Here is a 144,179-nt window from a genome sequence, read left to right as displayed (position 1 = left end):
CCTTAGGAGAGTCATTCCAATCTTTTGGGAAATTTGCTCATCTTCCCTAGCAACTAGAGAAATGGTAGATTATTCAAATCTGTAGGTAATCTAGAAATATTAAAACATAATATTATAGAATTTATACTGACAAAAAAAGGACTGATCTCAGGAAACTTAAGCTTTATCTTCAGTGTTTTTATTTTTCAGAACAGCAATAGGCAAACTTTTTCTATGTCAAGCCAGATAGTAAACATTTTAGGCTTTATACGTCACAAGAATTTGTTGCAACCAAACTCTGCTGTTGTAGCTTGAAAGCAGCATAAACATGTAGTTACTGTAATGAATTGCAATTTTTGTTTTTTTATGTTAGAGCATCATCCCATTATTTTCTACCGATGAATCATATGTGAGAGAAAGAATAAGTATGCATGAATATAAATTTGTAAAATCAATGTGGCCTTGAAAATTGAAGTACAGACAAAAGTAATCTGATGGATTTGGGCCTAAGTGAAGTACAGACCAATCAATGAAGGGAAGTCTCAGCCTGGAAGTTAAGAGATTGGGCGCTGGTTCTACCAACAAACTTAAATTTGAGGGTCCTCAGTGTCTTCCTGAGTAAGCTTAAATCAAAGCATTTTGATTCTACTTTATTTCTCCTGCCAACTGTAACAATTGTGCTACCTTATCTCTGGTGGTGAAGTACTGCTAACTACCCTCTGCCTTTTTAGGATACCATCATCCCCACTATTTCAATGGCAGCATCTCTCACTATCATCCCAAGCCTCCAGAGAACAGCCACCACAATTATTTTCATGGAGGCTGGAACTCCTCATACTAATATATTTTTAATGCCTTAGTGAAGGGAGAAACTGATAAGTACTCTGCAGTAGTACAGTGGAGGGGATGGGGTAGTGCAAGATTCCATATCATTAAGCTACCCCAATGTTCCTACCTCTTTAAACCCTTGAATTCCTTCTTCAATATTATGCTCAGAAGCTTTACCATCTCAACCTCATTGAATGTAGACCATCCCTAAGTCCAGATTTTAGTCAACGAAGAAAACTGTTACAGCTACTTGCAGCTACTCAAGCTAATACATTAAATCCAGACTCCTTGTGAATTCATATCAATACATTTAGCTAATACAATGTTATATTGTAACTGCCTTCATCTAACAACCAGAAAATCCATTCACACATAAATTCCACAGGTTTCTGCCAACATATATATTAGCAAAATCTTGCAGTTATTTTGTGTATACATTATGCCCTCCTATGTCATACCTGGTGTTTAATCTGACTCAGGTTATGGAACTGCAGGCCACAGGAGATGGTGCTGATGGATCTTCACAAGACTAGATATTCCATTGTAAAGCAACTGCCTCATGCAAGTTTATTACAAGATCTTCAAATAAGGGAAGGCCAGTCTTCACAAATACAATGGGAGGAACTGATTCTGCTGCAAAGGAGGTTCAGAAAAATTCAGGGGTTCAAGACTCTCAGCTTTGAGTCCACTTGATACCCCATTCCAAGTCTCACTCCTTCCCAATCAATGTCCTAACTTTCAAGTAACAGATTTACAAATCTGTAAGTTTAGCTTGTAATTCTGCAACCTACACAATTAAGTTCTGGAATGACCTGCAAAGTCATCTCAGTGGCTACAAAAAGTAAAAGGTTCTTGTATGGATGCTATAGAAACACTCTGGTTTTCCTACAATGTCTTTAGTTGAGAGTTTAAGACCTGAACTTGTCACCTTTTCTCTGTAAGCTCTCCAGTGCAGTTAAAATCGGTTACCATAACCTCTAGTTTTTGTGGTTTTCATTACTACCAAAAAGATATGTATGACTATGCCACTTTATTTCCAAGGCATTTGCTTCAGTAAACACTTCATCACAATCAGCCACAAGAGATCATTTAATTAATTATGATATCAATATATGTCATGGATTATTAATAACTCATTTTTATTAGCAAAGGGTTGAGCAGTACATTTAAGGCTAAGAAGATAAATGAACCAATTCTAGAATTCCATCTTTGAAAATGTGCTTTCTGGGACCACTCTCATTACTATGCATTAGAACCTGTCAAGAAAACAAGCACTATAGTATTTCAACAGAGAGGATTAAATACAAGGAACTGGTTATACAGGTATTGGTGATCAGAAAGAGCAAAATAGAAACAGGGATGTAACCCAGAGATAAGTACAGCTAACATCCCTTGGGCCAGGGGAAAAGAAGAGTTTAGATTATCAGAACCTAGAAGCTCTAAAAAGGTGGGACCTGGCTACTCCAGGTACTCCTGAGGAGACAAATGAAGCTAATTATGCAAGTACCAAAAGGAATAGGAGCCTGAAACAAAATGCTGTTGCTAGGATCTCACTGACAAGAATAACAAGCAAACAGGATGAAAATCCCTTCTCTCCTCTGCCTAATTTCAAATCTTGCTGTAGGGCTAGCTACTGGCTAAACCTAACAGAAAAAGAATGCTAGGAAATGTAGTTTGCGGAGTCCCAACTACGTCATTACACTGCAGAGTAGAGATGATTTGGAGTGAAATGGCAATAGCTAAGTAACAGGTGCACTGCCAAAAGATGTTTCTCCTTTTATTCACTGGCCAGAAGTAAGTCACTTGGCCACATCCTACCTGCTAAGAAAGATGAAGAACATTATCTAAAATCTGGGCATCCTGTGTCCTTCTACAAAGAATGGGGAAGTAGATGTTGGGGACAACTTGCTGTTTCTGTCACAAAAGAAAACCCATGTCTGGCAGGCAGGTTCTGTTCCTGATTATATCAGACAGAAGAACTAGGTTATTAGAAATTGTTAAAATCATTCACTTTCTTACCTAAATATAAGTTATTATTTCTACCCATTGTGACTCTGATTTTTTTAAGGTAGGCCTCTAGTTATTCCATCCCAGGCCCTATACCAAAGACTTGAATCATTGCCTGGTAAACAACAGTGCCTAGATTTTATGTATAAATCAAATGTTGGGTCATACCCAAATGGTTAAACTCAGATATGAGGCTGAGATAAAACTTTATCACACAAGAAAAACACTTGTATTATTTCTATGTAAAAAATTCCCACTAAATTGACAATATAAACTGGAACTCTTAGATATGGAGGCTAGAAGTGTAAAATAGTACCATCATTGAAGGAAACCGGCAGTCTGTTACAAAGTTAAACATACGCCTATGCTGTGACACAGCAATTTCTCTCCTAGGTAATTACCCAAATGAAATGAAAGTATATATCTACAAAGAGACTGTTACAAGAATGTATAGGGACACTGTATTCATAATGCCCAATACCTTAAAATAAACCAAATGTTCATCAAGAGTAGAATGAATAAACATATTACTACTCAGCAAAAAAAAAATGTATGCACCTGGTGTGTACTACATTGTTTAACATTATATTGACCAACAACAACAAAACACACATAAAAGAATGCATATAGTGTGATTCCATTCAAGAAGAAGAATTGATGATAGAAATCAAAATCATAGTTTCTTTGGGGTGTGGGCTTGGAGATTTATCAAACATTTAACAGACTTATTGAATTGTATACTTAAGATCCGTGTTTTTCACAAAATGTAAATTTAAATTCTCCCTCAATTTAAAAAAATGGCATCTTAAACATCAGAAAATTAACAAACATCTTTAAGAGATTAAAAATATGATTTTTTTGCTGCATTATATGGTTCTATATACTTCCTTTTTTACATAGTTAATGTCTTACTCTTATAATTAAAATACATAATAAAGTTTTCTAGAGGGAAAAACATGATTTACAACTTTTCTCCTGCAATAATATCTTAATGGCAATAATTCTTACTTATAAATGATCTAAAGCATCATTTTTACTTATCTGAACAAGATCTGGGAAAAAATACAGGTTCGTAGGCATATTCTTAAAAATCTACTTTCTTAGGCATATAGCAATGTTTTTTGTCTCCACCAGGTAGTAAGTCCAGCAGACCAACCCCCATTTACCTGATGGATTTGTCACAACTGTAAGTCTGGTCCTGTGCCTTGTACTCAGGGACCTGACAAGCCATCATGCTGAGAGCACAGCCATCTCCCGTAAAGACTTACATTAACCAACTCAAAAGATGGATGCGTGAAAACCCTAATGCCAACTTAGTATTATAGAATTTTTTTAATTGCATTTTCTCCACCTAGGTTCTGTTGGCTCTGTTAGAGAAGGGGTGAGCATAGGTTGCAGGGTCTGTTGGCTTTCTCGGGGTTGGGAGTAGAAGCACATGAGAACACTAGCTCTGCGGGTAAAAGAAAAAAATTTGGGAAAGGATCTTCTAAAATCTAAAATCAAGGAATCATAATAATAATTGCTAACACATACAGTATTTACTATGTGTCAGCCACTGCTCTAAATATATTATAAATATCAATTCACTTAATCCACACAAAAAGTTTATCAGAAATCCTGGGTCACTCACTGTTATGATTCGAATGTGGTTTGTCCCCTCCAAAACTCATCTGGAAATTTGGTCGCTAAGTAACAGCATTAAGAGGTGGTAGAACCTTTAAGAGGTTTTTGCGTTATGGGGGGTCCACCCTCATTAATGTCATTCTAGTGAGAGTAAGTTAGTTCTAGGGGTAGGGAGATTGAAATTACGAGAGTGGGTTGTCATAAAAGTGAGTTTGGCTCGCTCAGTCTTCTCTTGCTTCCTCTCTTGACACAGGATACCTTTCTCCATGTACTGAAGCAGCTCAAGGCCTTCGCCAGATCTCAGCACCATGCTCTTGGACTTCCCAGCATCCAGAACTGTGAGCCAAATAAACTTATTTTCTTTATAAATTACCCAGCCTCAGTAATTCTGTTACAGAAACTAAAAATAACAGAGGGACATACTTATTAATACTAACTGTAGGACAAGGTAAGTCCCCACATATCACTGAACATCAGCTATAAAATGACAATAATAAAGTTATGGTCCCTGTGACTCATAGAGTTATTATGAGGATGAAATATGAAAATAAATAAAACATTTGGACCTGCATGACACACAGTCAGCACAAAAAAATTATCATTCTAAAAATAAGTCATCTAGATATATTTTATACTGGCCAGATTAATTTTTTCTGGAAATCTCCACCTCTTTCTCATATGATTTGTATACCCTCCCACTCCCCACAGATTCCCCACATTTCTCTTGGGGTCTTGTCCCCTGATAAAGAGATGGCAAGGGGCAGGGGTCCTTTTGGGGGCACAGTAGCATTGAAGCTACAGTGGAAATTATGACAGGAAATCATGTTATCAGAAAACAACTCAAGTAATTGAAAATATTTTACAAAGAAAAGACTTAACTGTGTATAATATTAACCTATAAGATTTGATTTTGTCTGTGTGGCTACAGAAGATAAGTTAAATTCTAATTCAACAGATATTAATTGAATACTTCCTTAGTGCTAAGATCTATGCCAGGGACTTTTATATATGTCTTCATTTGATTAATTTAATTCTCGTTTAATGTTATTCTTACTACAATATTATGAAGTAGGTGTTATTGTCCCTATTTTACAAATGAGGAAAGTGATGTTCAATGGAAGTGGAGTATTTTGCCCAAGATTAAGTAACTATTAGTTAGGGAAATCAAGATTCAAAACAAGTTATTCCAGGCCCCACATTAAGTGTTCTTTCAGTATCTCCCTCCATGAGTGAAAGACATAAAAAGGCATATTTGAAAGCTTATAATACACACACACACACACACACACACACACACACACATATAATCATTAGAACTTGACTGAAAATGGCATAAGCAGTCATGGGATGTAGTTTGTTCTCCATTATTGGAGGTAATCAAGTAAAAGCTAAATGACTAGTTAACAAGAATATTATAGACAGGTTTCAATGTTAGATAACACAATAAATGACAGATATATTGAGTTTCTTCCAACTCTGAAACGCTTAAGTCTATAACTATAAGTACACAAGTAGATTCTGTAGATTCCACTCAATTTAAAAATAAATAAGTACACAAGTAGAAAGTTAAATAACACAACTAGTCAGCATACAATTAAGAACCAAATATGCCAGTGATGTAGGAATTTTTCAAAGGAGAGAGCTCCATGGATAGTGTGCTCCAGAAATGACTCCCTGGAGGTACCTCAAGGAATGCAAAGAATGACTTGGATTTGAACAGAGCATTTCAGGGGAGAACAGCATGCTCAGAGGCACAGGGGCAAGAAGGCATGTTTGGGAGACAGTGATGATATCAGCCCATCTTGAGTAGAAAGCTTCTACACCAATAAGACTGAGTGATAAGAGTAGAAAAATAGAAATGGCTAGAGGGTTCTGGGAGTTTTGTTGTTGTTTTGGTTTTGTTTTTAACAATGGAGAGTGTTTGGAACACTTTTTTCAAGGGACCACATGAATAATATTTTAAAATTTTAAGAAAACAAAACAGGTTTCAGCTTTCTACATATGGCTAGCCAGTTTTCCCAGCACCATTTATTAAATAGGGAATCCTTTCCCCATTGCTTGTTTTTGCCAGGTTTGTCAGAGATCAGACAGTTGTAGATATGCAGCATTATTTCTGAGGGCTCTGTTCTGTTCCATTGGTCTATATCTCTGTTTTGGTACCAGTACCATGCTGTTTTGGTTACTGTAGCCTTGTAGTATAGTTTGAAGTCAGGTAGCATGATGCCTCCAGCTTTGTTCTTTTGGCTTAGAATTGACTTCGCAATGTAGGCTTTTTTTTGGTTCCGTATGAAGTTTAAAGTCGTTTTTTCCAATTCTCTGAAGAAAGTCATTGGTAGCTTGATGGGGATGGCATTGAATCTGTAAATTACCTTGGGCAGTATGGCCATTTTCATGATATTGATTCTTCCTACCCATGAGCATGGAATGTTCTTCCGTTTGTTTGTATCCTCTTTTATTTCATTGAGCAGTGGTTTGTAGTTCTCCTTGAAGAGGTCCTTCACATCCCTTGTAAGTTGGATTCCTAGGTATTTTATTCTCTTTGAAGCAATTGTGAATGGGAGTTCACTCATGATTTGGCTCTCTGTTTGTCTGCTATTGATGTATAAGAATGCTTGTGATTTTTGCACATTGATTTTGTATCCTGAGACTTTCCTGAAGTTGCCTATCAGCTTAAGGAGATTTTGGGCTGAGACGATGGGATTTTAAAACTGGATCCCTTCCTTACACCTTATACAAAAATTAATTCAAGATGGATTAAAGACTTAAATGTTAGACCTAAAACCATAAAAACCCTAGAAGAAAACCTAGGCGATACCATTCAGGACATAGGCATGGGCAAGGACTTCATGTCTAAAACACCAAAAGCAATGGCGACAAAAGCCAAAATTGACAAATGGGATCTAATTAAACTAAAGAGCTTCTGCACAGCAAAAGAAACTACCATCAGAGTGAACAGGCAACCTACAGAATGGGAGAAAATTTTTGCAACCTACTCATCTGACAAAGGGCTAATATCCAGAATCTACAATGAACTCCAACAAATTTACAAGAAAAAAACAAACAACCCCATCAAAAAGTGGGTGAAGGATATGAACAGACACTTCTCAAAAGAAGACATTTATGCAGCCAACAGACACTTGAAAAAATGCTCATCATCACTGGCCATCAGAGAAATGCAAATCAAAACCACAATGAGATACCATCTCACACCAGCTAGAATGGCGATCATTAAAAAGTCAGGAAACAACAGGTGCTGGAGAGGATGTGGAGAAATAGGAACACTTTTACACTGTTGGTGGGACTGTAAACTAGTTCAACCATTGTGGAAGTCAGTGTGGCGATTCCTCAGGTATCTAGAACTAGAAATACCATTTGACCCAGCCATCCCATTACTGGGTATATACCCAAAGGATTATAAATTATGCTGCTATAAAGACACATGCACATGTATGTTTATTGTGGCACTATTCACAATAGCAAATACTTGGACCAACCCAAATGTCCAACAACGATAGAGTGGATTAAGAAAATGTGGCACATATACACCATGGAATACTATGCAGCCATAAAAAATGATGAGTTCATGTCCTTTGCAGGGACATGGATGAAGCTGGAAACCATCATTCTCAGCAAACTATTGCAAGGACAAAAAACCAAACACCACATGTTCTCACTCATAGGTGGGAATTGAACAATGAGAACACATGGACACAGGAAGGGAAACATCACACACCGGGGCCTGTTGTGGGGTGGGGGGAGTGGGGAGGAATAGCATTAGGAGATATACCTAATATTAAATGAGTTAATGGGTGCAGCACACTAACATGGCACATGGATACATATGTAACAAGCCTGCAGGTTGTGCTCATGTGCCCTAAAACTTAAAGTATAATAAAAAATAAATAATTAAATGATTCAGATTTGGAAATTTTAAAAAAATTAAAAAATAAAAAAATTAAATAATTAAAGTAAAAAAAAAAAAAAAAAAAAACAGGACAGGAAGACTGTCCTGTTAGTAGCGAAACAGAGGATTAGAAAGAAAGATACAGGAAGAATTCACCACAATCCTTACACCAACAGTAATTTTAAATGCATAAATAGCAAAAACTGTGTTCATACCAAAAGAAAATCCAGGTAAATTATTTTATCACCTTGAGGTAAAGGATTTTCTAAGCATAATTAATTCCAAAATAAGAAATAAAGAAAAATAGGCCGGGCGCGGTGGCTCACGCTTGTAATCCCAGCACTTTGGGAGGCCGAGGCGGGCGGATCATGAGGTCAGGAGATCGAGACCACGGTGAAACCCCGTCTCTACTAAAAATACAAAAAATTAGCCGGGCGTGGTGGCGGGCGCCTGTAGTCTCAGCTACTCGGAGAGGCTGAGGCAGGAGAATGGCGTGAACCCGGGAGGCGGAGCTTGCAGTGAGCCGAGATCGCGCCACTGCACTCCAGCCTGGGCGACAGAGCGAGACTCCGTCTCAAAAAAAAAAAAAAAAAAAAAAAAAAAGAAAAATACAGACATATTTGACTACATAAAACCTAAAATTTCTGGTTTGGTAAGTACAACCTGAATAAAGTTAAAAGACAACTAAAAAACTGGAGAAAATATTAGCTATATATATAATTAACTGAGAGTTAATATCCAGATAATAATCTTAATAAAACACCTCTTAAAAATAAAAAACACTGAAAGAGCTGAACAACCCCCAAAAGATAACCTACAAAATGGACATGATAGGCAATTCAAAAAATAAGTGAAGTATTCGAAAGATTAAATGATACTCAGAAGGAAGAGACACTTCTGTAACCCAATGGTGAATGTAAAATTTTGTTAATTGAGCAATAAGTATCGAATGAAATGTGTTCATTTTTGGCCCAACAATTCTACTTCTAATAATTTAGCCTGAGGAAATTACCAGGCAAGTGTATATTTATCAAATGTTCATTGTGGTATTGTGCTTAGTAGTAAAAAATAGATATGCGCTTAACATTCTATTATGTGAAAAGACATTGCTTAAATGCACTATAGCACATTCATTTATTTGGATTCTATGAAACCATTAAAAATCTTTTGTAGATCTAGATGTAGTAACATGAAAAGATGTCCATAATTAACAAGATAACTAACAACATGGTAACAAGGTAAGATTACCAAATAGCACATATAACATTAATGTCATTTTTTGAAAATATATTTTCAAGAACAGATATAAAGTATCTGGAAGACTATACACTGAAATATCAAAGAAGGTATCTCTGAGATTACTGATAATTTTTTATTCTCTTCTTTAGACTGTCTAAGTATATGACATTTTATATATCAATGTATTCTTGAATATTTATTTTACAAAAGTACAATATGGCCATTTTACTTCAGAGCTAGAGAAAGAACTAGCCTGATTAACAACTGGGTATGGGTGACAAGAAAGACAGCAGAGTTAAGAATAATACTGAAGTTTGACCCATAATTAATTGGAGAATAATTCAAGAAAGAAGGACAGCAAGGGAATCATTTTAGAATTGAGAGCTGAGTTTTATATTAATCCTTGTGTTTGAGATGACATGAAAGTCCAGAAGAAATATCTGGCAAGCACTCTTTCTTCACTTTGTGGCCAACAACAAAGTGATAAGTGTTGGAATCACACAGGTTTCAGCCTCCTGTGTGTTGGGTCCTAGCCTCAGCTGGTTTTGAGGCAGAGTAAGGACTAGGGCGAGGCATGTTAGGTGTTCACCTCAGGTGTAAAATTTAAGGAGGCCAAAAATCGCATTCATCAACATAAATGATACTTTTGTGCAATATTTTAGAAAATAAAAATTAAGGCAAAAAATCCATGATAAACAAAATACCAAAAGCTTAACTAAGGACAGGATCTGTATTACCAATTTTTTATTACTTTTCACTCATCCTTTAATATGCTCAGCATGAAGCCACTATTAATCCTGACTTTATTTCAAATTTTGATATTTTGATATTTTGTTTGGCATGGATTTTTAGCAAATGCCTCTAAAGCCAGAGCTGTTTAAGAGAAATGGAGATAACATCACCCAGGTAACCTAGTTTGCTAACTAACCCAGGGCTGCTGTAACAAAGTACCACAAACTGGATGACTTAAATAACTGAAATTCATTGTTTTATGGTCTGGTAGCTAGAAGTTTAAGATCCAAGTGTGTGTCAGCTGGGTTGTTTGTTTCTGACAGCTGTGCTCAAAAATCTGCTTGATGCCTCTCTCCTAACTCTAATGGTTTGCTAGAAATCTTTGGTATTCCATGGCTTACAGATGCCCCCAATCTCTGCTTTCTTGTTCACATGACATTCTTCGTCTGTGTGTATCTGTCTCCAAATTTCCCCTTTTTATAAGGACACAGGCCATACCGTATTAGGGACCCACTATACTCCAGTATGATCTCATCTTAGTTTAAATCATTACATCTGCAATCACTCTATTTTCAAATCAAGTCACATTCGAGGGCACTAGGCACTGAGATTTCAGCATATGAATTTGGAGAGGGCAAACACAACTCAACCCATAACATCATGTTTAGTAGAAGTTTGAACACAGTTAATCCCAGAATCTCTATCCTGGACTCAGTGATGAGCGGGGTTGACCGATTGTCTCTGGCTTCCTTTTGACTTCATTTAATTCTATATCCAGAAATGAATATTTTATAGACTGGGATAAGTATTCACCTGAGTACAACCTACTCACCAGTCCATTATTTCTGGCTCATAACTCAGGCTCTGGAAGCGAAGGAAGCAAAGAAGAGCCAGGGATCAAAACGTACCTTGGGAGTATGGGAAATCCTAGGCAATGTCCCCAGGCTATCTCCTAGTTACACACTCATCTTCCACTCCCTGTTACTCATATCCAGTCTTTAGGAAAGAATGGAAGCATCTATGACTTGGATTTTCACTTTCAACTTACATCACTGAAATAACAATAGCCAGCCTTTATCTCACCTTTATAACATGATTTCATTTAATCTTCGCACAACTGTACAAAGCAATATAGATGTGGAATCCAAGACTTAGAGTTCACACAGACAGTAAGTAGCAGACCCAGGACTTAAACTCCTATCGTGTCTGACTCACAACTTAGGCTCTGGAAGGGAAGGAAGCAAAGAAGACATGCTTGAAGCTCCACACTGCATAATGGATATAAATCTTAGGACTTTGTCACACCAGGGTAGGCTAATCACTACACAGAAGAGGACCCTCAAACAAACCTCATGTCCACCCTTTTCTGCCTCTTACAAAGATTGCTCATGTGCTAACTTCCCTTCCTTCTAATTTGGAGTCCTTTGTAGAGCACTCCTGCAGAGTTCAGTAACTTTCTAAAAGAGATGCTATAACATAGATGCTCTTAATAGGAAACTGGTATGTGTCCTCTGGTCAGTGTGAACACAGTTTTCTTAGAGGTCAAGGCCAGAAAGCTCTGGCCATAATCTCACCCAAACTATATTTGAGCACTAGAGGATTCACTGTGAGCCAACAATTACTGTGGAATTCGTTGCTTATTATTTTTTCCAGAGACTATGGCTTTTCTTCTCTTACCAAGATTTTTGTGCAGATGATTGTTCCCAAAGAGTTTGCAAGGATAATATACAAATGTGCAAAAGTCACAAATTATTTTCATGCTGATATAATTTAATGCTTTAATGAAGCCACTGAACAATGTGCAACAGGTAGCAAGACTTGTATCTCTACAACTCATGATAATTAATTCAAGGGGTAAACAACTGGAGCATTGAATAATGTTGTCCTAAGGCTGAGCAAAAGGGAAAAAGAGGAATGAGAGAAAGAAATGTAAAGCCTGAGAGCTCTCAAACCATGTTATGGTGTCAGTCATATTTTGAGGGGACTTGCAGGAAGAAACAGCAACAAAATTTAGAAGAAATAAAAAATGAGTCCATCTCCTTGTTATTTATTTGTTGCCATCTTTTCATGACCACATGAAATTAGACACAGCAGCCCTCATAAAAACTTGGTCTATGTAGTGAGGGAGTCCATGTTTACTCAATTACCTGTACCACTCTGGATTGTGTTAGCTTTGTCGTCATTGAAGTCTCAATGTTGTCATCCTTCAAATCATTATTTCCAAATTTTCTAGAAAACATTTTCCTGGTATTTTCAGGAGAATGAATTGTCCCCACCCTAAAGTACTCTTCTCTCCAGTCACTGTCACCTCCTTCCAGAGGTTTACAATAGTTGCTTGCCCCTTCCCTTATGCTATCATCTCCCAATCTAATTTTGATCAAAGCTAGAGAATGCTATGTCATACATTTGGATCATTTTATCACTGTCTGCAGTGATTTTCCAGTTCCTGTCAGAGTCTTTGACTCTAACCTTCCAGAGATGCACAATTTGTCTTTTAAAGCTTTTAGCCAAATATAAGTTGAGTCATTTTGGAGCTTAGAGCTCCAACATAGAACCAAAAATTAAGCACGAACATATGTCTTTGATGTGGAATTATATTCCTGTTCCCTGTGTACTGTGTTCATCTCTCCTCGTTACACTGTATTATTTCTGATGAGACTGCAACCAGATTCAAGAAATACCCTCTTTCTTGGAACAGTAGATCCATCCTTAGATTATTTTCTCTAGGTTCTCTTTGTTTCATACAAGAAGGACCATGTAACTCAATCTACTCCTGTTTCCTGTAATTTTCACCTCTTTACTACCTTCCTTCTAAGATAAAAGAGATATGATTTTCATTTCCATAGTGGAAACTACTCAATAAGAGTACAAGTGTATGTGGCTCTAAAAAATTTTTTAAAAAACACACTTGATACAATAAAATGGAATCTTACATGAAATAAAATAATTTACCATAGAGCTTTAATTATGATTCAGCTTACAAAATGACATTTACAAACAAATGTTCAGTTATTAATGGAAGAAATGTATCTATAATTATGGGAGCAAGGTTCTGAAATCTTCATACCCTGTCCCATTGGCAGCAAGCAAAATTTTTATTGACATAAATAATTAACACTGATAATAGGTTTTTCATGGAACAAAATTCGATAACTCTTTCTTCCTATTTTGAAAGAGAAATGCTACCTCATCATGTAATGACTAGGCACCATTTAAAAAAAAAAAAAAACAGCAAGCCGGGCACGGTGGCTCACGCCTATAATCCCAGCACTTTGGGAGGCTGAGGCAGGTGGATCACCTAAGGTCAGGAGTTCGAGACCAGCCTGACCAACATGGTGAAACCCCGTCTCTACTAAAAATACAAAAATTAGCTGTGTGTGATGGCCGGCACCTGTAGTCCCAGCTACATGGGAGGCTGAGGCAGGAGAATTGCTTGAACCTGGGAGGCGGAGGTTGCAGTGAGCGAGATCACGCCACTGCACTCTAGCCTGGGCCAAAGAGTGAGACTCCGTCTTAAAAAAAAACAGCAAATATCTTGGTGAAATAATGGGAATTTCCCCAAACAGAGAATTAACATATGCCTATAGTCATAACCACTATCAGAACCAACTATCTATCTTTTAGTATTCAGGTCCTTCCAGAGTCTTCTGGAATATAAGGTAAAAATAGACAAGAATCTGCCAGGTAGAATATTTGAAATTGTTATACAATCCAGTCTACTGGCATCATGGAAATAAGTAATGAGATGCCTCAAATGCAGCCCAAAGGCAAACTTTCTAGAAAAGATTCATTTATAAGTTAAAAATCTTTCCACATTTCATTATTAGCTTAAAGTTTAACACTACACTCATTACCATTAAACTCTTCCACAGTAACCACTGGGATATAAAAAGAGGGGAGGAAAAAAAATCAAACAATGTGGTGTTCTTCTGCAATTCTGAGATATTGTCCTTGTTGGGGAGTGTTAGCCAGTGACTTCGTCTTCTTTCTGAAGACGTTCTGGAGTGTTCTGGCCCCTCATGGACTCTTAGCCATTAGCACTGGAAAAGGTCCCCAGATAGATCAAAACACTACTGACATCATATCAGCAGGTATGTTATTTAGATCTGTATGTTGTCTTCCCAAGATCTAGTTAAAAAGTAAAAATTAAAATATGTATAAACAAATATCAAAATTACATAAAAGAATACAGAAAGACAAAAAGGAGAGGAATACAGACCAAGGTGGATTCAAAATATCCTTTATCTTCAGACTTCTGTTGCTTAAACTGAGTTCTAGCATTTCTACATTAAAAAATCTGTTTTAAAACTTAATCCAGTTACACAAAAGAGAAAACACATCTGCCGTTCTACCCACTTTATGCCAGCCCCTTTCCTCTTCTCCCCAAGGGAAGAGGAAATGCTAACCAGATTGATAAGGTTCAAAATATTCCTTTGGCCACACTTAAAAGTGCAAGAATTCACTATGCACTTGAAGTGCAATATCTGCACACGGATTCTCTCTTGGCCTTCTTTCTTGGGGCTGAGCATGTAAATCAACCTGGAATTGCCACCAAGGAAAAGCAGGGTCTTCCAGGCCTTAGGAAGCTGATCATTGTTCTTACTACTGTAACTTGTGCTGCCCAGAGAGTGCTTAACATGCCAAAACAGATATTGGGGTAGGGGGCCCTGCTTAGGTTTACATGAATGCTTTTAAAATAAACACTGATAAATTGGAGTGTGTCTGGAGGAAGGTAACCCTTTGAGAAACACTGATCTAGGATATGTGGATCAGATAAATCGCCCTGGGCTAACTGCCCCTCCCCTTCTCTCCTCTTGAAAGATAAACTGTAATTCAAGGAGGCAGCCATGGGATGAGGCAAAAATTGATTCTGCTGGCAAATCAGACTTGAGTCCTATGTATAAACATTCAGTCCATAAAAGTGCCTTCTTATCCTCATCCAAAAAGCTCAGCTGGAGGAACTGCTTCTCCTTCACTTCCCTGCACCATCCTCAGGTTATAGCCATTTCAGAAACTCCTCTTCATCAAGGCTGCCTATTTTCTTCATAACTTAATAGCACTAGATTAACAGGACTGGTAGAGCAGAGAAGGGGGCACACAGTGTAAATTGCCCCAGGTCCTGCACCCTCCACCCCACCCCAAAGGCTGCCCACTTCCTAGAACTAATTAGAAAAAGTTCAATAAATAATGCATTAGCCATCCTTTTGAAATTCTTCATGAGTCTGCAGCCATAGGTCCTGCTAAATTTTACACTTGATAAGTTAAACAATTCTTGATTTAATTTCAAAATTCAGAGGAATAAGGAAACTGCTTCTTTCTTTTCCAGGAAATTCATTTAAAAATTGGCACCTCACATATAATAATATCACTCATAGTATGTCTGAAGCTGAAGAGAGGGGAGCAGGGTTTTCTCCCTAAATTTCATCCTACTAATCTTTGAAAATCCTCAGGTATTAATCTTAATTAATAGTATTAGTAATATCTCCCAGCCAGGCATGGTGGCTCATGACTGTAATTCCAGCAATTTGGGAGGCTCAGGCAGGCAGATTGCTTGAGCCAAGGAGTTCAAAACCAGCCTAGGAAACATGCAAAAACCCTGTCTCTACAGAAAAAAAAAAAAAAAAAAAAAAGAATATATCTCCCTCTCACCAGCAGTAACGGAGGAAGAAGTCACAGAAACAAAAGTATTCTAAGATACAAGTATCAAGATATTCACTGCCACATTTTTAAAATGGCAAACACCTGGAATCAACCAAAATATCCAGTTTGACAAAGAAAACTATTTTTAAAAAACCTTTGGTGAATCTGTGGCATTTTTGGGGGGAATATCTTCATGATATATACTTAACATTTTTTATTTAAACAAAAAAGATGGCTCTCTTGCTCCTATTCCCACCTGTGAGACATGCCTGCTCCCCCATCACCTTCTGCCATGATTAAAGGTTTCCTGAGGCCTCCCCAGCAGCCAAGCAGATGCCAGCATCATGCTTCCTGGAATGCATGCATAACGAGTTTGGCTCCTCTTTACCATCTGGTCTCCCAATTATCTCCTGAGGTTTCTAGGACAGACTTCCACTGCTCCAGTGCCTACTTGTAGAATGATAGAATGTTGAATGTGGACAGGCCCAGGAAATCTTCTATTCTCTTCTCCAGTTTTCAAGAGGGGAATCCAAGACATCAAGAAGGAACTGGTTCAAAGTTATTGAGATGGTTCTCAGTGGAGACCTGACTCACCTTGAAACTCCTATAGCCCCTACACCAGAACACAACATTTAAAACTAGATGATATAGTCTATCTTGAGATATTCCTGTCCTTGTGCAGAGAAGTCAACTTGAGGAGTTTAATTTATATCCCTACTCAACTTATGAGGCATTTCTTTGCTGATACAAGGTCTCTTTTAGGTTTTGTATACTTCCATCCCCACTGACACTACAAAGAAGAGTCCCTTGGGGTCATCCTCATAGCTGTCACATTGGCATCTGCTGACCTTAGGTTTTTCTTTCAGAATACTCTGAATTACTTCATTTACCTTCTTTCAATCTTAACGTGTTCTGTTTTTAGTATTAAATGTCCTATCATCTGTATGCATTTTTGTGAGCATAGTTTTTAACGTAGCAATAACCAGGAAAGACCTAAACAAGCCCAGTCAGCAGCCATGCTACACAGTAATTCAGGTTAGTGCTTGAAATGTTAATAGTAATTCACATTAGTACTGTGTTCATTTAAATGGAATTGATATAGTTTTGGCTTAACTCTGTATTATTTTGGTGCTCAGCTCCACAGAAAACGTTCCCCTTACAATTAATTATAAAAAAATTTCAAAATATGAGGAATAATTGTATGAAGTGTATTTTCAGTGTGGAAAGGCAAGAAGAGTTCATCTTCTATTCATCCTGAGTTGTCTGTCAATTGTCTCCTGTGAAGCCACCAGTCAGCTCAGTGATCTTGATTACAGGCTTGATTCTCAAGCCCCAAGAGCGGCTGATCACATGAAAACACAAGCTTTGGGTTCTAAACAAACCAGGCAGTAATTCTGGGAGAGTTTTAGAAACATTTCTGCATTGCAGACTGCTTTAATCACTTAACTCCCCATTTTTGTTTGTTTTAAGTGTTTCTTCTTATTTATTGAAATTTACAAATTAAAATTGTATATATTTATGATATACAGCATGATGTTTTGAAATATGTATACATTGTGAAATGGCTAAATCAAGCTAATTCACATATGTATTACCTCACATACTTATTAATTTGTGGTGAGAATACTTAAAATCTACTCTTACCAATTTTCAAGTACACAATACATTGTTATTAACTATAGTCATCATGTTGTATACAATAGCAGCCTCTTCAACAAATGGTGTTGGAAAACCAAAAAAAAAAAAGAATGCCGTGACCCCCATTGGGGTAAATTTCTTTAAGTGCATGTGTGTGTGTTTGTGTGTGTGTGTCCCCATAAAGGTATATTCATTCATTCAACAGACATGTACTATGATCTATTATGTGCCAGACACTGTTCTCTTCTAGATAGTATGGAAACAGAGGGGAAAAAGACAAAGTCCCTTTTCTCATGGAGTTTGCTTGTGAGTGGAGGAGAAAGACAATAAACAAGTAAACAGATAAATAAGATACTTTCAAGGAGTTATCAATGCTATAAAGAAAATAGAAGAGACTAACTGACAAATCACATAGATAGGGTGAGCTAAGACCTGAAAGCCAGATTCAGTTAGGGAAGAGTCTTTCAGGCAGAGAAATTATCTGATTAAAACTCTCAGACAGCACAAAGCCGTTGAGGTGAAATATGGCCAAGGGAGATGACAGACAAGGAAGGAGTAGGCAGAGCCAGATCAAGAAGAGTCTTGTGAAGCTAGAGTTCAGGGGAAGGTGACCCAGAATGACTTACATATTTTTAACAATGCGTAAACATACTCATGCTGGTCCCCTAGGATGCATTAGAAACAGCTAAATATTGAAGGAAAAACTTTTCCTTTATTTTTTAAAAATTACGTGCATACAATTTTTGAATGTTTAATGAAAAGTGTGCTAAGAAGAGAAGGTGGCAAACTAATCCTAACAATTTCTGTGTGCTTCTACATTGTTTAATGTGCAATACTTTTTTTTTCTAAGCATACCTGTAATGTTACCCTCACCAGACTCTGGACAACAATAATGTCATATTAACATCAACTAACATCTGCAAGCTTTTAAACTCCCCACCAATTCAGGCAGAAGTTACTTTTTAAAGTTCCTCCCTCTCTTCCAGCCCAATTTGAACCAATTACTTAAACTCCCTGCACCCTAGCTTGGGTTTCGTTAAAGGAGAATAGTATCTGCCACAGAGGTAATGAGTTAATGCACTTGTTCTCAAACAGGTGTATATTGAAACCGCACAGAAAGTTAATACAGGACAGACAGGCTCAGAGAAATAGAGTTAAGACTCAGCGCTCTCAATAAGTGGCAGTGTATGGTACTGTATCTGCTTTAGCCTCCCTCTCCCCACCATGGGACAGTGATGTATTGGTGTCCAAACCTGCCCATGCTATTGGCAGCATCTCCCAACACCACTGGCTGACTCGGCAGCCCAGAAGTAAGGGCTAGGCTCTGGCATGGCAGCCACTGTGCCTACTATGAAAGCCATCACAGTTCCTGTGTCCCAGCCAGACTGACAGGATCATACTAAGGCTCTGGCTCTTGCCTCCAGCTCAGAAGAAGAGCTGCATGGGATCTGGGTCCCCCAGTGCAGCAACCAGGCAAATACAACTCACAAGTCTGGAGAAGATTACATCTTGTGAGAGACGAGATAAAGAAAAGAACCAACACATAAATTCCTTGCCTTTCTGGTTCCATCCCCTACTCTCCTGCCCACATCCTCAGCCCCAACCAAACCTTCACACTGGATGGATGGTTCTATGAATCAGTCTCTAAAGCCATTATCCAGGTCCCCAAATTCATGCCAAGCCAAAGTGCACTGTTAAAACTGGTTATGAAATACAGCAGACAAGGAGCATACCCTACAGCCACGCACTCCAAAAAGTACGAAAGGCTGTGGAACACAGCCCACAAGACAGATTTCCGAGAAAACAGAAACAGAGTCTGCTGGGTTGGCAGAAACCTCCTTGATACAACAGAGAGTCCTTGCCACTCTTGCCCAACAGAGCTTGATATTTGCTGTGGACCAGTGACAGCTGGATGTTTTTCACTCTGTCCCTTTCCAAATGGAAGCTTATTCTGCAGTTTTTCCTGCTTTTTAATCATTGCATATGATTGTGTTGGGAACCAGTAACTTTTATTTCAGTTTACATGTCATCTGACCCTAGGGAAACACAAGGAGACCTGATGGAAAGGAATGAACAAAGATCCTGAACTTTGAGAAGAGAGTAAGAGAATTAGATAAACAGGAAGAAAAATGTGACATTGGTGCCAAAGAGGTGGACTATGAAAATTCTCTTTACCAGCATGATACAACTGCACTCTAGTTCCTTTATCTCTGCTTGCAACAGCTGCTATACCTTAATTTTTTTTTTTAATGTTTGCCACTCTGGGAGGTACAAAGCAATATGACAATGTTAATTTAGTTTTCATTTTTATGACTTCTAGTGCATTAGAGCCTCTTTTTAATGTATTTATTGGCTATTTGGTTTTGCTCTTTTGTGAACTGCATATTCATATCTTGAGTTTATTTTTCCACCAAGTTGTTTGGGATTTTTGGTCAACTTGTAAGAGTTCTGTGTATATTAATTATAGTTATAAACCCTTACTAGGTCCATCATCTGCTTTGCAAATATTTATTCCAAATCTAATAATTGTCAGTTAGCATTGCTTACAGTTTCTTTTGTCATACAAAATTTTTAGTATTAAATTCTCAGATATATTACTCTTTAAAAATAGCTTCTAGGATTCTTTAAATTCAGGTTTTTCTTTCCCCTAGATTTTCTTCTAGATTTTTTCTAAAATTCTTATTTTAATTGTTATGTTTAAGTCTTTTAACTGAAATTGACTTTTGAATATGTGAGATGTAGGAATCCAATTCTTTTTCTTATAAAGGAACAGTCAGTTGTGTCAACACCAATTATTACATAAACATTTTTTCCCTAAATTGAAATAATAATGTCAACATGTTAAATTTTCATCTTTCCTGTTGTGGATGGACTATTTGTTTACTCCTATGCCAGTTCCACATGACTTGGATTATGTTGGTTTTATGTTCTGCTATCTGAGAAATCCTCTTCATTATTCTACTTCTAGATACACATATTTTTCTCGGCTATTTGTGAGCATATTTTTCTTCCAGCTGAACTTTAAAGTCATTGTATATAGTTCTAATAAACAAATCCAAGTTAGTATTCTAATTGGAATTGCAAGAAATATATTGAGTTGAGATAATTAGCTTTTTTTTTTTTTTTTTTTGGACAGGGTCTCACTCTGTTACCTAGGCTCACTGCAACCTCAGCCTCCTGGGCTCAAGCAATTCTCATGCCTCAGCCTCCTGAGTGGCTGGGATTATAGGTGTGTGCCACCATGCACAGCTAATTTTTGTATTTTTTGTAGAGACAGGGTTTCACCATGTTGGCCAGGCTGGTCTTGAACTCCTGGGCATAAGCATTCTGCCTGTCTCAGCCTCCCAAAAAGCTGGGATTACTGGCATAAGCCACCACGCCTGGCCTATAATTAGCTTTTTCATAATTAAATCTTATTCAAGAATTTAGTGTGCCTTTCAATTTGTTCAGACCTTGATTTTTATATTGAAAATGTTATAGTTTTGTTCATGTCAATCCTTTATTTATTTTGTTAAAATTTTTGATAAATTGATTGCATTAATGACATCACAGAGGAAGACTACATTTTTCCATCTCATGTAACTTACTTTGGTCAAAAGAATGCAGAAGTGACCGTATGCTATTTCTACTCCTAGGCTTTAATATGCCTTGTATGTTTCTGCTTGTTCTATTTTACCTTTCCCATAGCCATGAAAATAGCTTCTCCCATAGTTGCTGCCCCTTTAACGTGGATACAGGCCCTGAAACAGTCATCTACCCAAGCCCAGCCAAGAATTGTGGGTGAAAATACCTCATATGATGATCCATGCAAAGGTACCATTTGCCATTCCCACTGTGCTCTTATGAGGAAAGCAGCTCCCTGTTTTATCTGCACAAAGCTGCTGTGACTTATGCCATATACATAAACTATAACCAACCCTGCCATTTTGATCACAGCAGATTGGAACAGATATTGTTGTATATTATAAAGGCAGACAATGTAAGTTGATCATTAGGAAGAACCAATTCTTCAAGAAACTTGGAGTAAAACTGCCCAAGAGGGATGCTCTGTATCAGATGCTAACATCAACACAATCCATTCTTCTTGTTAAGGATGAAGTCATATGCACACAGAAGTGAGTCACCACAGCCATTGCACGATAAGCAATTGCTCCACTTCTCCACGTAACTTGCTCACATGCCTATCTTGGAAGTGCTGAATATTCTCTTTGGGTCTGACCTATGAATGTCAACAAATCTCTACTTTCTCCACATGTCACTTGACTACCGTTTAGCCTTTTATTCTTCAACAACATATAATAATAATTTTTAAAATTATTATTTTAAAATATATCTTCAACAAATAATTTTTAAAAACATTTACCATATAATAACAAAAATAGTACTGAAGAGTTCCAGTATTTTATATTTACATGTCTTATTTTGTTTAATCCTAATAAACTAATCTATAAGGTACTTATTGTTGTCTCCTATTTACAGATAAGGAAACTGAGGTCTACAGAGGAAAAAATAACTGCTTCGGTGTCACATAGGTTGTAAGTAGAGGAACTGGGCTACAAATCCAGATCTGTCTGGCTCCAAAGCCAGACTTCTACACTTCTATACAGCAGTGGTTCTCAAAGTGTGGTCCCCACACCAGCAGCATCAGCATCACCTAGGAACTTGTTAGAAATGCAAATGCAGTCCCACCCAAACATACTGAATCAAAAACTTTGAGGGTAGGGCCCAAGAATCTGCTTTAACAAATCTTCCTCACTAAGATTCTGAACCCTGCTCAAGTTTGAGAACCACTGCTCTATACCACACTACCTTTACATAATAATATTAAGGGAAGTAAATAATTCTGCGAGCAGAAATTATCTGAAAGACTTCCTGAAGAAGGTGTGCTGTAAGCCGAGCCTTAGAGGATAGAGAGAATATAAGTGGGTATAAACAGTGGCACTGTTTCTAGCATTTATTCCTATCTTCTTTATTGTTACTATGAACTTTTAAGGAAGTATAATACAATGCTCATTTCAGTACTGATACATATATATACTCAAGGCATTTTGCTCAATGAATAAAATTTTTGATAAAGGGTACCTAAATATACCAAATATAATCTTGTTTCAGGCCTTAAGTGAAACTGATTTTTACACTTCTGGGTAATCTATGTACAGCCAATTATATTTCAATTTTCTTATCTTTAAGGTCTATCTCTGAACTCTTAAACCCCTCAGCACAAAGTGTTTAGGCCCTTATCTTGTATGGCTCTCCACATGAGTGCCATGTGCTTCTATAACACCGTGAAGATAACATGGACAATTATGGTCAATTAGCTTTAACAACAAGTAGATTATTGCCTGAACAGTTGAAAGAAGGCACGTCAAATTTAGTCTTGTTAAATTGAGAGTTTTTCAGAATGGGAGAAAAAAATTAAATCCTATGGAAAAGAAAAATAATACATTTTGTAGAATATGAGATATACTTAATTCATTAAAATCTGAAGTGGGCCCCATATCTAATATGTAGAAGATTATAATTGGTATTCCCATTCTAATTCATACAATGCTAAAATGTTAACATTGTGAATTCTCTTCTATTAGAGATAGTTCCATTGGTACAGATCACATAATAAAAATTATATTTATTTTTCATAGTAGCAATGTCCTTGCCATAATTTTGATGAGCACTCTTTAGATATGCATTAGCACATAAATGCTTATATAATTTTGAATTCATAGAGTGCTCCCTAAAAGAATCTTATGTCCTAAAAACTTATACTCAAAATGGCCTGACTTTTCACTGTGAGAAATGTGCTCCTCCCCCAAAAGCAATTGGGAAATGAGAAGCAACAAGCAAACAAGAGGCAGATAAGTCATGTCTTAATCAAATATATATATGGAGTCTTAAATATTCTTACATACTTTTACATTCTTACATATACAGAAAGATTCTTTAGGAAGATGGCTATTTTTGTTAGTATATATATATGTGTGTATCATAACTTCCTCCAGGACATTTTAAAATACGGATCTAATTTGACAGAATCTAGACTGCTGGAAAAGAAGTAGTTCACAGCTAAGATAAATAAAATTTAAAGGGCAGAGATCAATGTCTGTGGAATTCAAAATGCTTTGAGCCAACATGTAAAAGCTATATTATAGCCTATGGCTTAGGACAGAGAAGTCCTACTTACAGCAAATAAAAGCCTGATCCAGGCAGTTAAGGTTTATAATCTCCCTCCCATCAGTGTGGGCTGGACTTAGTGACTTGCTTCTTACAAATAGAATATGGCAAAAGTGATGGCATGTCACTTCTGAGATTTGTTTTCATAAGTTGTGGCTTTCATCTTAGATGCTGTCTCTCACTCCCTTGCATACTTGCTCTGAGAGAAGTCAGCTTGCTATGTTCAGGGCCCACATAGCAAGGAACTGAGGGAGGCCAATAGCCAATAAAGAACAGAAACGTAAGGCCAACATTCCAAGAGGAAGTGAATCCTGCCAACAACCATAGAACGGAGCTTGGTAATGCATCTTTCCCCAGCCAAACCTCAGATGAGATTGCAGCCCCATCCAACAGCTTACCTATAGCCTCACAAAAGACCCATAGTCAAGACTCATAGAAAATATGAGATAATGAATATTTCTTATTTTAAATCATTAAGTTTTAGGGATAATTTGTTAGGCAGTGGTAGAAAACTAAAACAAAGGATGATTTGGAGTCCTGAAGAGAAGCTAAAATAGAACTCACCACTATAGCTCAGCATTGACTCAAACTTGAAAAGGGGAATGTATTTTTGATGTGTGTAATGCAAAGGTCAATCCTTAGGTAAGAGAAAAGATCTTGAGACTCAAGTAGTAATGACAGCAGAAGAGATTGGAAAGATGAATCCAGGTTCTATATCCTTCTCAAGTAACCCAGTAAAATGAGAATTTACTTTTAATTTTCCTTAAAATATATGCCTCAAAATTTCTTTGTGAAATATAAACATTTAGTTGTACATTAGAACTAACTCTTCTGGACTATATTAAAGAAAAAGGTAGAGAGGAAAATGGGGAACTGATATGGTTAGGTTGTGTCCCCACCCAAATCTCATCTTAAATTGTAACTCCCACAATTCTTACATGACATAGGAGGGACCTGGTAGGAGGTAATTGAATCATGGGGGTAGGTCTTTCCCATGCTGTTCTCCTGATAGTAAGTCTCATGAGATCCGATGGTTTTAAAAAGGAGAATTTCCCTGCACAAGGTCTCTCTCTCTTTGCCTGCCGCCATGGGTAAGATGGGTAAGATGTGACTAGCTCCTCCTTGCCTTCCACCCTGATTGTAAAGCCTCCCTAGCCATGGGGAACTCTAAGTCCATTAAACTTCTTTTCCTTCACAGTCTTGGGTATGTCTTTATCAGCAGCATGAAAATAGACTAATACAGTAAATTGGTACCAGTATAGTGGAGCACTGCTGAAAAGATACCTGAAAATGTGGAAGCGACTTTGGAACTGTATGACAGGCAGAGGTTGGAACAGTTTGGAAGGCTCAGACGAAGGCAGGAAAATGTGGAAAAGCTTGGAACTTCCTAGAGACTTCTTGAGTAGCTTTGACAAAAGTGCTGATAGTGATATAAACAATAAGACTGAGGTGGTCTCAGATGGAGATGAGGAACTTATTGGGAACTGGAACAAAAATGAGTCTTGTTATGTTTTAGCAAAGAGACTGAAAGCATTTTGTCCCTGCCCTAGAGATTTGTGGAACTTTGAACTTGAGAGAGATGGTTTAAGGTATCTGGTGGAAGAAATTTCTAAGCAGGAAAGCAGTCAAGAGGTGATTTTAAAGCCATTCAGTTTTATAAGGGAAGGAAAGCATACAAGTTCAGAAAATTGGCAGCCTGACAATGAGATAGAAAAGAAAATCCTGTTTTCTGAGGAGAAATACAAGCCAGCTGCAGAAATTTGCATAAGTAATGAGGAGCCAAATGTTAATGGGGGAAATGTCTCCAGGACATGTCAGAGGTCTTCACAGCAGCCTTTCCCATCACAGGCCTGGCGGCATAGGAGGAAAAAGAAGTTTCATGGGCAGGCCCTAGGGTCCCCATGCTGTGTGGCGCCTAGGGAGTTGGTCCCCTGTGTCCCAGCCACTCCAGCCATGGCTGAAAGAGGCCAATGTAGAGCTTGGGCCATGGCTTCAGAGGGTGCAGGCCCCAAGCTTTGGCAGCTTCCACATGGTATTGAGCGTGCGAGTGCACAGAAGTCAAGAATTGAGGTTTGGGAACCTCCGCCTAGACTTCAGAGGATGTATGGAAATGCCTGCATGCCCAGGCAGAAGTTTGCTGCAGATGTGGGGCCTTCATGGAGACCCTCTGCCAGGGCAGTGCAGAAGGGAAATGTGGGTCAGAGCCCCCACACAGAGTCCCTACTGGGGCATGGCCTAGTGGAGCTGTGAGAAGAGGGCCACCATCCTCCAGACCCCAGAATGGTAGATCCACTGACAGCTTGCACTGTTCACCTGGAAAAGTCACAGACACTCAACTCCAGCCCATGAAAGCAGCCAGGAGTGAGGCCATGCCATGCAAAGCCACAGGGATGGAGTTGCCCAAAACCATCGGAACCCACCTCTTGCATCTGTGTGACCCAGATGTAATACATGGAGTCAAAGGAGATCATTTTGAAGCTTTAAGATTTGAATGCCCTGCTGGATTTTGGACTTGCATGGGGCCTGTAACCATTTTGTTTTGGCCAATTTCTCCCATTTGGAATAGCTGCATTTACCCAGTGCCTGTACCCCATTGTATCTAGGAAGTAACTAACTTGCTTTTGATTTTACAGGCTTATAGGCGGAAGGGACTTGCCTTGTGTCAGATGAGACTTTGGACTGTGGACTTTTGAGTTAATGCTGAAGTGAGTTAAGACTTTGGAGGACTGTTGGGAAGACATTATTTGTTTTTGAAATGTGAGGACATGAAATTTGGGAGAGGCCAGGGGTGGAATGATATGGTTTGGCTATGTCCCCACTCAAATCTTATCCTGAATTGTAACTCCCACAATTCCCACGTGTTGTGAGAGGGACCCAGTGGTAAGTAATTTAATCACTGGGGCAGGTCTTTCCTGTGCTGTTATCATAATAGTGAATAAGTCTCACAAGATCTGATGGTTTTAAAAAGGGGAGTTTCTCTGCACAAGCTCTCTCTCTCTTTGTCAGTTGCCATCCATGTAAGACATGACTTGTTCCTCCTTGCCTTCCACCATGCTTTTGAGGCCTCCCCAGCCACGTGGAACTGTAAGTCCATTAAACCTCTTTTTCTTCCCAGTCTTGGGTATGTGTTTATCAGCAGTGTGAAAACAGACTAATACAGGAACTATAAGAGGAAGAAAAGATTAGAGGGACATTTGACCCTACAAGGTTAGCCTTTGAGAGAGAAAGTTTCCTACTTGGGCTTTCTAAAAAAAAAAAAAAAAAAAAAAAAGGCTCACTATAGCACTTATTTTGTAGTATAATTATTGGTTTATCTATCATATGTACCAGACAGAGAGAAACTTGGATAGAAATTAGGCCTTATTTAGATATGTATTCCAACACATTTTTCAGGGTAGAACAAAGTAAGCATTTATGTATTTAGTGAATAAATATATCAGTGAGTAACTCTAATGGTTAGGGTTCCTTATTATGGTGTCATATTGAAAGTATCAGATTACACAGAATGAGCTATCTCAATTTAAGAGATAACTTAAGAAGTTCTTGGTTCCATTTAAGATGGTGTTAAGCCCGCCACACCCTAACTAGCCTATTGTACAGCATTGAGTTTGCCAGCTTAGACATCAGGGCAGCCCAAATCCTAGAGCTGTGCAGCAAGTGTGGGCAGGAAAATCTCCAACAGAAGTATTATTTTTATGATATCAGAAGACTGGGTAGAAGCATGCCTGAGAGTGTGGAAGAAATCTCTGGGTTTTGGTTTATTTATTTATTTATTTATTTATTTATTTATTGTTTTCTCTATTCCAGCCCTACCCCAAAGTAAGCCCCCATGTTTGTGACAATGGTGGTTATACAGATTCCGAAAAACCTCAGAAAAAGCACTTATCTATAGCCAGAAGACCCAGGAAAGAGCCCTCTGACCACCCTGAAGGGCGTGGCAAAAAGTCAGGTTATTCCTCTTTCCTCTTGCCACTGTGTGGCAAATAAAGACTCAGTTACAGGAAAGGCACAACAGTGTGAGAAGGCTAAAACTCAGGGAGAAACTGCAGCTTTCTAGCCAGAGAACTGGGATAAGAGATCCCTGGAAGCTGGGGAAATCACAGAAGAGGTGAAGTGCTGAAGGAATCACAGAAGAGGTGAAGAGCTGATGAAGGAGATTCTCTAAATCTGTGTACCTCTATATGTACTGACAGAAGTCTTAGGCTCACCCGCAAGATGAACATGCTTAAGACAGGCCAAAAAGAGCAACATGAAGGCTTTAGAAATGACCTAGAGTGTAGACTCCACAGAGGTCCCAGATTGGCACCCAGTGGCACACACATGGGATAGGTACAAACAGCTGTAAAGTCTTTAAAAACTGAACCACTGCCTACAGAAGGCAGTCAGAACATGTAGTCTAAACCTCTCCGGGTTGATTATCTACTAAAACAACCAGAACAACAAAACCAACGATTTCCAGGAGATTTTTACATGACCCCAAGGCTCATAACATAATGCTCGAAATTTTCAGGATGAAATCCAAAATTACTTGGCATATAAAGAACCAAGTAAATCTAAATGGATCATAAGAAAAAAGCAATCATGAAATGCCAATCCCAAGATGCCAGAGGTTGGAATGATCAGACAAATATTTTAATTCAGTTATTATAATCATCTTCAAGTATACTCATCTCCTCTTGCTAATGTGATTGTTGTAATAATAAACTGTCTTTCATCTTTGACCTAGAGGCTTCATGTTTTTCTGCCAGTATCTATGAAACTGTGACAAACTTGTTAGTTTACAAGTAGAGTAAAATCTCAGATTCTTCACAATTCATGACATGAGAGTTTAACAAACATCAAAAATGAAAGAAAGAATATCACGATTCCTGACATGAGAGTTTAACAAACATCAAGGATGAAAGAAAGAATATCACAAGTCCTAAAGACATTTAAAAAAATAGCAAAAGAATACTACAAAAAATTATATGTCCATTAATTCAACAACATACACGAAATGGACTAATTCTTGTGTCTTTCACACAAAGAAGATTCAGTACTGTATACAAAGGACAATACACCTAGCCAAATGTGGTTTGAGAAATGTAAGATTGCTATAAAATTTGAAAATCAATCAGTGTAATTCACCATATTAACAGAATAAAGAAGAAAATATACATGATCTTTTCAGTAGATGAAGAAAAAGTATTTTACAAAATTTTATGAAAGATTTTCATCCATCTAGAAGAGTAAAAGTTTGTCTTAAAGCCAATGAAAAGATTAAAGAATATACAAGGTCTCTTGTTAACCAATAATTAGGCAAATTTATTTGATTACATAAACACTTTCACAGAACCAAGAACCATGAGATGACTATTTTAGATAAGAAAGCCTCTGGGCCAAAAGTAGGAACCCTTAGAAACCATCAAAACCTTGAAATCTGCTCTGAATACACTCACATTCTGTGGACGCTGACAGCACAAGACAATGATCAGGAACACAGACTGATGCCTAGCCGACTGGGGTCCATCCCGGCTCCAATATCCGTCCATCTGCCAACTTTGTAATCTTGGGGATACTCAAGTAACTTTTTGGTGCCTGTTTCTTTTTTTTTTCTTTTGTGTGTGTGTGTTTATTTTTAGTGGAGACGGGGTTTCACCATGGTGGTCAGGTTGGTCTCAAACTCCTGACTTCAACTTATCCACCTGCCTTGACCTCCCAAACTGCTGGGATTACAGGCATAAGCCACCACTCCTGGCCTAGTGCCTGTTTCTTAATTTACAAATGGAGATAACAATAGTGCCTAACTTATAGGACTGTTGTGAGGATTAAGGGAGTTAAAACATATAAAACCCTTAGAGCAGTTGCTCGGGAAGCCTTGAACTCTGCAGAAAACAAGGCAAATGGATAGCATCGTTTATGTATTCTTGAGCCTGCTCCTTCCTTTTCCACTCCCTCTAATCATAGTGAACATTTACTGACCTCTTATAATGTAACAAGTGCTATACTAAATGATCTACATTCATTATTCCATTTAATCCTTCCAATATCCCTGTAAAATAAGTACAATTATTATTTACATTTTTCAAATGAGAATATTGGATTGATTCACTTTATATAGAGACAGAAGTACAAATACAAACATACACACAAATCACCATTTACGTTATCATCATGTCTTACTTTTATTTATGAGTCTGTCTTCTTGGGTAATCTTTTATATCTGGCTCATCCAGTATGTATTAATTTTATAGTTTAAATCTCTAAGAAAAAAAATCTCATTTCATTACGGGTGGCAAACTACTATTTTGCTCACATACCACCTACCTGATTACTGACTACTTTTTACTTTAAATATGTTATTTTATAACTTTTTCCAAGGGTGTGGCTATTTTGGCCTAGCAATGGGCATACTGTGGTATGTGTACAGAAACCTGAGTCAGCAGGGTGCTTACTGCACCCAGGAGTAGGCATTTGTGGAGTCAGTGTGGGAACATCTTTCAGTCATCTCATCATGTATTAATAACAGAAACATAGTATTAATGAACAGATCAAACTCTCCCTGATGTTTGGAAGCAGACCTGACTCTTTTGGAATGTTTTCTTAGAAATAAGTTGATCAATTTTTTTCTGTACTTTATGCCAATGGCTGTGTCAGCATGGCTGATTTGGAGGCTAATTATGTGATTTTTATAGCTATTCTGGGAAAACATGAACATACTGGAAATAGAATGGGGGAGGATATGAGAGTGTTGACCTAAAAATGGAGACAAACCAGACTGTTAATGATTTCCATGCTGTTCAGCAGAAATCATCTCCCATGGTCTCTGTTGATAGTTTGAATCTAGGGATGACAGATTTCCAAAATATGGTTACTTAAGAAGTGATTATAGGAAATCTTCTCTTCCTGTCATTAAAAGAAAATAAATCTGGGGCCAGGCACAGTGGCTTAGTCCTGTAATCCCAGCATTTTGGGAGGCCGAGGTGGGCGGATCATGAGGTCAGGAGATCGAGACCATCCTGGCTAACCCAGTGAAACCCCGTCTCTACTAAAAATACAAAAAATTAGCCAGGCGTGGTGGTGGGCACCTGTAGTCCCAGCTACTCGGGAGGCTGAGGCAGGAGAACGGCATGAACCCAGGAGGCGGAGTTTGCAGTGAGCTGAGATCGCACCACTGCACTCCAGCCTGGGCAACAGAGCGAGACTCCATCTCAAAATAAATAAATAAATAAATAAATAAATAAATAAATAAATAAATAAATAAAATGTCTGTGGTCTACTTTAAAATAGATCATTATTGGGCTGGGCGCGGTGGCTCACGCCTGTAATCTCAGCATTTTGGGAGGCCGAGGCGGGCGGATCATGAGGTCAGGAGATCGAGACCATCCTGGCTAACACGGTGAAACCCCATCTCTATTAAAAATACAAAAAATTAGCCAGGCATGGTGGCACACGCCTGTAATCCCAGCTAATTGGGAGGCTGAGGCAGGAGAATCACTTGATCCCAGAAGGTGGGGAGCTTGCAGTGAGCCGAGATCATGCCAATGCACTCCAGCCTGGGTGATAGAGCGAGACTCTATCTCAAAAATAAATAAATAAATAAATAAATAAATCATTATTACCCAACAAACATTTTATTGACCAAATTTCTGCCTTAGTCCTTATGTGAAGGAAGTATAGTAGATTTCACATAAGAAAAATTAGTTGTAAGAACATAATTATCTCAGGCAGTCCTTCAAAATTAAATAGGAGGAAGAGGTGGAAGTTAGGTAGCGATGAGAACGGAACTATTTATGAGAGTTAAGGCATTGAAACCTTTCATTTAAGTAGCTCCTTCTCATTCCTAAATTAATATACAGGTGAAATCAGGTAAAACTGTATATCTATATCCTTTAAAATAATTTAACTCTTGAATTCATTAACAATCATTACATGTGAAAGAAAAACCAGCTCAAATTGGCTTTAACAATAAAGGTATCTATGTCATCAAAGACTCAGTTTCTCTCCATCTCTCCATTTTGCCTTGCATAATATAGGCTTTATCCTCAGAGTCTATATAGTGGCCTTCCTGGGAAGCTTTAGGGTTTTCCTGATGGTGACCACAATAAAACCAACTTTCAAGCTATACCTCAACATCTCGGAGAAAAGAGATATCTCCCCTGGCATTTTCCATAGAATAAAATGGTTTTTTTTACCTTTCTTTTCACAAGATAGCTCAATAATGTCACCTTAAATATCATTGTTCTTATCCAGTTATGCACATAGGTCTGCAACAATCACTGTGGTCAGAAGGATGTGATAAACAGATTGGCTCAAACCAGCATGGACCACATATTCTTCAACAGATGTGTGATGGACTCAGCTCTGCACTTACGCACCTCCAAGCCTTGATTATCAGACCATGTCCTTCTTCCCTAATGTTTAATTTCTCTTTGGGGGACTTTGAGGACATTCTGTCATTTGTCCTCCATCAGAACTAACACAATCCATTAAAGAGGTGCAGTAATATTGGACCTCAAAAGAAAAGCACTTGCTATTTCTATTTCTACTCTCCCAGGATGTGTCTCTTCTATATAAATTACTCACCTCAGTGATCAGCTCTGCAATACCAAGTGGTCATGGGAGAGATTGTTCTTGTAATGCCACATTTCCTCCAACGAAATTGGTAGCTATTGGCTTTTCTTTGCATAACTTTACTCTGAACATAAGTTAATAACCTACCTCTTAAAAGAAATTAGGCATGTTCACTTTTAACCTTTGTATAAATAGAAAAAAATAGGGAAAGAGAAAAGTGGATAAGTCATTACTGTACAACTAGATAAATTTTCACAAAGTGAACATACTTTGTAACCAGCACTGAAATAAAGATATAGAACATGATCACTGGCCCAGTAGTCTCCCCCTCATATATGCTCCAAGTTACTCAAACCTACCCACCAAGACTAATCAATATCCTGTCTTCTAATACTGTAGACTGGTTTTGCCTAGACTGACTTTATATAAATGGAATTACACAAAGTATCTGTTAATATCTTCCCAGTTTCTGTAGCTCAACATTATATTATTTTATACAGTTATAGTTTCTTTTATTCTTGTGTGAGAAAGAAAAATAACTGATGAATATATGAGTTCACTTAGAGAAATACACAGGAGGGCCTTCAAGTAATATAAACTTCCTCCAAAGAAGTAGCACTAAGCCTGATTCTAGAGCTCCACAGGCTGCTAGGTAGTAAGATGATAATGAGTGCAGGCCACTCTGTTCAAAGCAGATGATAATAGTTAACATTTATTAAGTGCAGCCAGAAACTGTAGTAAGTGCTTTACATGGATTATTTTATTTAATCCTTACAACCTACGATGTTTGATGTTTTATAGACTGAAGAAATTGGAGCTTTAGAGAGGGTATCAGATTTGTCTAAGGTCATGGAGCATGATACAGCTTGGATATGAATCCAGAAAGTGTTTCTGGAGCCCAAGCTCTTTGCCATAAAGCCACGCTCTTCTGTGAGATACTAAGTGACATAACACTTTCCCACCATTCAATCCAAAGTACAAATTTATCTCCACTACACTACAGATGCTACTTCACATCAGTAATAAAAATAAAAGGAAAATTGCCCTAGATGAATTTCCACTGATGTAAAAATAATGCCTGTAATTTCAAAGATGATATTTGATTAAATCAATCAACTAATTAAATAACTTATAGCCTTGATTTTTTATCCTGTAGTGGACATTTCCTCTTTCTTCCTCCTCTTAGTATACCACAATTCTCACTTCAATATCTTCCTCCACCCATTCAGTCCATGAGTATTGTTATACACTGATGGGTTTAAGCCAAACCACACATCCCATCACCTGGTCACAGGAATTAATACAGAGAGGGCACATAATCCAATTCAGGCCAATAAAACAAGAGATGTTTGCTGGAGGCTTTTGGGAAGAAAGCTTCACTATTCGCCTACTGAAGCCTCACTGAAGAGATAATCTTGATCTTTCTGATCAGTGGGACCTTTGAATGTGAGGCCTAGAATTGCAGCTGTTTTGCTAGCATAAGGGAAGTCAGCCTGAAGATGAAGCCAAGGTATGAAGGAAGGAAGAGCCAAGATAATCACTCAGGAATGAAGAGCCCTGATAAAACCATTCCTGAAATCCCCCTCCCAATGTTTCAATTTAAATATTACATAAAGTTTCAAAACTATAATACCAGAGCTATATATGATGAATTTACTCGGTTGTCACTTCCAGTAATATCTCTCAACCATCATCCACTTAACTGCCCTGCTGGTAAAGTGATACTGTCTATTTCTTCTGTAAAACATACTTACTAAGGCCCTTGTCACGCTGAACACTCATGTCTAATACTCCTCTGCTTTACACCCACACACTTATGTGCCCATCAGTTAAAGTATGTTGTCGCCAAGTCAGTTGGGTTTGCTCAAACCTGTTTACTCTATTTGAACATATTATTGTAAATATGTAATTCAAATAAAGATCTCAAAAATCAATGAAATATAATTTTAAAGTTGTTTTAATAAAAACTAAGTTAAATATTTTAGACAGGATAAGTAATAGAATCATACTATCTCTTAATCATTTTAGTGATTACTCTCATTGAATTAAGTGTTAGCCAGGCACTCCTAAAGATAGGTGAAAAAAAAAAATTACCATAATATAGGAGCTTTCTCTCAGTTTACTACACAAGTATTTTAAAGTTTCCATTCTGTTTTAAAGAAACGTAGGTGATAACTATTGTGTATATACATTATATACATATATACATGTAAAATATATATAGTAATATATAATGTAAAATATATACACGTGTATATACGTATACATGTATATATGCACATGTGTAAAATATATATACATATATACACATATATATACATATACATGTAAAAGATTTTAAAACTCCAATCATGAGAAACATGTGCAAAAAAAAAAAAAATACCATGACTCTATTTTGTAAATTTAGCATGTAAATATATCTTTTTTTTTTTGAGTTGGGTGTCTCGCCAGTCACCCAGACTGCAGTATAGTGACATGATCATGGCTTGCTGAAGTATCAAACTCTTGGGATCAATAAGTTTGATCCTCCTACCTCAGCCTCCTGAGTAGCTGGGACTACAGCTTTTTAAAAATTTTTTTAGACATGGGGTTTTGCTATGTTGCCCAGGCTGCTCTTGAACCCCTGACCTCAAGCAACCCTCCTGCCTTTGCCTTAAGTATACCTTTTTAAGTTTGAATTACATATATAATATATTAAATTTAAGGATATTCTGTAAATAAAAAGAAAAAATATTAAGAAAAGATTCTAGGTTTTTAGTCACATTGCTGATTAGCCAAGCAGCATCAGTCCTAGTTGTGTCAGGTAAGTACATTTCCACCGTTGTTCAAAAACAAGTAAGGTTGTCCAGTATACCCCTTTCTGTCCCCAGCAAGTATGTTAGGCCCAAAGTGAGATGCAGCAACAAAGTGTGGATTATTACAATTAAATCCAAGCTTATATTGAAAACAATGATGACTTACGGAGTCATGCTGTCTTTTATTATATGTCTAAGAACTGGAATGATATCTCTTTCATAATTGGTGATAAAAAATTTCTTCTCAAATAAATATTTTGTTTAGAATATGCTATTTGTGTTAAAGACTGCCATTTAAGCAGCTGGACATCAGTAAATCATTGAACTTTTAAATCATTCTTCGTGTTGTACCCTAAGGGGTCTGAGATTTTTTCCTTACCACTTTTTCAAAAAACTAAAGTAGGAGAAAAAGCCAACAAAAATGTCTCCTACACATTTACTTTTAATTATATTCAGCCTCATTTTTAGTCATTTGTTTTACCTGGAAATAATCTTTATAGTGTACTAATTTTTCCAGTATACTAAATGTTCTAATCTCAATGTAATTGTCTCATTAATATTGAACTATTAAATAGCCATACATTGGTTTGTCTGTATTTCCAAAACGGTTTCATTTAATTAATTTTTACCCTGAAAGGTAAGGGTACATATAGATAGTAACATTTACTACCATGTACAAATTGCTAAAACAGAACGCTTTTCCTTTATTGTTTTTATCATCTATTTTATGTATTTGCTGTTTCCAATTTATTTAAATAAATTAAACATTTGAGTTAAAATTTTAACTTCTGGGATAATTTTCAAAGTAACTAAGATAATATAGAATAGAATATGAAAAAAGGCAGCTCCTTTAAAGGTAACAGTATAATTTATATTCCTGTTCACATTTTTTCCTGGTTATCTAGAATTACAAATACATTTGGACTTTTTAAAAATATCATTAAAATTTGTCTTTAAAATCTATGCTTCTCAAAAGATTTATCTATGCTTCCTATTTCTACCTCTATACCTCCCATACACATTTTTCAAACTCCTAGAATCTGGTTTCTGCCCCATCACTATCATCACCAATGAGCTGTATGTCACTAAACTCAAATAATATCTTTCAGTCCTCAGATTTCTCAAAGCCTTCAACATTTGGACCAATTACACTCTCTTTCCTTGGATTTTTTGACTCCACGTTCTCCTGTGATCCTTGACCTTTCTAACCACTCCATCTGTGTCTTCTTTGCTGGCTTATTCTCTTCTACCTGGCCACTAAATGTTGGAGTTCCCTCAACGTCAGTCCTAGGCTGTCTCTTCATCTCACTCCTTACTTTGTTTCTAGGAAATTTCACATTCACACAGTGGTTTCACACAGCCTATTACACCCATCCTTACACACAGATGGATTGCAAATTTATATCTTTGGCCTGGACAAATCATCTAAGCCCCAGACCCAGTTATCCAATGTCTAATTGTGTCAGACACTGAGAAGCACTGCTTAGACCTTACGCCTTTCAACAAATGACCCATCATTCAGCTGCAAATAATGTGGTGAGCTGACAGAGCTTGACTATTGGCTTCATCGGGGTCCATCTCAGGTTTCAAGACAGTCCAACTCCTCAGGAAGGCAGTGATGGTGGAGCAAGGTTCAAGGCCTAACCATGTCCACAAAATCCAGGTCTCCTCTAACAAACAGTCTTTGCCCCACACTACCCACTGGACTTTGGGTAGTCTTTGCTCCAAACTACCCACTGGACAGAGACTTGTTGTCAGCTCTGCATCATCAACTGATGGCTCCCCTGCCCAATCCTCCTTCTTCCACTTTTCTTTCAGAAGTGTTACTCCCCAATAAACCTTTAAATTTCTAACTCCATCTCAGCATCTGCTTTCTGGAAAACTCAATATTTTGTACTAGGAGTCACCCATGAAAACCTATATGGATAGACATGGGAATGGGTACAAAGAGTAGATATCTTTTTTTAAAATTTTTTTTATTATTATACTTTAGGTTTTAGGGTACATGTGCACAATGTGCAGGTTTGTTACATATGTATCCATGTGCCATGTTGTTTTAAAATATCTTGGTAGCACATTAACAACCACTGGAAAGCACCCACTGTGGAAAAGGGACTACACAACTTAAGCAAAATGAATTGACTGATTGGTGGTAGCCAGACTCTCAGCAGCCACTCCAGTGTTAGCTAATAGCTCTAGCAACAAGTTGTCAGGGTAGTCAAGATGGAGGCTATGCATGAGTCCTACACCATAGATTCCCATGGCTACCTCTGAATGTCTTACCTGCCAACAACAGAGAGCAAAGCTGAGTCCCTAATATAGTACTAGTCTTTGAGGAGACCAACTGGCTACTTGGCAGCAAGTTGAGTATATTGGACACCTTCTATCCAGAAAGGCAAGCAATTCTTGCCATAAGAATAGATAGACACCTGTGAATTTGCTTTTTCTATCCTCAAAGACTCAACCAGAACCACTATGCCTGATCTATGGGCATAAAATCTCACACAACATAGCATCTTACCCAGGAAACCCACTTTATAGCAAAGAAAGTACAGGGATGGGACAATAAGCATGGGATATACTGGCCATATCACATAACTTGCCACCCAGAAGCTGTCGGCCAGATAACATAATGAAATGGCCTTCTCAAAGTACAGCTGAAGCATCAGCTTGTAGGCAATGTCCTTTAGAATGAGGCACCATTTTTCTAGGACACAATATATGTTTTGAGTCAGAGATCTTTACATAGTTCTGTGTCCCAAATAGAAAAGAATACAAGGGTTCAGAAACCAAGTGTGGAAAAAGAAATGGCCTCAATTTCCATTATTCCCAATGACCTACTGGGGAACTTTGAGGCTTTCCATCCTCTCAACCCTGGGCTCTGTAGGTAGCACACTCTTGCCAGGGGACACAACAAGGATCCTCTTGAACTAAAAGCCACAGACACCACCTGGGCTCTTGCACCTCTTTGTGTCTAGGGAGCAGCAGGCTTGAAGAACAGTTACTTTAGCATCACAAGTAAATGACCATAATCTGCAGCAGATGTAGAGTTCTGTGACACATTCACAGCAGGGAGGAATAAATGTTAAACTCAGGGGATCCACATAGGCGCGCCTTTTGGTTTCTCTCTCTCCAATTGTGATTATGAAGAGAGAAGTGCGGTAACCCTAGCCTGAGACGAATATGATTACCAGCAGCTCTGACCCCTCAGGAATGAGAGTCTACCACCAGGTAGCTCACGGAGAGCAGCAGAAATGCTATCTGAGGTTGCAAAATTATTCTAATAGAGAAAAGTAGTGAAAGAATTGAGTCATCAAGTGACAAGCATACTAAATTCAAAAAACCTATACTAGATGGGTCAGTATCATATTTATGTTTGCAAATAACAATTTACTTTCAGTAAAAGAGCAGCATCTTTCTCACTAAGTCTTGTTAATGTGAACTTATTTGGTTTTGTTAGATATTTTTGTATTTAATTTGTAAATTAACTTTGAGTCTGTGAATGTGTATCATCTACATACATGAGGAACTTCAACCTAGTTTTATGGTTATATTTATACAGTAACATTTGTCATCACTGGGAATTCATGAAAACTGGTTTCTTCAAAAGAGATTTATTTATAAATTACTGGGGTTTGAGAAAACACTATGCAACATTAGTACTTGAATGACTGGCCCAGTCTCCTTAAATTTTCTCTGAATCAGAATAGGGTCAGCTTGGAGCCTGAGCTAAAACAGCTCTTCAATAAAAATTACATGGCTCTGGGGGCATACATTGGAAGGCCAACAAAAGAAAAATGCAGTGGACAAATCCTAGTCTAGCTTTTGCCGTGGTGAGTTTTTCTGATCCTAGTCAAACAAAAATGATTTCTGACAATTTGTTATCATAGAATGATTGCTACTCAGCATGGAAAGTTTAACTTTTTAAACATGAACAAAATTAGATCTGTCCTTGCAGCCATCTCACATTGACTTCTTTCACATTCAAGAGTTTCATCCAACTCATTTCTGACAGCAAACCTAAGTGTGTTCTCCCATGTGACTTGGAATGTGATTATTTCAAAAATGCAAATAATACTATAATCATCAACAAGTTTTCAAATATCCTATTCAAATGGAGTATCAAATACTACCATCAAATAGTCTTTTGCGCTTAGGTTATGGGAAACTGAAGCCTAAACAATTTAAGTATGGTCATAAAAATGTCACTGAATAGCATGTCAGCAAAACCAAGCTCAATATTCTGGCAATCTAAAAACAGTATAGATTATGACACTGAAGAAACTGGGTGGGGGTCTACATAAAACAAGACAGTCACAGTGACTAGAGCAGTTGTATTTTGATTCCGATATTTCTATAGAGAAAGGCTGAATAAAAAGGAACCACCTAGGTTTATCTTATCAATATAGAATCTGGAATTTAGCAAAACTCAGAGAGGTTGCTTAAATTAAGTAAATAAACACATTAATTTCCTACTTTTTCATCCCTAACTTTGTGAGAGAAAACCCAAGCCCCAAACTTATATAGTAACTGACAGAGATCCTTGCTCAGAACAATACTTTTAATATCAAGAGGAACAAATAAACTTTAGGATCTGCAGAATAGAAGGGACAGAGGCTGTCATCAGACCTAGCTTTTTTTCCAGAAAAAGAAAACAAAGGAGCTATTTCTGGCAAACTGGTGCTGAATTCTTTTGCTAAAACAAACAAACTCGATTAATTAATTGATTAATCAGTCAATTTAATTACATTAAGATAAAAAGTAAAAAAGAAACAAAACTTGTAAAGGACACCTGTCAGGAAATCCTTTCTTTTATCTAATTTCTCATTTGTGTTCATAATATCCCTATATTTCCTGCTGATACTTTCACCCCAAAATGGAGGCAGGAAGGAGACTGTGAATGTGTGTGAATACCAGTGTGCCACTAGTATTGATGCACTTACTAGAGAGTTACATGGATGAGAAATCTGCAGAAAATGTGCTCACAACGTGGCCACAATCTGGAGGGAGATGACTAGGGAAGATTGCCTAGCTACTCATTTAGCTGCCCTCAGGATGGCATTAACCTTAGTGAATTCCTCACAGGCTCAGCTCTCAGCCTGGAAAGCTCATAAACCTGGTCTGTCAGTTCACCAGGTAGTATCTCATTAGACCAGCTCACAAAGACTGACGTATAAACGCAAACTCATGTATGCTAATTTGCAAAGGAAAGCATTTACTGCTACACAGTCTCACAGCCTACACCTTCTTTACCTATAGGAGCACTATATGAAAAGTTAAATTACAATCAAAAGGTTTCTTGGTAACCATAACCTTGGAGCGAGTATTGTCATTTTTCTGCTGTCTCTGCACCAAGGTCTCTTGTCTCGAGATACATTCCACTTTTGCCCCTGTGATCTTTCTCTTTCTGAAATTTCAGGGCTAACCAAGCTCCCATACCTTCTGGCTGACACGTTCTTTCTTTAGCTACTAAATACATTCAATCAGGTTACAGTCCAATGTTACCCGCTGGGAAGCCATTCTTCCTATTTAGAGAAGATTTTCCTATTCAATGCTGTGATCCTTTTAAAACATTAATTCTCAACAGGCAATCCAAAGTCTCTCTGAGGAGGAAGGGAGCTCACCTTCACCCCCAAATATTCACAGCACATCGTAATCTTGAATTTTAAAAAATCCTCTTTCTTTAGCCTCCCTTACATGTCTCCAAAGTGTCATTTGGATAGAATTCTGTTTTAAGCAAAACTACATTTAAAAAGGAAAGAGAAATAATTGGGAAGTGTTAGTTAGTACTTAGATGTGGGATTCAGCCAGTACTTAGATGTGGGATTTAGCCAGTTTACTTTAGCCATAGTCAGTCCCGAGACCAATAGGTCAAAAGCTCAAAAGCACACACAAGGTGAAAGTAAAGACAAGGAAACCAAGAAGAGTCAGAAACTAGAAAACAGAAGTCATGATCCATAAATAGCGAAACCCAGAACATAGAGTCAATCAGAAAACTAGTGCAGGCAAGAAGGGAAAGAGTCAGAGCAAGATTACAGCTGCCCCACTGGACAGTTCTAGGGGGCACTTTTCAGATCACCATCTATGTGAATGGTGCCTGCTGGAGTTTTGCCTGCACATGCATAGTGTTTACAGAAGGCCTGGAGAGAAGAATTAGATCAGAGGCCTAGATAGTCAGGAATAAATGAACTGAAGAGGAAGGGAAAAACAGGCAGGTCAGAAGATGTGAAGTCATTGCACTAAAAGGACTTTAAACATTCACTTTGTTTTAGGGAGCTTTACTATATTTCTGCCAAAGTGGGAAAGAAATTCCCTGAGTACAATTGGTCTATGACAGCAAATTGAAGCAGGCTACATACCCTGCTATAGTGAGGAGAGGTTGGGTGAGGAAGATGGCAAATCCCAAAAGGAAGATGTGTTTACTGTTAGGATTTCATTCCAAGGTTCACCCTTAATCTAGAGTGATGTTTCCAAACATATATTCCAATCCAGCCTGATATACTATTGAAAACAGCTTCTGTGGCCAAGAAATGTTTGAGCAATGAATACAATGTATTCCCCAGAGGGAATTTACAATTCTCAATCATTTACTATTGTTCATACATATATGGTGAATGTAGTTTATTTGAATATGGGATATCTTTTTGGTAACATTAATATTCCATGGAATACAGTTTAGGAATAGGAACTTACTATCATGTGAGATAACTATTTAATTCTTCCTCATAGAGTTGATAGTACATTTAGGTTTACAAATATACTGTATTCATAACCAGGCAAGATGAAAGAAAAGGAGATTGGGGAAATGCATCAGTAAGGAAATGGTTTGGACTGGTAACTGTTTCAGCTACAATGGCTTGATCCCATTAGGATCTCAATCTCTCTCTCTCTCTGTGTCTCTCTCTTTCTCGTGCACACACACACAGGCACACACTAAGGAATTCACTAAGCTTAATGCCATTATGAGGGGAGCTAAATAAATAGCTAGGCACCCTTCCCTAGTCATCTCCCTCCAGATTGTGGCCATATTGTGAGCACATGCATTCTGGAGATATGCAGTTCAGGGATGCTATGTGATGCTACCTACAATGCTATGAGGAACTTAAACTTTGTCTTTCTTTCACCACTCATCTTGTGGCTGCCATCCTGTGATGGTTAATTTTATAATGTGTCAAATTGACTAGGCCATGGGGTGCCCAGATTAAACATTATTTCTGGGTGCCTCTGTGAAGGTGTTTTGGGGTGAGATTAGCATTTGAACCAGTGGACTTAGTAAAGTAGATTGCCCTCCCCAATGTGAGCAGGCATCATCTAGTCTATTATGGGTCTGAATAGAACTAAGATTTATGCCATCTGCTCTCCTGGTTCTCAGGCCTTTGGTCTCATCTCTGTACAAAACTATCTCATGTACCCCATAAATATATATACCTACTATGTACCTACGAAAATTAAAAATTAAAAAATTTTAATTTTCTAAGCAGTATTTCATTGCATGAATGTACCACAATTTTTATGCATTCTCCTGTTGAAGACATTTGTGCTTTCAGCTTTGAGCTTCTATGGATAAAGCTACATAACTATTCTTATCCAAGTCTCTTTATGAAGATATATCTAAAGTTCTGTCCACTGAGAGGACCTCAGAATAGCCACATTCCAATAGTAACGGCCACACCTAGTGTCCACTTCTTTATTGGCAAATACCATTCTCTACTAAAAGAAAACCAGGCCTTCTTGGAATAATGACTGACTTAAGGTGTGGGGCAGAGAAAGTACAAAACAAGCCTGGAACAAGAGGTTTGTTTGTTTACTTATTTATTTTATAAATAACAATTTATAGAATTTTATTTCATAATCCACCAAAACCCATAACAAAATAACTAACTAAATAAATAATTCTATAGAGAATGGGATATTTGCATAATACCAAAAATTTCACCCATAAAAGTTATTATTTATATTGAGAAAACAAAGTGAAGGAAACTGGCAGAGATATCTGCACTTCCATGTTTGTTGCAGCAGTATTGTGAACATCACTAAAAACGGGTGTGGTAGGCAGAATAATGCCCACCTCTGATGTCACATCCTAATTCCCAGAACTCGTAAAGATGTTACTTTATATGGCAAAAGGAACTTTGCAGATGTGATAAATTAAGGATTTTGAGATGAGGAGACTATCCTGGATTACCAGGGCTGGATCAATGTAATCACAAGGATCCTTAAAAGTAGATAAGGAAGGCAGAAGGAGTCAGACAAGGAGATGAAATGGACACAGAGTTTGAAGTGATGTGATTTTTGGTTCTGAAGATGGAAGGGGGCCATGAGTCGAGAAATGCAGGAAGCTTATAGAAGCTAAAAAAAAAAAAAAAAAAAAAAAACGGAAGGAAACAGATTCTGCCCTGGAGCCTCTAGAAAGGATACACCTATACTGATACCTTCATTTTAACCCTGTGAATTCGTTTCAGGTTTCTGATATCCAGAAGTGGAAAATAATAAGTTTGTGTTATTTCATCCACTAAATTTGGGTTAACTTATTACAGTAGCAATAGGACATTTTTTAAAAGACAGCATAAATCAAAATATTGTGCCACCTGATAGGACACAATGCATTAAATAAGGCATTTTTTTCTATGTTATTTCTGACAAAGCCAGAGAACATAAATTTTCTCATGAGGACACATTAGTCAATTTCAAATGGGGAGATAGTTTACAAAATAACTGGCCTGTAATTTTCGTAAGTGTCAAGTTCATAAAAGTCAAGGAGAGGCTCTTCCATATTGAAGGAAACTAAAGAGACATGACAACTAAATACAACACATGATTCTGACCTGGATTCTCTTTCTATAAAAGAAATATTGGGACATCTGGTGAAATTTGAATGATATCTGAAGATCAGATGGTAGTAACGTGTTGATTACAGGTATCTAAGAAAATGTCACTGTAGGAAATAACACTTTATTCATGGATGATGGTGCATCATATCAGCAACTTATTCTCAAATGGGCTTAGAAAAATGTTCATTATACTGTACTTGCAACTTTTCTATAAATTTGATATTGGTACTATTTGAATAAAAAATAAATCAAAACTGGGTGGCGGGGGGGACCAAACTCAAGTCTTCAGAACTCTGTGTATTAGTAAACTGACTTTCAAGTGTGAATTAACTAGTCCAAGAGCAGGTAACTAGTAAATGACAAAAAGTAACATTAAATAACAGATGCAAACTTCTGGATCAGATTTATAAAGACTTTTCCCTGCAGGAGACAACTCTATTACATTATTTTGGGTCATTTTAAATTGTCCAGTTTTTCATTTCAAAGATTTCAAATGTTTCTGCCTTCAAAATCGAGTTTAAATCTAGCTTCTGATTCTATTTTCATTGTGTTGTTCAAAGCAGGCACACGTAGAGATCTTTGATCTCTTTGGGTTTAGGACATCCAAATTCAGTTCTCTAGTGGTGGGGGTGGGGGGAGATGCTAGGGGAATGAGAAATGGGAAGTTAGGGAAGATACTCTTTTTCTCCAATTTAACTCTGTGCGCTTGCCAGCATTCTTCCCTTTTTCCATTTTCTATCATTCTCCCCAAATGAAAACCCCACATCAGAGATGGGTACCAAAATATTTGGGGAAAGTAAACAGTATTGTGGGAGAAAGAGAGAACCATTACATTTCCTTCACCCCAACCTAAGAAAGTATCACAATATGGCCCATATATCATTCTATATTTTTTTCACACATTATAAAAAGTAATTCACATTATGACTTTTCCACTTGATTAAAGTGCCAGTGTTTCCACTGTATTCTCTGAATGCATTCTGCAAGATCTTCGATCTAATTTAATATCATTCCATTTTTGTCAACAGCTCATCTAAGTGCTGACAGGTCAAATAAGCATTCATTCTGTTCTCAATTATTTGAGCAATTATTAGTTAAAATTTGCCATTTGTTAGAAGTTATTTTTATTCCTTTATTTAACTATCAAATCCCTAGTCTGTGGCTTACACTGAGATAGTGTAACTTCTTATAAGTACATTTTGCTCCATGGAGCTCAATCCCATCTCTCTCCCTCCCTCTTCCATAGTCCTCTACCTTGGCCTAACACTCACTAGCTCTTGTTGCATTCTATTGCATCTCTAACCAGTTGTGAAACTCCTTGCACTCTCAAACACTTTTCCAAAAGTGTTCTTTCAGTTAAAATAACATTATCAAAATCTATCTTCCCCCGATTATATCTTTAGCCTTGAAACTTGCTATAATGGGTTATTATTTTCTCCAATTCACATAAAAAGAGGGATAAACTTTTCCCTGCTTCCCAATGCCCTTTAGTTGTCCTCATGCCATTTCCTCTTTTTGCCAGCCATGCCTTAGGCCATCTGCTCCTTATACGTGTATGGCCTGGCTCACAAGGCCACATGGTCTATATACTAACTAGATCTATATGATCCAGGCTAAATAAAGGCCTATGACTATGATACAATGTCATGATAACTCTGAATATGCCCAAATTTTATTAGTGTAGCATACCACTGCTACCTTGATTACTGGATTTCATTTTCCCTTTGTAAAATTTTCCAACAGTTATTTCATACATGCCTACCATTTACCCTGCCTGTACAGTTACTGCACTGTCTTCCATATTCTTCCATTTGTCCTTCTCTAGTTCTCTCCAGGTGATATAGACTGCCCTTGAAGTTGCCCAAAGTGACACTATTTTTCAATTTCTACCTATGAAGTTCCTTTTTTTGCTAATTCATTTTTATTTTTCCAAACTTGTCCCCACCCCAAGTAGTCCCCAGGGTCTATTGTTGCCATCTTTATGTCCATGAGTGCCCAATATTTAGCTCTCACTTATAAGTGAGAGCGTGCAGCATTTGGTTTTCTGTTCCTATGTAATTCACATAGGGTAATGGCCTCCAGCTGCATCCATGTTGCTGCAAAGGACATTATTTCATTCTTTTTTTATGGCTGTGTACTATTTCATGGTTTATATGTTCCATATTCTCTTTATCTGATCCACCAATAATGGGCACCTAGGTTGATTCCATGTCTTTACTATTTTGAATAGTGCTGCGATACACATATGAGTGGATGTGTCTTTTTCATAGAATAATTTATTTTCTTTTGGATATATATCCAGTAATGGGATTCCTGGGTTAAATGTTAGTTCTGTTTTAAATTCTTGGAGAAATCTCCAAACTGCTTTCCACAGTAGCTGAACTAATTTATATTACCACCAACAGTGTATAAGTGTTCTGTTTTTTCCACAGCCTTGCCAGCATCTCTTGTTTTTTGACTTTTTAATAACAGCCATTCTGGGATAGCTGGCAAGCCACATGCAGAAGAATAAAACTGGAGCTCTACCTTTCACCATACACTAAAATTAACTCAAGATGGATTAAAGATTTAAATGTAACACCTCAAACTATAAGAATCCTAAAAGAAAACCTAGGAAACAATATTCTGGACATTGGCCTTGGGAAAGAATTTATGACTAAGTCCCCAAAAACAATTGCAACAAAAACAAAAATTAACCAGTTAGACCTAACTAAAGAGCTTTACACAGCAAAAGAAATTATCAACAAAGTAAGAAGACAAGATACAGAATGGGAAAAAATATCTGCAAACTATGCATCCAGCAAAAATCAACTATCCAGAATATATAAGGCCCTTAAACAATTCAACAGACAAAAACCAAATAATCCCATTAAGAACTGGGCAAAAGACATGAACAGGCACTTTTCAAAAGAAGGCATATAAGCAGCTAATGAACATAAAACAATGCTCAACATCATTAATCATCAAATAAATGCAACTCAAATGAGATACCATCTCACACTCATCAGAATGCCTATTTGAAGTTTCTAGGAGAAAAATTGTAGGGCTCAAGAGATGTGGTCAGGGAACCCTTCATTACATTTGTAACCTACTAAATTCCAACACTGTCCTACCTTCAATTATTATTTTACCCTCAGGTTTAGATTCTTCTCTCTAATTTTGGACACTATTATCTTTTGACTTCAACATCTATCCTAATTCATTTAATATTATGGACTCATATCTTAACCACCAAAACTATTCTCAGCTTCTATCAACCAACACAGCCATATCATAAAAACTTCCTTCTAAAGTATACTTTCTCCATTGCGAAAATCTGAAATTCTGAGTTTCAGCTCACTGTCCCTTCTCTTCAACTCTATTCCATCCTCATGCTCTGCTCCCCAAGGGACTTTATGTTCAAGTAGAACATTTAATTACGGATAAAAAGATCCCAACTTTGAAACCAAATTATTTTTCCCTTGCCTAATGTTTTTATTAAACTGAGATCTTCAAGGGCAGAAACCATACATTTTATTATTCATCATTATATCTATCCTTCATTCTTTGACAAATGATTAGCACATATAGAAACTCATAAATGTTTGATGAGTGAATGGTCACTCCTGAATTATTAAATATTGTACATTATTGTCAGGCTTGCAGATATCTTTCATAATGAGTAGAACTGGGAGAGGTGGAGGCAAAGGAGGGACAATAACCAAATTCTTTCTCAAAAATGTTCCCTCTTTGCCCTTCCTCCATGAGATATATTTATATTATTAAACAAATCTAGAGCCATAGCACCTGAATATCTTATGTGTAAACTATTGCATGATCAGTATTAATCAAAGAGGGAATTCAGAGTACAGAAAAGATTAGTTGGTAGAAATAAAATGAGGTAAGTCAGTAAATTCAAGAGAAAAGATACATGCCAGTGAGATCCTGGGGAGAAAAAGACAAAACAATGTTGAAAGTAGAGTAGTGTAGGATTTTTTTTTTTTTGCAACCATGCTAATATATTACAAAGCTGGAAAAAATTGAGCAAAAAAACAAAAAAAGTTGTATTATATTATAACACAATGTATATGATAAACATCTATGAACTTATACTGATATAAATGATTGAATACATTAATAAATGGGAAAGAATAACTAAATCTCCCATGTAGAATAATTCCTAATAATTTATGTAGATACTCTACCCTAAAGATGGAAGGTGTAAAATAACTCTCTAATCCTTAAGTGTGGGCTAAGAATAGAGACTTCCTTCCAAAAAGTACACAAAATGAGTGCAAATGTGTAACTGTATAGTAGAGAACAAAATTTCCTCAGCAGGTGATCAAGATTCACATTAACTGTGGGAAGTCATGTGAATAGTGTGTACCTTTGATACAATGCAATGAAAATGGCAATTTAGCTCTGTGGTCTTCCTCCCAAAAACCTATAATCTAAGTCTAATCATAAGAAAAACATCAGACAAATTCCAGTCGAGGTGCATCCTAAAAAATATCCAACCAGTACTCCTCAAAACAGTCAAAGTCACCAAAAACAAAGTCTAAAAAACTGTCACAGCCGAGAAGAGTCTACGTAGACGTGACAATTAAATGTAATATGTCACCCTGATGATATCCTAGAACAAAAAATGAACATTAGATAAAAACTAAAGAAATATGAATAAAGTATAGACTTCAGTTAATAATACTGTATCAATATTGGTTCATTAATTGCAACAAATATACCATACTAATGTAAGATGTTAATAATAAGGAATACCTCGCATGGGGGATATAGGGACTCTTTGCACTGTCTTCTCCATTTTTCTGTAACTCTAAAACTGTTCTGTAAATCAAGTCTGTTTTTTTAAAGACCTTTTTTGGTTACATCTAAGGTTGGTCTCTAAGTTTGTGCCCTTCCTTCCTCACTGCATACCAATTAAAAGTCCAAATTTCTTAGCTTAGTATCCAAGGACCTAGAAGATTGCAAAACATTGTCCCTTGATAATTTGCAGCTCTCCTTATCAAGCAGTGAAAGCTTTTCTTTCAACTTTTGTATGTGGTCTTGGTCAACGACTTGCTAGTATAAAACAACTAGTGGCTTGGAAAGTGCTTGAACACTGAGTCCATTCTTATGCTCTTGGAACATTGCTGCTATATGAACAAGACCAAGCTAGACAACTGAAATGATGTTATGGAGGGAAACTAAGTCATACTAGTCATCAACCTGTCAGCTACACATGTTAATGAGGTCATCCAATCCCAGTTGATCCTCTAGCTGACTCCAACTGCATGGGTAAACCCAGGTAAAACAGCACAAGAACTGACCAACTGCTGACAGCCCCAACTGCCCACCATTTGGTAATGAACTAATAATTGTTCTAATACACTAAAAGTTGAGGTGTTTTGTTATGCAGCAAAGCAGCAAAGGTTAACTAATATACCTCTCCATTACTTTATCCCACCCAAGTCACATTTCCAATGTTGTTTTCCAGAATTCTCCTATGTCCCACCTAAACTGCATGATGTTTTTATTCCATAGAAATGCTTTGCACTTTCCGGAATATTTAGTTATGAAATTTCCCTCTGCCTGAAGTGCCTTTATTCTCAAATCTCTACTAAAGGAAATGTCACTCATCTTCCCCTTCTACAGAAAGTAATATATAAATATAAGAAAGAGGAGAAAACTTGGTTCACCAGATTTCCTCTTAGAAAGAGCATTGTATTCTTAAGAAATGATGGGTGAGAGGCTGAAGAAAATGGTATTGATTAGGATGTAGACTCACCTGCAGAAACAGAGACCCAAACTATAAATTGATTAAACAGAATAGAAGTTTACTTCTTTCTTGTGTAACAGGACGTAGTCAACCAAAGATAGGCATGAGGATTTGACAGTGTCAATCTATCTTCTTGCTTCACTATTCCTGTTGGCCTTATCTACACAGTTCCAGATGACTCATTACCACCACATGCCAGGCAGAAGGAAAGGGTCAAGGTGAAAAGGAGGGTGTGCTCATTCCTTTAGGGAAAAAGACAGACATTGTACTTCAGTTCTGCTTGCATCACATTGGCCATGGTCATATAATTATACCTCGTTGCACAGAAGGCTGGGGAATATATTGTTATCTTGGCACTCAAATATTCTACTATTACTATAGAAGAAAGGAGGAATGAAAATAAGGCTCAATACAGTCACCAGCACAAGGAAGATCAAGTATATCAGCCTACTAAAATGCTATATAAAGGGCAAGAAGACAAATTGGCTTTGTTCCTGAGAGGTAGAAGAGTACGAAAGACAAAAAGGAAGCCACGGGAATGATAGAAGGCTATGATTCCTCTCAGAAACTTTTAACTCTATTATGAATTTCTTTTCCAAAATCTTGGAATGAGAACCCTGACGGAAACTGGTAAAGAAACTCAATTTTTTAAGGTAAAATAAAGTACTATATTCCTGAATGCAAAAATTAGAGGAAGAGAGAGCCATGATAGTATGAAACCCTGATAACATACAGAAGACTGTGGAAAGCTTTGAGTGTAACTGGACTTTGGAATTGGACATTAAGAAAACCTTACACTGATTTCATGAAATAGGAGATAGGAGGCCTTGCTGACGTCTGAGTACCAACAGTTTCTTTTAAAATCTGTAACATTTAAACAAACAAGGGTGCTAAAAGCAGAATTAAGCATAAATGAAAAAAAAACATGGTTTCTTTAAAAATAATCAGTGTAGAGTTCCTAATCATGCTACATATAGCAATCATAAAGTTGGCAATTTTAGAGAGCTTTAGTTAGACTTAACATAGTGTTAGTTTTAGCTACTGGAAATAGAGATGAAGTATGAATCACTTTCCTAACTGAAATGTAGGCTAAATGTAACTATCACAGATTTTAAGAATGCCACCTAAATTTCTTCTCAACCACATTTTGTGTACTGACACTAAGACATCAGTAAAGGAAACAGGATGAATTTCCAGTCTTCCCAAAAGAGGCCAAATGGACTATATAGCTTATAATGTTAGTGCAAACTACACAACAGATGGACAACTGTGCACTTCTGACAGATTGAGGCATGCCTGATTACAAAATAATTCATTGCTGAAGAGGCCTCGTTACCAGTAGAAGCTCTCATGGAGAAAGTTTAGTCAGAAACAAATAAATATTAAGTCATCAGGAAAACTTAGGTAAGCTTTGATGTTTCATTATTCATAGAAAGTGAACTTTCAGATGTTAACCACGTATAACACAGGCAGTCATCTTAGAAGAAATTGCTGTTGATCAATTAGTCCACTCCTTCCTATATAAGCTGTGGAAGAATAGAAGTTTAAAATATCTGGTCAACTGATGTTCTATACAGAACATCATTGTGTCCTATTTTGAACTACTGGTGGGAACTTCAGATTTCTGCCCGGATACTCAGGTAATGTCTATGTTACTAATTACTGACATATAGAATTCAGGTAATTTTGATAACTATTTTACTTTGTTGCAATATAATAAATACGGGAATGTCTATTACACTGACAAACACATTTCTTTTCTGCACACACTATGACTTGCAAGTGCTTGTGTCCATTATATATTAAAATATGTTGAAAGTAATAAGCAACAAATTCAGCTTCTAACATGTAACATTTGCAAAATCCTCATCTTTTTAATCCTTTAATCTCTTGTGAGCAGGCTCAACATCTCTGAATTTTGCCCTATAACCACTTCTGATCTTGTCTCTATCACTTGGAAAGGACTGAGGTAAATGCTCCATTTCCAGCCCTTTTGACACTCAGGGGCATCTCTATAGTCTTTAGAATACCCTCAGCTGTGCTGCTTGTCTCCTAAGAATACTGGAAATTTCCAAGTACGTGTTTCTGCCAATCTGCATTTCCTATGTTGCAGTGTTGTAAACTGGAACTCTAGTCCTGGTTATCCATTCCGTTTCTCCCAAATCTCAAAATCTTTTGTAAAGAAAAATAACATAATGAATTATGACATATATACATATTTTGTGCAAACTTGTAACTACGTAAAACCAAATACGACTTAATATAAATGATACGTGTCAAATATTTCTTTAGCATAATAGTATCTTTGAGCTATTAATTGGTTGCTACTTCTTCCTGCACATTCTTGTACCCATTATGCTTCCCCCATGTAAAGGCAGCTTTGATACTTTCTATACTGAGAGAGAACATATATATGAACTAGAACAAATAAATATTTAATGGATTGTTATAAATTTATATGAGCCAATAATATTGAAATCCAGAGCTTTTGATCTTTAAGAGCCAGGAATTATGGAGAAAAAATGGACTTGGAGAGTCTAAAACCTTTCATTTGAAAACTAAAAGAAGGGCATAGATTACCTAGATCAGAGTTTATATCATAAACCAGAGCACAGGAAGACTGCTGATGACATAAGGGCAGTTTTTCCAACCAAAACAAAATGAAACTTTTGACAAACTTACAAGTACCAGTAGGCACCTGAGAAAAGCCCCCCATATGATACTCCCTTCTTGGAGTCAAAATCCTAGGGTGGCAGGGGAGAAAATAATAGAAACCCCATATTTTGGGGAAATCTCAGAAAGAAGGAATTACTTTCTGGTTTTTCAGAGTTCAGTCCAGAAGATTCTATGTTCTGGTTAGCTAGTGCTAGGAAAAAAACGACCTTGAAACATAATGGCTTAAGACAACAATCATCATTTTATTATTATTCATAGTTTCTGTGAACCAGGATTTTGGGAAAGGCTGGGATAAACTTCTGGGTGTCTCATGCTTTTGCAGTGAGATGATGGCTGGATCTGCAACAGTGGATGGAGGGTGTCCCCAAATCCCTTCGAAAGGTAGAGTCTCATCTCTGTTCCCTTGGGTGTCTGCTGGCCTTAGTGACTCACTTCTTTTTTTTTTTCATTGAGACGGAGTCTCACTCTGTCGCCGAGGCTGGAGTACAGTGGAACAATCTCGGCTCACTGCAACCTCCGCCTCCTGGGTCCAAGCGGTTCTCCTGCCTCAGCCTCCTGAGTAGCTGGGATTACAGATGCCTGCCACCACACCCAACTAATTTTTGTATTTTTAGTAGAGACGGGGTTTCACCACATTGATCAGGCTGGTCTTGAACTCCTGGCCTCAAGGGATCACACAGCCTCGGCCTCCCAAACTGCTGGGACTACAGGCGTGAGCACTGTGCCCGGCCAGTGACTCACTTCTAATGAATAGAATAAAGTCAAAGTGACAATATGAACTTCTGAAACCACAAAAGGCATTGCAGCTTCCTCCTTGCTGTCATTCTTAGATCACTTGCTCTCTCAGGAAAGCTGGCTGCCATGTTGTGAGGACACTCAAGCAGCCCTATAGAAAGGCCCATGTGATGAGGAATTAAGGCCTTCAGCCAGTTGCCAGGGATGATGCCTCTCATCAATAGCCATGTGAATGAGCCATCTTGGAACTGGATCTTCTCATCTCGGTCAAGCCTTCAGATGACTGCAACCTCAGCTGACATCTTGATTGTAACCTCGAAGAAGTCCCTAAGCAAATCAGACAGACACACCACTCTTGAATTCCTGATTCACAAAAATTGAGCTCAATAAACTCTGTGGTAAGCCACTACATTTTGGGGCAATTTGATATTACTATGAGGCGACAGGTAACTAATATGGAGGAGAGGCTGGAGCAGCTAATGGCTCTCCACTCATTCGCCTCTTTTCATATAGTCTCAGGCCTCTCTGTATGGCTTTTCTGCATGGGCTAGTTTGGCCTTCCTCCTAGTATAGCAGCTGGACTATTTACATAATGGCTGATAGGTCTTTTATGACCTATTTTCAGAAGTCACATAGCGCCACTTCCTGCATATTCACTTCATTAAAATTGCCACAAAAGCTTTCCAGTTTCAAGAGGAAGGAGTCATATACCACCACCTGTCACTGAGGGGAGTGTCAGAGTCACATTATATAAAAAGGTTGTTGGATGGGAGATACTGCTGTAGCCGTCTTTGAAAAAATATGACCTGCTACATTGCAAGCCTTATAGGGAAGTTCCATAAGGAATAGGGCATTTGAGTAGTAGATTATTAGTTATAAATTTAGGAGTCATCAGTGTATAGAGGGCAATTGAAGCCATTGGAGTGGATGATATTACTTAGGGAAAGAGGATAGAATAAGAAAGAGACATGGGCTTAGGGGTCACCGTGAGGAACTCTAAAATTTAAAAATCAGGCCAGCAAAAAAGTGTTTAAAGAAGTAGGAGGAATTCCAATGTACTGTATCAGAAAGTCTAAAAAATGCATTTTCAAAGAAGGAAGAAGTGGTTATTTCAGGAGCAAATGTTGCTGACAAATTAAGTAAAATGATCATAGAAAATTGTTCATTGGATCTAGCAGTGTGGAGGTCACTAATGATCTTCATGGCATGTTATGAGCAGAAATCAGACTATAGTGGTTGAAAACATATAAAAGGAAGTAAGCGTAGTTCTGTGGGGAGATGAGATCAAAAGCACAAAAGGAGGAATTAGCCTTGAATAAGAGAAGGAACATCTCTAGGATCAGAGGGAAGGAATTTAGAATGAGCACAGATGAACGCATGGGGATGGAGGCAGGCTATTGAGGGAGTTTATGCTTAAAAGTCTCTGTAAAGGTCATTTATTTATAGAGAATTAAAAGGAACATCCATCAGGGTGTGAGAAGCACTCTGAAAGCTCATTACAGGGTGAAAAACAGTTACATTCCTTGCAAACCTGTAGTGTATGATCCATGACTTCTAAGATTTCATTGGAATTGAATTTCATTTTTTACTTGTTTAAACAACAATAAAAAGAAAAACAATCAACCATTTTTCTATTTAAATTTTCAAATAAATAAAGGATTTAAGAATATCACACTGTAACACCAAGTGAATATGAGAACGGTAAGAAAACCCTGGTCACTTGTTGCATGCTACCATCAGTTGTAAGCCATTTACCCAAGAGAAATCTAAAATCCTTCATTCGATTTATTACTTTATCAAAAATATTGTTGCGGTAAAGACAGATAAGAAAGCCCTAAAAGTAAAAGGCTTCAGATTTATTTTCAGTGTTACCCATAGCAGGAGACGGATTTCTTATATTGTACTATATTTACTGTGACCTTTTCAAATAACAGTTATTTATAACATTATGTACGAGACGTTGTTGTATCACATATTTCTCTAGCAATTGGTCTACAATGGTAAAGTACCATGGATTCCTTCCCAGAGGAGATTCTTGTGAAAATTTATCACAGGCTCAAGATCAAGAGTGTTCTCAGAGAATGATTCCATGGCAGACAGCTGTTCGGCAAAAGAATAGAAAAAAAAAAAAAGATTCCAGCATCATATGAAAATAGACTTCTGTTCAACAAAAAACAGAGCTTATCCAACAGAGATAGAGAAAGGAGTTTCACCTTATTTCAGAAAATGACTGCAATAGCCTTGTCTTGCTACACCAGGTTGAATTAACATAGGCCAAAAGTTCTACATAAATGTATATTTCTGGTTAAGAAATGTAAATAAACACAGAAAACAAGACATTAGAGATACTGTGACTGCTGAATTCACATGTCTTCCTTATCCTAGGTTTGCTAAAATAGATATAATACTACTGAAATTACAAAATATGATTATATATAATGTTATTTTCAAGTCTAAACAGCCCATAGAAACCCTCCTTTCCTAATCCTATTAGCCCCGATTTTATTAAATTACAAATTATATATTATATGACTTCGCCTCTGCCCACTTAAGATGCAGTCACTATAACAAAAGTACTATGCTATGGAATTTAATTTGATACAGTTATATTTACTACAACTTACTACAATGTAATTCTTAAATTAGGTATTAAAAGACTGGGTTGATATTTCAGGTAATTTTAGAGGAGAAATAACATGTTTGGCAGCGTTTTCTGTTGGTTCAGATCTTAACTCTTAACAACTTCAGGTCCAGAAAGACCTCTACATTGCCCGTGTTTATGTACATACATTGTATGTCTATTAAAGGGATTCAGAGAACACCAGCCAAAGGAGATTCAAGAGGACATATGTGTTTCTCTTGTGCATAAAACACTTTGCCTAGAAAGATGAAAACAGAAATTTCCAAGAAGAAACACATTGACCCATCTTTTCTAATACTAGTAATTTAGCTTAATCTGATGATACCAAGTGATTTTGTCATAGGATCCTTTGGGAGTCACGTCGCCAGCCGGAAACCTCTGTGGCCGGCAGCACCTCTGCTTAACTTTCACTCGCACCCGCTGGGCTCCTTCTGCCCACTTGGCCTGGCAGACTGCCCTCGCCTCGCACTACCAGCCTTGATCCCAATGCCTGAGGATGGCAAGCCAGGCGTGAAGCGGTGAGGGGTGTGGGAGTGAGCGAGCGTGAGGTCCGGCCACTGCACACGGATAGGCACACTGGATGCTGCAGGGAGGCAGGCCGCTCCAGGCATCAGCACAGGCACCTGCTCCACGCGAGAGGCTGCAGCTGGACCAGGCATACTTCAAGCGGCTTCCACTGTGGGCACCGGAGTCTGGACGAAGGGAACATGGTGGCACCTGAAAACTTGGGAGTCACCAGCAACTGCAGAGCCCCCCAAGGGCGGGGGGTGGGGGTCATGCTACAGCTCTCTTTCCCACTGCCTGCAGCTCAGGGAACCAGGGCGGGGACATGTTTCAGCTCACTCAGTCCCGCTGCCTCACTCCAGCCCACCACTCCTGGGATGGCTCAACCCCACCACTGCTTCCCATCACGTGGGGCAGCTGCCCAACACCGGCAGATGGCGGGAGGGCTATAGTGTTACAGCTCTGGCTCAGGGAATCCCAAGGTCTGGGCCTCCAAAAGAGTCGCTGCTCTTCACTCCCCTAGTCCAGCAAGTGGGAGTGTGTCATCGCCCACTGCTCAGTGAGCCAGCCAGGAAAGCGTTATAGCCCTTTTCATGCCCTCTCTTCTGCAGGTCATGAGTTCTTGTCCCGCATCCAGGAAAAATGAGGTTATGTGGATAATCAAGAGGGTGAGCAAGGCAGAGAAGAGTTTCATTGAGTGACAGACAGCTCTTGGCAGAGAAGAGACCCAAGTGGGTAGCTTCTACCTGCAGGCAGGTAGTGTTGACTGGTGGATGAGTCCAGGGTTTTTATGGGCTCAGAATGGAGGAAGTGTGTGTTAACTGGCCCATGGGTGGGAGGAAGTGCGTGCTGATTGGTCCATGAGTGGGCCTGGGAAAAGCACCATTTGATTCATTGAAAGGCATTAAGAAAGTTCTCACTCTGGGTACTGGATTCTACTTGGAACTGGCGGCCCAGTTTTCAGGCTTCAGGCTGTCTTTGGCTTGAAGGTCAGGTTTCACCGGGACCTGTCCCATCCGCCGAGGAATTTGTCTGCCTCCTGCTGCTATCAATTTGATTCATATTTTGTTTTCATCCCTTATTGTTAATTATAAGCAAGTTTTATAGGCAGTTGCCAGTAATTTAGTGAGTACTTTACCCAAAAAAGTTTGGCACAAAGATGCACTATACTACTATAATGTAAGCTCCTCCATTAGAATATATGTTCCTGGAGAGCAGGGATCTTGTCTCTCTTGTTCTCCATCATATTTCCTGTGCCTAAAATAGTGCTCAGCCCAAAGCAGGTGCTCAGGAAGAGCTGCTGAATGAAGTGACCGAGTGTATCACAAATGTGCTAACTCCTGAAAGTTATAAACATTATCGGAGTTCCTTGTTTCTTCCTCTTTCAGTGCATATTCTGTGCAAAGGAATTAAATGTACAGTGAATAGAAGGGAAGGGGATTAATCTACAAGTCTTTTAATTCTAGAGAGCTTTCTCGTATTTTGATTTCAAAGCAGAATCCTTATCCCTTTAGCTTTATTACTGTTGAGGCTTGTCCTTGGTCTGCCACAGCATATCATTAGCAATGAAGGCCCCAAAATTTCTATCTACTGTTGCAGTTACTACTTGGGAAAGAAAAAACAAACAAACAAACAAAACTCCTGCTGAACAATAGGGACATCTGCTGGCTAAAATGACAAGCTTCTATTCTTAAAATACCGCATCTAAAAAAAAAAAAAAAAAAAAAATACCGCATCTATATGCACAAGACTTGGGCAATAAGGTTTAGAGTAACATCAAATATGTGATGTGTTAAAATAACTTCTTTCCACTTGAAAAATAGGTAACGTGTTTGTTTTAGTCCAGAATTGTCCAAGTAGCAACACTATTTGGAAAAATACTGTGTGATCGCCAGTAGTCAGATGTTCTTGCCAAAGAATAGAAATGGCTAGCTTCCAAGTCTTATGGCTTAAGACAATTATCTTTAATATCAACAAACATTTAAATGTCTGCTAAGTTAAGGTATTGTGCCATATATTAGCAAATCAACGCTGATGGCAAAGGAGTAAGATGGCCCATTTCTGCTATGTCTGGGCATGCACTGAGCTCTAGTCTTAGAGGAATAGGAATACTATTCAGTCTTAAAAAAGAAGAAAATTCTGCAATATGCAACAACATGGATGAACCTTGAGGACATTATGCCAAGTGAAATAAACCAGTCACAGAAATACAAATACTACATGATTTCACTTACGTTAAGTATCTAAAATAGTCTAATTTTTAGAATCAGAGTGGAATGGTGGTTTACCAGGGGCTGGGGAGAGGGGATGGGGAGTTAGTAATCAGTGGGGATAAAGTTTCAAGTAAGATGAATAAGCCCTAGAGATCTGCTGTACAACATTGTACCCATAGTCAATGATAATGTTTTATACACTTAAAACTTTATTAAGAGGGCAGATGTCATGTTGTGTTCTTACCACAATAAAGTTTTTTGAGAAATTCAGCTAACATTTTCAAGGGACAGGCTATCACCTGGCAGTGCTGTGCTTTCACCATTTTATAAACATTTTACAAGCCAGTTGCTTTCTGCAAATATGCTTTCATGCACTAGCTGGACAAATGCTTTCCCACCTTGCACACCCTACTATGCTTGTTTATTCTTAACTTTCTGCTTAAGTATCTTCTCAGAAAGGCCTACTCTGAACTCTTTATGTAAAAGTTCACTTTCAGAGCACCCAAGTTGTATCTCTCTCAGGACTTACAAAACATGGCAATTATTGCTTAGTTAACTAATACATTGTCCCTCTCTCTTCCATGCTAGATTATAAAGGAACAGGTCTTTGAGTCTGGGTCTGGATATTATCCTGTTTTAGTGAAGTATCTGAACTGTTTTATTTTGTTTTGCACACCAAAATTACAAAGACAGAGCAAAAATTTTTATCCTTATTGGCTAGGAGTATTGGAAGTCTTAGCTCTCCATTCCCTTGATAAGGAAACACTTTTTTTGGCTAGTATCCTATCAATAGGTCTCAACAAAGATTTACCACAAAAGAAGAAAAAAGTGAAGTGGATATAGAGAGGTGGTCACCAGGCTGAGGTATTAAAAGGATTGTAGAGATGAGACACATAGGCAAAATGCAAGGTGGGAAAAGGATTGTAAGATGGAGTGTCATAAGGCCCAGAGGGAAGCCTACAGGAAGAATCTGAGACAGGAGATCACCTGGTAAAGCCTGGTGTGTGGGCTTAACTGGGACAGTTTATTCGTTCCTCCACTAGCACAGCAATCCCCATCAGCTGGAAGGCCCTACAGTGTATACCCATCAGCTATATTAACAGGACTCAGAGACGATGTAGAAAGAAAATTACTCAGTAATTGTATTTTTTTTTTACTTTGAACAAAAGCTTATAAACATCTTTTTTTTTCTGAATTAGCACAAGATGATCATGAAACAACAGAACCTGCTTCTTAGTATTTGAAATACTTTATATTAATATATCAACCTGTCATAAAAGGCAATTTCATCATCAATCACTGATGAGGTTCACAAAAGTGTTATAAACATCTGGAGTCCAACAAAGTCAATTTTAACTAGCAAATGCAGTAAATACCATAGCTATGCTATAAATACTTTCATAATTATTGTTTAGGATAGAAATACTTCTAATGATTTTTCTACAAAATGTTTAATTCCTAAATAGGTAAATCCTTGGATAATATTTGAAATCTCATCCATTCCCTAGGTACACATTGACTAAGTAATGAGGTACGGATAACATAGAAGTATAACTGCAGAAAATTGCTCTAGGAACCAAGTTGTGTTATGGATCGTCTTTACATTGATTATTCAAGCTAAAGGGATAGAGATGTTATTATATTTTTAATTATGCATTAAGCTAATATTAAAATACATTTGTCATCCCCAAATAAATACCAACTGACTTGGGAAAAGGTAGTTATAAAAGAAACTCAACCAGAAAGGGAGAATTTAGTTATGAGGATGCACTTGACTTTTTTGGGGGAATTAGCAGCGTGCAGGCTGACCTAAAATTTAGCAGAAGAGAATGGACAGCCCGACTATAATTTATTTATCACTATTTTATGCCTTAGCGAAAATAATCTTATATGGTTATGTCTTATGAAAAATATGGCTCATTAGGAACCACCTTCTAATCAATGTTAAATGTCAACAATTTTGCATATGTAATTATTATTTTATTAGAACGGCTCTTTGAGTAGTTGTATTGCTTTCCTGGCTTTAAGGTTTATTAGTTACCATTTTTAATGCTTAATACACGTCAGATTTTATGCAAATTACGCTGTCTACAATATTCTGGAAGGTAGATCTTATTACTCCTATTTTTCTAAAGTAAACAAAGCTAAAAGAGGTGAAGTGCCCTATCCACTACTAAGAAATGGAGCCAAGATTCACACTCAGGTCTGACTGCCTGAGTCCACAGCACAATACTATTCTGCCTCACAGTTTTGCTTACATAAACATCATTATATACTTATTAAAAAATGAAATGATACACGGCTTAACTCCAATAGAATGCAGAGTGCCACAAATTAGTAATAAAGTTATCAACACAAGAAAATGCTGCTTCTGAGATTTATTTTTGAAAATTAGTCAAACATGTCGATCCTCCAGTAAAGTAAAGCAAAGCAAAGCATTTGTAAACTGGTTGTAATCATTTGTTTTCGTTACGAAAGTACTGCCAAAGTGTATTTTGTGAGCTGCAACCGGGTAGTTCAGAACACAGGCTTTGGAGCTGAGGCTTCAATTCTAATTCCACCGCCAACTTGGGAGCCCTTGGACACATTCCTTCACTGCTCTTTGGTTCCTGTGTAAAATGAGATTCATTTGTAGTAATTGTAGCGATGCACTTAGCACTTATGAACATTAAATGAGTTTAACACACGTAAAACATTTACTTGTCACATAAGCACTCAAAGAATGCTGGCTCACATTACAGAACCCAAAGGCTTATTTATCCTTTTCGTTTATAAGGGTATTAAAACGCATTTTCGATTTAGGATGGGTTTATACGGCTGCAAACCCAAGGAGCATCTGTACTTTTAAGAGGAACTGGGCACAGCAAAACAGCATCTTCCTAGTCTAACAGTGAGACTACACTTACAGGGGACACATTTCATCAAGAACGACTTAACACGCCCAGACATCTCATATTAAGCCCCTGCGGCAAGGCAAATCAAGTATGAAGACACACACTCCCTGTTTTCTTCAGTACTGAGATGACTGGTTCCCTCCGTTCCACACCGCGGCTCCCTCGGCTGGGAGCCACAGGGAACTATGAAAATCGGCACGCTGGGCCTAAGTGTCCCCAGAACCAGAGGAACCACAGTTGCGTCATAGCAGAAGGACCTCTTTTACAGCATCAGCAGTGGGATAGTCAGTGCTGAGTTTTCCCGGCAGGACAGCCGACAACCACCGCCACAGACCAGTACCAACATTCCAACCCAGGATTTTTTTTCGCGCGCCGACACAGCCGGAAGTGACGCGTACAGCCAGCACGCGGGGCCGCCAGCGGGACAGACGAGCGGGAGGGGCAGCGTGCGGGGAGCTGGGGGCGGGGCGCGGCCGCAGCTCCGTTTCCGGTGGCTTGTCGCGCTCGCTCACTCCAGCTGCAGCCACTCTCGCCCGTGGCTGCTTCCTCCATCCTGGTATTTTTTGGAGCCTCCATCCTGGTTCTTCCAAAGTGCCCGGACCCAAAACAGGAAGTAAGTGCGATGGAACCTTCAGGTCCCAACCACCGCCAGGGCCGCTCCGCCCAGTGGAGCCTGTCCGGCCCCCTTGCTGCCCGCTAGCTCCCGCCGGCTGGCGCAAGCTGTCGGCGCCGGGGCACTGCGGGCGGGGTCGGAGCCTGGCCTTCCTGACGTTGCAGCTGCCGTCCCCGCACGTTCCGGCCAGGGCCTCCCTCTTAGGGCCGGGCGGCGCCCGTGGCTCAGGCTGCAGAGTAGGGAAGCGAGCGGCTGCCAAGGCACAGCAGCGATCCGGCGGGGGCGGAAAATGGCGGCGGCTTCGGAGGCGCTAAATGGCGCCGGGACCCCTGGGGGGTGGGGTGGGCCAGGAGGTTGAGTAGAGAACTGGGCCAGGAGTGGAGACAGTAAGGAAGCCCTACTTGTTTTCTCGTGGTGTTCTTTTTTTCGTTTTTATTTTTGTTACGTTTTTGTTTCGGTTTTGTCCAGCGTAGGAGAGGTAGGCTTGGGTGGGGTTGAGAGAGTGGGGGTGGGTCTCGACCCAACTTCCCCCCCTTTGCTTTTTTGTTCTTTTCCCTCGTTTGCGCTTTAGATTCTTCTGTAATTTTGCGGGGGTTCAGCCTTGATCGGCGATTCACGGCCCAGACATAGAGAATCGGGATAGCTGGCCGAACCGTCTCTGTCAGTCTGAGTCTCTTTAAAGAAGGGATGTGGGCTGGGGCGCGGGGACAGAGTCGTGGTGGAGCACGGAAAATGCGTCTGTAAAGTAGTAATTACCCTATTGTGCCGAGTTCCGAGAAAGTTGTTAAAATTGTTAAGTCCACTTTGTTCTCTAAAATGGACTTCGCTTTGAGAATTTCTTCAGGGAGTTATGTAGAATGTTTTACCACAATGTCCAGAGCAGATTTGAGAGAAGTGGCCAAGTGCCCTTCTGTGCAATTGAATGATAGAGCATATGTCTTTATATAAAATATTCGGTGTAGATAAGGAAAAGGATAATAGTATACAGTATGAGTCAGGACTCCTCCCTTTCATTGAATTTGTGTAGTTGCTTTTTTCGCAACTCAGTTCATCTTTGTGTACCTCTTTTTAATGTACACGGATTTGATTATGTGTGCCTCCTTTCTGACAGTCGAGGCTGCATGTTGGGACGTCCTACAAAATGCATATTCTGTGGAATTATTTTTTAATATGACATGTCTTAAGCTTAAAGTGATGCCATTTGGAAAATTTTAAATTATACCTGTATTTTTAATTCGTGGGAGAAAACCATTTGTAGCTTTTAAGCTCCAAATACGAGAATATTCTTCCATTATATTGAAAGTATTACAAAATCTGTTTTTTTCAGTTAAGGGTTTTCATATTTTTTCATTACTTCAAATTTCTTTAAGCTGGTTTTGAATTTATATTTCAAATAGCTTTCTGAGGATTACTGTCTTTTAATAATTTGAATAATTTGCCATCACTTTAACATTTAAAGAATGACTATGGCGATACACCGAAATCTTATCTTTTTGCCCTTATGGTGTACTTAGAGACAGGATTTCATGTATTTGGTTAGGATTTAGAAATTCTGTTAAGATTTAGAGAAAAAAGGTTAAAGCTACATTCCTTAACGTTACAAAACCTGTCATGCTGAGAGAATCCAATTTGGTGTGAGAATAATTTTTTTCTTCCATACAGAAAGCACAAAAACCAGCCTGATTGTATCTGGAAAAAACCATCATGTTATAGGTGTGAAAAATACATTTCATGATTTGTGGTGATTTTTATCTCATTTTAACTCCCAATATTAGGTGCTTCTGTATGCCACCGAACAAGCTAATTTTTTTTCTTACTATTTTAGTTGATAGGCTCACCCCAAAATATGCTTTTTGGGACTGATTTAGCACCTGCATATTCTGCGTGAATCTCTTTAATTGGTTGCAGTTGAGCTAATGGTGGAACCAAAATGCTATTGCCCTGTCTTCATCAACATTTAATCAGTAAGTACTGGGCATTGCATCTTTCCTAGAGCTTTAAGTTCATACTTTGCAGTTATATGAATATATTATTTTATGTAAACATTTTTCTGAGTGTTCAGGTTTTAGTAGTATTTTGAGGGGAAGAAATCAAAGTTTGGGCGTTATGACTTGAGCTTTGAAAACAGCATGGCTGGGAAATGTTTACTGGTGGAGAATCATATCAAAAGTAGGTAGCTGTCCTCTAGTCCTTTTTTTAGAGATCTCTTTTTTCAGTGCTTTAGTTATCTCATTACACCTCAGGGGTGCTTTAAAGGTGGGGAGATAGTGTATGTATTTTATAAGGTTAGTTTGATATCACTAGTTAGTATTTAAATAACAACAAAAAACTTACCTTTACCTCCTCCGCAAAAAATCTTACCTTTCTATTAGCCTCATTTATCTCTCCAACATCTATAGACTCTAATTTTTATTAATGGTGTAATAAACTTACATGTCCTGAAAATAACATCTCATTATTTTAAACAGTTGCCTTTGCCGTGCTTCATTAAGTGCATTGGCTTAAATTAACACCTGTGAGGATGAATGCGATAATGTGAAACAAGTGCCTGGCACATAGATGTTAAAATATTGAGGGAGCTTAGAAGTGTTTTTGAAAGTATTGACGTCTTGCATCACTTGTATTAAACACACATCTGTCTGTTGCAAAGACATCAAAAGCTTAGGAACAAAGTTTAGGGAGGGTTCATTCTACTTATTTTTATATCATATATAGAGACTGCATATTTAACACTGAGGTGTTGTTCTGCCTTTCCAAAATGGACTTTTCCATTTTAATAGTCCATTTTTTTTCTTACCACCATCATATTTTTCCTGTATGAAAGGATTTCCTAGGAATTGATATACTTTTAAATGCTTTGCAGTTTCAGCTCCTTTATGTCTCCAAATGATACAAGAAGACCCGAGAAAGTGGTAAACTAAATGATTTTTATTAAAGTAATTGCCAAATATTAAAGATAAAATATGGATAGTTACCAAATGTATGTGGCATCTGTCTGCTTTCATGTCATTTCTCCGTTTATCTTGATGGTGCTTTCATTTTGTGAAGAAAATTCCTGTAATAGAAATCACAAATAGATTTTGTGTTTGCTTTGATTCTATAAAGGTAGATAAGTTTAAAAGGAGGAACGTGGTTAGGTCTCCCCCGCCCCACCACCCAAGTTTGTAGAAAGATAATCCATTCCATGACTGAATACTAGAAATAAGTTGTCAGGGAAAAGCACACTGGAGAGCTCATTATGAACAGTTTAATTTTCTATCATTTCATATATTTGAATGTCATTTTGATTTTGTACACTGTTAGGTCATTCTTCCAAGCACCAGTGGTCAAAGTTGATTCGTTCACTTCCCATCAGGTGTTATGTATCAGAAATGCTCATTAGGTTTATTTTAGTGCCGGTGTATATTTTAGTATCTAATGAGTAAATGTGCTTTAAAAATTAACTTCACTGTAAATCACAGGTGTCTGGTGATACTGTATATTTCCATGTAAAGAGCCTCTGATGGTGCCTTGTAGAAAAGTACTCAGTTTTGAATGGATGAAATCTTTCAAGTGTAGCCAATAACACATTATAAGCTCCTGAACCATGCATGAAGTGAAAAATAACATTTTTGCTTTTTGAATAAACAATATAGTTTTACTGTCAAACCAGATATGAAATGCTGCACCTTAAAATGATCCTTGCTATCAAGTAATCCTCCTTACTCAAGTAATAATGACTTTGTTTTCAGTAGTTGGTAATTTTTTTTTTTTTTTTTTGAGACGGAGTCTCGCTCTGTCGCCCAGGCTGGAGTGCAGTGGCACAGTCTCGGCTCACTGCAAGCTCCGCCTCCCAGGTTCACGCCATTCTCCTGCCTCAGCCTCTCCGAGTAGCTGGGACTACAGGCGCCCGCCACCACGCCCGGCTAATTTTTTGTATTTTTAGTAGAGACGGGGTTTCACCGTGGTCTGGATCTCCTGACCTCGTGATCCGCCCGCCTCGGCCTCCCAAAGTGCTGGGATTACAAGCGTGAGCCACCGCGCCCGGCAATAGTTGGTAATTGAAATCAACATAAAGCCTGCTAGAATAGACTCCACTAACAGCTCTATTGACATTTTTATGATATATAGTCATATTTTACCATCTTAAAACCAAGCCATAGTAAACATTAATTAGGTACCTTAATTGAATATGCCTTATGTTCATTTATGGCTCTGCTTCTCAAACTTTTCCACAAAGTATATGGAGGAACAAATTCCATGGGGCCTGGCATCATAGTCCAAAACATTCTTCTTCAAGTGTGTAGTGTTCCTATTCGTATCTTGAATAAAGTTTGTACTTATGAAGATGTTATGCTTATTCTATGACCTTACCTCTTGTCTGACAGCCCTCTGTGTACCCATGTTTAGGGTGTATGAATTTGTTACCTATTATCTTCACTAAGATTTCCTACTTAGACTTTCATTATTTCAAAATAAAAATATCTTAAAATTTATCTTCCAAATTCCTTAGATGTTACTAAGCAAATTCTCTTTTAAGTAGTTTTTAAAGCATTAGTTATACAATGATAGAGTAATAGTCCATTCGGAGTTTTATAATAACATAGCCACAAAAACAAATGTTCAGTAATAGGTACGAATTAGATAAATTTAGATCTATGTGCCCATTCAAAATGTAGAGTAGTAATGATACTGGAAAATGCTCCTGATACAGTAAGTACAAAAAAGATGTGACAGTATGATCTTAATATTGTGAAAACAGTAAAAGATAGGCATGCTGATACATGGGTAGAAGATTTGCAAATCACACAAAGAATATAAATTATTTTTATTATACTGTACTGGGTCAGGAGAAAAAAACATCTGAAAACTGTCCTTACTGCCTTATTGGTTGAACTATGCCAGAGACTGTTTCTCAGCCAGTGTTTCTCAGTCTTTAACTCACCTAATAAAATTGTGGTGCTATATGTTCTGTAGCTTGCAAGATTTCACAGTATAAAGTGAGTATATTAAAATAGGGAATGTTTTATATCATGTGGTCTCATCCAATGTTCCATTTTAGAATCACAGCTGCAAGCATCTAGGGTCAGCAAATGTTGGTTCCTGTGCTTCTCATGATTGCCACTAATAGCATCTAAACTCTTTCATACTTGTATCAGTACTGTACTTGGAAATGAGTATACATCTGTTTACAGAATTAGCCCCCAAAACTGGGAAGAAAGGTGACTTTATTCCTTGATTCTGGTTTTTAGAAGATATTCAACACTTAAATGCCCAGAAAAATCAGGACGATAGGTAGACTCAGTTGATGGAAATACCAGTCTAAGATAACCCATTGGATAAGAACTTTACATCAATACTGAAAGGAAGAATAGCATGAATAACGCATTTCCTTAATTGAATTCTATATTAAATAACAGATCCGAGAGTTATTTCTTTATGCTTATCCCTTTTTGTACTTCCAGGTTGTAGTATATTAAATAGGGTCATCTTTTTCATTGGGAGCTATAAGGTTATATTATAATGAAGACACAACTCCATTATAAGAGTTTTGTACCACACTTAAGGTTGTGTGCTTTTTTTTTTTTAAGCCACCAAAATGGTTTTATTTTTGTCATTGACAATATGTACAAACCTGCAATTGTATAATTGTTTTGTTTGGTTTTTAAAATACTAAGTACACTTTAAAAGTATGTTTTAAGAAATATGATGCATTAAAGCAGTTCACTGTAAACATAATTCCCAATGTACTTTCCTGCCTTGTTTTATGCATAAATAACAATCTAAGTAGTCATAAATGAAACTATCAACTTTCGTGGCCCAGAAGTATATACAAATTTTGAAGTTTGGCAGAAGGTGTTCTGTATGGTTTTATAAATTAAAACACACAGCATTTATAGTGATTATTAATGAAATGACTTATCCCAAGTCCTTATTGTATCCCAACCTGTTCTGTCAATAATAAACCTTCCAATGTACTTGGTAAAGATGCCATATGTTTAAAAACTCAATGATTAAAATAATTCTGAAAGGTAATTTAAATAGTACTCAGTCTTATTAAAACCACTTCAGCTTGTCTGAAAAAATGCTAAGGAGTGAATTCTGTACCATTATTTAAATGGCATCTAACAAAATCTAAAATTTAAGGAGCAAATCAAATACATTTTAGTCTTGCAAAAAAACTTCATTGAGATTGTTACAGGAACAGAATGCTATCCTGAGTTTTCTAAAATTTATTCTTGAGTTATCAATGAGTTAAAACTTTGAGTTATAATAATTTTAGAAAGCCATAATTCTTGATGCAGAACATGATTAGTTTTTAATGACCAGAAATTTTTCTTCAGAAAGCATTAAATAACTGTTGAAACATACCACCTATCTAGTGATTTATCAAGTAATCAATCAACATTTATTAAGTACACATTTAAATTTTATGTAATAAAAAACGAATTTTGTACATTTCACTGTATTTCATTTTATACTTTTTTTAGGTCTTCATTTATAGGGTATAAAACTTAGAAAACATTCTTAACCAATATCTTCCTTAGAGTTAAATGATTCAAACTACAAGTAATGCTAAGCTAAGCACTGTCGTTAATACTGAAACCTAAGTTTCTAAAAGTTGTATTTTTCAATCAATACAAAAATGATCTGGTTCACTGTTAACTGCCTGACAAACTTTTAAAAACTTTGTTAAACAGCAGATTACAAGAAATGTTTCCCCTGTTCTTCTAAAAAACAAGATTATGAGATACATAATCTAAATAAAAATTTACAGATGGTGGCGGAAATCCTGTCAACTTTGAGCCCAGTGTAGCAAATTCCATAGTTATGCATAAATAATTCAAAATTAAAGTTTTTAATGGAAATGTCAATAAGGCGTATAACTACATTTGTCAGGCACATGATAGACTAGAAAATTAAAGCTACCAAAGGTATAAATAACAGCAAAGCCAAAACATTAGGGCTGTTTAAACACATCTGATAGTCTTTCTGTAAGCCACTCTCCACTGATAAAGCTATGGATAAAACTTAATTCCTTGCACAGCTTTCTAATAACTGATGATAAAGCTGAATTCCTTGTTCATAAAGCTGTACACCAATAGACAGAATTTTCATATCCAAAAATCTTGAAATCTCAAGCAGATTGTCCATGGTCTTCCTAACTGCATTTAGATTTGCTGCTACTCTCAGGTATTTTTTTCTTTAATGTACTAAGGGTATCGTGCTATTTAAAGATACTCAGCAAATGATGAAAACATGCAAAAATGCCACTTCATTTAAAATGGCTGTTAAAATTGTGTTTTTCTTCTATATCTTCTCGTTTTTAGTGTAAAAATAGTACATATGGTATAACCCATTACAAAGAAGGAAAATTGAAAAGAGCTGATGTGCAGTCATGTGTTGCTTAATGACAGAGTTCTGAGAGATGCAGTTTGGGTTGATTTCATGTGAGCATCATAGAAAATGCACAGACCTGTACAGCGTGTTACTGTATTGAATACAATTTTAACACAATGGCAAGTATTTGTGTATCTAAACATATCTAAATATAGAAAAGGTACAGTAAAAATATACTGGTATAATCAATCTTTCAGGCTTACCATATATGCACGTTTGATTGTTGACCAAAATGTTATGTGTTACATGACTGTCTTTATTTTGCTCCAAAAAGGACCAAAAAAGTGATAGCAGAGTTGGCGATTTTCTTATTTCCCAGATAAACCAAATGGGGAGGGATTCCAAAAGTTAACCATAGGTTCATGTATAATGAATTGGAATAAAGGCACTACATTACTAAACTTTCTACCCTACTATCACAATTTGATTTATTCACCAATGTTTCTCAGTCCAACATCAGAATACAGATGTATTCTATGTAACAACTGTCTTGATTGCACTTGGTCCTTTTGTTCTAATTTGAAAGCTAAACTTCGTGATAAAAGTATCTGTGGTTTGTCATTTCTTTTCTTTTTTTTTTTTTTTGACGAAGTCTCACTCTTGTCCTCCAGGCTGGAGTGCAATGGTGCGATCTTGGCTCACTGCAACCTCCGCCTCCCGGGTTCAAATGATTCTCCTGCCTCAGCCTCCCAAGTAGCCGGGATTACAGGCTCCTGCCACCACACCCGGCTAATTTTTGTATTTTTAGTAGAGACAGGGTTTCGAACTCCTGACCTCAGGTGATCCACCTGCCTTCTTAGTTAACACCTCTTAGGTTTTCTCCTGCATCTCTCTAGCTGGTCCTTCTCATTCTCCTTTGCTTGACTCCCCAAATTTAGTAGAGTGCTCTAGACTGTAATCTAGGCTGTCTTCTCTAATCTCTTTAAGAAATCTTTAAAAACAATGTGTATGCCAGTAAGATTTATAGGTCTAATCCTGGCCTGTTGAACTCTCGTTTTATATATTTAACTCTCAGTTTGACATCTTCATTTAGATGCCTTATATCTTATTAGTATTAATACTAATATTAATAAAAATAACCTACCTTTTGAATCTTGAACTGTGTGTGTTACCCATTAAAAGTGAAACTAGGTCAGTTTCTTAAATATTAATAAATGTACTGACCACATAGCTCAGAATATAGGGGAAAAAAGTCAAGAACATATTTAAGATGACAGGGGACCAGGCGCTCCCTACACTTTGGGAGGCCGAGGCAAGTGGATTACCTGAGGTCAGGAGTTCGAGACCAGCCTGGCCAACATGGTGAAACCCCATCTCTACTAAAAAAATACCAAAAAATTAGCCGGGCCTGGTGGCACACACCTGTAGTCTCAGCTACTCGGGAGGCTGAGGCAGGAGAATCACTTGAACCTGGGAGGTGGAGGTTGCAGTGAGCCAAGATCATGCCACTGCACTACAGCCTGGGCAACAGAGCGAGCCTCCATCTCAAAAACCACAAAAAAAAGATGACAGCATAAAAACAAAACAAGTGATTGTATCCCCAGTACCTGCATATAGTAGAGGTAATATATTTGGATATATTTGTTGATTGAACAAATAAGCTTGTTAATTTTCAAAGTAGCATAGAATCATTCACTAATCTCTAACGTGAGTTGCAGAACTTTAAAAAAGGAGCCAGGATTCCTGTTCTTTTTCTCAACATTGTGGATTAACTTGGGTCCTGAAATGATATCATTAAAATGCTAAACCTGTGACCATTTTGCACCTATAAAATAAGCATCGTACTTTTTGCTTTGAAGTTTTTAAAAAATAACTATTGGCAAGATTACCAAGAGTAGAGTTTGCATCTCAATGGTTGGGATATAAATTTGTGCAACTTTTTGGGAAAATATATTGCAGTGTGATTGAAGAGTTCTAAATTTTGTCATATCCTTTGATTTAACAATTTTTATTTACAAATATTCAAGGAAATAGTGTAAAAATATGTTTTTCAGTATGGTTTAAGGAAATTAAAAATTGAGAACAACATAAATGTCCAGTAACAGATAACTGTTAAATAATGTCACACTTTTTATTGCAGCATAAGTTTTATTTTTTGCTTTTCTATTTTTTGAGACAGGTTCTCGCTCTCACCCAGACTGCAGCCTTGATCTCCTGGCTGCAGCCATCCTCCCACCTCAGCCTCCAGAGTAGCTGACATTATAGGCTTACACCACCACACCTGGCTAATTTTTTATATTTTTCTGGAGACTAGATCTCACTATCTCAGGCTGGTCTCAAACTCCTGAGCTTAAGTGATCTTCCTCCTAATTACAAGGGTTTGTAATCCCAATTACTGGGTTTATAATCCCAATTACTGGGATTACAAGGGTGAGCCACTATGCCTGGTGCAGTGTAAGTTTTAAGTAAACTTTTGTTAAATGCCTACCTTGGTCTCCTTCGCACTTTTCAATCTGAGCAAATTCTAAAAAGCAGGATATAAAATTGCACAATACACTATAATCACAGACACACATACACCGGGAGATGAGATTAGAAGGAACTACACCAAAGAGTATGAAAAATCATTGTTTGGGAAGTTTATGGATGATTTTAGCCTTTCTTTTTTTCTTTACATTTCTTTCCCCCATCTTTTGCAGTAGGTATTACTAAAAAGCCAGCCTTTAAAAAATTAATGGATTCGGAAATGATAACAACATGAAATCTAATAGCTTAATGTTTCTCCAGCAGGATCTGTACCTTTTTCACTGAAAATGCAAAGAGGATCTAATTAGAATGCCACAAAAATTAGAATTTTAATCCCTAATTTTTACTGAAACGTCCCCTTGAACCTCAAATCTTGTGCTTTTTTTTTTTTTTTAAGCTCTTTGGTTGGCTTTTGAGGATAAAGATGAGAAGCTTATTGAAGGAAACCTTTAAAAACCATTTCACATAAAGTTTCACACTGCTTTCAAGAGCTTGTAATTTGTCTTTTCTGGCCTAATTGTTTAAGGTTTTTTTTTTTCCCCCCCACAGATTCCTAGATAGGGTTGTTCACTTGTCATCTTAAAAGGGTTTTCTGGATGAATAGGTTATTATATAATTTTTAATGCTTTAAGGTAAAACATAAAGAGAGGTGTTAATAATTATAAAGAACTATAGTTACTAATAATATTTATGGTACTGTATTGATTGATATACACATCATGTTACATAATGGTACCATGGTCTACAGTTCATAGAACCACCAGCATAGCTGAGCCTGTTTTTTTGTTTTTTTCAGAGAACATTTGTCTGCCTGATGAGAGCCACTTGGGTTAAGAAACTGCCTGTGAATAGTCATCATTTCTGTCCTTTCTTTATTGGGGAATACTTTTAGAGGCCAATTTCCAAAAATTCTACTTAAAAAAGAATTCTGGTTTTGTCTTACTCTTCTAGATGAGATACCACAGAGGCTTGAGCCTAGACTCATCAGCATACTGCTATACTATTCGTTTGTTTTTATTAAGCCTTATTGTGTGTAATGCTGTTACTTTTTCAGAGTGTTGCAGAGATAGGAACATGGGAGAGAAACAATCTGGATAACATGAAAGTGATGCTGGTGGTTAAGGGAAGGCAACTTGATTCTGTGGGAAGGGCTGTAGCTGATCCATCTGTTGTCTAGGTAAGTCTGCTTTTGTTGCAAGGATCTCACATGATTTGCAAATTTGCCAAAACTAGATCATGATTTCCATTTACCTTTATTTTGGGAGTGGCATGATTACTATTGTAAAATGAATGATTTCCTTTTCAAATAGTAATTTGTATAGTAAAATTTTAATGAATTGTTGGATCTTCACCATGTAAATGTTAATATATTTAAGTTTTTGTGCCAAAGGAAAAAACATTCACTTCAGTGGTAAATATATGAATGGACTAATACCTTGTGTATAGGAGCCAGAGAGAGCCAGGTGTGTTGGCACATACCTGTACCCAGCTATTCGGATGGCTAAGACAGGAGTGTCACTTGAGCTCAGGAGTTCAAGGCTCTAGTGCACTTAAGATTGTGCCTGTGAATAGCCTTTGCACTCCAGCCTGGGCAACAATGAAGACCCCTTCTCTAAAAAAAAAAAAAAAAAGAAAAAAGCTTAACAAACATTGAGTAATTATATCAGGGTTTATGTCCTCTGTATTATTTAGTTGGTAAAATATACGTGCCAAAAGTGAGTATTGAGGCAAGAACCTCCTTAAACCTTATAAGGTATTTCTGAAGACTTCAACCAGGCTATTGGTTATAGTTTCATACCTTTCCCCCCACTAGCCATGAGGTACTATATTCTGAAACTAGTTATTCCATCTGTCTGAACAAGAGGAAAATAATATTTGTGTAAAATAGCAGGTAAGGATACTTTGAACAATGTTCAAAGTTACCTGTTTCAAAAGAAGGACTAACTCATCTCTTAAAATTACAATATTTTGAAAAGAACACAGGAAGAATTATTTAGTGTTCCTGTTTTTCAGATAATAGAGCTTGAATACCTGTAAAAAAAAATGTTTTGGAAAAATAATTCTTAAGGTAAAAGTTTTGATGAATCTACTGCTTAAAAAGAAGTTAAGCATCTACAAAGCTGTCCATAAAAACAAAATTAAAAAGTGGGGAGAGTTTTGCTGATAAGACAGATTCTCTTTTGTTGGATGTTGCAAAAACGTTTTTTAAAGTATTACAAATGTTGTAGGTTTTTAAAATTTATCAGAGCAAACAGATTCTTTCAGATATCTAATTCTAAATAATGGGTATAAATTTGTGAAAGGCAGTTTTTGAAATCTGAACTCTCATTGCAGTTTTACATGAAGAATACTGTAGGCAGATACCCAAATAAATGTGTGTGGTATTTCAGGGGATTATAAGGGAATACTTCATATTTGGGAATAATTTTTGAAATCCTGATCTGGAATCTGTTCTTGTACAGATTTGAGTATGAGCACAGTGGAAGAGGATTCTGACACAGTAACAGTAGAAACTGTGAACTCTGTGACTTTGACTCAGGACACAGAAGGGAATCTCATTCTTCACTGCCCTCAGAATGGTAGGAGAACTTGCTGACATATAATTCTGACTCTCTGAATTTATGAATTCCTGTCACTTTTGACCCCTATTGCCCAAATAGGGGTCTAGGTGCCTATGAGTTTAGGCTGCACAGTAGAAGAGGAGATTATCTCTTTAACATAAATGTTAGTTTTTGTCAATCTTGTTGCTATGTTATAAATAGGATCTGTTGAGCCCCCAAAGGTAATGATGGAATAACTATAATGTATACTTCTTTTTTTATACTAATTGGTACCAGCAGCATATTTAATACATTAGAAAACGTAGAATTATTCCTCAATGCAAGTAGACTTTTTTGATAGAAACTGTGTTAAAGAATTGTACGCAGTCATTTGAATATGACTTAATATGCTGATCTACAATGAATTAAGATTCAATAGCCTTCCAGCTGATAATTTTGTTGTTACTCCTCTATTTGCTCATTATTTATGTCATTTATTTATTGTGCTCTTAAGTTCACCTTTACCCAACCTAGGTTCTGTCTTCTCACTCTGTACATAATTCATAGGTTATTTAATTCAAACAGGATTTTAAGTAGCACCTACCTATAAAGATGACTCAGACTCTGTCTTTATACAGAATTCTCTGTGCTTCTCATAGGCATCTTAAGTTTCATACATCCCAAACAATCCTTACATGTACTTCCTAAACCTAGTTCTCTTTTTTCCTTTCTCTGTGAATTTCATTACTTAGTGTCCAGATCATGAATGTGGTTGGGAATAAATTATTTCTCTCATCGCCTGCATCGTTTCATTTGAAGACTTCTTGATAGTATTATGTTTTTTAAATCCATTGCATCCTGTTTCAAGCCCTCCTTTCTTAGTTCAGTTTCTCATTTCTCAGTTCAGTTTCTCATTTCTCATCTAGGTAGCTCTAATAGCCTTTTAACCGGTGTCCTACCTATAATTCATCTTTCAAGCAGCTGATGAAATTGTTTCTGATACATTTAATAGCATAAAGCTTCCCAAGGTTTTTAGAATATAGTACAGGTTCTTTAATTTGGCCCATAGGCCTCCAGTCATTTCTGCTTTCCTCATAGTCTTACCTCCTGCCACATTTCATATACCTGTGTTACAGCAGATCACACTATCTTTATTTTCCTAACATACCTATACCTTAAGCTTCTCATACTTCCATGTCACTGCACATATTGCTTCTACTGCCAAGAGAGATAGCAGTTTTCCCCAGGCTTCCCTTCTCCTTCAAGTTTAAGACACCACCTTCAGGAGTTGAATACTGCAATAGGCATAGAAAGGCAGTGTCCTTTTGAATCCTGTTTGCACAACTAGGTTTAGTTAAATGAGCAAATTGGTAAGAAAATTTTTTTAATAGGTAAGAAAATTGTAGAGCCATTATTAGAGATTTTGTTTTCCCTCATTGGTTTGAAATTTTTGTTTGTTTGTTTTCTTCCATTAGAAGCGGATGAAATAGACTCAGAAGATAGTATTGAACCTCCACATAAAAGGCTTTGTTTGTCCTCTGAGGATGATCAGAGTATTGATGATTCTACTCCTTGCATATCAGTTGTTGCACTTCCACGTAAGTCACTACGTATTAAGAGCCATAGAGTTCCCTTTTAAAATCAAAGTTTAGCTTCCAAGACATTCAGTTGGCATTTCTAGATAGACTTGGACTTACTGCTTTTTTCTTCATTTAGTCAAAACACCTCTTTTTAGCTAACAATAAACAATAAATACTAGGTGCCAGGCATATTGTTAATACTTTTACGTATATTGCCTACTTTAATCTTCCCAACCTTTTTTTTGTCAATTGCCCCACAAGGAGCCTTTTTAGACTTTTTTCCTGATAGTACTTTTCATGAAAAGTACAATATATCCTCAAAAATTGCTTGTATTTCTTAATGTACTGTCTGTATGTCCTTGCTTTGTTCATAAAGATAATAAAATTGTCACATGCATTTCCCCCCACCCCAAGAACCATGTTTGCCCTCATTGAGAAGAAAGCATGCTTTACAATAGGTACTAATATTGTTATTCCTATTTTATAAGTCAGGAAACTGAGACACAGAAAATTATAATAACTTGGCTAAGAGCATATCTAGGCATTCTGGTTCCTGTAGTACATACTCTTAACCCCAATGCCATATTGCCTCTACAGTATGCTATATGACAACATGAAAGTTAGAAGCCTAATTAGTTTATTCTTACCGAGAAAGTTCTTAATGTATTTCTATTTCAAGATCATTTAGAGTAGACTGGCTTCTATAGGAGGTGTAATATTTCAAGTGCACTACTGTTGGCACAAGACAGCATACCAACTGCAACATTAGGTTGTATTTCTGATTTGCTTAGCAAAGAGTATGGAGTGTTCAGGAAGATTCTGGAGTAGATGCTTTAGTCCATGGCAATGGGGATGGAACACATGGCTGTTGGCACTCTTAGCACAAAGGAGGGTTTTGCCATAGCTGAGAACTTTGATTTTACACTCAGCACCAGGCAAAATCACATCTTCATCTTTTGAAAAAGCAAGACTAGGTTTTCAGCATGGAAAATCATATCTTAACAAGTAGATATGTACTCTGAATTTAGAGTTAATTGCTTGCTAAATTGAACAGAAAAACTTTTAGTTTATTATAAGACTTAATTGAAAAAGAGTGTTAATATTGCTTCCAGTTGTGGTATAAACTGGAAGCATAACATTTCTAATTAAATATTCTTTCCTCTTGATGATTCCTATTTTTTTTTAAGTCTTTCCTAATTTGACTATCATTATGTTGTGATTCAATTCTAAAACTTAATTGGCCTATCTATACAGATGTAATCCTAAATATTTTCTAAGCTAGAATTTTCAAGTGGCTATTTTGATATAAATTGACTTCAACCAATTCATTTTATTAAAGTGCAATGCCTTGTTCATGATTGTAGGTTCAAACTACACTTGGTATTAGTTTTATTTTATGGTGGTAAACCAAATCCTTCATGGCGCTGTTCACTTAGCTTCAGATAATAGAGGTATGTTGACATGAAAGCACATGAGCTGCTTAATGTTGGGTCATAGCATCATCACATATGGAAGACACACTGGAGCCTAATATTTAGCAATAAGACTGATAAAGTTTATCTGTCTGGATCGTAAAAATCCTCACAGCATCAGCCTAACTCTCATATTAATCATTCTAACTCACCACTTCTTTTTGTAGTCATCTGCCACTACATTTATCCCATTCCCTATTTATAGTTGTAACTATATAGTGATTACCATATTCGTCTAGATGATTCTTTCAGTATCTTAGCCTCTTATTTCTTTTGTTCTCCATTTATTACTCCCTTGACCACTCTTACCTATTACTAGAGTCCATTCGTGATCTATTTCAGACTGTTTTCCTACCACTACTTCTGTCTTTCCAGCTCACTTCCTGTAGGACTCTAACTCCTGTAGTCTTTTGCCACACTGGGCCCCATTGATCCTATTACGTTTTCATTGTTTCTTCTCTACTTGTTTCCGTTCTTTCCTTTTTACCCTGTTTTATGGTTAATCATTATAATTACTGTCTTGCATTCACCAAGTCCTTTTTTTCTCTCACTTATTTGGTGAAATCATAACTGTCTAAATCTGTCTTTGCCTGTTTATGTCTGTACCAGTGCAGCTAATTGAAAAGTATTAGAGAAAAATGGCACAAGCAGGCTCACTATTCTCACTCTAACTCCTGATTATTAACCTTAAGTGGGCTCATAATGCTGTCCACCAGTAATGACAGCTCTCTAGTGTTCTTTTTCCCACTCTGAGATGACTATTTCATTTGTCCCGAAACTTGCAAATACCTTTTCCACCTTTTTACTCTGAGCTGATAACCCTACTCCCTCTTCACAAAGAAAATGGAAGTAACCAGAAAATAATTTCTGCAAATTCCCACTACCACAAATACATACCTACCTGCATCTATGTCCATCCATATATTTGTTGTCCTATCTTAGGCCTACCCTTCCATTTACTTGATTTCATCCCCTTTACCTACTCAAGGACATTGTTCCAATAATTATTTTGTCTCTTCTGTATCACCAGTTTTTCTTCTACTGAGTCATTCCCACAGTATCGCAAACATACTGATATTTTTCTTTAAAATAAAAAGTCCCTGGTCAGTCGTGGTGGCTCTTGCCTATAATCCCAGCACTTTGCGGGGCAGAGGCGGGCAGTTTGCTTGAGCCCAGGGGTTTGAGACCAGCCTAGGCAACAAGGCAAAACTCTGTCTCTACAAAGAATAGAAAAATTAGCCGGGTGTGGTGGTGTACGCCTGTAATCTCAGCTACTAGGGAGGCTGAGGTGGAAGAATTGCTTGAGCCTGGGAGGTTGAGGCTGCAGTAAGCTGTGAGTGTGCCACAACACTCCGGCCTGGGCAACAGAACAAGCTCCTGTCAAAAAAATAAATAAAAAGTTCCTTTAGCTCACTTTTGGTTCTTACTCAATTTTCCTCCTTGCCTTTAGAGCAGAATACCTTAAAAATTTTCTATATTTGCCTTCATTTCCTTTCCCCATTTTTCCTTAAACTTACTCCAATCAAGCTTTCACCCCTTAACTAAACTGTTTTTCCCAGCTCTCCAAAGACCTTGTTGTTGCCAAATTGAATGGTCACTTTTTTAGTGTTTGCCTTACTTGATCTGTCGGCAACTTTTGACAATATTTATTACTCCCTCCTCCCTGAAACGTTTTCACTTGGCCTGTAGAAAACATTCCTCTGGTTTTCTTTCTGTTTTTCTGTCTATTTCTTCTCAGTCTCTACTGCTGACTTTTCCATGTCACCAGAACCTCTAAATGTGGAGCACCCCAGGACTAAGTACTTTAGACTGCTTCTTTGTTTTCTTTACTCACTTTTTAGGTGATCTCAACTCAAGGTTTTAAATACTATCTGGTGTTAACTACCAGATTTATTCCAGACCAGACTTCTCATTCTCTAAATATTTAGCAGTTGTCTAAAACTATTGTGTTTAAAGTAGAGGTTCTATAACTTCCTGAATCCTTAAATTTGCTTCTTTTACAGTCTTCTACTAATTAGTAGCAGGTGTATTCTTCCAGTAGTTTTGATTTTTTTAAAGAAAATTTAACGTTATCCTTGGCTCTTCAGTCTCTTCTGTCTCTTCTTTGTCTACAAATCATAGTGGCTCTGCCATCCAAAATACATTCACAATTTGAACTACCAGCCACTCTCACTTGCCTTCACCCTAGTCCAAGCCACTGACCTTTTTTGTGTTTGCCCTTCAGACTGTTTTTCTTAACATAGTGAGCCTCTTAAAATAAAAGATTATATTATTCCTCTATTTAAAATCTTCCAGTCATTTCCCACCTAAGAGTTAAAACCAAAACCTTTTGGCTTACAAGGCCGTACGCAATCTCCTACTGTTCTTGTTTAGTCTGCTTTAGCTACACTGGCCTCCTTGCTATTCTCATGAACACTCCAAGCATACCCTGTCTCAGAGCCTTTGCACTTGGCTCTCCTTGAAATGCTCTTCCTTGAGATACCTGCAAAACTAGCTTCCATCCTCACTTGTTCCAAGTCTTGGTCACTTCTCCTAGCCTCCTATATAAAATTTCAAATGCTGTCCTCCACCCCAACACATTCCCTTTCCTGTTATGTTTTTTCTCACTGCTAATCACCATCCAACGTAGTATCTTATCCATTTTGTGTCTTTCCCCAGTAGAATACAGGCTCCATGAAGAAAGGATTTTTGTTCCCTTGCTCACTGCTATATCCCTGGCACCCACAGCAATATCTGCTATGAATTAGGTGCACATTAAGTATTATTAAGCAAATGAATATATACATGCGAAGACATATTAACAAGGAGTGTGTTAGGAAATTAGATGATCATGTTTTTTTTCCCATGGATATTTTTAGAATAATTAGAACTTGCCATTATTATTCTGGAGATGAACTGTTCCTTTTCTTGAAGTTTCAGAAAATGATCAGAGCTTTGAGGTGACCATGACTGCGACCACAGAGGTAGCAGATGATGAGGTTACTGAGGGGACTGTGACACAGATCCAGGTATAGTAAATCTTTTAACTGGCCTCAGGAGGATGATCCTTTACACATTGCTTAGCTGATAAAATGATGAGAAACCTCAGCCTCCCAAGTAGCGAGGACTACAGGCACATGCCACTGTGCCCAGGTTTAGCCCTTATTATGAAACAAATTACAAAGTTTTTTTGTTTTGATTACTGCCAAAGAGTTAATGAGTTATAATTTAATATTTAGCCTCTTGGTTTGTTATCACCATTTTAGTGAACAAAAAACTTTTCATAATAATTTCTAATATTTGTTTAATAAGATTAGACACAAAATGGACAAGATGTGGGCTGAAAGTCAGCATAGTTAAAAACCACTTCAGAAATAGTCTGTTTCTTACTGTATCTTTGCTGTAAACCAGGTGCAGCTATTTTGACATAGTTTGGTAGTTAATGTACTGTGTCTCATTCCAGTGATGAGACTAGCTTGAAAAATAATTAGAAACTGTTATAAGTCCCTATGTATATAGTACTTTGTGGTTGCAAGAGGTCTTTAGTGGGCTGAATATTTTAGATTTCTAAGCCTTATATATATATTATAGGCATGAAATCCTGCAACCAACTCATAAAAGCTTCATTTTAAAAGCAATAGCATACTAAATAAGGCTGAGTAAACTTAATAGATGCATAAAGCAGTGAAAAATGGGGGTAAAATACTGTAAGACATTAATATTTATATATCATGTATAGGTAGGTACCCTTCAAGGTACCTGAGTCTCCTGCTGTTGTACTCACTAAACTCATTGAATGAGTTAGCAGTGTTGAATACTACTGCTACTGCTTAAGAATTATTTGCTCATTTGAGGGAAAATTTGAGCCATAAAGCATTAAATGTTTGCCCCCAGATAGTGGTTAATCAGTGTAACAGACTTATTCCTAAGGTTCATGGAATGGGCTCTGCTATATAGACATACTTTGAGAAATGGTGATTTGATTCTCATATCCAGCTGATTAAAAGAAGATAATTTAAGAGTATTTTCTATATTATAGTTCTTAAAAGTGAGTATTTTATGTATCAAGGTCTTTTGATATCTCTCTGTTACACTCTTTACTGATGTATAACTCTAGGATCAAATCTTACAAAATTGTGATCTTCATAATATAAGAAGCCTTAGACACATATAGTCTGTCTCAATTCTTAGCTTTATACAGGTCCCTCTTGATTTAAAAAATCAAAATGTATGACACAAACAGAGGGCTATAAAACTTATTCACACTTGTTCCAGTGATTTCCAGCTTTTTGCCCATGGATTCAAAAACACTTTCATAAACACACTATATGTATTACTGCCAGATATAAAAGTAAAGTAGTAGGCAACAATAGAAATGTGGCTTTTCTCCTAATTGTACCTTGGTTGTCCACTGACAGCTTATCTCTTTCCAAGAGAGATGAGGACAACTTATCTCTTTCCAAGAGAGATGAGGACAACTTATCTCTTTCCAAGAGAGATGGTTTCAATTTCTCTTCATATTAGTAGTTCAGTTTCTGTTTATTCAAGAAGTAGTAGTCCAATCCTTCTTAGGATTTACCTTCAGCCAGTGACATTGCTTAGTTTTTTTTAGCCCAGAGACTGAATTGGGTTGAGTGGTCACTAAACACGTGACTCTTCCCTTATTCTGCCTGTGATAGGCTAATACCTCATATGGTAGCACTGTTGTCAGGTCTTCCTCATTTACATTATGGTTCTCTTTAGGCAAGGGTCAACTCTGCCAAAGGCAGCTTTTTTCCCCTGCAGAATTTGTTAGATTAGATATGCTTGTAACTGAAAATATAGCTAGTGGTGGTTGCACAGAAGACTTAGCTGCATTAAGAATAAGTAGTACCATACAGTTCTTTGAGAGAAAGGTGCATTAATAAGGCTCTAGAGGTTGACTAAAGCAGTTGTCAGAAGGCAATAAGTGGACCATGATTTTGCAATAATGACTTATGATTGAGCCTGTTAATATTTTAAGTTAAGAGATGACATTATTGGTGATTTAGGCAGCAAGCTTATCTCTGAGGGCATTAACAAATCATAACACCCAGCCCTAGAACTTCCATTTTCCTATCTAGAACAGATAACAACTGTATATTGTATATTATTGAGCTCATTTATATGTGTAAATATTTAAATTTCCCTGAATATTCTATGTTGATTTAAATATTTAATGGACTCTTGGCCCATTTTATATAAAACAGAAGCCAATAGTACATTTACTTACTTAAATGAACGTCATATTGTGTTAATGCATATAATTTTGTTTTCATACTGCCATAATAAAAACAGCAAGAAATATTTTTTTGTAAATTGAATATATTTTTACTATATCTAAAACAAGTGAATTCGGTATGACTATATTTAAGTTTTATAATGCTTAGCATTACAAAGATGAATCCGGTTGGGCATTAAATCAAGCTGCCGTTTTTGTTTTTTTTTTTTTTTTACTTTTACCCTTTCAAGATTTTGCAGAATGAGCAACTAGATGAAATATCTCCCTTGGGTAACGAGGAAGTTTCAGCAGTTAGCCAAGCATGGTTTACAACTAAAGAAGATAAGGATTCTCTGACTAATAAAGGTAAGATACACTGTGAATTTTAGTGCCTAGTGGAAAAAAAATGGAGATAGAAAGGGTTTATAGTCATCAGGATTCTGAGCTGGACCTTCATCACTGGGATTGAGCAGTTAGAGTAATTGAGCTTTTCTAACTGAATTAAATTTGGCCCCAAATGACTTTGAATTAAGGTTATGAAACCACCATTTGTTTTTCAGTAATAATTATTTTTCTCCTTCTGATTTGAAGTAAATTTTGTCTTGTTAATTTTTGAACAAATGCATAGTGGTGGCATTTAAGACAATATAGTTATTGCTTATGAGAGTAGGAAGACAAGCCTTTTCAAGGGTCTACTAACTTTGGTCTGATAAGCAGCTTAGAGGCTCAAGGTAACATAGTGTTTATAGTGTTGGCTATGCTCAAGCATAGCTGGGGAAGGTGCTACAAAAAAGTGAGGGTTGTGTCTGTGCCACTCTGAAGTACAGAAAGGAAGCAGAAAAACGTAAATAATTTTCAACCACTGTATAGTAAATACTCATTAAGAATACATTATTCACTTGGTATTCAATATTTACCTTGCCCTAGAGTTTTTTGTATATGTTCTTTTTGCCCATAAAATTTTCACTGGAGAAATTTTTCAAAAAGTTTTGAGCATGTTTGGCTTTTTTTATTTTTATAAGTTTCTTTTTAGCAGTTCTATATTGTTGAAAGGCTAAGAGAGGTAATTTTTTTTAAATCTTTTAATTACCATTGTCTTTTTTTAGTAGGGTCAAATAAATGTATTCTAGCTTAAAAACCAGAAGTTACAAAAGCAAGTTTACCTAGAGACCTTTCAGATTTCAGAGGAATGAGAAATGAAATTAGCTAAATTTTATCCCCAAATATAATTTAATCACAAAGGAAATCTTTGGTGTTTTATTTCTTTCAAGGAGTAACTTTTTTTATAACATTGCTTGTTTTCTTTTAAAGGACATAAATGGAAGCAGGGGATGTGGTCCAAGGAAGAAATTGATATTTTGATGAACAATATTGAACGCTATCTGAAGGTATCTTATGGCATATTTTTATGTTTCACTAATTTGTTTATTGCCAATTGCAAAAATATCAACACAGCATGTTGTATGTACTTACTAGGAGCTTTTTACTTATTTTTGTGATGGATTTTTGTAATGGCTAACATGTTGTAGCTGAATAATTCTAAAATACATTATTATAGTACAATAATATTTACTACTTTAGTTACCACCTTAAAGTTTAGATAAAATCTTAGTAGCCTCTCAACATTTTAAAGCCTTATCTTTTCAAGAAGCCTATAGAGTTTAATTTATATTGTTTAAAGCTTAAGGTATGCATCTTTGTTTTTTTTTGTTTTGTTTTCGTTTTTTTTTTTTTTTTGAGACAGTCTTGCTCTGTTGCCCAGGCTGGAGTACAGTGGCACAATCTCAGCTCACTGCAACCTCCGCCTCTTGGGCTCCAGCTATTCTCCTGCCTCATCCTCCTGAGTAGCTGGGCTTGCAGGCATGCATCACCATGCCCGGCTAATTTTTGTATTTTTAGTAGAGACGGGGTTTCACCATGTTGGCCAGGCTGGCCGCAAACTGCTGACCTCAGGTGATCTGCCCATCTCAGCCTCCCAAAGTGTTGGTATTACAGGCATGAGCCACCGTGCCCGGCTAAGATATGCATCTTTGAATGAATTTTTGATGTCATAGTGGTCCTTACCTTTTCGTACTCTTCATTAAATGTCTTTTGAACACAGTATTTTTAAGGCTTTGGATTGTGTTAAGGCATGGATTGCTTTAACAGTGTTTGCTTTTGAAGTCAGTGATGCATTTGGGCAGACTGGAAACAGGTGAAGAGTGATAGAAAGCCTGGTATCATGTGAATGATACATGTGAATTCTGTACAAGATTACAGAAAGAAGAGTTTTTAGAGCAGTTAGGAAAATTTTGGAAGAGAAAGGATTTGAGCTGTCTTAAAGGATAGAACTTGGGCTAGAGTAGAACTTGAGGGAACTGCATGAATACATGCTGAAGCAGCAAGAAATCAAAGATCAAAACCAACACACATTAAATTAACCCCTTTACCTTGAACTAAGATAAATAGCCTCTGGAAAACTGGGCTCTGAAGTCCATGCCAAAGAATTTGAACTTTATCCTATAAGAAATGAGAAGTATTAAAGGGTTTAAGAAAAGCTAGTAGTTTAGTTGAATAAGAAATTGGTGGGGTAACTCTGTATTCTCAAGGAAATCTTTCCAGAGACTTGCTGGCCATCTCTGTAATGGAGTTAGGTTCAAATAGTGTTATGTTTGAAATGTAGATCATTAGCATCATTTGGGGAAGGATGGTATACAGTGTTTAACCATTCTTCTATCATTTGATATATTGACTGCTTACTATTTTCCACTCTACACTAATGTAGAAATGCATTGCTGCCTAGAAAGTCCAAATTTTTAAGTTTAATTTTAACTGCAACTTTCCCAAGCTAAGCTTTTTGAAGTACAGAATTTTAAAACTAATTCTTCACTAATAAATGAGATCTTTCCACCATGTTTGTTGTTTTAAGAGAAACAGAAATACAGTGGCCATTGAAAATGAAACCAGAAGTGTATTTCAGTTGTCCTCTAGTCAACATATGCTTTAGTTAAACCTGAAAAATGCTATTAGTTTAGATAAAGCAGTAATCAGTGCTAAGGAACACTAAACTTTGAGAATTAAGCTGGTTTCATGTCTAGGGGATTGAAGTAGATGATCTCCAAGGACCCTTCCAAGTTAGTGATTAATGGGCAGGAGTGTGAGTAGGATTTGAGACCTTTTAGAGGACTGTTTCAGTAGACCCAACTGATTGTGGCAAAGGACTTAAACTACAGTGGTAGAAATAGAATTGGTAGGGAAAGGGCAGGTAACCACGTATCTGCAAGGATGCCTGAACTGAATGTTGGGAAAGAAGGAAAAGGAGTTAGAGCAACTTAAGAGTTTTATTTTAGGCGATTGGGAGAATGATGATCAGATTGGCAGAAATAAGAAATGTCCAAAAGATTATCTTGGAAAAAGATGATTTGTTCAATTTTGGTTTTTGACCATAGCTTTTATTATGTGGTGCTCTTCTAAGACTTCTGTAGAGCTAGTTTTAAACTTCAGAGAATTCCAATTAATTGGGTGTCATATGTTTCATATTTGGGTTAAAAGGATAAATGAAAGTTAACTTCTACAAGCAAGAAAAAGGGCAAGGAGTGTGGAGGCAGGAGAATCTCTCATCTCACTCTATGGTCATCCTGCAACACAGTGTGCTTGCATGTAGTAGCTCAGTAAATATTTAGGTTTAATCATTGGCAAAGTTGGAACTGCATAAGTGAAAGAATTTTGGAAACCATTCTAAAATTTAGAAATTTTTTGCTGTGAAGTTTCATACATTTAAAAGTGTATAAAATGCATGCACTGTGATTTCACTTTTTTGAAATTTATATAAATAGATTCATTCTCTGGATATTCTGTAACTCAGTATTATTTTAATATCCTTACCCTTTTATTTAGTTGTATTTCATTGTGCAAATGTGCAAGTTACCCATTTCACAGTTATTGGTCATTTGGGTTCTTTTTAGTTTTTTGTTATTCATTTGTACAAATCTAGTGGGTGTTAATTATGGTTTTAATTTGTTTCTCTGATAACATTTTGATATGCTTATTGGCTATTTGTGTTTCTTCTTTGAAATTCCTGTTTGTGTCTTTCACCAGTTTTTCTGTGGAGTTAACTGTTTTGTTTAACTTAGACTTTCTTAATGTATGCTGGGTACTAATGGTTTATTGGTCATTTGTATTACAGATACCTTGTCCCAATTCAGTGGCCTGTCTTTTCCTCCTCTTTAGGTGTCATTTGATGAGAAAAGATTTTTAACTGCAATATCAAATGTTATCATTTTTTTGTTTGTTTTGTGTGCATGCTTGCTTGTTTAAGAAATCATTCCCCACCTCAAGGGCATGAAGACGTTCTCACATTATCTTGTAAAAGTTTTATAATTCTGCATTTCATTGCTGTAGGTGTGAGATATCATTTCATTTGTATCTCTTTCTGTATAGATGTCTAATTCCTAATTTACAGTGTCCATTCTATTCTAAATCAAGCTGCCACAAGTTTGTTGCTAGGTTTTCTAACTTGTTTTCAGGTTCTGTTTGTTGATACTTGGCACCAGTACAGCGCTGTCTTCAGAAGTCCCAATGTCTGATGGGGCAAGGCTCTTCATAAATATCTTGGCTGTTCTTGGCCCTTTGCTGTTTTGTTATAAATTTAGAATCAGCTTACAGAGAGTGAAACACTCAAATGGAGTTTTTATTGGATAGCATTGAATTTGTACATCAATTTGGGGGAATTAATATCTTCACAGTATGTCATCTTCCTGTTTAAGAACATGGTATAACTCTTCATTTAGTTAGTTCCTCTTCAATATCAAGTTTTATATTTTCCTCCATAAAGGACATTGATAACTTGCCTAAGTTCTGATGCTCTTAATTTTGATGCTGTGTGGGAACTTTTTAAAATATTATGTAAAGTTTGTGTAGAAACGCAAATAAGTGCATTTTGATTTTGTATCTAGCAACCTTGCTAAAATTAGTTTTTTTTAAATAACAGATTTTATTTCATAGATTTTTGGGTTTCTACATATATATTACAAGTGATTCATCTTTTCTAATCTTTATAATTTTGGTTTTTTTAAAAATCTGATTATCAGTGAATCCTAATTTGGTAAGACTTATATGAATATTGAATTTTATGAATGTTTTTCCCACATCTGTTGAGATTTTACATTTTTTCCATAAATCTGCTGATGTGATTAATTACATTAATAATTTTCCTGAAATTAACACAAACTTGTATTCCTGGGATAAACTCACTTTTTTACCTGGACATACTAATGTTTTTATACATTGCTGGGTTCAGTGTGCTAAAATATTATTAGGATATCTATGTTAGTGAATGAGTTTGACCTGAAAATTCTTTTCTGAAACTGTCCTTCTCTGGTTTCCCTATTAAGGTTATGTTAGCCTGATAAAATAGGCAAAGAAATGTACCCACTTTTTTTTTTTTTTTTTTAACTTTTGAATAGTTTAAGAACAGGATTATGTGTCTATTTCATAGGATTTACCTATATAATGTCATCTATGTCATGTGGGCCTAGTGTTTTTTATTGTGGGAAGATTATTTAATAACTGATTAGATTTTCTTGATGGTCTGTGCCTATTCGATTTTCTGTCTCTTCCAGAGTCAGTTTTGGTAAGTTGATGTTTGATGTCTTCTAGGAATTGATTGATTTTACCAACATTTAAATTTATTACCATAAAATTGTTCATTTTTGTTAATGGTCTAATCTCTGCAGCATCTCTATTTAGGCCTCATTTTTCCATTTCTAATACTGTTTGTGTCTTTTTTTAAAATTTTGGCAGAACTTTAAAAATTTCAAGTTTTATTAATCTTAATGGATGTTTTCAAAGAACCAATTTCTAGATTAGTTTATCCTTTCTGTGCTTTGATTCTGGATTCCATTGATTTTGCTCTTGTGATTTTCTTCCTTCTGCTTTCTTTAGATCTATTTTTAACTTTTTGTAATTGTAAAATAGTTGATGGAAATTGAATTTATTGAATTTGATAGTTTATTCTTGGAACATTTAAGTGTCACTTTTGTATCTCTTGCAACATCTTAAAAGTTTATATTTGATTTATTAATGAATTAGTGATATATTATTTTTCTAAATGCCATTGATGACCTTTAACATTAAAACAAATTTTAAAAGCATAGTATATCCATATGCACTTTATCAGAAATCCCTAAATCAAAGAAATGTAACCCATTTAGGCACGCGGAATAAAAGATGCTACAGAAATCATCTTTGAGATGTCAAAAGACGAAAGAAAAGATTTCTACAGGACTATAGCATGGGGTCTGAACCGGCCTTTGTTTGCAGTTTATAGAAGAGTGCTTCGCATGTATGATGACAGAAACCATGTGGGAAAGTATGAGAACTTGTAATGCTGCATGTTTTCATGTAATTAGGGGAAATATTTGAGGAACTGTCCATTTTTTAAAAAAATAGAAATATGTCAAGGTATTAATTGAAGACAGCTATGAATTATTGTTAATATTTTTATCCTCCAGGTCCATGTTGTGAATATGGTGAAACCTTATTATTAAAGCCTCTTTTAGAAATTAGGATCTAATTCACTTTATATAGGTTAGATTTAAGACTTGGCTTACTTAATATGTCAAAGTCTGCTTTGTAGTTAAGTAACATAAAAAATACAGTACTGATTAAAGATTTAAGAAGTGTGAAAATAACTTGAAATTTATTGGTAACATTTTTCCTATATATTTTTAGAATATAGCATTCCTAGGTCAGTGGCCTTTTTTTTTTTTTTAAATCCAGAATGGAAAAGAACTACATTTCTGAAAACAATGCATGGATTTCTGTTTTAGGTAACATTTATGGGAAGGCATCATTAAGATTCTTCAAATGCAATGATTATATATTGTTACTGACATACTTTTAATTTCTCTTTGGAAATTTTAGGTGGCAGTAGTATGGCTTATTAGATACTGCTGAGCTAATGGTGGAGCTCTTTCTCTAGCTCTTCAGCAGCCTCCTAATGAAAGTACATTTGAAAGCTGAAGAGGATTAAATTATGTTTTTGTGACAGTGGAAAAAGAGAAAAAATTTTAAATGGAGCATAAATGACTTGTTAACAATTCATAAACTTTCTGTGCATTACAAATGGTTACAAAGTGAGCAGCCTTTCATAATTATTAAATGGACATTTTTAAAAAGAACGTTACATTGGCTGTATTGAGTACTTGCCTACTGAAATAAAGAGCATATCAGATGTCCATATCTGGGTAAAGGAAATGAAGATAATTTCAATTTGTTCAGTGCTTTGAGGGAATTTTCTGTAGATTTTCTTTTTAGCTCTAGTTTACAATGTCACCCATAAGTTTTTTTTGGAATAGTTATGATTTGAGAGTGCCAAAATCTAAGTTTGAAATAAACGAAGTGTTAGACAGCATAGGAGCAAACGTATGTTTTAAATGTTGATTCTTTTTCTAGAGAAAATTATACAATCCTTACCTTTATTACAACTAAAAATATTTAGTTTAAAAAAAAATAAAAATGGAAGCATTTATTTTCAACTTTTTTTTTTTTTGAGACAGAGTCTCTGTAGCCTAGGCTGGAGTGCAGTGGCATGATCTTGGCTCACTGCAACCTCTGCCTTGTGAGTTCAAGCTCTTCTCCTGCCTCAGCCACTCCAGTAGCTGGGATTACAGGCGCCCGCCACCAGCTAATTTTTCTATTTTTGGTAGAGACGGTTTTGCCATGATGGCCAGGCTGGTCTCGAACTCCTTGCCTCAAGTGATCCGCCTGCCTTGGCCTCCCAAAGTGCTGGGATTATAGGCGTGAGCCGCACCCTGCCTATTCTCAACTTTTATTAATCCACTTTAAAATGGGTTACTTTAAAAATATTATATGCTAAGTGACTTAATATTCAGCTCCCTAAATGAAATTCTGATTTTTATTAAGGTTTTTAGCATTCATTGTTTTAATTGATTTTTAAAAAATTTCTCTGAATTTCTAGATATACACCTGAAGAAATTGAGAAGCTCAAGGAGTAAGTTTTAAAGTTTTTTTCATTAATCCTAATTTTTTATGTCTTATGTCTTTAAAAGTTTTACTTTGAAAATTTCAAGAGGTTTTTGGCAGACTGGTATAATTGAATTCTGCTATTAAGCATGATTGGCCTTAAAAAGATCACATCAAATCCATACTTGCACAAAATAACCATTCTCATAATGTATAATCTGGTCTCTTGTTGCCATTCACCAGATGCTTCCTCAGACCACTAATAGGGGTTACAGAAAAGATTAAGGGGCCATTTTTAGTGGCCTGAAGACTAAATTTGGGGAATTTATATACCAGGATCAAAACCAGGGTTGTGCTACATGGCTCAGTTTAGAATGGTGACTTGGCAAATGTTTCAGTGAATATCTGGGCTGACTCAACCTTGCAAAGGCTATTGAATCTCAGGAAGTAGAATTTTGCTTTATTGAGTTAGACCTTAAAGTATGGTTTAATGAATTGTATGGATCATGAAAAAATTTGAAGGTAGATTCTGTTTATAATGATAAAGACCCGTGAAACTTTAGATGTCTAAAAAAGAGTTTGTTGGGTATATGCTCAAAAGGGAAAGTCTGGGGCTTGCCTGGGAGATTGTGTCAGTAACCTGAGGGGAAATTGGTCTTTTTTGAACACGTATCCAAGTTACTTATTTCTTCTCTGACCCAGGAAAAAGGCAATTGCTGCCTGTTTTTTTTTCACCCACAGACAACTGTGGACCCCAAAAAAAGGCCACACTTTCAAACTTTGGCTCTCAAAGTATTGCTGCCCACAACTTCCAAACCAGTCAAATGGGAAGAAGAAGAATGAAGAATAAATGATGAAATTAAAAGGGAGAAAACAATTGAACCAAATGCTGATTGGCAGACTCTTGTTTTAGGCTCCGGATAAAGCATGGCAATGACTGGGCAACAATAGGGGCGGCGCTAGGAAGAAGTGCATCTTCTGTCAAAGATCGGTGCCGACTGATGAAGGATACTTGCAACACAGGTACTGTGACTACTACTGACAGCGTTTTCTTGTCACCATTTAAGCCTCCTGCCCCTTAGGATACTGCCTTTTCTTTGCTCTGGGGGAGCGATTTAGATCATTCACCTTAGTTCAGACTTCACTTTCTAGTCTTCCTTTTACTTGAGCTTATTAGATATATCAAACTACTCTTTTACTTTGTTTTTGTATAAGGTAACATTGTCTTCAGGGACACATCACCTTAATGTCAAGATGATTCAGATCTAACATGTTTCAGTTTTGTAACAATTTCAATACTTCCCCAGTTGAGAAAGTATTTTGAAGACATATATGCAGCAAGTAATTTTAATTTAGGCCCATCTAACTGTTGAATTTACATTAGCAACAGCTAATCAGTGAGTGTTATGAAAAACTTTAGTCACAGGTAAGTCCCAAATTAGGAAGAAGCTGTGTTCCAAAGATTTGTACATATTTTGCTTATTTTAAACTCAAAGTATATTTTTCCATAGAAAAAATTTATGATTGATGTTTCAGTCCCCTGGCAAGACCACAAATGCCTCTTAATGCATGCAGATGTCCTGATCATACTGTTAAACCTAATCTTTGCGACCAACAACGTATTTAGGCTCTGCTGTTATCTGTCATTTAACCTTTCTGAGCCTCACTTCCCTCTGTAAAGAGATTAGAGTACGTGGTCTCATAGTGCCCTTTTAGCCATAATGTTCTCTGAAGGATCCACAATCCATGCCCACTGTTTCAATTAAAAAAAAAAAAAATTTCTGAAGTTAGCTTTAGCTTCTGGGGCATATACATTTTGACCTTAACCCCCTGCTCTAAAAATGAAATCAGAATTCTTTCCTGCTTAACTACTGTGCTATCACTGTTACCTGCAGGGCAGTGAGAACATAAGTTCTACCAACTTTGTCCTTCTGTGACATGGCTAGCTTAATGAAAGAAGCAGGGCTGTAAGCTTTAGATTTAGGATAGGATCTCAGAGGTTCATGTAAGATGCTGTGAGTACAGAACCCCTTTTGGTAACATAATTTGGAAGGACACAGTGGCATTTCCTGATTGCCAGCCTGAGGGATTGATTGATCTGCCTGCTTCCTTCTCATGTTGTGACATACAGCTGCTGATGAGGCCACGCCATGAAACAGCACAGTCTCAAAGTAGTCCCATCCTTTCACACCATGCTAGAATAGGAGAGTAGGACTTTGTCTTGAATCCATCCACAGTATTCATAACTGTGCTTGGCATATAATGAAAATTCAATAAACATTTGCTAGATGAATGGAATCCCAAAGCAAGCACAGTCTTTTTGAAATTTTCTAGAGGTTTTTAGCTAGTAATAACAAAATGGAAACAGAGGTAAAGATGATGAAAAAAATGGCTGTCTTTTTTCCCTTTCTGTTTTTCTGCTCTAGCTCCATAAGAAAGACAGAGAGGAACATTTGGGGTTATCTGTTAGTGGGTTTATGGGTTGAGAAAACACAGGAATAAAAATAAATACTTGTATCAGACTTTACTAATATTTCATCACAGTAGCTTGGAGTTGGGATAGTGGGGAAACAAGGTGGTAGAAAGCTAGTTTTCACTAAAATAGGTTGAGCCCATTGGTGTAATTTCCCTTGTCCCTCATCATTCATTCCTATAAGTAATGGCCTCTTGAACTTACTTTTGCAGAGCAGGGAATCTTAGGTGACAATAAGAAAAAAAGCATGCCATTTCTTGTCTGTCAGCCATTGATGAAGCTCTTCCCACTTCACTGTTTATAAAGGACTTAGTGTAACTTGAGAATACATTCTTCTTTGTAGTTATGTTTTGGGTGGTTTTTCTTTTCATAATTGGTCAGTGCTTTCCATTAGGATTCTTTATTTTCTTTTCTACCGAGACCCTTACTGGGCTAGTAAAATGAAACTGTCTTAGTGGGTATATATGGTTTTCCACCAGAGCATCATTCAGAAACAAACTCTTACTAGTACTATTGCTTACTGCCCATCAGTCCTTGTAAATACAGGGCTGAATCAGATTTGTAAAAGAAGTTAGCAGTGGTAGTCTGGATGATTTCCTTCTTTCAGGGAAGTGGACAGAAGAAGAAGAAAAGAGACTTGCAGAAGTGGTTCATGAGTTGACGAGCACTGAGCCAGGTGACATAGTCACACAGGGTGTGTCTTGGGCAGCTGTGGCTGAACGAGTGGGTACCCGCTCAGAAAAGCAATGTCGTTCTAAGTGGCTCAACTACCTGAATTGGAAACAGAGTGGGGGTACTGAATGGACCAAGGAAGATGAAATCAATCTCATCCTCAGGTTTGTGTCCTGAATCTTGTGATGACAAAAGCCACTTAATTTCTGTGGGTGTCTTGATAGACTTTCCTCTTTTGGTTTCCCTAGATGCCTAGTGTCTGAAAAGTATCCTTTCCATAGAGCACTACTGTTTAAGATCTTAAGTATTTCATATTTCGCTCTTTTTTTGTTTTGTGTTTGTTTCTTTTTTTTTTTTTTTTAGTGGGTTTAGTGCTCATGCAAAGTTACCAGATTGAAGGCATGGAGACTGAAGTCCTCTCTATATCCACAGAACAGGTATGGCACAGGCAGCGGCAGTGCAGCTTTTCCACTGTCCCACCAATGTGCCTCAGTCCTAGCCTAGGGGGAACACGTTTAGGATAAGAGGGCTGTTCAGTCTCTATGCCCTTCAATCTTTGGCTACTGTGCTAAGATTGCCAAGAAGGGGGCCCAGTCTGTAGTTACCTCCACACCTTCAAAGTAGACCAAATCAAACACATCCATTTCATACAAATTCGAAAAAGCTTTAAGATATCAATCCCAGCTTATTTTTTTAAGTAGTTGGTTTAACCATTAAGACTTATTAACTAAAATGGGCAAAAATACTAGCAAGAAATTATTTAAGACCCTGAGGTAATAGAGACTGTCACCATGGCTACTCCCTACTGAAAATCAAATTGTCACAACAAAGCTAGAAAATGAACAGATTTTTTTAAACCTCAAATTTTGTTGTACTATTGTGTTGTTTTTTTATTGCAGCTATTGCTTTTGTGTTATTTTGTTTTGGATTTTTTTTTCAACTAGTCATCTTTATAAATAGCTCATTTCTAAATATTTTTGCTTAATAGTGGAAACACTCAGATCTAGGAAATAAATGACTTAATAAATGCCACACTATGAAACATTGCATATATACAACTAAATCTGTTCTTATTCTAACCTTTAGCATACTTCTTTTCCTTCACAGTGCCTCATCTGGCTCTAACCATTTATGGTTTAGCCCATTGGTTGTACCTTTAATTAAAGGTGGTTGCTGTTGGTATTTCTTAGCTGTTAGCTCTGAAAGCAGATCGGCACTCCTGGAATCCTTTCCTGTGCAACTTAACAATAGCATCTCATTGGCATAACCTGCCATTCCCTTTATTTGCCAGTGCAATCACCTGTAGTCAGAGGAGGGGTTCTTATAGAGAAATTAATTTAACGTCTAACAGATGCTTATTTTGTAACTGTAGGATAGCAGAACTTGATGTAGCTGATGAAAATGACATTAACTGGGATCTGTTAGCTGAGGGATGGAGTAGTGTCCGTTCACCACAATGGCTACGAAGTAAATGGTGGACCATCAAAAGGCAAATTGCAAACCATAAGGATGTTTCGTTCCCTGGTAATGTATTACTTACTTTTTAAGCTCCTCCCCTTTTCTTACCATATTTACTCCTTAGGAGTGAGAGGTTAGAAGTTCTTTGCCCCAGCTAAAGAGATATCATAGCAGATTTCTACTTACACTTCTGCCCTGTTTCTCTCAGTAATTGTTTTCTTCCCCAGAGAAGAGTTAATACTGTTTGTAATTCCTAAAGCCCCTAAAATGAAAATGTACACACTTATTCTTGTTCTTCTGTGTAAACTATCCGGAGGAAATAAAATCATGCCACCTAACGATTTAATTTTTATGTTTTTAGAGACAGGGTCTAGCTCGGTTGTCCAGGCTGACATGCAGTGGTATGATCATAGCTCACTGTAACCTTAAACCTGTCAGCTCAAGGGATTCTCCCACCTCAGCCTCCTGAATAGCTCGGACTACAGGCACACACCACCATGTCCAGCTATTTTTTTCATAGAGATGAGGTCTTGCCATGTTACCCAGATTGGTCTCCAACTCCTGGGCTCAAGTGATCTTCCCAGCTTGGCTTCCCAATGTGCTGGGATTACCTGCATGAGCCAGCATAGCTGGCCACTCATAACCTTTCAGTCAACAACAGATGTCACACATAGTATTGGTCTCACAATATTAAAATACTGTATTTTTCCTTTTTTTCTATGTTTAGATACACAAATATTTACCATTGTGTTACAGTTGCCTACAGTATTTGGTACAGTAACATGCTGTAAGGGTTTGTAGCCTAGGAGCAATAGACTATATAGGTCATCTAGCCTAGGTGTGTAGTAGGCTGTACCATCTAGGTTTGTGTAAGTACACCGATGATCCCATGACAGAATCACCTAATGGCTCATTTCTCAGAACATATCCCCATCCTTAAGTGATTGATGACTATATTTTTATTTTGTACAAAGATGTACTTCTGAAAACCTAAGTTTAAGTCAACTTTTGTGAGTTGTATAATTTCAAATATCTTAGCTAGGTGTGTTAGAGAAATTCTGTGATAATTTTGTAGAACAGAGGCTCTGTAATTTTCTAATTTTACTAGAGATCTTAAATTGGGTTTGCTTAAAGTGAAGCATACTTACTGTTGCCTGTTTTGCATTTAGGTACTAAACGGAGTTGTACAGTCTGTTTAATTTAGGTTATTAAATTTATTCCCCTTATTATAGCACTCTTAACTTCCATTGTTCCAAAGGAAAATTTAATGCTGAGGAACTTTGGCTTGATGAAAATGTTTTTTTTAAAAAATTAAATACCCAGGTATAGGCCAGGTGTGGTGGCTCATGCCTATAATCCCAGTACTGTGGGAGGCCAAGGCAGGAGGATCACTTGATGCTAGGAATTTGAGACCAGCCTGGGCAACAAACATAGCAAGACCCCATTACTACAGAAAAATAAAAACCAATTAGCCAGGCACGGTGGGCATGTGCTTGTAGTCCCAGCTATTGGGGAGCAAGAGTCTGAGGCAGGAGGATGGCTTGAGCCCAGGGGTTTGAGGCTGCAGTGAGCTATGATCATGCCACTCCAGCCTGAGCAACAGAGCAAGAACTTGTCTAAAAATAAAATAAAAAATCCAGTTAGAGAGGTTAAGCGTATTTTATGAATAGAGCAAAGCAAAGTCTAGAATTGGCTTCCCTGTGCAAGAATACCATATTACTGTTTGGAAAAGATCAGTTGCTACCTCTAGACCAACAGTCAAGGGCCCTTCAGCCCTGGGGGGAGAAACATACACTATTCGTTTAAAAAATGAAAATAAGCTGTTTAGCATTGCCAGTATTCCTCCTAAATAATAATTCTATCAAGACACCCTAGAATAGAAAATGTCCTGTTTCCATGTTCTTTGTAATGTCTACCTTTTTTTAACATTATAAATCTTAGATGGCAAAAATAATAATATTAAGAATTAAAATTTGTTATGATGGATGTTTATAAAAATCTCAGGATATGTTGTTTTTTTAAAATATCTTATTTTTCTAAGCTCTCACATCCAGTATGCAGTTATTTATTCCAAATACTTTCCCTCCTTACCTCCCCCCACCTCCCTTGCTGCTTAGATGGTGGTCTGTCGGAGAATCAATGTTCTTTTTGTCTACCCATCTCCCTTCAGTCTTAATAAAAGGTCTTAAACAGTTACATGAGAACCAAAAAAACAACCCAACGCTTTTGGAGAATAAATCAGGATCTGGAGTTCCAAACAGTAATACCAATTCCAGTGTGCAGCATGTTCAGATAAGAGTTGCCCGCTTGGAAGATAATACAGCCATCTCTTCTAGCCCCATGGCAGCATTGCAGATTCCGGTCCAGATCACCCATGTTTGTAAGTGTTTGATCTTCAAGATTCCTTGCTATTTGATCTATATGATTTGGTTAATGGCTCTGATGTCTTTTGGTTTTCTAGAATGTTAATAGAAATTTACCCAAGTCGGTGAACTGAAGGACATCTAAGATATTTAGTTCAGTTAATATTTGCACACAGAATGAATCGTGTGACAGGAAGGATGTATAAGCAGTTGCCCAACCGTTATAAACCATTTGAAACCATCTTAATTTCTAGTTTTTAATTAATGACTTAATAGGAATTATTAAAAACAGAAATTAGAATGGATAGAAAACTACCTAAAAAGCAGTCAATCAAGCAAAGAAATAGAATTCACCAACTGGTATGTCGTGTAGTAATTTCACTAAAAGACATATCAATTGGGGATTGATTTGAGGTCGTTTAGTAAAGAAGTGAGTTTTGGCAAAGTTGAGAATGATTTTCTTCAGGGAGTAAAGGGCCAGTTTCCTATTGGGAACTGTGTTTGGACAATTTTGTGCTTAATGAGATTATGGGAACCCAGCCATTTGTTAGAGTGAGAACTTTTTTTTTCTTTAGGTCTAAGTCAAATTGATCTTTATCCCTTCCCGTCAGTCTTGAATTATAGTGACAAAAAAAGGAATGAGGATGAAATTCTCAGAACCATATTCTTCCTTGTCTTTTTTGTTTTTGGTCTACATGATGCTATCTGCATTTGAAAAGATAACCCAAGAGTATTCCAGTCACTATGTTATTCTCAACCAGGTGATTATTGGCATTTTGAGTGACAGGTTTTTGCAGACTGTCCTTTTACATTGCAGGATATTCAGTGTCCTTTGATCTTGCCCACAGAATGTTAGTAGTACATGCCAGTCATTATGAGAAACAGAAACACCCTGCATGTTTCCAAATATACCATTATGATTCCCTGGTTGAGAATCGCAGAACCACATATTGGTGTTTAACACCATATATCCATGTACATTGACTGTCAAAGTTACCTTAGAGACATTTAAACTAACCATACCTCTTAAAGTCCTAATCTGAATTTGGTTATCTTTCTACCAGTGTAATCAAGAATGAAGGATTTCTTTTCGTTGTTGTTACAGTCTGAGGATTGCAAAGCAACTAAAATTACTAGTCCAAGTAAATACGAGTTGCTATTGGTTATAAATTGATTGGGCATGTTAGTTTTTCTTGGCTATTGAGTTGACAGTATCCATTGGGAAGACAAACATTTTATAAATGATACCTTAATACTGATAGCATCATTTTAAATAGTATTTAGAATTTTCTCTCTTACAGCAAGAAAAATGAATATAGTAAGTGTTCTATAATCCACCTATTACTTGTAGCATTCTAACTAAAATCTTTTTGTTTTTTAGGTTAGGGAACAGGGATCAGCAAATTTATGTAATGAGCCAGATAGTCAAATTTTGGGCTTTGCAGGCCACATAGGTTTCTGAGGGATAGTCTTTGTTTTGCTTTTCAACAACCCTTTGAAAATGTAAAAACCGTATTGGCCTTAAGCTACATTTGTCCCTGACGGTAGTTTGTTAACCTTGATTTAGTTTATCTGGAATCACTTCAAATTGTTATAGCTGTGATCTTATGGATCCATCAAACAGTAAGATGAATGATATGAATCAAGTGCATTTCTATTGGTAAGGGCATTAGATTCCTTTTAAATAGCTGAGAAGTGTTGTAGTTAGAATTTATTAAACTATAATAAACATTACACAGTAAAAGTTCCAAATCATATTTCACATAATTTACCTATAGGTATGACTGCAAGCACAAAAAAAAGATGACATTTCTAGCATGTTCTATTTAACCTTGAGCAGACGTTGATCAAGTCTGATCCTTAGTTGACACATATGTAAAGAGATTATCCTGTCTGATCTTTATTCAGTCCTCAAATGTGGTCTTCTGAAATAATGCTGTCTTAACATTTATTTGTGTTTAAAAGCACTTTTGATCCTCACATCTGTATGAGGTAGGCAGGACAGGTAAAAAAAAATATCTGAACATTAGTTTATAAAGTAAGTTATTTACCCAGGTTTTATATTGCTAGGAAGTGATTAAAGCCTAGTATTTTTGGACTGCCAGTCCAGACATCCATACTGCTTACCCATATGTTCAAGAAAACTAGTTTTTACCAAGTTCCTGTCTTTTTGCAGGTTGGTCTTAGTGAGTTCCTCTTACTTCCTACCATTAGAAATATTTAATCGTGAATACCAAGGGTTAGCAAACCTTTTCTATAAAGGAACAGATATAGTAAATATTTTAGGCTTTATGGGCCTTCTGCTGTCTGTCACAGGTACTCAACTCTGTTGTAGTGCTAAAGTAACCACAGAAAATATATAAACCAATAGGTGTGGCTGTGTTCCAATAAACTTTATTTACAAAAACTGGCAATGGGCTGGATTTGTTTGTGGGCCATAGTTAGCCCACCCCTGCACTATATGTCATCCAAGACAAATTCATTAGATTCCTGATCTCTCAATAAGAAATGTAAATGACTTCAGGTCTCCAGGCAAATTATTCAATATTAAATTACCTTTATGATAATTGAGTACACTAGAGAAATTTAAATTTACAAAACATTTATTGTCCTTATTCTTACCACAGCTTCAACAGACTCTCCTGCTGCTACCGTTGACTCAGAAACAATAACACTAAACAGTGGAACACTACAAACATTTGAGATTCTTCCTGTGAGTAACACTTCATATATATTGGGCATTTTTATGCATGAGAAAGATCAGTTGGTATCACTTTTGTGTTTCATTTGCTTATATGATTTATAAAAGTCTGAGGCCAAATGAATGGTAGACTAAGTCAGACTTCCACTTTTATAATTTTAATCAGCTTTTCTCTCATCTGTATATAAACCAAAATGTTTATATGAAAATGACAGTGCTAATGAGTATCTACATACTGTGGATTTGTACTGAGTTATAATTTATAACCAAAAAGTTCATATTGGTTATGTGAGAAAGTTTGTGGACAAACTAATCATGAGCAATTTAACAACATTCATTCAGTAAACACTGTACTAGCCACTGGGGATACAAAATGTAAAAGTCCCAGTGCTAAGTGGTTTAGCTGCTTTGGAAATGTGTTGTAGCTCCTGAAGAGGTTAAGCACAGAGTTACCAAAGGATCCACCTAAGAGAAATGAAAGTATCTGTCCAACAAAAACTTGTACATGAATGTTCATGGCATTGAACAACCAAAATGTCTAGCAACAGAAAAATGGATAAAATGTGCTATTGCCATGCAAATATTACTCAGCAATGAAATACTGAAACATGGTACAACATTGATGAACCTTGAAAAATAGGCTAAGTGAAAGAAACCAGACAACACAAAATATCATAGTACTTGGCTCCCATTTATTTGAAATGTCCAAAATAGGCAAATTTGTAGATTGAAAAGATCAGTGGTTTCCTGCAGCTGAAAGTGTAGGTTGAAAGTGGAGCATGACTGAATGCCCTTTCTGAAACAAACCTATAATTCATATTTCCTTAAGAAAATAAAAATTTTATTAAATCAAGATTTAATTTACCATGAAGAACACAGGGTTATTAGTGCAAGACTTTATTCATCCTCTCCCCAGCCAAATCCCAAGAGGATGGCCACCTTTGGAACTTTTTACTGGCAGCTTACTTAACCTAAGTCAGTCTCCTAATCCAATGGTCTTTGAAATGGGGATGTATAAGACAGACAACCATTTGACACAGGTAGAAAACTTTTACTTTTTTAAGCCCATTCCCCTGGTAAACAATATATATACACACCTACATATTTGACGTATGTGTTCAGGTTTTTACTTATGGGGTCACAATATTTAGGCTTTCCCTTAATTTATTAACAGGATAATAATAGTACTCCAGCTTCAAAAAATTGTGAAAATTAAATGTTAAGTATATTAAATAAAACACATGTAATATATACGTGTACATATAAAGTATTTAAAATAATGCCTCACATTTGTGATTAATATATGCTACCTTTAGGAAAATGATTTAACTTTTATGGAAAGGAAAAGAAATTGAGTCCTCACAGAGTTCCAGGCACTTTCATAATCATTTCTAATCCCAAACACTTTCCATGAGAAGTAGTTACTATCTCCACTTTAGCAATAAGGAAACCTATATTTGGGGATTTAGTACCCAGGAGAGTTGTTTTAGCTAAGTACACAAGACTGAAAAACAGGCTACATGATTTTAACCCCCCAGACCTATTTTAAGTGCAAATACTTTTTTAGAATATTAAGATAAACCTAAGTCAATTTTTATATAGAAGCTTATGGTCGTGAAAAGTTTATTGGTCAATTTTATTATACTTCCTTTAAAAATTTCAAAAGAAAATGTGTTATTTAATAGTTAACCAGCTTTTTCAGATAAACATCTTTCTCCTTCAGCAGAACATTGCTCATTACTATTTCTGTACCCTGTCCCTTTCTATAAAAAATTTCCCAAAATTATACTGTGAAAAAGTGTTCAAGTAAACACTGCTGTTGTGCCTTTTTTTTTTTTTTTTTAAACTGGGAGACTGCCAGTTTTTACGTGCTACAAAGAAGGAAAAAGAGGGGTGATTGGGTGTTGTGGGTTACTGCACTGGCAACAGTGGCTCATACAACTGTCTTGGTGCCCTGAAACAAATAGCTGAGACCAGACCATAGAAATACACAGGAGCAAAGAGCAGCCTCTTAAACCTTCAGGCTAGGTAATGACTTGAGACAATTATGCCCTACAGTGTATTACTTGTTCACACCTTCACAATGGGTAAGTACATTTGTGTCTAGTAAACTAAACTTAGTCCGTTTTTGTATATAAAAGTAGACTTAATCATTGTTAAACTATCTTTTTCCTTTTTCCTTTAGTCTTTCCATCTACAGCCCACTGGCACTCCAGGCACCTACCTACTTCAAACAAGCTCAAGCCAAGGCCTTCCCCTAACTCTGACTGCTAGTCCCACAGTAACCCTGACAGCTGCTGCTCCTGCTTCTCCTGAACAGATTATTGTTCATGCTTTATCCGTATGTTACATAAATTACTTGATTTTTGAGTACCTGTTATAGACCAGGATTAGTTGATAAGGACCAAAATAGAAGGTAGTTATCTAAACAGTTCTTCCTACTGCTGCTGTTCCAGGCAGTGTTATACACCATCACTCTGCCTTCACTGGAGTGTATGTTTCATCCCTTCTCTTTATGTAAGATGGCTATACATGAGAATAGGGACAGTAGAATAACAAAGGCCCTAGCCAGTAAAGGACAGGGGTTCTAGAAAAATAGTGATAAAAGTATTTACGGTTCCAGAGGTAAGAGATGTGGGGGGAGATAGTGAGGTACCCCCATAAATGTCATTTGATTTACAACAGGTTCTTTAATGTTTTATAGCCAGAACATTTGTTGAACACAAGTGATAATGTTACAGTGCAGTGTCACACACCAAGAGTCATCATTCAGACTGTTGCCACAGAGGACATCACTTCTTCCATATCCCAAGCAGAACTGACAGTAGATAGTGATATTCAGTCATCTGATTTTCCTGAGCCTCCAGATGCCCTAGAAGCAGACACTTTCCCAGATGAAATTCATCACCCTAAGATGACTGTGGAGCCATCATTTAATGATGCTCATGTATCCAAATTCAGTGACCAAAATAGCACAGAACTGATGAATAGTGTTATGGTCAGAACAGAAGAAGAAATCTCTGACACCGACCTTAAACAAGAGGAATCGCCCTCTGATTTAGCCCGTGCTTATGTTACTGAGGTAAGTTGTACTTTAAGAACAACTGAATGGGTTATTGCCTTGAGCCTCAAACCTGCAGTTGGGGAAACTTTTTTCTTTAGACTCATGAAATTAAGCTCAAACCCCTACCTCACACCTCACAAGCAGTGTTGTTGCTGGCAGAAATGGACAGGCAGTGATCCTGTGGCAGTCAGGAAGAATAAGAAAACCATGTTCTATCTTCACAGTTCCTCACTAAAACTTTTCCCTCTTTACCTACAATACATTGAGAAATGTTTGTTAGAACCCATAGAAGCATTTTCCTGAGAGTGGTTAGTAATCTTCATGGTTCAGCCTGGGAACATCATCCTACACTGTAACAGCATTGTTTCTTCTATTATATTCAGCTGACCTATAACTGACCTAGTCCTATGAGTTCATCTTTTGTTAAAGGTATGTTAGATTGTGAGGTCATCTTTTGTCCCTGTGAGACCTTAACTTTTTATTTTATATTCTGATTTTTAAATGGGTTATGTTTAAGTCTAACCTGTACATGCCTATACGTGGGATTTTAAGGAAAACTAGTAAGGAATATGAGTCAATCTCTTTTTTTTTTTAAATGTTATTTAGGGTTTAGAGTCTCCCACTATAGAAGAACAAGTTGATCAAACAATTGATGATGAAACAATACTTATCGTTCCTTCACCACATGGCTTTATCCAGGCATCTGATGTTATAGATACTGAATCTGTCTTGCCTTTGACAACACTAACAGGTACTGTAATATAATACCTACTAGGTGCCTGATAAATTTTAGATGGAAAAAATCAGACATTTAATTCACTCGTTTCAGTCTTTCTTGATCCAATAAGCTACTAGTCCTGTTAACTTCTACACTGTTGCAGAATACCTTAAATTCTTGACATGGATTAGAGAATATATACATTTAAGACTAACTTGAAACTCATTACAGATCCCATACTCCAACATCATCAGGAAGAATCAAATATCATTGGATCATCCTTGGGCAGTCCTGTTTCAGAAGATTCAAAGGATGTAGAAGATTTGGTAAACTGTCATTAGAATAATTCTTAGAAATAGGCAGTTCAAGCAAAGAAGCCACGCTGTTAATTACAACATCGTCAAAGAAATAGGAGCAACCCCCAAGAGGCTTAATTTACCAATTTAAATAGCCACAGTGCTTAAGCCACACACATTGTTGCTGCTATGACTTTTTACCTCCTTTAAACATCATCTGAGGTTGAGTTTTATGACAGTATGTAGTTGACTGGAGGCTGGGAGTTTTAAGCATAAATCCCTGTGTTTAATGTTACATGGGAATAAGGAATTTCATTCACTTCAGCCACTAAGAAAAGTTTACAGCCACTAAGAAAAGTTTAGAATCACGAAAGCTTAACTGCTGTGGTTTAAAGTACAGTTTCTCTAAAGATCAGACATGGCACTGTCTTCTCTCAAGTAAGCCTGGTTGTAGTTCAGATGAGTCATTTCAACATGTTCTAGAGCTTACCAGTGATCTTCTGATCTTCAAGAAGACTAAGTTTGAGACTTGACCAGCATACAAGTACAGAGACCTAGGAGGTGGTCTTGTGGTTACATTTGGTTAACCCATTGGTGGCAGTGGGAGCTGATTTAGGCAGGGTAAACAGGAAAGCATTAAAAGTTAAAATTCACTACAGGTTTTTTGTTACTTTTAAAGGGAATATGGATAAGCATAGTAACAAAACCCACCAGAATCTAAGCAGTTTTCACCCCCTCAGAAACCACTGTCATTAGTTTACAAAGTTAGCACTTTGAAGTAAAACTAAATGAGGAAGGAAGTAATGTTACCTATCCTTGATACCATGACCATTTATTAGATGTTTTGCTATATAAATTACCGAGAGAATAGTTTGTCATCCACTTAGTATGTTAGCTGGTGGGGTACAATATAACCTCTCATCTCAGGCAATTTTAAAAAAAACAGTATTTGCTTCTATAACAAAAGGAAACAAATCTAAGAATCATTCCTATACTACAGAAGGGTTAAGGCAAGGTAACCTTTTGGGCTTTTTAATGAATAGGACCCCTACAGAAGAGTCAAGAAAAAAAAAAAAAAAAACCTTGTATAAATTATTTTATTTATTATTGTAATTAGATCTTCACAAAGTTGTCTTTTCACTGTCTGTTTTGTCAACGTGAAATTAAATTGTAGTTATAAGCAAAAGTTGGTTGCCTAGGGAACAATTGTATATTCAGTTTAACAGAAATAAAAGAATATTTGTCTTAAAATGCAAGATTTGTTTTTACATAGCCTTTTGCCATACAGTTATAAAAATTTCATTTCAAAAGTGAAATTTTTTTGTGCTGTTTTAGCTTTAAGGGTTGGAATGTTTAGGTGCAACATCAGCTCCTTAAAGAAAAAGCAAAGGCTCCTTAAAGAAAAAGCAAAGTGATCTAGGATATGTCTCCCTTGCAAGAGGGAATTAACATTTACAATTAACATGAAAATCATGTATCAGACTTCTGCAGGAGATTCTTCAGCATACCTTATCCAAAAATTACTCACTGTCCTAACGTATCATTTTGAAGAGTCCTGGTAAGTACTTCTTGGCAGCCTCACCTTCCCACATCATGGAAGTACAAGTTTGCACATATACACAACATGATGATAGAAAATATGATATAGTAAATTAGCTTTCTAAATTTCGGTTCTAAGTCTCCTTGTCGATACCAGTAGATCTAAAAGAAGAAGAATTAAAGTTTATAAACAATTAAAATTTAAAGTATAACATTTTCTCTACCAATTTCAAATTTCATTAGTATTTGTTTATTCCCCCAAATGAGACATTCTCCATATTCTGAGGTCTCTACATTCCTGAGACCAGTGCAGCCAGAATTTAATTCTTACTCTGAGTTTCCACATCCAAGATCATACTTATTCCTACTTTCTCAGTTTACTTTCCTCTATATTCACACCTGTATACTCCACCAGTCATCTGGCAAGCTATCCAAGAACATATATCTGGGCATACTACTTAACAGGAAAGGAAGACAACATTTAGACTCGTATGATTCATACAATTGGTTCAGACTGCAAAATAGGGCTTCCATAATATATTTGGATTAAACTAATTCATTGTTAGTCACTTTAGGCTTCAAGCTAGGGGAACAGGAAAGCTCCCAAAGTGGGATGGGCTAGTTCTTTTTCGGGTCATGGGAGTATATAGCAGGATCAGTGAATTAGAACACTTGGAGATGTCTCCTGGTTTAATTTTAACTCAGATAAGCAAATTACCATTAATTGTTTTTTCTTTTGATTCTGCCTCTAAAGGAACATGAAACAATGTAGCCAACTAATGAATGATTGAACACTGAGAAGCCACCACCATCTTTGTTTCTTTACCATAAAAGAAACATGTTGCAGTAAATCAAACATTTTTACAACAACTGCAGCTTTAGATTTCCGAGGAGGTTTTGGTGTTAATACCTCCACTGTGGGAGACAAACATGTAGATTAAACTAAACTAATTTTGGAATAATTAGAATTAAATCCAGAGTGCTCTATCTCTTCCCTTAGCAGTAACTGGCATTTCCCGAAGTCTGTTGGCCCTTATATAGTCCTTGAGTGAAGATGAATTAAGTGAATTAAAATCTTTGGCCACCTACGTCTTCCCACTAATTCTTTTTTTTTTTTTTTTTAGCTATCAAGGGAGTGGAATTTCTCTTTGGGGTTACAACTTTGGGATTTAGGAGAAAAGGAGAAGACTCAGATTTTACTGAGAATTCTAATGTACTTTTAGGGGGAGGATGAGGATATAATTAAGAGATACCCTTTTGTATAGACCCAAGGCTGAAAATTTTTGTCCTGTGCATTGCAACTTAAACCCTCAAGAACACTGTTTAAATTCTCAACAGTACTTACAAGTATGCAGGCAGTAATACTACTCAAAGAGATGCAGACAGCAAAGAATATATTTAACGGTTTTGGAGGTAGTTGAGGGAAAACAAAAGCACTTATCAGCGTTACCTGTATGAAGAGAAATTATGTAAGGCCTTAATAGTAATTCCAAGACTTGGTAATTACCAAGTGGAGTCTAGGCAACAGTACTACAAAATGCTTCATGTTATAAAATTACATCTGCCACACCAAGTTTGCTTTCTAGAACGTTAATACAGTAATTATAAATATGTTCGAGTTATTTTAGTACTTCCTCCTTTTCCAACCTTTCCCTTACTTATGAAAGGAGAGAAAACATCAGTAATACTAGCTGATCCCAAAATAACTTCATTAACTAAACCTCACTCCCAGGATTAATGATTCTGCTGGAAAAAGTTCTAGCCATTTTGTTATTTTAAATATTTCCAGCAAAATGAATACAATCAAAGCTGATTTTGCTATAACATTATGAAACACACTGAAAGACTTCTAATATTGTGTAGTTCTGTTTCTAACAGATGCAGCATTATATGCAATCTTTTCATTAAGAAAGCCATGGAAAAAAATTCTCTTTAATGTGCCAGAAAAATGTCAAACTATGGAAAATATAGCTTTTAAAAATTTTGTGATAGCTCCCAGATGTATACTGTATGCAGGATGTATACAGTAAAACTACACTGTGACCAAATCTTTTAAAACTTGACCAAAGGGTAATGGATATGTTCTTTAGGAACAAAATTAATAGAAATGGGGAATTATGGTAGATGACAGAAGGAAGTGGCTATTAGCCACTGACATTTTTACAAATTTACTAGGCAAAACATGGTAAACTCAATTATCTTAAAACCAAGTTGTCTGACTTGCACCATTTCACGTATTCAACCTGGGGGTGGGGCAGAATTAAATTAGCTACTCCAATTAGCAACTGCAATTTTGTGGCAATAAAATTAAAAAGCACTTATTTAACTTTTTTTTTTTTTTTGGAAAGTTAACCATAATTGATAAAAGTTTTCAAAACTTTGGCTAAGAGCCTGGGTGAGGCACAAAATGAGGATACTTACTAGAATCAATAAGGATGTTAAGCTGCCAACAACTAAATTGATGATTCGATCCTGAAAGAGAAAAGAATTTTTAAGCCATATGACTTGGATCCATGTTACCTTCAGTATAATACAATGCAAGGCATTTGGATGGTTTATAATAAAGAAACCCAAGATCCAGTCCTTCTCTGAGCTTTACACATAAAACTACCAGACAAAGCAAAGTGTACTGAGACATAAGAGTGGAAAATGTACTTTGGGAAAATGGCCAGCTGGGGAAGGTTTCTTGAAGGGACAGAATATTTATATTAGAGTCTTGATTGGGTAGTATCAAATGGGGAAGGGAGGCTTACAAATAATGCATGTGCTGCTGAGGATAGCATGAGCCAAAGGAGAAGGACAGGCACCACGGGAATGGCCAGGCCAGAGCATTGGTTAAAAGTATCAGGAACCAGACTAGATGTAGAGTACTATGATGTGTCTGGAACTATATTTGTAATACAGCTTAGGTATCCTTGTCTAGTCTAAAAATAGACGCTACTGTTAAAAGGGATGGGTCCTAGAGTGCCAAGGCTTGGCACTTGCAATCTTAAAAGACCATCCAGTCCAGTAGTTTTTCCAAGTTATTTAATAGTGAAAGGCTTTAGTATATAAACAAAATCTTGGTTGAATGAAGAACCTACCTACTGAGCTTTCTTGTCATTCCCATCCCACCCCAACTAACAAAGAATGTTTGAAAAACTGATCCAATCCTAATTTTACAGGTTAAAGTAAATTTAGGCCCAGTGTGGTTAAATTATTTTCTAAGACTCATATAGCAAGTTAAAAGCAATTTTGAAACCAGAGATTCCTAAATCCAGGTCACTGGTTAGAAGTAGTTTCAGGTACTACTAAAAAGGTAAAGTATGATAGTGACATGCAGTCTTATTTCTGAGAAGTCAAAGCTGAGTCTTTAACGAATCAGTCGTCTTAAATGTTGTTTTGATAATGGTCTGAGCAGAGAACGGCAGGATATGGAACATGCCGTCAATAAACAAAACCTCAGAGATGGGAAGGGCACAGGAACAATCACAGAGCAGCAACTGAATTCTCATTTCCAAGTAGTTGGCTTTTAAAGATAACCCAGAAGTTAAGAGTCAGGCAAAATTGGGAGGGAAAGAGTAAGAAAGCCAAGTATTGGATGTGTGTGATCTAACCAAGGACAAATCACAACTCTCCAGACCAAGGCCACTGCAACTGAAAGGTTACAGAACAAAAGAAACTGGACTTCAGCCACACTGTAACTCCAGAGGACTCAGAAGAGATCTTACCACGACCTCAGCTAGAGAAGCCTACGCAGCACACAGGAGCCTGAACTGAGGACCACTTGTTAGGAAAGGGACCCAGGGACAAGTCACCGCTCACTTTAACTTCTTCCCATATGGGACAAATAAGTATGTGTTTAACATAAAATGTGTAGAGAGACAAAATCCATGGGAGCCCCACTGTTTCTGAGAAGCAAGAATATCTGCTGCTGAGCACCAGGGATTTCCAAAACGAAGCACTGCATACCTCACAACAGCTCCCACCAACAGAAGTCAAGCCAATATATCACTAATTGCCAAATGACACACAGCAAGTTGCCTACCAGGATCAAAGTAGGAGAAAAATAATGGTAAAAGGATATTAACTATGCCAAGCACATTCACCAATCCTCTCCTTAAAAATTCTGGGATGAAATGGTAATATGACTGTTTCACAAGTAGCAAAACAGGTTCAGGGAAACAGAACTCTCCCAAGATCTCAATACCATTAAGTGATAAAGACAAGATTCAATGCCAGGCCTCCTTTCCCCATTTATGCTTCTCACCCAAAGAACAACCTGGAGTGCTAATGCTGGTCTAGACAAAGATGGCAAGTGGCAGATGACACCTCAAAAAGCCTATTAGCAAAGTACTACACTATGTGCTTATCTTTCAAGAATGAAGATTTCCTCATAGGTGACTTTGTTCCACATTGTTGAATTTCTCCATATAACTGATTTTAATCCTGATGAAAATATATCTAAACTTTAATGAATACTTTCCTGCCTACCTTTTAGATAGTCACTGAACAGAATTCCAACTGATTTTCATGAAGATCAGTTATTGTTATAATGTATAATGTATTGGTCCCCTCTGAGATTTCCAAGATGGGATGAACTATTTAGGACATGGCAGAAGTGTTTCTCAGAATATTTTCTTTCTCCAAGCCAAGGCCTTCTGCTGTCAACATAACCATGCATTTAGGTATGCAGAGTTAACTTCAGAAGCCCTCCTACTTCTAATGCTCTCTGTTTTAAACTTGCTACTCAAAGTGTAGTCTATGAACCAGCACATTGGCCTCACCTGAGAGACCTGCAAGAAATGCAGAATCTTAGGCCTCACTGAGACCAAATGAATCAGAATCTGCATTTTAACAGCATCTGGTAATTTATGTGCACATTTGAAATGGAGAGGCTGTGCTCTAAAGTTTAGTCTAAAGCCATTTTTAAATATTAAGTTCAAATCACAGGGTAGAGCTCCTTCCCTGGGCCTAGAGATTATTTTTCAGGGTTTTAGCAGCTCTTCTAGCTCCCAATCTCCAAAGAGGATAATAAGAGAATAATTAAATAGCTAGTTAATTAACACTTCAAAGGACAGTTCGGGAAATACATGCTCCAAATTGGAGCTAGAGTACATGGAGAAAAGTATTACATTTAAACTTTGCTGTTTATGGAATAAATTGAAACTCCGATTATTTCTACTTCTACAGCTAGTCTCCATTAACTCAATTATTTCTCGCAGAAACTAGCTCTGTCTCCTCCCCAGTTTTATTTTCACTCTAGTTCTACGTACCATAACTTGTCTCTCCTACCAGAATTTTAAACCTTGTACTGTGGCTTATTTTCACTCCACAAGGAAGCTTGACAGGACAAAGGATGGCAATTAGCCTGGATCCTTGCCTGCTGAGAGGACAGGATACACATTTAGGATTTCCTTCCCAGAGACAAAATATTCTGCAACAGGTTTAGAGATAGTCTGAATTCATATATACATTAACATAAAAGACAGATATTGTGTGCATACATACATGTGTATATATATAGTTGAGATTTCACCTATATCATCTTTTAAGTCATATATTTATGCATTTAAACATTATCTACTATAATTCAGATGCAAATACAAAAGTGAATAAAAACATCTCTACCTTCCAGAAGTTTACACTATCCAGAGTTCAGGAGGGGCACTAAGAAGACAGAAAGTGAGCTATCTTTGGGCAGTCAAAGAGAGACCAGAGAAGTCAAAACCCTAAGGAAGACTAGCAGATGAAATGGAAAGGAAAGATGGTTCATGAAAGGAATTCCACAAAGACCCATGGGAGAACAAAAGCATTGCTGTTACAAAAGCAATGGGACAAATGGAGATTGTTGACCAAGTTTCATGAGAGCTGAGAGGAAAGGAGCTGGAATGCAATGCACAGTGAAAAGCCTGGGCCTGACGGATTCATGTCTTTGTCTTCCTTTAGAATGAGGAAGGAGAAAAAGATGGAGGTATATGCAACTGGTTTGTATCTGGAATGGTGGAAAGCAAGTAAGGAATATGTTATCTCCATTTACCAATGGGTAACTAGGTTCCAGAAGACTGACTTGCCAAAGGTCACACAGCTAGGTAATGGCAAAAAATCTCCTATCCAATGCTGTTCGCAAGACAAGTGTAATGAGCAGTTCAAAAGGTCTAACAGTCCTTAAACTAATAAATACGGACCTTAACACAGTCTAGAAACCAAGGTTCTCATCTCATTCTGCCACTAGCTAGCTTTGTAACCTCAAAAGGATTCCTTAACCCATTTGACTCTATCAAATGAGAAGACTGGGCTAAATGATACCTGGTCCCTTTCAGTTCTTACACTTTATGGTTCTGAATCACCAGACTGCACTTGGGCCAGAGAAGGACTAATCCCCTACTGATTAAAAGGCAGAGAACCCCTATACTTGCCTGGTCAGTCATTAGCCAGCATCTGCTAGACAAACAAACTCAAATGATCAGGTGGTAACAATGGCCCTGGGAGGAAACTGGCAATAACATCCCAAATAACCAAAAGCTAGCTCTGCCCTCAGCTCCTCAGCTCCCTGGAAATATCCTGGTTCTAAACAGTTTGGAATGCTTACAAGTGACATTGTATTCAGCCTTCCATTTCCATGGCAATGTTTTGCCTACTTCCAAAATGAATTTCAAGGGCATGTGCTACTATAATAAAACCCTAACCTAACTAACCAACGATAAAAAGACCAAGACAAAATTTCTAAAAGGCTTTGGGGAATGGGTTGGAGGGGGAAGCTAAAGAATTTACAAAGGCCAGGCATGGTGGCTCACACCTGTAATCTCAGCACGTTGGGAGGCCAAGGTGGGAGGATCATTTGAGTTCAGGGATTCAAGACCAACCTGGGAAAAATACTGAGACCTTTTATCTACAAAAGCATATAAAAATTATCTGGGTTTGATGACATGTGCCTGTAGTCCCAGCTACTTGGGAGGCTGAGGTGGGAGGATCACTTGAGCCCAGGAGGTCAAGGGTGCAGTGAGCAAGGATCACGCTACTGCACTCCAGCCTGGATAGAATGAGAATCTTAAAAAAAAAAAAAAAAAAAAAAAAATTGTCTTAAAAAACATTTCTCATTTAAACACAAATGTTTGTATGAAGATGTCTGACAGCCAAGTGGGAAGTACAACAGAATTTTAAGTTCTAACTAATAATAAAAGTAAGCATACTGGATAATTAGAGTCAAAATTGTCCTGGCTCCAAAAAGAATTTGTCCCATGAATCAGGACAAATCTAGGGACACAGAAAATATAGATAATTCATACACAATTATTTCTTATATTGGTCCATAAAAAAATCCCAAAGGCATAATGTCAACTCATTTCCCAAAAAAGCAAGCTCTGGCATGGTTAAAATGCTACTCCCAATTTTGACTACTCATCTGTATTAGTTTCCACACTGCTGATAAAGACATATCCAAAACCGGGTAGTTTGTAAAGAAAAAGAGATTTAATGGACTCACAGTTCCACATAGCTGAGGTAGCCTCACAATCATGGCGTACAGTGATAGGCACATCTTACATGATGGCAGGCAAGAGAGAAAATGAGAGCCAAGCAAAAGGGGAAACCCCTTATAAAATCATCAGATCTCATGAGACTTATTCACTACCACGAGAACAGCACGGGGGAAACCACCCCCATGATTCAATCATCTCCCACCGGGCCCCTCCCACAACACATGGGAATTATGGGAGCTACAATTCAGGAGGAGATTTGGGTGGAAACACAGCCAAACCATATAATTTCATCCCTGGCCCCTCCCAAATCTCATGTCCTCACATTTCAAAACCAATCATGCCTTTGCAACAGTCCCCCAAAGTCTTAACTCATTTCAGCATTAACTCAAAAGTCCACAGTCCGAAGTCTCATCTGAGACAAGTCCACCTATGAGTCTGTAAAATCAAAAGCAAGTTAGTTACTTCCTAGATACAATGGGGGTACAGGCATTGGGTAAATACACACATTCCAAATCAGAAAAACTGGCCAAAACAAAGGGGCTACAAGCCCCATGCAAATCAAAAAACCAGCAGGACAGTCAATTTTTAAAGCTCCAATGTCTCACATCTAGGTCATGCTGATACAAGAGGTAGGTTCCCATGGTCTTGGGTGGCTCCGCCCCTGTGGCTTTGCAGGGTACAGCCTCCCTCCCAGCTGCTTTTACAGGCTGGCCTTGAGTGTCTGCTGCTTTTCCAGGCACATGGAGCAAGTTTCGGTGAATCTACCATTCTGGCATCTGGAGGATGGTGGCCTTCTCACAGCTCCACTAGGCAATGCCCCATGCGGACTCTGTATGGGAGCTTCAACCCCACATTTCCCTTCCATGCTGCCCTAGCAGAGGTTCTCCATGAGGGCCCTGGCCCTGCAGCAACCTCTGCCTGGACATCCAGGTGTTTCCGTATGTCCTCTGAAATCTAGGCAAAGGTTCCCAAACCTCAATTCTTGACTTCTGCGCACCCGCAGACCCAACACCACATAGAAGTTGCCACGTGCAGCTCTGAAGTCATGGCCTGAGCTGTACCTTGGCCCCTTTTAGCCATGGCTAGAGCTGCTGGGACACATAGCACCAAGTCCCTAAGCTGCATACAGCAGGGGGGGCCTGGGCCCAGCCCACAAAACCATTTTTTCCTCTTAGGCCTCTAGGCCTGTGATGGGAGGGGCTGCCTCAAAGGTCTCTGACATGCCCTGGAGACATTTTCCCCATTGTCTTGGGGATTAACATTTGGCTTCTCATTACTTATGCAAATTTCCACAGCTGACTTAGATTTCTCCTCAGGAATTTTTTTTTTCTATTGCATTGTCAGGCTGCAAATTTTCTCCTCAGGAATTTTTTTTTTCTATTGCATTGTCAGGCTGCAAATTTTCCAAACTTTTATGCTCTGTTTCCCTTTTAAAGCTTAATGCTTTTAACAGCACCTAAGTCACCTCTTGAATGCTTTGCTGCTTAGAAATTTCTTCTGCCAGATACCCTAACTCATCTCCCTCAAGTTCAAAGTTCCACAAATCTCTAGGGCTGGGGCAAAGTGCCACCAGTCTCTTTGCTAAAACATAACAAGAGTCACCTTTACTCCAGTTCCCAACAAGTTCTTCATCTCCATCTGAGACCACCTCAGCGTGAACCTTATTGTCCATATCACTATCAACATTTGGTCAAAACCATTCAACAAGTCTCTAAGAAGGAAACTTTCCCACATCTTCTGTCTTGTGAGCCCTTCCAAGTCTTTAGGAAGTTCCAAACTTTTCCTATCTTCTTCTGAGCCCTCCAAACTATTCCAACCTGCCTGTTACCCAGTTCCAAAGTCGCTTCCACATTCTCGGGTATCTTTACAGCAGCACCCCATTCCTGGTACCAATTTATGTATTAGTCCGTTTTCACACTGCTGATAAAGACATACCTGAGACTGGGTAATTTATAAAGAAAAAGAGGTTTAATGGACTCAGTTTCAAGTGGCAGAAGGCAAGAGGTACATCTTACGTGGTGGCAGGCAAGACAGAAAATGACAGCCAAGCGAAAGGGGCTTCCCCTTATAAAATCATCAGATCTCATGAGACTTATTCACTACCAGAAAAACAGTAGGGGAGAAACTGCCCATATGATTCAATTATCTCCCACCGGGTCCCTCCCACAACACGTGGGAATTATGGGAGCTAAAATTCAAGATGACATTTGGGTGAGGACACAGCCAGATCATATCATCATCCTTCAGAACTCAACACTATCAACTTCACTGTAAATCCTTTCTGGACACCACCCTGAGCACCTCCCCTCAGAGCACCCACATCACTTTGCTCAGTCTTTACACTTAACTGCATCAAAATGTATTGCTTGTGTCCCACACTGGCAGTTAACAGTGGGAAAGACAGTCTACAAGAAGTCCCCCTTACTGGCGGGGAATACACTCCAAGACCACCAGTGGATGCCTGAAACCACAAATAGTACCAAACCCTATACATACTGTTTTTTCAGTCATAACAGAGATGGCTACTAAGTATCACTAACAGGCAGGTAGCATTTACTGGACAAAGGGATGATTCACGTCCCCAGCAGGAGCAGGACAGAATGAGAGTTAATCGTATTACATAGAACAGTGTACAGTTTAAAACTTACAAATTATTTCTAAAGTTTTCCATTTAATATTTTTGGACCACAGCTGACCACAGGTAACTGAAGCCTAGAAAAGTGAAGCTGTGGATTAGTGGGAACTACTACACTTGTTTTCCTTCTTGACAGTGTGGCACGCTGTAAGTACTCGATGAATGTTCGTTAAACGAAAGACTCAAAGCAGAAATAGCCAACAGTATTTTCTTTAGAATGCCTCTCACCAGTAGAGACCATTCATCTCATCTTACCACTTATCTGGGGCCTGGCCTATCGATAGGAACATAATGTGCCTCACTGCTGCAGGGCAGGCATGCAACAGCACCACAGAAGCTGTGGCCTGATCCTGCAGACCAAGAGGTCACGGTCTGCCAGCCACAAAGGTGCAACACCCTAACAGATACCTCCCAGGCTAGGCTCTGTTGTTCCCAAAGAAATATCAATGATGAACAGTGGGGATCTCTGAGGTCCAGGTTTTCCTGAGTAGAAGCCCAGTTACTTTCTGCTAGGGCAGGACCAAGGACTGATTTATAAGGCATCACAACTCTGAACTCCAGCTGACAAATTAATCCTTCAGCAATGCTCCCCAACACTCCCAGAGAGGGGCAAGGCAAAACAGAGAAAAGTCCTCGCAGAAAAGCAAAAGCCTGGATGGACAATGCCATGAAGACATTCCCTACTACATTCTTGAGGGAGAAGGCAGGGTAGAGGGTGGAGGAAGATTGAGAACTCCATTTTTGGTGTCACTTCTAAACTTTCTATGTGATTCCACAAGTCTTTCTCCTCAGACAGCATCACAGGGAGTCTTATAGACCCACATCCCTTACCAGGTGCTCAATCCTATTTCCAGGCTAGACCTCACACCTGCAAGTGTCCTCCTCTGTCAGACATCCTACCCCTGGAAGCTGTTCCACATGAGCAAACTGCATCCTAATAGAGCTCATGCCCCTGTGTACTCAGCCGGGGCTCGTGAGACTTATTCACTACCACAAGAACAGTATGGGGGAAACCACCCCCATGATTCAATCATCTCCTACCGGGTCCCTCTCACAACACATGGGAATTATGGGAGCTACAATTCAGGAGGAGATTTGGGTGGAAACACAGCCAAACCATATAATTTCATCCCTGGCCCCTCCCAAATCTCATGTCCTCACATTTCAAAACCAATCGTGTCTTTGCAACAGTCCCTAAAGTCTTAACTCATTTCAGCATTAACTCAAAAGTCCACAGTCTGAAGTCTCATCTGAGACAAGTCCACCTATAAGTCTGTAAAATCAAAAGTAAGTTAGTTACTTCCTAGATACAATGGGAGTATGGGCATTGGGTAAATACACACATTACAAAATCAGAAAAACTGGCCAAAACAAAGGGGCTACAGGCCCCATGCAAATCCAAAAACCAGCAGGGCAGTCAATTTATTTTTATTATTATTATTATTTTTTTTTTTGAGACAGAGTCTCGCTCTGTCGCCCAGGCTGGAGTGCAGTAGCGCAATCTCGGCTCACTGCAAGCTCCGCCTCCTGGGTTCACGCCATTCTCCTGCCTCAGCCTCTCCAAGTAGCTGGGACTACAGGCGCCCGCCACCACGCCCGGCTAATTTTTTGTATTTTTAGTAGAGACAGGGTTTCACCGTGGTCTCAATCTCCTGACCTCGTGATCCGCCCGCCTCAGCCTCCCAAAGTGCTGGGATTACAAGCGTGAGCCACCACGCCCGGCCTAAGGCAGTCAATTTTTAAAGCTCCAATGTCTCATATCCAGATCATATTGATGCAAGAGGTAGGTTCCCATGGTTTTGGGCGGCTCTGCCCCTGTGCTTTGCAGGGTACAGTTCTGAAACTTTCTTTGAAAACCCAGCTCCAGGTCACCCCCAAACCTCCAACCACGTCTAGATACCAGCAACAGGCCTTGCTGTGAAGTCTTTAAGCTGTCCTAACTACATATGTCAGTTTACTCCTCTGTCTCTTCCTCTACCTTAGAAGGTCTGGGAAGGTAAGGACCATGTCTTCCTTGTTCACTGTTGAATTTTGGGCCACCATATATGGCTATATAGCTGAAGTTCAGCCCAATGTTGCACTTTCCAAGTTTTGCACCCTGGCATCAGCCTGCATCTACCCAGAGGCAACAGCACATTTTTCTAATTCAGACAAAGCCAAGCCACATGTTTATGAGGGCTCCCACTACCCAGGGTGTAAATACCCTTCCGATTGTACAAAGGTGCCACCGTATGGCTAGGTGATGGCCCTGGCCATATCCCTCTGCCAACCATGATGGCTAGCAGGACAGATAATATTAGTTGAAATAACACACTAACTGGGCTTACTACAAATTCATGTTTTCTATCCTCACCTGGGCCTTCACTGTATTTCCGTGGCCTCTTATTTTGGGTGGACTGCCCCTGCTTCTCTCCGGGAAGTGATTTGAAGCTCCAGCTCTCCTCAGGTTCCCAGTCCTACCCTTGAAGCCTTTACATCCATTCTCACACTACTAGAAAGAACTACCTGAGACTGGGTAATTTATAAAGAAAAGAGGTTTAACTGAATAACAGTTCCACATGGCTGGGGAGACCTCAGGAAACTTACAATCATGGTGGAATGTGAAGGGGAAGCAAGCCACATATTACATGGCAGCATGAGGGGGTGGGAAAGTGTGGGAATAAGAGAAACTGGGGAGAAGAGGTTGAGAGGGTGCAAGAAGAGGGGAAGAGAGGTGGGAGAGAGAGAGAGACATAGTGAAAGAGTGAGACAGTGAGAGTGAAAGAGAGTGAGAGTGAAAGAGTGAGAGAGACAGAGAGACAGAGACAGTGAGAGACAGTGAGACACTGAGACAGTGAGACACACAGAGACAGTGAGACAGTGAGACACAGAGAGACAGTGAGACACAGAGAGACAGTGAGACACAGAGACAGTGAGACACTGAGAGAGACAGTGAGACACTGAGAGACAGTGAGACAGAGAGACAGTGAGAGAGACAGTGAGAGACAGTGAGAGAGACAGAGACAGTGAGACAGCGAGAGACAGCGAGAGACAGCGAGAGACAGAGAGACAGCGAGAGACAGTGAGACAGCGAGAGACAGCGAGAGACAGCGAGAGAGACAGCGAGAGAGACAGCGAGAGACAGCGAGAGACAGCGAGAGACAGCGAGAGTGAGTGACAGAGTGAGAGCGAAAGCGAGAGACAGCGAGAGAGAGCGCGAGCGGGAGAGCGAGAGCGCGAGACAGTGAGAGAGTGAAAGACGGTGAGAGAGACAGAGACAGAGAGGACAGTGAGAGAAACAGAGGAGGGGGGGACAGAGAGAGACAGGAGGGGGAGGGGGGACAGAGAGAGAGAGAGAGATAGGAGAGGGAGGGGGGACAGAGAGACAGAGGAGGGGGAGGAGGGGACAGAGAGAGAGACGGGAGGGGGGACAGATGGGGAGGGAGGGGGGGGAGCGTGCGGGAGTGTGCGGGAGCAGGGAACTGCCACATGCATTTAAACCATCTGATGTCATGAGAACTCGTTCATGAGACAGCACTGGAGGATGGTGCTAAACCATTAGAAACTGCCCCCATGACCCGATCACGTCCCTCCCTGCCCCTCAACATGTGGAGGTTACAATTTGACATGAGATTTGGGTAAGGACACAGCTAAACCATATCATTCAGCCCCTGGGCCCTCCGAAACCTCATGTCCTTCTCACATTTCAAAACCACTCATGCCTTCCCAACAGTCCCCCCAAAGTCTTAACTCATTCCAGCATTAACTCAAAAGTCCAAGTCCAAAGTCTCATCTGAGACAAGGCAAGTCCCTTCCACCTATGAGCCTGTAAAATCAAAAACAAGTTAGTTACTTCCAAGATACAATGGGGGTTACAGGCATTGAGTAAACAGACCCATTCTAAAAGGGAGAAAATCAGCCAAAATGAAGGGGCTACAGGCCCCATGCAAGTCTAAAACCCAGCAGGGCAGTCATTAAGTCTTAAAGCTCCAAAATAACCTCCTTTGGCTCTGTGTCTCATATCTAGGCCACACTAATGCAAGGAGTGGGCTCCTAAGGCCTTGAGCAACTCCACCCCTGTGGTTCTGCAGGGTACGGCCCCCACAGCTGCTTTCACAGGCTGGCGCTGAGTGTCTGTGGCTTTTCCAGGCATACAATGCAATCCATAATGGCTCCCCCTTGCAGCAGACTTCTGGACATCCAAGCATTTCCATACATCCTCTGAAATCTAGGCGGAGGCTCCCAAACTCTTGCCTTCTGTGCACCCACAGACCCAACACCACGTGGAAGCCACCAAGGTTTGGGGCTTGGACCCTCTTAAGCAACAGCTCAAGCTATATCTTGGCCCCTTTTAGCCACAGCTGGAGCTGGAGCAGCTGTGACACAGGGCACTGGGGCCCAGGACCTGACCCACAAAACCATTTTTCCCTGACAGGCCTCTGGGCCTGTAGTGTGGGGGCTGCTGTGAAGAGCTCTGAAATTCCCTGGGGACATTTTCCCCATTGTCTTAGCTATTAACATTCAGCTCCTCAACTGCATCTCATTATTGGGCCATGAGAAATAGCAGCCCGACCCTCAGTTTGGTCTAGGAACAATACCTCCTGGCAATTTGTTCTTCCTTTTATAAAAGGCTCAATCCCATTTTATACTCATCACTTACCCTCCCTACCCACACATTCCTCAGGTCACTGAAGACAGTGATTATCTTCTCCTGGGATGGGGAAAGAGCAAGGCAACACATTCAGCACGTTTTAAATGCCCAAAAGGTGCTATTTCCTACCACTGTTTACCTGGACTGAGTGATTCACACCCTTGAGCCACATCCTACAATTTTGCCTCCAAAGTTCTGCATTTCTCAAGCAAACTTAAGGGTCCCAATACCATAAATAAAAGTTTGATTCTCAGAAATGACTTTGCTTCTCTTCTTCCAAATCACAGCAGACAGCTTCTCACCATGAAAGCTGTGTAAGTGGCCTAGTCAGAAGCCTAAGGGGCCAGGAAAAAGCATAACGAGAGGATGCAAAATGTGGAAGGTTTATTTTGAGCCCAGCTGAATAAAGAAACCTCAGGCCCTGTGTCCAGGGATTTAATATGGGTCCCTCAGAGCAGCATGGCTCTGACTATACAGGAGCTTCCCCTCGCACTGTCACTAGAGACAACCAGAGGTATAGCAGCCACACAGGTGGAGACATTTTGTCTCACTGGCTAACTCTAGGACGCAGTGAATTATGACCCATAGGTACTACTGCTCTGAGACTTCCCAAAGCAACACCAGACTTTGAACAGTGCCAAGAGCACAGGAGGTGCAAGAGAAAGCATTTGAGAATTCAGGCACACCCATCCTTTACAACTTTTACACTCGATTCTCTCCCAAACACATGACCTCCACTGCTACATGTGGACTTGTTTTTTAAAAGTTACAACTTTTAAGCCTTAGTTTTCATATTTGTACAATGTCTACCATGTGAAGTCGTAATAAGGATTAGAAGAGAATACATAGAAAGCCCCTACAAGAGAGTATCTGACATTCAGTAGAGGGTCAGTAAATGGCAGCTAATATGGTATTTGCACTATTTATACCATGTCTAAGGGGGAATCTTACCAATGAGAGATCAGGCTCCTCAGAGCTGAGAGAGAGCTGACTGGCCTCACACCCTGGCCCCAATTTCTATGGCAGCCCCAATTTCAAATGCATTCTACCATTCTCACAGGGACACCGAGGTTTATCCACCCATATGTCCCCTTCAGCAACTCAGAAAATATGGTCACTATGGCCATACATAGCCTATGAGCCAATTATAAGAAAAAAGTGACTCAATTCAGTAAGCAAAGGATATTACCAAAGACCAGCAAAAATCACATCCAGAGAAAACTCAGTAGACCATCAGCTTCTGAGAGACCAGACCTCAGTTTAAGTTTTTTTTTTAAATACAATATTGTATTTACTACTGGCCTCTGCTACATACAGCTTAGCAGAAAGAAAAAGAAAGAGAAAAATGATTTTAATTGCATGAGAGCTTGAAGCACCACTTCCTGTTTTGATATCTAGCATATCCAGGTTTCTAAACAGTCCCTGCCTTCTACTGTGAGCTCAGAATGTCCCAAGAATGTAGGTTACTTTTTGATAACGCTAAATTCTCATTTTGCTTAAAACTTAATATACATGAAATCAAGAACTTGGTAAGCCATTGTCCCTAGGGCTAAAAAGTCTACAAAAATGAGGAAACTGGCACCTACCATTAAAGAAGAGATTATTCTATAGTTAGGAGGCAAGACCTACATGAGTTCCTCACAGCACAAGGAGTAAGTGCCAGGGGACATCTTTGACAGCCAGGCTCACAGAAGGAAAGTGAGAAGAGACTGGATTACAGGGAAGGTTCTAAAGTAGGGAATCAGACTGAGCAGAATTCAGATATTTAGAGAAGAGAGGACACAGCAGAAAGGAGAACAGCATTTATGAAGAGCAAAGAGGCAGCTAAAAGAAAGGGGTCCATGGAGAGGTATTAGCCTGGACTGGGCTTACACAGAGCAAGAGTAAGGCCAGTGCATCTCAACCCTTTCTATCCACCAGCATCCCCTGAGGACCTTCCAGAAATACCAGTGCCTGGGCCCCACACCCAGAGATTACAGTCCACTGATCTAGGGGTGGAAGAGATAAAACTTACATAGAGTACTAAAGAAAAAGTGATGGCATTTATTTTTCCTAATTACTTTTCTAGCACACACAAAAAAAGGCAAAGTTGTTTTGGCAGGCTGAATGAGAGGAGAGAAGAGAACTGTTTCACCTTTGGGTGACTAACCCTCCTTTGAGAGAAATGGCTGTGCTTGATCACCTAGAAGCTCTATCTAGAGGAAATAAACTAAAGCTTGCACTCCTCAGAGAACAGCATTGGTAGCTCTAAGACAGAGGAAGGGGCTGCTGGCACAGACCCAGCTATCTTGATCATAGCTTTATTCTTTTTCTCTTCTTTGCATTTTTTAAAATTATTTTATTACCATCCCTACTGAGCCTTGTTCTTAAATAAGCGACAACAAAAATGGCATGAAGTAGCAACTCTAATCTTACATGATTATTTGCAGAGGCCAAATGCTCCAAGTTTGAATTGCTTGACTAACACTAATCATAAAAAGCCCTTGCTTTTCACCATCTTTGTTTTCCTTTTTATTGGGGGGAGGGGGATAAAGGAAGATACTTTTGTCTTTGGAACCAAAGATCTGAGCCTCAGAGCCCACTAAACTTGCCCCCTCCACAGAGGGCCTCCCTCTCACTATGGTATCTACTGAGGAATTCAGTGTATGTACCTTCTCCCCAAATCATTGACTTTATATATCACATCCAAGAAGGAATAAAGGAGAAAGAACTGTCACCACCCTTCTTAGAGGATGAGTCACTTATTTTGTGATCAGTGACCACCCACAGAGTGGGCTGATCTAGAAACTGGTTTGCACTACATGGCACCAAGTGGAGGGTGTTCATCCTTTTCCCATTTGCCCTAGCTATGGGATGCTGCTTTGCTTTCTCCAGAGAAAACCATTCTCTCCCTCTCCTCCTAGTTTCACCAGTCTAGATGGACTGAAACTGACTTCAGATGATACCACAGCCAGCTAACAAGTCGAGATCAAGACTGATTCACAAGCCCTGAGAATAATTTAGTGCTCTTCTAACACAAGACAGTGGGAAAGACTGTCCAAACTGTGTACCAAAGCTTGTACTAAAGCAAACTTTTAAAGATAGTTGTGGGCAGAAGAGGGGAGAACATTTCCAGGTTTTAGTTTACCCTAGGGGACAGGATGGGAGGGAAAAGCAGAGGAAGGCGATTCATTGAACCATGTTTCCCAAAGTATATTCTGTAGAAACTTATCTAGTGAATGCTCTAGGGAGCTGGAGGTAAGAACTGAGTAAGGCATTTGCCAGGGCTAAAAAGGCCACACCACCTAAACAGTTTATAAAGTGCTACTCATCCACCCTCACCAACTAGAGTCACAGTGAAAACTGGCATATTAAAGCTTCCAAAGTCCCACAATAAAGAAAAATGTTTCACAAACTTGGTTATAGAATCATCATAACATTTCAGCTGCTTTAAAACTAAGCTGTCTGAAATGGTTGGGTATCCCTTATCCAAAATGCTTGGGACCAGAAGTGTTTCTGATTTCAGATTTTTTTTTGCGCTTTGGAATATCTACATATACATAATGAGATCTTGGGGTGGGACACAAGTCTAAGCACAAAATTTGTTTCATATACACCTTACACACATAGCCTGGAAGGCAAGTTTTATATTTTTAAAATTTTTGTGCATGAAATGAAGTTTGTGTTAAGTACTTTTGTGTGGAAATTCCCACTTGTAGCATCAAGTCAGTGCTCAAAAAGTTTTGGATTTTGGAGCATTTCGAATTTTGGATTTGGGACATCAGCGTGTACTAGCCATATGTGGTTACTGGGCACCTGAAACATGGCTAGCGTGAATTCAGATGGGCTGTTGATGTAAAATACATACTGGATTTCAAAGGCTTCACACAAAAAAATTGTAAAAGTATCTCAGTTTCTTTTTTGTTTGAGATAGAGTCTTGTTCGGTCACCCAGGCTGGAGTTCAGTGGTGCGAGCCTGCAGCTGGGACCACAGGTGGGTGCCGCCACGCCCAGCTAATTTTGTGTGTGTGTGTGTGACAGGATCTCATTTTGTTGCCCAGGCTGGTTTCAAAATCCTGGGCTCAAGTGATTCTCCCACCTCAGCCTCCCGAAGTGCCAGGATTACAGGCCTGAGCCACCATGCCTAGTTAAAAAATTTTTTTAAAATATTGATTATATGTTGAAATTATAGTATTAATATTTTGGAAATAAGGGGTTAAATAATTAATATTTCACTTGTTTCTTTATACTTTTTCATATGGCTACTAAGAAATGTAAATTACATATATGGCTGCTCACATCATATTTCTACTGGACAGCACTCTTTTAGAAAATGCTAAGCCATAACACAGGCTTGGAAACTTCAGATATTTCTTATCATCTTGGTATCTGTGCCATGTTTTTCACCTGAAAGAGAAGTACTATAGCACAAAACTTGGGAATGGTTTAAAAAAGATGTAAAAAGCATCTGGGCATTCAAACTAGGATTCATAAGATAGCCAACCTAACATGAAAATTCCATAGGTATTAAGGAATGAGGTCTATGTTTCTTACAAAAGATGAACACCTTTCCTTTTTTGTCAATAATCCCTAGGACAGGCACGATGGCTCACGCTTATAATCCCAGAACTTTGAGAGGCTGAGGTGGGAGGATCGCTTGAGGCCACGAGTTTGGGACCAGCCTGAGCAATATAGGAAGCCCCATCTCTACAACAAATTAAAAAGGGCCAGGCGTGGTGGCTCACGCCTGTAATACCAGCACTTTGGGAGGCCGAGGCGGGCAGATCACGAGGTCAGGAGATCGAGACCATCCTGGCTAACACGGTGAAACCCCCGTCTCTACTAAAAATACAAAAAAATTAGCCAGGTGTGGTGGCAGGTGCCTGTAGTCCCAGCTGCTCGGGAAGCTGAGGCAGGAGAATGGCGTGAACCTGGGAGGCGGAGCTTGCAGGGAGGCGGAGCTTGCAGTGAGCCAAGATTACACCACTGCACTCCAGCCTGGGTGACAGAGCGAGACCCCGTCTCAAAAAAAAAAAAAAAAAAAAAAAAAAAAAAGTTAGCCAGGCTTGGTAGAAGGCGCCTATAGTCCCAGCTACTCAGGAAGCTGAAGTAGGGGAATCGCTTGAGCCCAGGAGGTCAAGACTGCAGTGAGCCGTGATCAGGCCACTGCACTCCGATGTGAGTGACAAAGTGAGACCCTGCCTCAAAGACAAAAAAATCCCTTAGATATTTATGGAACAATAGAGAACTGTTTCACTTTGCCTTTCTCTCCATGATATGCCTGTAAAGCTATTCCTAAATGGGAATAACTTAGAATGAACAATTCTCATGCTAAAGATTGAATAAATCTGAAATTTCAGTAACTGAAATCACTATGTGCACTCAGCACACATAAAGGCAAAAAAAAGTTCCTTCAGGGATTCCCCAAGAGGGTGCTGCTCAAGACCAACTTAGTTATATATTAATAGTCATTGTTCTATAATAGATTTCATTATCTCACACTCACCTCACGACTTGGGGCAAACCACTTCAACCCCTATATTCTGTGAAAGGGCAACAGGTATGCAGATGTCTGGAGTGCTTTGAGAAGCAAAAACTGCCTAATTACTGACTTCACTATTCAACTCATGAAAGGGAGTTGGTGAAGCATTACCAGAGGAAACTACTTGTATGACTGAACACGTAACTCTCTCTGAGGGTTCCACTTCATTAGCTGTATAACAGAAACAAGAGCACCCATCTGACAAAGGAATTTGATGATCAAACAAGGTAAAGCTGAATGCCCACCATGTTGCCTGGCACTCAGGAAACACAAACATACTCTAGATTCTGCTCTTTGAGCTTCAGTTCTTTTTGCCTTAGAGTTTGCACCTAAAGTTGAGAGGCTGTGTCAGTTCTCATAAAGCAAGTAAGATTACAAAATGCACAGGAAACCACCTGTGAGACTAGGATAGGAACTGGGCTCTTACTCTTTCTCGATGTTCTCAGAACTTGTAGTTCACTAACAGCAACTTTCCACTGTGAAGTGGCTATTGTGTCGTTTCCTGGCATGTAAAACAGCAAGCTGCAGACACCCACACACAAGAGCAAGTGATGGGTTTCTCAGTGTCCCCAGGACCCTGCTCTAGCAGTTGCTGTCCTCTGTGGAAATGGCTCCACTGTAATGTGTCCTACCCTTTCACTATTGAGGCTCCATTCCTGAGCCTTACCCTCCTCAGGCCCTCAAATCTTCACTTGCTGTGAACACATATGGAGGCCTCTCCTCTTTCAGATGTGGCATCTCCATTTATAAGATACATGTTTTCTCCCACCTCAGACCAGGGGTCTCTCTCCCTTCTCCATTCTGTAGAATTTATCTATGTCCAATCACCCTGTCAACTTCACAGAGGGAGCTAAAGGGATAAATTTTGAGAGATCAAGAATTAATATACATTAACTTTTTTCTCTGAATAGCCGAAGCTATTGTTACAATGCCCTAAGGTTTCCTGAATAATCCCAGTGCGATATATTCTTGTAGTAAGTAAGTACGCAATAAAAGATACGTTTGGAATAGTAAAGTTCTTGAATGGGTTTCAAATGGATCATGGGCAATGGGAAACTTAAATCATTGGACGTTTTGGCCCAAGCTGTTCAGAAAACATCAATATTTCTAAGTGTCTGCATAAATGGACAAGTCCATTACCAAGTCATCTACCTCTATAATTACAAGAGCTATGAGTTAAAAGAGGTCAAAGGTCTGGATCACCCAGAACCCCAATCTATGTGCTGAAGCACGCTGGGGAGGCACTCTCTTAGCTCTTGGGACAGATGGACACATTTCCCATACAAAAGCAACCAGTTCTTGTCCATACCCTAACATGTCCGTGTCGTAGCACTGATCCAACCACATCACATTTGTCTACATTTTTTTCTCCACCTGACAGGGTTCCTTGGCTCCCCAGGGCCAAGTACATAATGCTCAATAACGTTTGCCTAAGATGGAACATCTACTGGAGGAGGTATGCGTCTCAAATCAGGAGCACTGTGGGCTGGGATTACACAAAGCCACAAGATGAACAAGGTGCATCTTCCCGGAGATCGAGTTTAAAACGCTTTCATATTAAAACATTTTGAGAAGAGAAAGTAAAATCCACGTGGAGCTTAAAAAATAAAGTCCTGTGGCAGCCTCATAGCTTCCAAATTCAGGGCTATTCCCCAGACTGCCAGGTGTACCAGTTCCCTATCCTGTCTGCTGGAGGGCTCCTGCCAAAACTAAGAAATCCCGGAAGCTCTGGACTCTACACGTGCATTACCTTTCCAGAGCTGAAAGCACTTTATCAGATATCAAAGATCACCAATGCCACTTTTTTTTTCTTCCTTCTTTTAGGCCAGTCAAGTGAAGCAGGGAGATTGGAGAAGGAACAAAGAAATCTGTAACGGGCTGTGATCAATTAGTTGTCAACACCACTGCACTGGGACCAGCCAACCAATGCCACTTTTAGGTGAAAAAATAAACCAGGCAGACCTTGCCCAAACTACTCAGAAAGTTAATGCTTACGATAGAAAAAGATCTCTCCTCAATTGTTGGCCCAGGACATCACATAATTAATCCTTTTTTAAAGGTGTTATACATTTTAAAGCCTAGAATAATGTGCGATAGCCTGTTTGGGTTCAGGGACCCTTTGATCACTTCCTGGAATGGAAGCCATCATTCAAGAACCCCTCACCTCAAGCCTCTCCCCTTTCCTGGCTTGGCTGCTTCACTGCTCAGCAATGAACCCTTAAGAGTTCTATGTAAACAGGAATCAGAAGCACCCCTTCTCGGGTCTCTTAGGAAGCTCTGGGCGCACACCTGTAGCCTCTGGAGGGTCAGTACTCCTGCTGGAGAGTGCAGCTGTACAACCACTAAATCAACCTCCCCTCCGGAGGGGGTTCCGCACTCCCCAGAAAGGCTTCCAACAACCCCGAACTTTCTGAACTTTTCTCCACGCCAGCCTTCAAGGCTCTTAGCCAACCATGTCCCGAAGCAAGCGACGATTGGCCAGGCAAACATCTTGAGAGGGAAGCGGGACTGCAAAACCAGCTTCCTCCCTAAAAGTGCTTTTAGGAGCCGCAGAAGGACGCAGCCCGGACTCGGCGGGAGGGCAGGCGGCAGACACACCCCCATCCCAGTCTGGAGTCACAATCCGCACTCACCTTGGCGGACGTCTCCCCAAACAGAGGTCTGTTGTCCAGGCCACTGGTGCCGTAGGTTCTGGTAGCAAAGTCCTCCATTTTGGGGTTTCTTCACTTTCCCCAAGCCACTTAAAAGCAAGCCAGCATGACCTCCCGAGGTCTCAGGTCCACGACTGCAAGCCTCCTCCTCACTGCTCCCGCATAGCCGAACCCGAGTGGTCGGGGAAGCGCTGGCGCCGGGGATGGGTGGGGGCTCACACGCAGGGAACGCGAGCGCTCCGCCCCGGCCCCGCGCACCTCCTCATCTTGAGCAGCTGCCGCAGGAAGTGAAAGGAAACAAACACTGCGTGGCGGACTCTCAGCGGGACGCCCCCGCCCGGGCAGCTCCCACTTCCTCAAATCTCAGCCCTCGGCGCCGCGTGGCTCTCCGCCCCTCCGGGCCCCCAGGGCAGCGCCGCCCGCCGCTCGCCCCTGGCTGCGGTTAGCACAGCAAATTGCAGTCCCCTCGCCCCAGGAGTGACTCCCACGCGTCGGCCCCCATTTTTTACACAATAATTTCTCATGTTTTCCCAATTTTCTACGGTGAGCACGTATTCCTTCATGTTCAAGGGAGAAAAAGTTTTCTTGGAAAAACGCATTGAGAACCCCTCGCCTAGCCCACTCCGTCTCCCCCCACTACGTTCCCCAGCGGCGGCGGGAGGAGTGAAGTTGCCGGAGCACAGCCCAGCGCTCCGCACACCCCTCCCGCAGGGTGGCGGGTTCAGGTCGCTGCCGGGGCCGACCCAAGCAACTTGGATCCCCTCTCATGTGTTGCATCTACCCCAGGGCCCGCGTGCTCGTCGCATCTCCCGCCGCTGCTCTCCCCGCCCTCTTTGCCGGAACCGCAGCAGGAGTACAGTCTAGGCACAGCGAGAGGGAGAATCCAGCCTCGGCCCTGCCCATATTGGTCCCGCGCCCGCCAAACCTCGGCATCCCCTAGGCGCTCGCACGCTGGGGGGCCGTGGCCGCGCCGGGGAGAGCGGGCCCTGGGTCCACACCCCCGCTGGGATCCGGTGCCGCGGCCCAGGGACGCGGGCCAGATGCGTGGGGGAGGAATCGCGCGGTCCCTGGCGCAGCGCTGCGGATCACCTCTCGGCTCTCTCTCAGGTCCCCCGACCCGGACCCGCTGCCTCCGTCGCAAGTCGGCCCTCCCAGGTCGCGTCACAACCGAGGCCGCCAATCCCGCGGCCCGAGGCGCCGCATTGGCTGCAGAGCTTTATTTCTAGAGGTGCCAGCTTATTCCCCGTGGGGCGGCCAACCTCCGCGGCTGCACGTTTCTCAGCTCCTTAGCCCTTAGTAATTAGTGTCCATGCGATCCACGTGGGCAAAGCACATTTCTGCAGATAGCCTTGCACCTGGCTGAAATCATCTTAAAAAACAATCAACCTGCTTTAACCACCTCACTCTTCGCTTAACGAGGACAGAATGGCAGTCACTGGTAATTTTGGTTTAGGGTTGTTTGCATGTTTGCCTTGATTTGTTCTGTGACAGGGATCTTATGTGTTTATAGAAAGTCAGGAGGCGATAGTGCTAGATACTTATTTGACTTGTCCGCTCATGCCGCCAGTGATGGTGCTGACTACGCAAGTTTGCAGCTGTGGAGCCAGCGCTTCGCGTACCAATCTTGTCTTCCAGGCTCCAGGGCATAGACAACTGGAGGTGGACAGGTCGTTAAAAGTAACAACGTCACTCTGCATTTCGAATCATGGAGAAATATACAGCCGCGCTGGATTCTCAGGGCACTATATAGCACCGAGATTGAAGAGAGCTCTGAAAACGTTTGTGTGCAGGGAGGGTCTGGGTTGGAACGTTGTACCCACACAACATTTAGAATCCAAGCCATGATTCCCGGCGTCCACTCAACAGTTTAGGACACGGGATGGACTACAAACCATGTAGATACATAGATCTGGAATTTGCAACACTGAGTAGGATTAGTAGGGTGCGTATCTGACCTACAAGTTATATATTTTACAAATCATGTTTGTTTGCTCAGGACTTTCTGATAAAACAGCAATGCTACACAATCCTGCACCCAGTTAACTTAGAAGATTGAATGGTGGTACAAATAACTTTATTCACTGACATTCAGCCACTTTCAACAAAATACTTTTGAGAATCTGCTGTGTACCAGACAACTACCAGACATGGTGATATAGAGGTGAAGACGCAGGCATGGTCATAGTCTTGAAGCTAGAGTGGAAAACAGAGATGCATAATTAGAATCTAGAGAAAAGAGATACGGTGGCTAAGAGCACAAGCTTTGAGGTTGATCGTTTCTGCCTTCAAACCTTGATGCCACCATCGACAAGCTATGTGACCTTAGACAAGTTATCTAACCTCTCTTGAGCTCTTTCATATGTAAAAAGTGAAGATCATAATAATAAGTGGAACTATAGTATCTACGTTTAACTGTTTTTTTTTTAAAGTAATAAAGAATATATAAGACAACAACAAATAGTAAGTATCCAAATGGTGGCTGTCATAAATGGTGACAAGTGCTGTGAACTGGATACAATGGAATGCTATGGGGATACATGGGAGGAAACCCACTAGTTTCAGGTGGCAGGAAAAGTTTTCTCGAGGAAGCCTTCAAATCAGGACCCAAAAGGAGAGTGTGAGTTAGCCAAGATGAGGAGGAGAAGCAAAAAGCCAGTCCAGAGGGACTAGATATCCGTGGAGGCTATGTTGGAGGTGGATGAGTAAGGTATCATGACCTTAGCACTGGAGAGCTGCTTATTCCCGTCTCATCAATTTTTCATGCCTCTGCTCCATTTGTTTTCCTAAAAACCAGCTTCCTCTGCTTCCTCTGCTTCCTCATGATCACTACTTTCCCAAAACTTCAACTTGCATTTGGCTTTAGTTTGTCCTGGTGCTAAACTCAAGGAAAATGGACCTTATAGCTCCAGTGTCCAACACTGCTTGGCAGGCCCAGTCTCTATTTCTCAGTTCAGTTTCTCACAAGGAGTTTTTATTGTGTCAGTCTGGATTATGAATGGATTTATAGTTGCATCAAGCTCTTCACCCCCAGCCAATAGGAGGGACCAAGTGGCACCTAGCTTCTAAGGTCTGCCTCCTTTACCCAAGTGGGATAGAAGATTATTTAAAAGAAGACAGTATATGTGGAAGTCAATGGTAAGATTCTCTAGTGCCTTGTGCTCAAAAGTGTGGATCTCCAGACCAGCAACATGGTCATCACCTTGTTAGGAATGCAGAATTTCAAGCCTCACCCCAAACCTACTGAATGGCAATCTACATTTTAATAAATACCCAGGAGATTCCTATGCACATTGAAACTTGAAAAGTCCTTATTTCATACAACTTTATATTTACAAATTGGACCAAGGCTGTAGAGTTTACTCTCCCAATACCATGACTTATCAATTCTTGCTCTTCAGTCTGCTTCAGCCACTCATTCCCGTTTCACATTCTGGACTTTGTCAACATTCAGAACTGTACCAAGCCTGAAATAAATCCAGACCATTTGGTGAGCTTTATCTTCCAGTTCTCTCACTCATGGTCAACGTATCATTTATTTGGCCACCTTAGTGTCTCTGATCCTTTGGTCCCTTGACTTTCTCCTGGTAGATCTACTCCCCTGTTTTCGCTTTCTTCCAATTTAGATTCTGTGTTTTATCACTCTGATTGCTCTTTTGATAATATCTTCAATTCTTTTGCCTCATTTATTTTATCACCCCTGTGCAGAAAGTCCCTTGAGATATTAATCCTTCTGTGTTCTTAACACCTGTAACTAACTAGGTGTCTAGTGCAGCTGGAGGGAAAAAAAATCATAAATGCCCCTGATTGCAGTAATCTTAAATTGAGAGCAGCCAACCTCAACTGTGCCCTTAAAATCATCTGTAAATCCTGTGTTGCCTGGGCAACTCACCTTATGTTGCCTATTTTATTCAATCTCCTGGCCTCTCTCTGTTCCTCCCTTACTCTCAGCAGATAACTCAGCTGCCTACTTCACAGGGAAGAAAGTGAAGCCATCAGATGGGAATTTCCTCAACTCCCCAACAAAACTGCACATTCACCTATATCCAACCTGTTCCATTACTCCTCCTTTCCAGTTAGAATGGAAGAGATTCTTGCCCATCTCTCATATTTTATGTCCCATTGCATCCCATGATCACAGAGGTCTCACTATTCTGATTATATTTTTTTCTTTGAAAGCCATTTAAACATGATCAGTTCCAACCATGTTAAAACAAGAAAAAAAAAAACCACCTTGCATTGAGCCCATGTCTCTCTCTGGCTACCACACTCTCATCACACCCTTTGCAGAACTCTTGGTTGGCTACACAGCCATCCTTCTCCTCCCTCTTCCCTAAAAGCAGAGCCTACCTCCCAATGTAAAGGAAAAAATACACCATATAGTCACTTTCTGAGACTCCCTTGCAGCTGTGGGAAGGGATATGAGTGTTTAGGCCAATGAGTCATTAGGGCAAGTCCACTGGAAGCTTTCAGGAAGGTTTCCTTCCTGGTAAGAGAGGCCTATGAGGAGAGTTACCTTCCTAGACGTTTTCGTGTTGAGGACATGGTATTTGGAGAGGTTTCCAACATCTTGTGACCATTAAGGGTGACCAAAAGTATCCCAAAGAAGCCAACCAGAGTCTAAACCTGTGAACTACCCACCTCTGGTTTCTTCTTATGTGGTGTGTGTGTGTTTGTGTGTGTATTCTGAGTGGAGATCTCTATTGTATAAGTCACTTTTAATTTGGATATCCTCATGCTTATAGTTGAAAACATATTGATAACATTTTTTAAATAAAAATTTCCGTAGAAAAGTCCATACAGATTGTTTCCACTTCCTTACCTCCCACATTTGCCTCAACTCACTGAAAGTCTGGTTTACGTGTACTGGTCCGTGAGTATTCTCCCATGAAAGTTCCAGTGAGGACTTATTGCTAAATCTAATGGACACTCTTCAGGCCTTCTCCCACATGGCCTTTCTGCAGCATTTAGCATTGAAAATTCCTGGAAATAGCCTTCACTGTAGCTCTTCTGCTCTTCCTCTCCACATCTTTTAAATATTATCTCTCAGCGCCTTGTTCTTGGCCTTTTTCTCTTCTCGTGACGTGCTTTGCAAGAGTTAGTTATCTGCATCCATGGCGACCGTTAATACACCTCTATGCTAACTTCCCAAATGTATATGAATAGACTTCCACAATTTGGCAGGAGGCGTGTAATTTATAAAGCCAACTTTACAATTAACTTAAATAACTCTATTCATTTCAGGTGCAAATTAACTGTGTTTCTCTGCTTTTATTGTCTCTACAGTAAAGCTGTCACAGTGGAGAGAAGTGGTTCTGAATTCTGGTTGGATATTAAAATACTTGGGGAGTTATTTAATAGTCTCAGACTATACCCAGACCAATGACATCAGAGTTTCTGGAGATGAGACTCCAGCATAACTTTTTTTTTAATTTCCTAGATGGCTCTGGTGTGCAGCCACCAGATCTCTGGGGTATTGAACCCCTGGTTGAGCCTGAAGTTCTTCTGCGGATCCTCACTCTATTATCTGACAAGTATTAACATGGACTTTGGAGTCAACAGATCTTAGTTTGAATCCTGGCTTAACTCTCACTAGCTGCATACATTTGAGCAAGTTACTTAACCCCTATCAGCCTCAGCCTTTACCTTTGTGAAATAAATAAAACAATCTTGTCCTATAGGTTTTTGTGAGAATTAAATCAAATAATGTATTTTAAACACCTGACACAGTTCACACTGTAAATTATGCATATTATGCATCTACTAAAATGAACATTACAACAGTTACAGCAAAATGGAAAAATGCATATAATTTAATGTTGAAGGGAGAAAGTAAATATCAAGTAGAATTTATATAGTATAATTGTGTGAGATACCCATGCATATTGTGACATAACAAGAAATATCTATTTGATCTCCACTCCCAGATCATAGCACAGAGCTCCAAAATTCCTTAGAATGTGCCGGGTGATGGAAGAACCTTTTGTTTAATGAGGCAACTCTTGGCGAGCCACTAAATAGCTTCAGGATGGAGAGTGGTCACCAGAAAGCCATGATTCGAAGCTTGGAACTTTCAGCCCCATTCCCAGATCTTCCAGGGAGAAAGAGGAGCTAGAGATCGAATTAAAAATTGATCATGCCCTTGCGATAGTTTGCTGAGAATGTTCTCACTCATAGGTAGGAATTGAACAATGAGAACACATGGACCCAGGAAGGGGAACATCACACACTGGGGACTGTTGTGGGGTGGGGGGAGGGGGGAGTATTAGGAGATATACCTAATGCTAAATGACAAGTTAATGGGTGCAGCACACCAAATGGCACATGTATACATATGTAACAAACCTGCACCTTGTGCACATGTACCCTAAAACTGAAAGTATAATAATAAAAAAAAATTGATCATGCCTATGTGATGAAACCTCCATTAAAAAAAAAAATCCCTAAAAGATGGAGTTCAGAGAGTTTCCGGGTTGGTGAACACATCCACGTACCAGTGGGTAGGACACCCCAATCCCACAGGGACAGAAGCTCCTGTACTCAGGACCCTTTCAGACTTTGCCCTATGTACTTCTTCACCTGTCTGTTCACCTGTATCTTTTATAATATCCTTAATGATAAACTAGTAAATGTAAGTGTTTCCCTGAGTTCTGTGAGTCATCATAGCAAATCATCAAACTTGAGGAAGGGACTATAGGAATCCCTGATTTGTAGCTAAGAAGGGTGAGTCAGTGGGGATGCACTACTTGGAACTGGTGCCTGAAGTGGGGGCAGTCTTTTGACACTGAGCCCTTAACCTGCAGGGTCTGTGCTAACCACAGGTAGTGTCAGAAGTAAAGTACTGAATAGAGAAAAATTGTTTTTCCTCTTTAGTTAGTGTCAAAAGTTGAGATGAGAATGAGTAGAAAAAAATATTGTGTTTTTTCTTTTACACGTGAAACAAAACTGAAAGGGAGCATGAAAAATACAAAAATGGGTATTTTTTTTTTACTAGTCTTTCTCTCTCTTGAAGTTCTGTACCTTTGTGAGAAGACAAGAAAACTGGCAATGATGCATTTGTGCCCCTTTATCTTCTCCCCCGCCCTTAAAATATGCTCAGTAACAAGAGTGGCATCACAAGATTTTTTTCAATAGACAAGTGCTAGAGTATTCAGAAGCTGAAAGTAAAGCCAGGAGAAGGTGAGGGAGGAAGCAATGTTCAAAGTCAGTCCAGGAAGGTGAGAAATGAATTAAAGGAAAAAATCAGAATCCAATTCCTGTCAGGGTTATAATAGGAGCAATGTAAGTATCTACATGCAATCTTTGCTGGTGTATAGAATTATGTCAAATAGCTGGATGTAGGGAGGGTCACACTCAGTGGAGAAGTTGGAAGATGTGTGCTTTCAGTCACGAATGAGAGGAGAGTATACCAGGTAAGCAGAAGTTGGAAGATGTGTGCTTCTCTCAAAGCAAAAGTTGGAAGACTTGTGCTTTCTCTCTTCCCAGTGCTCATGGATGAGAGGAGAGTAAACCAGGTAAGCTGTGCCTGAGTCTTGCTGAACTGAGATGTCTCTTAAAGGGCAGGAAATGGGGAGAAACACACGTCTTCAAATTTCTGCTTTGACTATGACCCTCACAGCCTCACTCAGTGGACTTCAAGAAAAAAAGGCAAAGGGAAAAAAACAAATCAAGATGGGTGGAAGGCTGCAGTTCCAAAGAAAAGTAACAGAAGGAGATTACGGGAGAAAAGGTCTTTCAGCAGCACAGGAGCCAGATGGGAGTAACTGCTGGGGGTGCATATAGTTTGAATAGTCATGTAATGGGAAATTTGATTTACAGATACAAGGAATTTAGGCATTGCAACAAATTGCACACCTCAATCTATATGTGTCCCTAAGTGTAGGCAGGATCTGTGGACCTACTGATAAAACTTTCTGAATAGAAGGATGAGATTTCTACATACCCCTTGCATATCAGGCAGGTGCTATGTAACAACCATCTCCATAACTGGGAGACTTGAGCCTGGTCTGAGTTGGGGAAAGTCAGTGTCAGTGCCAATTTCCTCATCTGTAAAAGGAAAGACTATATTCTACTCTGACTGATCTAAAATGCTAATACATTAGCTGGGCATGGTGGCACGTGAATGTAGTCCCAGCTATTCAGTAGGCTGAGGTGGGAGGATCACTTGAGCCCAAAGTGGATCACTTGAGCCTGGAATGTCAAGGCTGCAGTGAGCCGTGATTGTGCCACTACACTCCAACTTGGGTGACAGAGTGAGACCCTGCCCCTGTAAAATAACATAATAAAATAAAATGCTAATGCACTGTGAAATAATTAGAAGATCTATTTTTAAATTTTTATACTTTTGTACCAGGCTTGGTGGCTCATGCCTGTAATCCCAGCACTTTGGGAGGCTGAAGCGGGAGGATTCCTTGAGGCCAGGAGTTCAAGACCAGCCCTGGCAACATAGTGAGGGCAGGCTTGATGGCACATGCTTATAGTCACTGTACTGGGGAGGTTGAGGTGGGAGGATGGCTTGAGACCAGGAATTCAAGGTTGCAGTGTGCTGTGATCACACCCTGCACTCAGCCTGGGTGACAGAGCAGCAACTTGTCGAAAGAAGGAAGGAAGGAAGGAGAAAGAAAGAAGAGGGAGGGAGGAGAGAGAAAGAAAGAAAAAAAAAGGAAGAAAGAAAGAGAAAAGAAAGAAAGAAAATAAAAGGAAAGGAAGAAAGTATTTCTAGATTTACATAAAAGTTGAAGAGAGAGATAGTACAGGGTATACCCTTCACCCAGCTTCCCTAACATTAACATCTTATCAATATAAAACCATGGTACATTTAACAAAACTAAAAAAATTAGCATTGGTACAATGCTATTATCTAACTAGGGGTGTCCAATCTTTTGGCTTCCAAAGGCCATATTGGAAGAAGAAGAATTATCTTTGGCCACACATAAAATACACTAACACTGATGATACCTGATGAGCTAAAAAAAAAAATCACCAAAAAACTAATAATGTTTTAAGAAAGTTTATGAATTTGCATTGGGCCACATTCAAAGCCATCTTGGACTGTATGTGGCCCATGGGCCGCGGGTTGGACAAGCTTGATCTAAACTATAGATATTATTGAGAGTTCTCTATTTTTAAATAAGGCTGCTATGTAGTGAGACCTGTGTCCTTGAGCAAATCTCAGAGGCTGTCTCTTATGTCCACTAATAAACAAAAATTTCTTCTCTCATAGAGGTGTTATAGGAATTAAATGAAATGTAATAGGTGAAATAGATTTTTTTTGTCTTTTTTTTTCTTTTTGTGGAGAACGGGGTCTCACTATATTGCCCAGGCAGGTCTTGAACTGCTGGGCTCAAGCTATCCTCCTGCCTCTGCCTCCCTAAGAGCTGGGATTACAGGCTTGAGCCACTGTGCCCAGCCGTGAAATAGACTTTTACTCTAAACTGCTATTCACTGGAATAAGTCACAATGGATAAGAGGTAATTTTTAGATGTTTTAATAATTGACTTGGCAGTGCTACTGAAGCAGATAAAATCTGCAGCACTGGTCTAGGAGCATACATTGCTGAAACACTGTTCTCAATTTGAAAGTGTAAAATTTGCCCAGAGAAATTAGAGAAATACATTCATTAAGTCAATCCTCTCAAATATGAGCAAATAGATTCTTGAGCAGATAAACAATTTCCTAAAGTTCCTACAATAATTTTGGATTTTCACATGTGAATTATTTTTAATTAATTAATTTCATGAGTCAGGAATTTGAAAATATTTAAGGAGAGGTAAATAATTTTTCAAGTTTTGAACTATATTTCTTAAGAAAACTTAGGAAAAAGTAATGGGACTAATACCAGTTGTTATTTCGTTATTTCCTTCAAAATCTAGAATATTACTGATAATAATTTTGAGTAAATTATTTAAAATTCAGGCATACCGTTAGGAAATGTGTGTACCATACCCTGGCTTTTTTTTTTTCAGTTATTCATTTAGCCTTAGGAGTTTCCATTTCTTCATTGTAAAATGGGCACAATGGAATAGTTTTGCAAACCTCTCTGAGACTGACATCACGTGACTGTTTCACCACAAGAGAAAGGCCTAACATTAAAGGGGAGAAAGAAAAAACAAAATAAATGTAAATGTAGTTCACAGATGCAGGACAGTTATAGCCATTTTTCATATAATGATATTATTGGCCTTTATGTTTTGGACGGAGTGGTGGTTTAAAGTCTTTTTCACAAAGGTATTTTCTCCGCGATAATTTTAAACACAGCATGACACAAACACTGTACACACTCAAGCTTAAACCTGCCAGCCTTGCTGTAGGTGACTTTCTCATACTATTTAAGTTGTTCTCTAAATAGACATAACAGTGGGGGTAGTAACACTTCTTTTCTTAGAATAATGCCACTCTAATATTTTAAGGAAGACTAGACAGAAATACAATCTTATTGCTTAAACATCCAGCTTCACAGTGAAAAATAAATATCTGAAGAAGTTAATAATATTGTTTAACATATCTACGACATCTTTTTCTAATAATGGGCAATATATCAATTTAACCTTTCAAGTGTACAAATATGGGCAGGGTGTGGTGGTGCATGCCTATAATCCCAGTGCTTCGGAAGGCCAAGGCAGGAGGATCACTTGAGCCCAAGTGTTTGAGACCAGCCTGGACAACACAGGGAGACCCCATCTTGAGCCCAAGTGCTTGAGACCACCTGGGCAACATAGGGAGACCCCATTAACTAGGCATGATGATGCGCACCTATAGCCTTGGCTACTTGGGAGGCTAAGGTGGCCCCCTCTAGACTTTGGGTGCCTACCAGCATGGGAGGGAGGCTGATGGGGGCCACTGAGGGGAGCTCGGAACAGGCCTGGAGGCTCCCCTCCTCTCAAACAGACTGGGTGCTGTGGACAACATGATTGATGGAGGCAGGAGGCAGACAGGCTCCTGTGTGGAAAGGGGTGGTCCCCAGTGAAGCACCGCCTTCAAGTCAAGGATGGCCTGAAGCATGAGGGCTGGGCTGTCAGTTCCAGTAGAGTCAGCCAACTGGAGTGAGAGCTGGACACACCTTGGGGTGACCTGCCAGAGGAATGGAGCTACCCACTGTGGATCTCCTCTCTGCTGAGAGATGAACAGACATCAGGATGACCTGCCTGTGGATAAGAGCTACCCAGTCTAGATCTCCTCTCTGCTGAGGGCTACACAGATGTCAGGACAACCTGCCAGCAGAAAGGAGCTAGCCACTCTGGGTCTCCTCTCCACTGAGAGCTGGACAGATGTCCAGACAACCTGCCTGCAGAAAGGAGCTGCTACACACTTCAGGTCTCCTGAGAGCTGTTCTGTTGCTCAAGAAGCTCCTCTCCACCTTGCTCACCCTCCAATTTTCTGTGTACCTCATTCTTCCTGTACATGGGACAAGAACTCGAGAGGGACTGAATGGCAGGACTGAAAGAGTTGTAACGCAAACAGGGCTGAAACACACCCCTGTCCCCATTCACCATGATGCCTAGGATGAGAAGGAGAGGAGCTGTGGCTCTTCAGGGAGCTCAGATCTAGGGTGCTCCCTGAGCCAGGGCTGTGACACCCTCTTTGGGGCTCTCCAGTTCCTAGTGTCTCCAAGCTTCTGGGTGCCACAGCATTCCCCTTATCCAGACACAGGTGCCCACAGTGGAAGCTGTATACTGTACATCTTGTCCAGCCACAATCTGTCATGGAGCCGCCAGCCCACTGCAGCAGCCAGCGTGCCTGGCTGTGCGTGGTGGCCATACCCCATGCTTGCTCACCCACACACCACTCGCTGCTCTGCACCTGGCTCGCCTTTGGCTGGTGTGGGATCTGAGCCAGTAGTGCCAGTAGTGCCAGCCAAGAGCAGCCTGCCAGGCCAAGGCGGCAGAACAAGCCCAGCAGTTCCAGCAATACTCAGGTAGAAGGTGCTGCTGGCCACAGAGGTTTCCAGCTGGCAAAGCGACAACCCAAGGATCCTGTGACATTTTCTCTAAAAATAAACAAATAAATAATACAGAAAAAATAACCAAACAAAAACAAGAATGAAAACATTTTGTCATCATGACTTCTGACATTTTAGATAAAATAAAGAGAACATCACAGAATAAGTTTGTCTAATGTGTTTCTCTCTCCAAGGAAGAACTTTTGAGAGGCTTTATTTTTTCCTAAAGAAAAACATCAAGATTGAGAAGGAAAAAGCAAATAAACAGCAACCAGCACAAAAAAATTGTCTTGCAATCTGCCCTTCCAACAGTACACATTTTTCCTTCTTAGAGAGTCATTTGCATTCTCCCCAGTGAAAACATTGGCACCACTATCCTTTGGCTGAGTTCCTTGACAATCCCTGCACTGAAGACATCTGTTACTGAGATAGATTAGGAAAATAAATAGATTAGGGGAAAGGTATTAGGTCTCAGAATATACAAAGGAAGAAATTTCATCTCTACCACCCAACATGGTGTTTTTCCACCTCAGACTTTAAAGAAAGAGATAACCAGAACCTCTGAATATCTAATGTAATTAACTTCTCTTCTGTTGCCTCCTGTAATGGGTTGAATTGTGGCCTCCCAAAAGATATGTCCACCTAAAACCTGTGGCTGTAACTGTGTTAAAAAAAAAAAAAATCCATGACACTTGTTAGAGCACAGCAAGGAAAACTTTATCCAGAAACATCATGATTGGTATAGGGACTGCTACAATGGGGTTTTGCAGCAGCGGAGAGAGATTTGGCTCAACTCTGAATACAGAATAGGCAAGTGGGAATTTATAGCCAGGGAGTAAGGTGGGACTCAGTGCATGGAAAATTACTAAAAGGAAACATCAGGAGTAAGATGGGCATTCTGGTTAAACCGGTGTCCTTGCTGAAGACACACCAGGGTGATCAGACATCACCTGGGCAATGATGGAGGATGAGGAACCCGATCAGCTACAGAGCATGATCAGATATTGAAGGTAGGGGCTTTTAGCTACCCTGACCTAGCAGGGTTCTTTTCTACAACCGGATTTTACAAGGAAGTGCACAGATGAGCCTAGAAGAAGGGTCAGGAGCCTGACTAAAGTTTGGCCAAGCAGAGAATCTTTGTCAACTGCTCTGGATTGAATGTTTATGTCCTTCCCAAATTTATAAGTTGAAGGCCTATCCCCAGTGTGATGGTATTTAAAGGTGGGGGCCTTTAGGAGGTAATTAGATCATGAGGGTAGAACCTTCTTGAACGGGATTAGTGCCCTTATAAGAAAATACATGAAAGATATTATCTCGGTCTCTCTCCCATATGAGGATACAGCCAGAAGGCAGCAATCTGCAAGCCAGGAATAAGTCCCTCACCAAAACCCAACCATACTGGTACCCTGATCTTGGACTTCCAGCTCCCAGAACTGTGAGGAATAAATGTTCATTGTTTAAGCCACCCGATTTATGTTATTTGTTACACCAGCCTGACCTGAGTAAGACAGTGAAAGTATTTGGAGAGAAGGCTCTTTGCAGGTATAGTTAACGATCTCGAGAGGAAATCATCTTGGATTGGGGTGGTGCCTAAGTCCAATGATTAGTGCCCTTTTAAGAGAAGGTGACCATATAGAGACACACAGAGAAGGCCATGTGAAGATGGGGTTGAGATTAGAGCATGGAAAGGATTATCCCTAAGAACTTCCTGAAGAAACCAACCATGACTACACTTTGATTTCAGACTTCTGACCTGCAGAACTGTGAGAGAATAAATAAATGTCTGTTGTTTGAAGCCACTAGTTTGTGGTAATTTGTTTCAGCAGCCCTAGGAAACTACAACTGTTCTACTGGGAACTGCTTCTTCCTTCACTAAAAATGTTTCAAGAATTTGTTAATGTTGACAAAGCTTTCTCCTGTGCACAGCCCCTAGAAAAACCACTTGTTTGAAAGTGAAAAGTGTTCTAAGAGAACAATTGCATACAGAGTAGGAAACCTATCACCTGTATAGTATGAAACCTACCTATAAAATAAGAACACTGAATTTTTAATAGACCCCAGAACATTAGTGTCATACTTCAATGTCATCCTTAGACTATACACCTAAATCAAATTGCTGCATTCATTCACTCACTCACCCTCTTGAAAGTCTTTTGTATTCACCTTACAACCTGTTGGCAAGTTACACGAGCAAAACAATTTCATTCATTTATAGTTACAACTCCAAGAATTATTATCCAATCTTTACTCTTAGAAAACTTAAGTTGCAGTGGCAGAAACAAATATTGAACTGGACCCCATTTTAAATTTAAAATATATGTATATTCCCAAAAGATGAAGAACTTGTTATTTTTTTTTTTTGAGACAGGGCCTCACTCTGTCACCCAGGCTGCAGTGCAGTGGTGAGATCACAGCAGGCCTCGACCTTCCAGGCTCAGCTGATACTCCCACCTCAGCCTCTCAACTAGCTGGGATTACAGGCATGTGCCACCATGCCTGGCTAATTTTTTCTTTTTTTTTTTAGAAACAGGGTTTTGCCATGTTGCCCAGGCTGGTCTCAAACTTCTGGGCTCAAGCGATCTACTTGTCTTGTCCTCCCAAAGTGCTGGGATTACAGGCATGAGCCGCTACACCAGGCCAAAACTTTATTTATTGTTTTTACACCCACCAAACTAGCAAAAATTAAAAGCCTAACAATAGCATGTTTTGGCAAAGATATAAAATATTAGAAAAATCTCATACTTTGCTGGTGGTGTGGGTGTAACTGGAACACTACTTTACTCATCATATAGTAAAGTTTAAAATGCATTATCTCTTCCTCCAACAATTCTAAACCTAGGTGTATAGAAGAAACTTTTGCACAAATATACCAAGAGACTTGTGGAAGAAGCTGCAAGGGAACATTGTTTGTAACAACAGAAAGGTGGAAACAGCCCAAATGCCCATAGACAAGTAGAACAAATAAATAGATGAAACATATTAATACAATAGAATATAGCAATGAAAATAAGTGAACCACAGTTATATATATCAACATCCCAACAAGGATAAATCACACAACCATAATGGTGGACAACAACCAAAAAAGGAAGTTGCAGAATCTCATGGAGTTTGTAGCAGACATTGGCAATGCCTTGCTTGTATCCCATTGGACACTACCATTTCAGTACAGGCCAATCCAACCTCCAACTGCCAGTAACTGCAACTGCTTGCCCAGGGGCTTCTCTTTGCTGAAATCACTCTGCCTGCATGCATGGAAGGCCAGAAGTGCCAGGGAATCACAGGTAATGTGTATAAATACCCCAGCTCCTTTACCCCATGGATGAGATAACTCTAAGGTATATATTCTGCCTCCAGAGCTCCTCCATGTGATTAAGATATAGTTGCCCACAGTGGTAACTTCTCTGATAGCAACGCTAAGCTGGCCTCCTTTCCTCCCCCATCTCAGTTCCCAGCTCCCCTACTGGGTTTTTGTGG

General features: G+C 38.7%; 3 protein-coding genes and 1 long non-coding RNA gene across 11 annotated transcripts; 2 read left to right on the top strand and 2 right to left on the bottom strand.

Annotated features, from left to right (window-relative positions):
- Nucleotides 1-26,090: 26,090 nt before the first annotated feature.
- Nucleotides 26,091-28,421, top strand: LOC131382874 (uncharacterized). Its single transcript, XR_009212483.1, has 3 exons — nt 26,091-26,463; nt 26,765-26,842; nt 27,566-28,421. It is a non-coding gene; the product is annotated as an uncharacterized LOC131382874 (long non-coding RNA).
- A 32,400-nt stretch (nt 28,422-60,821) lies between these two features.
- On the bottom strand, nt 60,822-66,348 carry LOC116814148 (uncharacterized). The gene is made up of 3 exons (XM_058440935.1): nt 66,319-66,348; nt 61,751-62,275; nt 60,822-61,067 (listed from the first exon to the last, which is right to left on the bottom strand). The coding sequence occupies exons 1-3, from the start codon at nt 66,346-66,348 to the stop codon at nt 60,915-60,917; spliced, it is 708 nt and encodes a 235-aa protein (XP_058296918.1). The 3' UTR covers nt 60,822-60,914.
- Nucleotides 61,862-105,587, top strand: DMTF1 (cyclin D binding myb like transcription factor 1). 4 transcript variants are annotated; one of them, XM_032761182.2, is made up of 18 exons: nt 61,862-61,965; nt 72,866-72,988; nt 74,274-74,390; nt 75,827-75,949; nt 80,317-80,411; nt 82,873-82,987; nt 83,933-84,009; nt 88,813-88,970; nt 90,582-90,614; nt 91,500-91,609; nt 93,667-93,895; nt 95,104-95,255; nt 97,360-97,569; nt 100,180-100,265; nt 102,439-102,594; nt 102,958-103,335; nt 103,924-104,068; nt 104,267-105,587. In XM_032761182.2, exons 3-18 carry the CDS (start codon nt 74,282-74,284, stop codon nt 104,374-104,376), a joined length of 2,286 nt encoding a protein of 761 aa, XP_032617073.1. In that variant the 5' UTR covers nt 61,862-61,965; nt 72,866-72,988; nt 74,274-74,281; the 3' UTR covers nt 104,377-105,587. The 4 variants fall into 4 exon arrangements, with proteins under 4 accessions (XP_032617073.1, XP_032617072.1, XP_058281115.1 ...); XM_058425127.1 differs by lacking the exon at nt 104,267-105,587 and adding an exon at nt 63,791-63,929 and having other exon boundaries at nt 61,873-61,965; nt 102,958-104,062; XM_032761181.2 differs by lacking the exon at nt 104,267-105,587 and having other exon boundaries at nt 61,872-61,965; nt 102,958-104,062.
- Nucleotides 105,413-129,920, bottom strand: TMEM243 (transmembrane protein 243). 5 transcript variants are annotated; one of them, XM_058425156.1, is made up of 5 exons: nt 129,857-129,920; nt 128,750-129,042; nt 108,292-108,342; nt 107,216-107,320; nt 105,413-106,032 (listed from the first exon to the last, which is right to left on the bottom strand). In XM_058425156.1, the coding sequence occupies exons 2-5, from the start codon at nt 128,825-128,827 to the stop codon at nt 105,910-105,912; spliced, it is 357 nt and encodes a 118-aa protein (XP_058281139.1). In that variant the 5' UTR covers nt 128,828-129,042; nt 129,857-129,920; the 3' UTR covers nt 105,413-105,909. The 5 variants fall into 5 exon arrangements, with proteins under 5 accessions (XP_058281139.1, XP_032617080.1, XP_058281128.1 ...); XM_032761189.2 differs by having other exon boundaries at nt 129,693-129,875; XM_058425145.1 differs by lacking the exon at nt 105,413-106,032 and having other exon boundaries at nt 106,042-107,320.
- Nucleotides 129,921-144,179: the final 14,259 nt, after the last annotated feature.

This window comes from Hylobates moloch, unplaced genomic scaffold (assembly GCF_009828535.3).
Source record: "Hylobates moloch isolate HMO894 unplaced genomic scaffold, HMol_V3 SCAFFOLD_1, whole genome shotgun sequence".
NCBI lineage: Eukaryota > Metazoa > Chordata > Mammalia > Primates > Hylobatidae > Hylobates > Hylobates moloch.
Note: the sequence above shows the minus strand (reverse complement) of the source record. Positions and strands in the feature narration are given on the sequence as shown.

Coding starts and splice junctions, on each gene's coding strand:
- TMEM243 (XM_058425145.1), bottom strand. CDS start 128,827: ATGGAGGACTTTGCTACCAGAACCTACGGCACCAGTGGCCTGGACAAC. Junction 108,343..128,749: donor TTGGGGAGACGTCCGCCAAG/GTGAGTGCGGAT, acceptor TTTCTCTTTCAG/GATCGAATCATCAATTTAGT. Junction 107,321..108,291: donor TAACATCCTTATTGATTCTA/GTAAGTATCCTC, acceptor CTCTTCATACAG/GTAACGCTGATAAGTGCTTT.
- LOC116814148 (XM_058440935.1), bottom strand. CDS start 66,348: ATGGGTACACAGAGGGCTGTCAGACAAGAG. Junction 62,276..66,318: donor AGAGGGCTGTCAGACAAGAG/GTAAGGTCATAG, acceptor GGCGCCATTTAG/CGCCTCCGAAGCCGCCGCCA. Junction 61,068..61,750: donor GGCGGCCCCGCGTGCTGGCT/GTACGCGTCACT, acceptor CATTTTACACAG/GAACCAAAGAGCAGTGAAGG.
- DMTF1 (XM_032761181.2), top strand. CDS start 74,282: ATGAGCACAGTGGAAGAGGATTCTGACACAGTAACAGTAGAAACTGTG. Junction 80,412..82,872: donor GGACTGTGACACAGATCCAG/GTATAGTAAATC, acceptor TACCCTTTCAAG/ATTTTGCAGAATGAGCAACT. Junction 88,971..90,581: donor GACAGAAACCATGTGGGAAA/GTATGAGAACTT, acceptor CTGAATTTCTAG/ATATACACCTGAAGAAATTG.